A 144,179-nucleotide genomic window follows, 5' to 3' on the forward strand; every position below is an offset into this window, starting at 1 on the left:
ACACTTGAACAAACACGTGAAGATTTAACTACTGAGTTACATAACATTGAATCGAAATGCCAAAAAATCTGTAATGACGTAAAAACACAAATTTGTGAGCATTTTCAACCTATGTTTTCGCGGCATGAAAATGCATTACAGAATCACGAAGCAGCCATAAAAGAATTGCAAACTATTGTTCACGAAAATCATGAGACCTTGCAAGCTAAAACTGACTCAGTTGCATCTACCGATTCGGTTACGCAACTTGCAAAATCTCAGGAAAACTTAAAGGTCACAGTAGATTCGATTTCAACTCAAATGGACACTCTGAAACTTCGTTCAGAAAAACACACTGAGGAAATGTGTTCACTATCGGAGAAAGTAGCCGAACTTTCAGATCAGTTCACTAACTTATCTACAAAGGTAGATGATGATCTGAATGATACAGAAGAGTGCGAACAAATTAGGAAATTCAAACAAAATCAGAATCAAATTAATACACAACACCAAAGAGAAATCCGGGAAGTGCAAGATCAGCTGACACAGGTAATACAAGAATTACGTATTTCAAAGGACAGTCGCGCTCCAACACGGGAAGAGGGACTCATAAATACGGAAAAGCCACAAAATAATAACACAGGGCATTTCGGAAATTGTGAAAGAAATTGGCAAGGTGCACCGAATTTTGAGATGGAACTGCCGACACGACGTAACAATGAACGATATGCTACCCGCCGACACGATGATATTGACTATAAGCTGTTCATTACTACACGTAAATTCAAAACATTTAAGAATTCTGGCAACGACATTCATCCACAAGCGTGGCTCCATCAATTCTCTCATTGTTTTCCTCCCAACTGGTCACTAGAGCACAGATTAGAATTTATGTGTGGCTACTTAGAGAATGAACCAGCTGTAAGAATGCGATCGGTCATTCACGATTGCCACAGTGAAGGAGAATTTTACCATGCCTTCCTCTCAGCATATTGGTCCCAAGCCACACAAGACCGAGTAAAACATGGCATCATGATGATGAAAGATTTCGCACAATCTGAATTATCCAGTCTTCTGAAATATTTTGAAGACATGTTGCAAAAGAATCAGTACCTGTCAAACCCATACAGCCCGTCAGAACTCATCCGCATTTGCTTAATTCAAACTGCCTGAACATTTACGACAGATTATTTTAGCAGGACGATGCAAAGACGACATTGAAGCTTTTCAGGGACTGTTACAAGAACTGGAAATTGACACTGACAATCGCGGAACGCGAAAACAGGAGCACAACAATTACAGGTCACACCTGTCACAATTCCGCGATGACAGAAATAATACACGACAAGGCTATACGTACAACGTAAATCGTGACCGAAACAGACACCACCCGTATGACAACCGTTGGCAGAGTAGTAATTATTACAGGAAAAGATCACCTCTCTGCGGTAATGACTATCACAGAGACAATCAGAGAAACAGACAATATGGAAACCAAAATAATTATTATCAAGGGAGACGGAATAACTTAAGACGCAAATGTCCAGCGCGCAGTTACGATTCAGGGAGAAATTTTCCACCACGTGACCGACAAGAAAGAATCGATAAGAAAGTTAAGTGACCACCTGGACGTAATGCGTCGTGGGCGCCCAGCTGGGCGACAGCCACAGGGAAACAAGCCATTAGTGTGTGCCTTTCAGAGGCACAGGTGGAGAAAAAAATAAAGAGGCCATTACCCTCGCTATTGAAATTCCTTTGTAGAAAGCATCGCAAAAACGACACGCTCATTACTTGGAAAGATATTTTCTTACATATGCATACCTGACAATGACAAGCGTCTTTCTACGAGAGTTGAGAGAATTTGTACTAACTTATGAAATGTCACATGACTATTGAATGATATTTTTATGCTTTGCCTTTCATAGTTGCTTGTTTCATTTGATATCTGTTTTCCAGCTGTGTTACAACATTGGTTTTATAAAATAAAAGTAAATGCATTTGCTAACGTGAAAACTTTCTGTCAACAGATCTGTTAAATAATTATTTTATGATCCACATTCTTCGAAAAAGGAACTCTTGGAATGGAAAGAGCAATAAGAAGCGACTAATAACAGTAACTGTATATATAATTTTCTTTTCAAGTACTTGGTAATTTGTTGTGGCATTAGTTTTTGTGGTGCACCACTTTAATTGCATAGACATTAAGATGTGAATAGACATTGTCCTTATCTGCATTGTTGTCTTTAGTGTAACATTTTTTCTGCTTGAGCTTTGTCATGTTTAGGTATAAGTTATAGCATTTGCTGCAGCTGTTTGCCATTCATAGTGCTACTGAATGTCACTTTGTATTACTAGGTTAAGCCAGTTTTATTACTGATTTACTTTTCTTGTTTGTTGCACATTGCCTTATATTAGTTTTAATATTGCCGCTTCTTTGACAACTTCCATTTTATTTCATTGTTGTTTGTATTAATCATTTTGTGCTGCTGCATTGCCTCGTCCCTTAGTTAAGCATCTGAGCTCAGTAGATGTAAGTTAGCTTAAGAGGGGGTAGCCTATATAAGAGAATGAGTTGCGATGGATTGGAAGAAATGCATTGAAAAGTTATACGGAAAAAGTACAGAAATCAGGTATAGATAGGACTTTTTGGAAAAAATGAAGAACGAAGGGAGATCTCCAAGAAGTAAAGAAAGTTTTGTCTGCAAAATACTGCAGTAAAACAAACCCTGTCCTTTCCTTTCGTATTATCCCTCTATGTGTTTATGTACCCTTGTGTATTTGTCTTTTTCCTGTCTTTATATGTTTATCTGATAAGACTTATGTTGCAGAATTTTTCTAATACTAAGCTACATTCACTATGATGAGGAATACTGTTATCCTCAAATATAATTTGCATTAATAACATGTTATTTACTTTGTAAAGATGTTTACATATTATTTATTCTGTTTTGTTCTAATGCTCATGTGTGAGGTTGATGTTTCAAAAGTTAGTCTGATCTTTTATGTATGTACTTATGTCGTAATTTTTGTAACACTGATGTATTTGCTATTTCGATTCTTTTGTAAAGCCTGTACTACTGCAAATGTTATCTGTATTGTTATGTTTTTAAAGATGTATTTTGTACCTTTGTTATTGTATTCTTATGTTATAAAATTGTAATTGACACCAGGTCATCAAATTAAGTAACTTGTAAATTACATTCCACTGTTGGTCATAGTATATGGACAATATGTGAGAAGTAGGGGCAGATAGTGTTTGCAAGTGTGTTGATAATACAGCAAGGGACTGGTTAACAGCATTGCTGGTTCTAAGGAGATTTCCAAAACAATTTTTGTGAGTGCACAAGTGGTGCTTATGGACTTGCTATATTATCCGCAAGACTCTTCAATGGTGATTGTGCGCCTGCGCAGTCAAACAGATGGCTGCTGGCCATCTCTACAAGGACTACAGTGGGTCTACACCTTTGATGACCCACCAATACCATTATTTCTACAAGGTCTACAGTCGGTCAGCATCTCTGGTGGCCCACCAATACCGTAATCTCTACCAGGACTACAATGGGTCTACTCTGTGACGACCTACCTACCAATATTCTTGAAAACTTCGACTGACTCTGCTGTGGGTTTGCTCTGTTGTGGCCCATTACCTGTCTGCATGTCAAGAGTCAGCACTGTCTTTCCGTTGGAAGGACAACACTACTTCTTCAAGACTGTATGGAAATCCACTACTTCCATGTGCATTTTCTTTTACTACTCAGACTTTGAGAAAAACACTGCACTTTTACTTTGATGAATGATCAGGACTGTCTATATGGACTGTGAGAAAATTTTAGCTTTTGACCAACATTGTATCAATAAGTGTGTGCATTTGATATCTTTGTTATTGTAATTATGAAAAAATTTTTCAAATCTGTATTGGCCACTGCCCAAAACAATTTGTAAATTTTTTTGTGGGGAGCATGGGGGCTATGTAAGTAGGCTGTTTAAGTATTTTTATTGGTAACGCCAACACCACGTAGCGGTCTGTATGAAAAATCACTGGCTGTGCCGTGTGCAGTCTGTGGCTGGTTTGCATTGTTGTCTGCCACTGTAGTGTTGGGCAGCGGCAGCTGGATGCTAACAGCGGGTAGCGTTGCGCAGTTGGAGGTGAGCCGCCACCAGTGGTGGACGTGGGGAGAGAGATGGCGGAGTTTTGTAATTTGTAAGACTGGATGTCATGAACTATCATATATTTTTTGACTATTAAGGTAAATACACTGTTTGTTCTCTATTAAAATCTTTCATTTGCTAACTATACCTATCAGTAGTTAGTGCCTTCCGTAGTTAGAATCTTTTATTTAGCTGGCAGTAGTGGTGCTCGCTGTATTGCAGTAGTTCGAGTAACGAAGATTTTTTCTGAGGTAAGTGATTTGTGAAAGGTATAGATTAATGCTAGTCAGGGCCATTCTTTTGTAGGGATTTTTGGAAGTCAGATTGCGTTGCGCTAAAGATATTGTGTGTCAGTTTAAGCACATTCGTGTAAAATTTTTCTAAGGGGACGTTTCAGGTTCAAATGGCTCTGAGCACTATGGGACTTAACCGCTGTGGTCATCAGTCCCCTAAGAACTTAGAACTACTTAAACCTAACTAACCTAAGGACATCACCCACATCCATGCCCGAGGCAGGATTCGAACCTGCGACTGTAGCGGTCATGCGGCTCCAGACTGTAGTCTCTTCTTTTCCAGTTTTCTCTCTGTCGTTTTGTCACTACCATACAAACGTAAATTCTCAGAGATTTCTTCTTGACTTTTGTCTTCCTTCGACTTACTCTTAAATCAATTCACACATTCTCTAATTCTGCTTCACTTTCGCTGAGGATAGCAATGTCATCAGCAATCTTATAATTAAAATCCTTTCACCTTGAATTTCAATCCCTCATGAAGCTCCCTTTCATTTCCGTCATTCCTTCATCGATGTAGGAGTACATTGAACAGTTGGGGCGAAAGACCACAACCCTGTCTTACAACCTTTTCAATCTGAGCACTTGCTTCTTGGCCTTACACTCCTGTTTTTGGCTCTTGGTTCTTGTACCTATTGTACACTACACGTCTTTCCCTATAACTGACTCCTATTTTTCTCAGAATTTCGAAAATGTTGCGCCATTTTACATTGTCGAATGCTTTTTCCAGCTTGATAAATCCTATGAAATGACGTGACAAAAATACTGTTCTGGGCTAAGAGCCAGGAGTAGCATCCAGCAACTACTCCCCCTGTTAACTGACTACGTGAGATCTTATATAAGGTTTTAGTCACAAATAATGGTTAACACGTTTAACTTGAAATGATGTGGCCTAAAATTTTGATTTGGACTGGGATTCGCAACCAGCACCTAATCGAATGTTTACTTAGCACCATAAGATGTTAGATATCGAAATTTTTCACTAGTAAGGAGATGACTGAAACTGAAACGAAGACACGAAAAAGTTTTACCTTACCAGGACTCGAATTAAGCACCTATCACCGTTATGTTCTAATCACGAACAAACGTTATATATCACCGTGTTTTACTCGTAGTGATATGTGCATATGGTTGGACTGGAAATAATGTGACGTAAACGTCTGTGCTGACTGGAAGTCAAACCCACACATATCATCGCTGTTGACTACAAATGAAGATACCTTAATCATCGATTTATTTTTCACCAGTAGCTGGGAGTGGCGTGTTTGAACATCTATGGTTGACTGGGAATCAAAATCGGCACCACTCGTAAATGCTAACAACGCATGGAAGCACTTAAAAATTCAATTATTTTGCACTTACAACAACACACTTTGTGTTGCGGACAAGTACAGCTATAAAGAAGTGTTCTCGTTAAACAAAAGCGCAGCAGCTGTGGAATAATACCTTATTAGTAGGCCGGTTCAAGGCACTACAGGCACTACAGTCTGGAAACGCGCGACCGCTACGGTCGCAGGTTCGAATCCTGCCTCGCGCATGGATGTGTGTGATGTCCTTACCTTGGTTAGGTTTAAGTAGTTCTAAGTTTTAAAGAACTGATGACCTTAGAAATTAAGTCCCATAGTGCTCAGAGCCATTTAAACCAACCTTATTAGTACAACCAGTCTCTCAAGCAAGATTCACGCCCCGTCCTCATAGCTCTACTTCCGCCAGTACCTCGTCTCCTACCTTCCAAACTTTACAGAAGCTCTCCTGCGAACCTGCAGAACTAGCACTCCTGAAAGAAAGGATATTGCGGAGACATGGCTTAGCCACAGCCTGGGGTATGTTTCCAGAATGCGATTTTCACTCTGCAGCGGAGTGTGCGCTGATATGAAACTTCCTGGCAGATTAAAACTGTGTGCCGGACCGAGACTCGAAATGGGGACCTTTGCCTTTCGTGGGCAAGTGCTCTACGAGGTACTGGCGGAACAAGAGCTGTGAGGACGGGGCGTGAGTCGTGCTTGGGTAGCTCAGTCGGTAGAGCACTTGCCCGCGACAAAGGCAAAGGTCCCGAGTTCGAGTCTCGGTCCTGCACACAGTTTTAATCTGCCAGGAAGTTTCATATCAGCGCACACTCCGCTGCAGAGTGAAAATCTCATTCTTCAAACCGGTCTCTCAGTCAGAAGTCACGTCATCAGGTACACCTGAATAGAAAAAAACAGAATTTTGGAAGAAAATTTTTAAAAGTTTGACAAAAGGTCCAATGAAATCAGTAAGTAATTTCACTGATGTTTGTATATAAAATACACGAAATGAATAATTACCCTCAATATAATCGGGAGTGCAGTAAGCAGTATATTCACATTCAAATCATTTACAGCTAAACAGCGAAACTGTTCGACGCCCCACCATTTTCAGTCAGTTTGTATTAAAAGGTCCTTAAAAGGAACAGAAGTGCAAAAAAGTGGCAGAATGAGGGAGACGACTACGGTAAACGTCTTAGTTCTATAAAGGAACATGGGGGACAATATAATAAAAAATCAACCGGACCAAGGAATGGATAAAACTCGTAAAAGTCTGTCGTATTTTTCTCGCCCAGAGGAAAATAACCATGTTATCGGGTAGGGCCATGAAATAGTCAGTACTACAAAAGCACTAAAATCGTATAAACTGCAGTGAAGTACGGCAACCCACAATGAAAGTAAGACGGGCAGAAGACAAAAAGGGTCAATACGGGCTGAATAAGGAGCGCACTGGCAAGTGTCAAGTTGACAGGGCAGCGCGAAGCAGACCCGGAAAACGGTGGAGCAGCAAGATGAAAGAAAGAGAGCGAATAATAAAAACTGAATATGAGTGTAGTGACGCGCACTTACATTCACAGTGTTAAGAAAGCAATAAGGACACTTGAAAGTTAAATTACAATAAATGAAATACAATGAGTAAAAAATTATTTATTATGATGTAGACTGCCAATATTAGCAAGTACATTGCCGCGTCGTAACTCCATTTGGCTGCTTGCTGCATATTCCGATTGGTGGTTCCTACACCATGTGTGTGTACTTCTTTTTTGTATATCGTTCCTTTCAAGAACTTGTTAATACAATTTGATCGAGAGTGATGGGGATCTCCAACAGTCCCTGCGTTTCGCTGTAAATGATTTTAATATGAGTATTCTGTTTATAGCGTCACAATTCTCTTGAGATAATCGTCAATTTCATATAAATAATATCTATATATCTTTGAAGTTACATATTGATTTCACTGGCCTCGTATCATTTTTTTCCAATCTCTATTTTTTTCTACTCAGATGAAGGTGAAGATGCAACTTTAGGTTGCGAACCGGTTGTACTAAGAAAGGATTATTCAAAGGTTTCTGCGGTTTTGTTTAACAAGAGTTTTCACTAGTACATTGGTAGCACATGCCACAGTTTAATATAAAATGATTAAAACTTTTGGACCGAATCGGGTTTCGAACGCAGAGATATGACTTTCGTGGGGACTTCGATGAGTTTTCAGCATTTGGGAAACAACTAAATGCAGGAATTTATCGTCCCGAAGGGGTCAAATCCCATGAAAAGTAAGCTCTGAGATCGAACCTCTATCTAGCATCAATATTTTTACCATTTCGACTTCAAATACAATAAGGCATAAGTGCACTTAAATTTTACATTACAAGTGGTTCATCAGTACAGTAAAATTTCCGGTGTAAGAAAGCTTACTAGTGACAGAGATTCTACTTGCCACGACTACCGTCCCTCCTCCAGTTGGTAGCGAAGGGACGTTACGCTTAATGTGGGTCTGGTAACGCTTGCTTGAAGTGTAAATCGAAACCGGCCCTCAAGAATACGAAGCTAGAATCATTCCAAAAGATTACCAAAATGTAAATATTGTTGCATATGACTCTGTCGTAATGAACAGTGTTCCACACTGTATGAGAATAGTGACTCTCTGGATATGGATTATAACTGGCTGAAAACGTTTACTACCTTGTTTGTACTCATCGTCATCCGCCAGCTATCTTGGCAACGCAATTTCGAAATGATTTTGTAGTCAGTGAAATAAAACCACATAACAGCCATATGCACGAACTTTCAAAACGGAAGGATGCGGAAATGTCTACATGAACTACTGTTTTCGTTCTGAGCTGCTGTGGTACAGTATGTGTCAGTGGTACATTGGCAATCCTGGCGCAGTGTAATCGCAAACTGTTTTTTCGTTTCAGGTAGAATTGTTTTCCACATTCGAAAAGACAAACGGGCTTCGATGAATGATGTTTTTACTATCTACCGCTGTGGTCCACTCGTTTATTGACAAATGAGATGAACTGCTACCATTGAACTTCAGTGAGGCACTTGTATTCGGAGGGCAATGGAGAGGAAAAAAGGAAGTATTGGAGTTAAGCATCCACTGACGACGAGGTTGTTAGAAATGAAACAGAAGTTAGAACTGAGACGGATGGGGAAGGAAGATGACTCTGTTCTTTCAAAGGATCTATCCGAGCGAGAAACTTGAACTAGGATCGCCAGACGGCCATTCTAAACATCGTCTGTTAATTTCATAAGAAGAAATTTGTCGTTGGCACTACCAAAAAATTTCCTGATGCAGAAGCAGGTGTGAATCACCTAAACGTAATTTTAGGCACCTGGTGGAACAAAGATGATGTTACGAACTGCATCCCTGTAGTGTTCACCTCGCAGTTGCCATTTGTTTCCAACAACCGAGACGCCTTGCGATTATGATATCAGAATAGCGACCAATAAAACTGCATGAAGTATTGCTGCCGGACGGTGTGACCGAGCGGTTCTAGGTCCTTCATCTGGAACCGCACGACCGCTACAGTCGTTGGTGCGAATCCTGCCTCGGGCATGGATGTGTGTGATGTCTTTAGGTTAGTTAGGTTTAAGTGGTTCTAAGTTCTAGGGGACTGATGACCCAAGTGCTCAGAGCCATTTGAACCATTCTTTTAAAGTATTGCTACTAGACGAGAATGCCCGTCTGCACGCTCCTGATTTCACTACAGAACATATCCAGAAGTTTGGTTGGAAAGCTACCACGACCACACTTATTCTTGCCTTCTCAAAAGTTTACCTTTCTCGCTCTATATAGAACAACCACCAAGAAAATTTCTTTTTGGACAAAAATGCACTCTGTACTTGACTCGACAACATCCTTTTCTTTGAACCTGTTGGTTTCTGCGGGGATGGAATTCAAACACTGCCTCAGCATTATCACTCGAAATAATGTGGGAGACTATGATGCTGACGATTAATTTCAGTCTTATGTTTTTCTTTCATACTTTGCAAAAAAATGAGAAACGATACAAAAGCACGCTTTTCTAATGCAAATGAAATATGAACTTATCATGATGACATTACGAATAAAGTCTAATTTAATAAAACAAATAATATGAGTAATCCGAGCCTCCCCGAAACTTCACTAATTAGTAAGATATTATGGACATCAGATCTCGATATGGTCTTTGTCTATGTGAAGTCCTGTGTCCTACCCAAAAAACATTTTGGGATTACTATGAAAATAGGTAAGTCTGGCAGTGAGAGGAGACCCAAATAGAAACGCAGTTAATAAATTATGCAATGTCATAGATAAGGCAATCAAAGTGTCTGTTCACCAAAATCTATGTCGGAATAGTCAGAAAATTATAAGTGAACACCATAGTGCAATGACGCAGTTTCTTAAGTTTTTCACCTTTAAATCAAGGGGGTACTAAATGAAGACTGCAACAAGATTTAAGGTGCAGAAATTAAGATTTCCATAGGGATTTTAGAATTGAGAGCTTGTGCTCGCCAAAGGAAAAAGTAAAAATCAGACAAATTAACTACAGCTACAGCGAGCTTAGAATTAGGACCCAAAGTATCTTTCCCTCCACACACCAGCGGCATTACAACTTAGCTAGCGAACTCTTAATGTCTGCAGTACGCTCTCATAGTGATTCATAACAGAGATAATTCGCAGTTTCTGCGTGAAACGATCTTACTGAAAGCAAATATAAATTTAATAACCGAATATACCCCAAAGTGAGTATCACTCGGATTGTTTACTCAAAATGACAAGAGAATATCCGTTTCATTTAACTGTAGAGTTCTGAACCGAAAAAATGGTTCAAATGGCTCTGAGCACTATGGGACTTAACATCTGTGGTCATCAGTCCCCTAGAACTTAGAACTACTTAAACCTAACTAACCTAAGGACATCACACACTTCCATGCCCGAGACACGATTCGAACCTGCGACCGTAGCAGTCGCGCGGTACCGGACTGAGTGCCTGAACCGCTTTTTTTAAAAAAAAATCTCATTTTGTTCGCTTTCGTTCGTTGCTTGTTCGCTTCACCTGCTCGAGGCGGACGTCGTACGACATCCATTTAAGTTCGTTATTGATCGATTAAATCAGTTTTTTTTATTACAGAGGGCACCTAATCCTCTGACCGAACACGCTGAGCTACCATGCCGGGGTGAAACATTGAACATTTCACAGAAAATTTAGGCAGTGTCGGGGATCGAACCTGGGACCAAAGACGTTTTGATTATGAATCAAAGACGCTACCCCTAGACCACGAGCATCACTACAAAAAATTGCAGAAAATTTAGGCAGTGTCGGGGATTGAACCTGGGACCAAAGACGTTTTGATTATGAATCAAAGACGCTACCCCTACACCACGAGCATCACTACAAAAAATTGCAACCGCTAGACCACCGCGACCGGCAGTTCTGAACCACTCCAGGAACATAGTTGCCAAACGTATTCTACGAAGTTGCCAATTCTCCATTAGACTAGCGATAGCGACAACACGTTTCGTCAACCAAATTATTTCTTGAGCTGGCTGGGCTCATGCTTCGAAGAAGCGGTGGTCCAGCTGCCGCCATGTTGACAGGTGGCCGAAATACCTAGAGTACAGGCCAATGAGCTTAATTCGCACTTCTGTAATTATGATTCGGCTGTAAAGCGTAGTCATGAACAATATTCAGATGCACTGACTGCAACTCGAACATCATAGATAAAGAAGGAGGAATTATTTCGGCGACCATCCTCTTCAGTAGCTGTCCTATCTGTATTTGTTTTTCTGTCTTTAGCGTCCTGCGAACTAAAGATCTCACATTCGAAAGCGATTAGCCTTTTAGCATCGACAGACGCTATTAAGATAAAGAGTAAGTTACATTCATTTTAATATTGGACACTTAAATAGAAGAACACTTTAGAATGAAATTTCTACTCTACAGCGGAGTGTGCGCTGATATGAAGCTTCCTGGCAGATTAAAACTGTGTGCCGGACCGAGACTCGAACTCGGGACCTTTGCCTTTCGCGGGCAAGTGCTCTACCAAGCACGACTCACGCTCCGTCCTCACAGCTTTACTTCCGCCAGTACCTCGTCTCCTACCTTCCAAACTTCACAGAAGCTCTCCTCCGAATATTGCAGAATTAGCACTCCTGGAAGAAAGGATATTGCGGAGACACTTGCCCGCGAAAGGCAAAGGTCCCGAGTTCGAGTCTCGGGTCGGCACACAGTTTTAATCTGCCAGGAAGTTTCACAAGAACACTTTCATTGACACGACCTCTAGTACATAACAGCACGAATGAAGAACACAGGCGTTGATTACAAAATGGGAACACCAACTAAGGATTTTCATAAGCTGTATTTCAAATCAGGAAAACAAACTGTGCGAGTAAATCTTGCGCAACGACCGAAGGACTCAAAAACCGTGAAGAAAATATAGTCAATGAGCGCAGTACAAGTTCGACTCTAACTTTTGATAACATGAAAGGATAATAACTCCTGGCGAGAATGTGCAATAAGGAACACATTATGTTGACAGTAATGTCTCGAATTTGTCATCCTTAAGTAAAACTGTCATTCAGTCTATAAGAACCAAAACAACGAAAAACTTCATCTACATGTAACCAAAGTAACAGGAAGAACTTTGCTTAATTTAGCGTGGGACGGAATTGCTATGCTTCTCCTCACAAGTGTCACATTTTGCACGTAGTTTGGTTCCTGACTCCTTCACAATCGGCTATCAGGACCGAATTAGGGAATGTAACCGTGAGAAGAGACTTTCTGAAGGTGTTGCTGTATGTTGGTACTACATGCAATGTGTGGTTTTCATGAGCAATAAAAAGCGCGGAAATGATGTATCTATTCCAATTTTCTGCACAGGTTCCGGAACTCTCGGAACCGAGTTGATGCAAAACTTTTTTTGGTATGTGCACATCAAGAGAAATCAGGGCTCTTACAAAAACATTTAAGTGTTTATTTTTCCCACGCTCTGTTAGAGAGTAGAACTGTAGAGAAATAGTCTGAAGATGGTTCGAAGAATGCCAGGCACTTAAGCGTAAATTGCCGAATACTTATGTAGATGCAGACATGTCAAGTTAAGTTAATCGTGTCCACATTTCGTTGTTTGTGACTGAAACCATACTTCATATCGTGGTCAGTTAACAGAAAGAATTGTTGCTGGATGGGAATCGCGGCTCCAGGTCCAATACGACACTATCGTCGTGTAATTTCAAGCTGCAACTAGCTTTTTTTAAATGTTATTTATTGTACTAAATTTGAGTTCACAAGTGTTAAAGGCTGTGTTCCTCTGATAATGTTTTCACAATTATTGTATTAATTTGCATCTGGACTGACTGCTATCCAGAAAAACGTTATCTAGCCGTTGTTATAGTAAGTCAGACCGCAGCTCGTGTTCTTGTGGGAGCGTTCTCGCTTCCTGCGCACGGGGTCAGAGGTTTTTCCTGCCTCGAGATGACTGAGTGTTGTTGTGACGTCTTCATCATCACCATTTATCCCCATTACGGTCGGAGGAAGGCAATGGCAAACCACCTCCACTAAGACCTTTACCTAGTACAGCGGTGCGGGTCTCCCGCATCGTCCCCTACGCTCCTCGGAGTATGGGACCCCATCACCATCACAGTAAGTCACACGACTGTTCCTAAAAGAGGTTAGAGGACCTTCAAGGGAGTAATGTTATGTGAGAAGCGTAAAAATCAGGCGGAGAACACTTAAGGTCGATCGGATACTTTTGAGCACGGTAGTAAATACACCAAAATTAATGTTACCATATAAATAAAAAACAGGGCTGATATGTTTCGGCGATTTACATGAAGAAGAGTCACTTAGAATGGCTTTTCAATGTTCTTTACGAAAATGTGATCTGTTTTCTTCTAACGCCCACAGTTTCTACGTGATTCTTAAAGTTTTCTGTTTTTAAATTTCCCGCTTAATATCTATTGCAGTAGATTCTAAAGTGATTCAAAACGATCGATTGTGAAAAGATCGATACTTCTTTAGCTGTTTTAAAGCACACAAACGCATTACAGTCATTTGAGAATAAAGTTAAAGCGGGATTTGTGTCTGCCGACGTTACCAGGTTGTTTCAAATCAGCCTAAGAATGACAACTTCGTCATGCTCATCATGTGTGAAAGAGCCTGTCGTGTTTTGTTACATGTGTGGCACTCTGACATTCAAAAGCAGGAGAGAGAACATAAACTCATTTCTTAAAAAAGCAAAACTGTCTTATTTCAGTTTAAAGTTAGTAGACCAGGACGAAACTACTGTGCCACATAGTGTTTGTCGTACATGCGTCGCAGGTTTCAGAAAATGGATACATGGAAAGCAGAAATCTTTACCTTTCTGGATTCCAATGGTATGGCAAGAACAAAAAACTACACTCCTGGAAATGGAAAAAAGAACACATTGACACCGGTGTGTCAGACCCACCATACTTGCTCCGGACACTGCGAGAGGGCTGTACAAGCAATGATCACACGCACGGCACAGCGGACACACCAGGAACCGCGGTGTTGGCCGTCGAATGGCGCTAGCTGCGCAGCATTTGTGCACCGCCGCCGTCAGTGTCAGCCAGTTTGCCGTGGCATACGGAGCTCCATCGCAGTCTTTAACACTGGTAGCATGCCGCGACAGCGTGGACGTGAACCGTATGTGCAGTTGACGGACTTCGAGCGAGGGCGTATAGTGGGCATGCGGGAGGCCGGGTGGACGTACCGCCGAATTGCTCAACACGTGGGGCGTGAGGTCTCCACAGTACATCGATGTTGTCGCCAGTGGTCGGCGGAAGGTGCACGTGCCCGTCGACCTGGGACCGGACCGCAGCGACGCACGGATGCACGCCAAGACCGTAGGATCTTACGCAGTGCCGTAGGGAACCGCACCGCCACTTTCCATCAAATTAGGGACACTGTTGCTCCTGGGGTATCGGCGAGGACCATTCGCAACCGTCTCCATGAAGCTGGGCTACGGTCCTGCACACCGTTAGGCCGTCTTCCGCTCATGCCCCAACATCGTGCAGCCCGCCTCCAGTGGCGTCGCGACAGGCGTGAATGGAGGGACGAATGGAGACGTGTTGTCTTCAGCGATGAGAGTCGCTTCTGCCTTGGTGCCAATGATGGTCGTATGCGTGTTTGGCGCCGTGCAGGTGAGCGCCACAATCAGGATTGCATACGACCGAGGCACACAGGGCCAACACCCGGCATCATGGTGTGGGGATCGATCTCCTACACTGGCCGTACACCTCTGGTGATCGTCGAGGGACACTGAATAGTGCACGGTACATCCAAACCGTCATCGAACCCATCGTTCTACCATTCCGAGACCGGCAAGGGAACTTGTTGTTCCAACAGGACAATGCACGTCCGCATGTATCCCGTGCCACCCAACGTGCTCTAGAAGGTGTAAGTCAACTACCCTGGCCAGCAAGATCTCCGGATCTGTCCCCCATTGAGCATGTTTAGGACTGGATGAAGCGTCGTCTCACGCGGTCTGCACGTCCAGCACGAACGCTGGTCCAACTGAGGCGCCAGGTGGAAATGGCATGGCAAGCCGTTCCACAGGACTACATCCAGCATCTCTACGATCGTCTCCATGGGAGAATAGCAGCCTGCATTGCTGCGAAAGGTGGATATACACTGTACTAGTGCCGACATTGTGCATGCTCTGTTGCCTGTGTCTATGTGCCTGTGGTTCTGTCAGTGTGATCATGTGATGTATCTGACCCCAGGAATGTGTCAATAAAGTTTCCCCTTCCTGGGACAATGAATTCACGGTGTTCTTATTTTAATTTCCAGGAGTGTATCTTGTAGATGATTGCTATCTTCCTATGGAGAAAGTTGATGGGCGTAACGAGGACAGTATGAAAGGAATTGTTGATCAAGACCTAAAATCAGCCAATAAGACCCGTACCACATGGCCTAATTTTCCCGTGAGTGAATCGCCCACTACTTTAGAATCTTCAACACCATCAAGTGGAACTTCAGATCCTGATTTTACTCCACACCCACAAAAGCACAACTAGAGCAGTTTACACACGAAGAACTGGATCACTTGCCAAGAGAAATGAGTCTTTCAAAAAAACAACACAAGTTTTGGCGTCTCGATTAAAGGAAAAACTTTTGCTTGCCCAGAGCACAACATTCTACTGAGTTTGATCACAAGAATCGGAATTTCGTGAGTATTTCACTAAGGAGGCTCTCTTGTTTATTGTGAGAACATTGAAGGTGTGTTATCAAGGTACTGTGTTACATACAACACGAATGAGTGGAGGCTGTTTATAGATTCTAACAAAAGAAGCCTCAAGGCCGTACATCTACGCATTGAAACTAAGTATGGCTCAGTGCCAGCAGCATATTCTTTTGCACTTCAAAGAAACTTGTGAGAATTAAGAGATACTACTGAAGGCATTAAACTATTCGAAACAGCAATGGGTTGTATGTGGAGACCTGATAGTAATACGAATCCTGCTGGGATAGGAGTCAGGCCTTAAGAAGTTTCCTTGTTTCCTGTGCCTCTGGGATAGTCGCACCAGTAAATCGCATTGGAGTAGAGTAGAATGGCCTATCAGAACAACAGTCAATCCCGGGGAGAAAATTATGATAAGAGAATCTCTGGTGAAAATACTGAAAATCATCCTATTGCCTTTTCATATTAAACTGGGATTCATGAAAAAGTTTGTCAAAGCGCTGCCTAAAGGTGGTGATTGTTTTAAGTATATAACTGAAAAATTTTCTTTTCTGTCTACGCCTTAACTTATAAAGCAATGTTTGTGGAAGCGAATATTAGAAGTCAGATGAAAAATGAAGTATCTGAAAATGTACTACAACAAGAAGAAGGACTGACTTGGACAGGATTTAAGAATTTAGTTCACAGTTTCTTAGGAAATAGGAAACATCCAGATTTCAAAGCCATGATGGGAAAGGTGTTGATATCGCTGGGAAATTTAGTATGCAATATGAGCCTTAAAATCCATTTTCTTCCTAGCTATTTCGACTTTCGCACTGACAATCTTAGCGAGGTTAGCGAAGAACATGGAGGAAGAACTCATCAAGATATGAAAGAAATAGAATCAGGTTTTAAAGGAAGGTGGGATGAAGCGATGACGCTGACTATTGTTGGTTGCCAATAAAGAGATAATGTGGATCAACAGCATAGAAGAAAATTTCGAAGACAAAATTTCGATGTGGAGAGGAAGCAGTACTGAAAAAGTGCGGAGTGTCCTTAAGACTTGAGTACTTTGACCTCGCATTGTGATTAGGTCTATGAAAAAATGAGTGCTCTCTGATTTTGTTTACTGCCTAATTTGAAAACAGTTTACAGGTTAGTAGTACAGCTGCAAGTGTCTTTATTAATATACAAAAATTTCTTGATACTGTGTAAATACGACAATCCTATTTTACAGTTTTCTCACACGTAATGTCCTAAATCTGACACATTCTTCAACAGAGGCCAGCAATTAATAAAAATCTACCTTCACGATTAAAAGCGTAGAAAAAAAATTTCGCAGCCCTGTGAAACTGATCATTGATTGCTTGGCTTATATCTTTCTTTAGGTATAGTTCGTGGAAATGCGAGTCGACTGTTCGTACAGCTTAAAGCAAAGCGCGAGGCTGGGAGTGAGGCAAGCACGGACCGCACACGCCAAGCGGGTTGATGACACGTGGGCTGGTGCACCGGCCACCCCGGTTCCGGTTGGGCGTGCACGCACTCTCGTTTTGCGCAGATGCTGATCTTCTCTCCAACCTCCGTCTCAGAAAGTAAGATACACTAACCGTTAAGATAAGGTCACACACAGAACAAAGTTTGCACGATTTGTTTGCTAGAGGTTCACACGATTTCCCTGCCGTAAACTAACTGCCAACACTGCCACTAAGCAAATTTTTTTAAAAAAAATAGCAAATTATTAACAGAGTTGACCTTTTACGATGAGATAAGAACTAGGAGAATTAGATAAGTGGAAATGTTATAAACTCTTACCTCCTTCACCACGCTCTCCGAGGCGAACACAAAGTCAGCAAAATAACGTGGGTTGTACTCCACAGGCTCTCCATCAGTTTCCTGTAGCAACAAAACGACTGCTGTGTAATATGCATAACACTAGTATACACTGGCAATATGCGGACGACTGCAGTATGGGTGCTAAAGCCGAAGCGCCACATTTAACGAGGGGTTTGTTTATGAAATGCCAAAGATGATTTTTTTCCTATTTATTTCTTGTACGACAAGTTTCGGGAAATGATTTCTCCATTATCAAGTGCTTTTGTTAGTGTATTATGGCATTTATGCCTCATTGTCGCGATGTGTGAGATGCTGTATTATACTGCTGCCTTTACTGCAGAATATAAACAAGGACAATTTTTAAATTAATGATCGATCTGTACATATAGTTAACGGCGAATTTGAAAAAGAAATTACTTACGATTTACTTGTAGTCCACTTATGCAGAAACGTACACATATTGAAAATCACTCACACAGTTTATAGTAAATAGTACACGATGAAAACAGCAGACGTATAGTAACATAACAGTCACAAAGACCACAATTTTACACATGGCTGACAGCAACAACTGTATATAAATTTCCAATAAATGATGTATTACAGCCAATCGGTTGCATAAATTTTATTGTGATAAACTTTGACTGGGTTTCATTCCCACCAGTGATATCTTCTTTAGAAGGAAGGATGTCACCTATAATGTCTTAAACATATGATTTTTTCTGTATTTCATCCCCTCGCGCTCCCTACGGGAATGTGGGGTGCACTGTCAGCTGTACAGGCACCCGCTCTTCAGTCAATTTACAATAAGAATTTAACTATATGAAAATGAAACTAAAAACAAATAGGGGAAATATTTACTCTGAATTCAAAACGTTTTTGAGGGGAAAAGTAAAATGGAAATTTTTAGGTATACGAGAGATATGACCTCTTGCACTGGTAGTTAAAAACAGTAATTATAAAAGGTAAAATGAAACAGACCAAGAGCAGTGAACACACAGTGCGTAGTGGAGAGATCACTCTGTTGTAGAAATAATTCAAAGGCCCAGATCGCTTAAACACTGTTTACTAGATAACCGGTTTCAGCACACTAAGGGTGCCATCATCGAATCTGAATGTAGATTAACATTTCTTTTTCGTGACAATGATTTTATATCAGCTGGCCTGCCTCATGTACCGTTATATCCAAATGGTTTATAAATGTTAATCTACATTCAGTTCCGATGAGGGCACCTGTAGTGTGTTGAAACCGGTTATCCAGTAAATAGTATTTAAGCGTTCTTGGCTTTTGAACTATTTCTAGAATAAGAGCACACTGAAAAACATTTATAATCTGATGTCGAAACACCGATATTTAAAACAAATACTTTTCTGTCACTAAGAATCGGAAGGACCTGCTCTGGTATAAGGAGTCCGTTGTTGAAGGGGAAGATATTGGTCGGTAAGTCTCGTGCATATCAGCGATAGGGTCGAAGTGGCTGTTGGAACAGAAGAAGGAGACGTGTAGGGGGGGCAGGGATGGGGTAACTAGTGCGCTAAGAGTTGTTGTGAGAAGGAAAATAGATTGAGAGAGTGTAGATGTAGGATTGGTGGAAGGTGTTGGTAAAGATGAAGCAGCTTATGGGGAATGGAAAGTAGAGGGGAAACGATAGGATTATTGGAGTCGAGTTTGCAGATGGTGTATATTTTTCGGAGGTGTTCAGTGTGAGTGAGGAGGGATGGGAATTTGACGAGTTGGTAAAGAATCACCGTGGGAAAATGTAAACGTATCAGCAAAGCGAGGTGGAGTGCACAGTGTTAGAGGATCTGGAGAAATTTTAGAATTTGGTAAGGCCGGATATCCATGCAACATTAGCATAGCAAAGGATGGGGCGGAGCAGGGATCTGTGTGTGTGAAGGACAGTAGAGGGGTGTAGTCCCTATGATCGGCCAGTTAGTAGTTTTAGCCTATTCTGGGATTTGTGTTGGGTGGTTAGTAGGTGAGGTTTCCACGTTAGTTGCCAGTTTAAGGTTAGTCCAAGGTATTTTAGTGTCTTAATTACGACTGAGGAGGAGATCAAAATTAATGGCCAGAAGACAGACATGCTACGTTATGCAGATGATATTGCTATATTGACGAAGGCAAAAGAAGATCGAGAATAAGTCCTCAGAACAATGAAAAGGATTCTATGAAGTCAGTATGGAATGAGAATAAACAAGAAAAAGACCAAAGTGATTATATGTAGTACAGGAGCAGAATATCAACCTCTGAGAATGAGAATTGGAAGAGAGGAGCTGGAAGCGATAGAGGAATTTACTTACCTGGGAAGCAAAATCTCAAAGGATGGTTGAAGCAGGAAAGAAATTGTGAGCAGAATACAAAATGCCAAAATTGCATTTAATCGGAGGAGGAACTTACTCAACAGCAAGAACATCAGTCTGAAAATAAGGAAACGTATCATGAAAGCTTTCGTTTGGCCCTATACGAATGTGAAATTTGGACAACTGGAAGAGAAGAGAGAAGACGGCTAGAGGCCCTGGAGATGTGGTGCTATAGAAGGATGATGTAGATCAGCTGGAGATACAAAGTAACACACGACAGGTACAGAAAACCAGATCTATTTGGCGGCACATCTAAACAAGATGAGACAAACTTGTAGAGCACATCCTACGACACAACATCTTTAGAACCAAATAATTGGGGGGGGGGGGGGGGGCGGCCAAGGATATCATAACATGCAGCAGATCCTGAACGACGTTGGATGTTGAACACTGAAAGAAGAAGAGGATGAATTAGATGCATGGGACGGCCATCAGTGGTGAGGTAGAAGTCATGGAGACGGAACGTGCGGGTGATGTGTCCTATAATGATTGGCTGGGCTGTGGAGGAGTTAATCTTAAGGAGCCATCGGTTATACCAGGAAGTAAATTGATTGATGTTAAACATAGTACAAAATTAACATGTAAAATGGACAATACATCACAAAAGTGAAATGAAGTACATGGAATAAAGACGGTACTTACTTAAATTACGTTATGCAAAAATTATAAGCATACATTATGAGCTAGAATGCTCAAGTCAAATAGAAGGAATCATAGATTAAGTCCTCCATGACAAACAGTAAAAATAACTCCACAGTTACAGTTTGTTATAAGAACAGACGTTAAACTACACATGTGGCAACTGGTTCAATGCCAGTTAGGCGTAGCGTAGAGAGCGCCAAATGCTGGTCGCTAGTAGCGTTATACCGTTTTCACAAGTTATGCTGCTCTAGAATTAGGTATTCAGTATAGAGGTACGGGGATGATATTTTCGTTGCATACAACGGAACTAATGATGAACCGGACCAACTATTTAAAATATTTAATAATCTTCATGAGCAAATTAGATTCACTTGCATGTTGGAAAATGAAAATCGAGAGTTATGTTTTTTGGAGCTCTGTTTGACTATAACAGATGATAGAAAAACTTTTGATATTTTCCGTAAAGTAACGATCGCCAACCAAACTGTACCCTCTGTTTCAACACGTCCTCAGTTCTATAATACAGCACTCTTTCATTCTGTTATTCATCCTGCTGTAGTCACACCTTTAACATATACTAAACTAAGAAAAGAAATCAGTTTAATTAAAACTGTGGCCCGTAATAACTCATTAGTGGAAAGAATTGATAAGCGAAAACTAATAAAAGAGTTCCCAGTCTAGGTAACTGTCAAAATGGAAATAATTGTGAGGAAAATTTATTCATTACTTTACTTAGGTAACGTATCGTATGGGATTTAGCGTCTGGTGGTTAAGAAATATGAAGGCAAAATTGCCTTCTCCACAAGAAGCAGTTTACAAAAAAATTAAATTCGTAATTCAAAAACTTCTAATGAACATTTACGTAGCTCAGTCCTGCTTGGGTGGCTCAGTAGTTTAAAAAATCTGTTGCGGTGCATGTCTGGTGTTTTATATCCGACAAATCGGTAAGGTCTTTAAGGTAAGATGGAAGGAACATCTGTTGCGAAAGAAGCGTACAGATGTTCGTAATTCACCGAGCGAGGTGGCGCAGTGGTTAGCGCAATGGATTGGCATTGGGGAAGACGACTGTTCAAACCCGCATCCGGGCATCCTGATTTAGGTTTCCCGTGATTCCCCCAAATCGCTTCAGGTAAATCCCGGGATGGTTCCTGTACAAGGGCACGGCCGAGTTTCTTCCCCATCCTTCCCTAATCCAATGGGACTGATAACCTCGTTGTTTGGTCCCCACCCCCACATCAACCGAACAATGTTCATAATTCCACTTTCGCGCATACGGCGCTATATTCTGGTTATGAAGGTATTGAAGAGTGTTTCTCTTTTTTGCATATTGTAAGAACTTGTTCAAAAATGGCTCTGAGCACTATGGGACTCAACATCTGTGGTCATTAGTCCCCTAGAACTTAGAAGTACTTAAACCTATCTAACCTAAGGACAACACATAACACCCAGCCATCACGAGGCAGAGATAATCCCGCCGGGAATCGAACCCGGGAACCTGGGCGCGGGAAGCGAGAACGCTACCGCACGACCACGAGATGCGGACAAGAACTTGTTAAAGCCCTGTTATAGTATATTCTTTATCATTTCTCACCAGCGCATGTTTTTGTAACTATCCAATTTATTCACGTTTTGCTACATATTTACAATGTAAGATTAATTTTGGGAGATTTACTATCGTTTTCAAAAGTATCCGAACGATCTGAATTGCGCTCGTCTGATTCGTATGTCACCCACATTTTATAATGTCCTTGCTTTTACACTATGCACAATTTCTTTCATTTAAAACACTTAAATGTAACTTACACTGACGCATTACTGCTGCAGTCACATATTTCATTCCGCTGAGCGGTTATCGCGCTGTTAGAAACTAATTGCACACTTTTAGTTCAGTGTTGCTGTACCCGCAGAGAAAGTTTTTCTGTTTTTAGTGGATGACTTAATGTATGATCTTTATTTCAAATTCAAAAATGGTTCAAATGGCTCTGAGCACTATGGGACTTAACATCTGCGGTCATCATTCCCCTAGAGCTTAGAACTACTTAAACCTAACTAACCTAAGGACATCACACACATCCATGCCCGAGGCAGGATTCGAACCTGCGACCGTAGCAGTCCCGTGGTTCCGGACTGAGCGCCTGAACCGCTAGACCACCGCGGCCGGCAAAATTCGGTTTTACTATCTGACTTGAGAGTTTTAATTCGTAATGTATGTTTATAATTTTAAGGAAATGTGCGTTATTTAAGTATCTTTCTCATTCCATGGATTTCCCTTTTGTAATCTGTTAGTTATTTTAGGTGTTTAGTTTGTAATATGTTTAAGACATTATAAGTGACTTTATTCCTTTTGAAGAAGATAACCATAGTGGTATTAAAACCTGGTCAAGGCGTATTGCAATAAACTTTATGCTACAGATTGACTTTGTGGATCATTTATTGACAGTCACAATGATATTTTTCCGTACGCTGCGGATCGTTAACAGCGTATGCATATTGTTCTTTCGTGCAGGGGGTATTTCTTCTGTAGAGGGTGTGTCAAGAGAACTGGTGATTTGCCTCAAGAAAACTTCGTATGAACATATGCACTAATCCGAGTAGTTTTCAAGATGCAACTCATTTCATCACTTATATTCTGTATTATACATTAGATTCTCATGCTTACGCTCGTACAACCATCAGTAAACGTTAAAACATGCGTTTTACAAAGATAGTCCAAAACTGTAATGTTCGCCATTCACGTTTTCGGTGGCCATTGATAGGTGCAGAAAGTCGACGGGTGCTGGCAGTAGGACCACGCTGCACCATTGCTGTTCCTGCACAAGCGGCTGAACCAGACGGGAAGTTGAACATATGCCTGTTTCACGTGATGTGCTGAAAATTCTGGTAAACACTGTGCGATCAGGAATCGGACGTGTCGGACAGCAGCAGGAGCACTACGATTGCAGAAACCGTAAACATACACCATAACTGCATGTTCTTCATTAGTGCAGACGTACGGCATTTTAGCCAGCGTATGTACAAACATAGCTAACAGATGCCTCTCTCTAATACACTACGAATCCCTCTCACTACTTCACTTAAAACACACCATGGGCAAGCGCGCATTCAACGGGCTACTTTAATGGCAGATAACAATCCTGGCCAAAGAAGTGAACAGCAACGAGGTAGACTGGGATGGAATAAAATGTCAGTGGTGTTGGGTGGGCAAAACACATACGTGTGGGCCATTAGCCCAAGAACAAATCTACATTAAAAGTTTTCTATCGCCGAAATCATTCCGAACAGGCATAATTATTATGTTCATACGAATTTTCTTGAGTGTTCCTATTACATCCCTGAATATTGACTATTCCTCCTGGGACACGCTGTTTAATCTGAACCATTACTTGCTTAAATGTTATATATAGAGACATAGCAATGCAGCACTATTTTGTTTGTTTATTCAAGACTACTATCGAAGCATATGAAGAACTTCATGGGGTGTCTCCCGAGATTTTCTATGAAATTGTTGCCTTCAGATTTTTTTGGTGTGAACTTTTATCACCAGTTTTTCCAACAGGCTCGTATTATGACCTTTATTTGGTCGATAAAGTTGTTTGATGTTTTTCTGTCCATTTCCAAATCGACGTCCTGTATTGTGTGCGTTTGTGCCTGTTATTTGTCATTTGTTTGTGTAGTCTCTTATGCTCTCTATATTGGGCGTGAAAATCTCGGCCTGTTTGCCCTACGTAGAACGTGGAGGCATGTTATTTTATGTACTCCGTATTCTCAATATAATTCATAATTGCACTTTATGTTCCCAGCACTTACCTAACCATGGACACAGCGTACTCATTGGAAGGCTTAATCCGTTTAATTCTGTTTATTTGTTACTGCATGTGTCCTTGGTTTAAAGGTACTTTATTTGTGGTATTTTTTTTTAAGAATTAGGTGACATGTAGTTCCAGGGATTGTAATGTCGGACACTGTACTTCTCTATAAATTGTGAATGTGCCTGTATTATTGTGTCTTGTGATATTAAGGCCCAGGAAATTGACACTTTTCTCTTGTTCATGTTCCATTATATATGTAATTTTCTGGTGTAGGCTGCTGAAGTAAATTAGAATGTCCACTATATCGTTGGATTCCCCATGAAAAAAATGCAGCTGGTAACCAGAATCGTTTTCTGAAATGCGTTGTGCAGGTAAATTACTGGCACCAGGAAAAATTATTTTCAGAAACAAACCCACTATAAAGTTGATGGCTTTCACCAACCATTTCATAAATCACATTTCACAAAAAAATATAGAATCCAAAATTAACAGGCCAATACATCAGTGACAGCGTGTCGGCTTCCTCAACAAGTGTCAAATTGAATGACATCTTTTGAGGAGTACGCGGTTTCATTTTGTAAATATAGACAGTAAATGTAAAACTAAAATCGACGTTTTGACCTTGCTCGCAGTGATGGATTGTGAAGGTGGTCTTCTCTATGTATTACGTCCTTTCCAGTTGTCATGTGACAGCCGACGTCATTATTTTTGTACGCCATTAGACAGTCTACCACTTGCGGTGATGTGGCTGACAGCAACTGCCTGTATTAGAAGGCAACACAGTGACCCGACAGAGTGCACCCAAAAACATTCTCCTGCTGTAAGACAGTGGATCAGGTTACTTTTTTGCTAAAAAAGTCGGCGTCTTGTAGCATTCCTCCATGTTCAGTCGTTCACTTAACAATCTCGCTAGCCTCTTTTACTTTCTGTTGCTGCAATCATGACTGCCGGGCAGACAAACGCCTTTCTTGCAAATAAATTCGCCGACCATAGTTGAGTTTCGTGTAGTGCCGTTTTGATCTGCTGCGCTGGCCCGATCGCACACAGCATTCAAGGCTCTGACACCTTAGTGCTAATTGGTCTTCCGGTTTCACCAACAAACACGCTGCCCCACACGTACCAAACTCCATACATTCATGCAGCCCCGAGAGCGCCTACGCAGTCACTGGTGGGTCTCAAAGGATCACGGATCTTCCGGCCGCTATGAAACATTGGCGCTATACATCCACTGCGATCCTTTTGTTGTCTGTACGTAGCTCCCGCGCCCAGAGAGCAGACAGAAAACTAGTCGCTCTCACACTTCCTATTACTTCCCCATCGCTATACCTCATAGCGAGTTGTATATATTTATTGCTGCAATTTTTTGTGCTGAATGTACGTTGCATGTATAGTTCACTTTCAACGATGTCAGCATAGCTCATCGTTTGAGCTCGAATTTTCAGGATCCATGACAGAAGGTTGGTTCCTTCTGTGTGTTGGTATTACTTTGAGTGCTACTTTGCGTTGGCATGTTTTAGTATTGCGATAACTTTACGTCACATTCTTCCGCTTGGAGTTTCATAAAGTTCTACGTACAGAAAGGACCTCGCGCCGTTAATCTCTGTTATCATCGCGAACTGTTTTTATGGAGGCTGGTTGAGCTGCTCGTGAAACTTGTGCAATTCCGCTTCTCCATGCGGCCACATTAAGAAGGGGTCGTCCACGTGCTTCGACCAGGAGTATGGGCTCACTTCTGCGGAACACTTTGCTGTTTGCTCGACGTCTTGAATGAAGACAGACAGCTATCACCGGAAAGAGGGAAGGAGGGAATTGTCTTCCTGATGCTAATATTTGCCTCGTCTAGTGGAATACTTTGACTACTTACACGGCTGTAGAAAGCCGTAAACAGATGGCAGTATTTGCTCCTGTACGATGTCCATTCTTACTTTTATTGTAATGTTGGTGAACGGTGACTACATTTCAAACCTGCCCATTGCATCGATTATTACTATTTCGTTGTTGTAATAATATCTTTATTTCTAAATTTACTTTCCTTTTAACTGATGTGCACCCTACTATTCTTGTAAGAATGATTTTCTCCATATGCGGTCTTCTTTCTTTCTTTTTTCCTTAGGATACATACCTCACTCTCATACAGCACGATAGATATGATTCTTGTAAAATGTTGCTACCAGTCTCTCTTTTCCGTTATTTCCTTCTCCAAAAATAACGTGTATGTTAATGGGTGAAACAAAGTTTTATTTCTTAAGTGCTTATTGTTAATTCCTGAGAAACCAATTTGCAGTGTCATTAATATGGCTCTGAGCACTATGGGACTTAACATCTGAGGTCATCAGTCCCCTAGAACTTAGAACTACTTAAACCTAACTAACCTAAGGACATCACATACATCCATGCCCGAGGCAGGATTCGAACCTGCGACCATAGCAGTCGCGCGGTTCCGGACTGAAGCTCCTAGAACCGCTCGGCCATCGCGGCCGGCAGTGTCATTAATAACGGAGTACTAACGCTGTCTATAAATCCAAAGATTTGGTAGTAGTAAGAGACACAGACTCAAAGAGCCCTATGGCAGCTGCTCATTAAAAACTACGCAATATCCCATAAGGTACAGAGTGAAACAGATGAACACTTACGTTCACTTTGTGCTGCACCCAGAGTTGCACTGATTTCCTTACCACTTTCTTGAAAGTGGTAAATAAATCTTCCTTTAATAGAACAAAATCTGTAACTACGGATCTTGTTTTCTGCAACAAATCAGAATAATTAACGTGTGTGTATATCGTCGACACTCGTATGTAATGTAAAATTACAATGTGTTGAGAGACATATTTTAATTAATCTAGCACTACTGCTTTAACTTTAATGAATACACAAATGCATGAAATGTGCAGCTACATTAACAATTTTTTTTAATGAAATACTTACAATATCAAAGATGTGCATGTGCATTTTGAGTTGTATTGCTGTGGCCTTTGTAATGACATCAGCATACGTACGGCAATTATCAGGCGACATATTTCCTGCAGAAAATAAAATACCGTATTAATGTGGTACAACAGTTACTGTTACGAAATACAGGTTACTGCACTGAAAAGAATCTAAAACCACTTATATCCACTACTAGTAAGATGGGACGTAAACGTCAGTCATCTAAGATTTGTTATGAGAAGGAATGTGATATATACAAAGAGTAAAGTTTTTATTGGAGTAGATACTGTTAGGTATCAAGTTATACGCTGGATCCCAAAATGGTACATGTAGTATTCTGATTAATTTAAGTAGACATTGAGACTTTCATTTTAGCAACGACTCATTTACATACGACCTTTATGCATGAAGGATTCAGTTAATTCATAGATTTAGGCGCCAAGATAGTCACTAACTAGAGTGGGAGGTCGCAAACGGCCATTGATGCTTACAGCATTCGAACTCCCGCATATGCAACCACAATATTGGCTGCTAATGGCAACAGTGAGCGAGACTGGAGGCAGCCAATGGCGAGCACTGCATGAAACTATGGAGCGTCGTTGTACTGCTTACTCGACGAGTAACTTATAACACTGCTACAGTGCTAGTGGTGTTGATACGAAACAGACCAATGGCAACGAAAAACAGAGGAAACATTGCATTATATCTACAACAACAGTTGCCGAAGTTGACATTTTGTCAGAAAAGAACGCTAGGAATTTCGCAGAGTGAGAAATGTTAGCGTTACTTCAAATGAGTCAGTTGAATGTGTGGCGTCACATACGATCGACTGTGTGGGCAATGTACATGAGGAGTCCAGTGATGACGATTCGTGCTTAATGAGCCGAGTAGTTCGAGCCACGTAGCTCATCGTCCTTGTCGGGTAGGGAGTCACAGATTCCGTCTCCAATGAAACGTAATAGTGGACAAACCTTGCCCAAGGGCGGGTAGTAAACATAATTACGTACATGGAAGATCATCCGCAGCATAGTAAAAAAATAAATAAATAAAAAAAGATTATGAGCAGATTTCGAATAAATCCGCAACAAATATGTCCGTGAGAAAAAAATACGGATATTCCAGGGAGGCCAAGGCGCACTTATAACAAAAATTACTGTTTGCACTTTTCAAGGATGCTCGATACACTTTACAGGACGTGCATGATTGTGACCTACCACGGTATGCACCTCAAACTTTTCGCGACACTGATTATAGTGATTTCGAGGGAAGCAGTGAATGGCTGCATAACTTCAAACAGTGCTACAGAATTGGAATACATAATATAACGAAATTCCAAACAAAGCGTCAATTTGACGATGCACAGCAAACTGCGGAATCGGCCCGAAAATTCGTACATGAGATAAACGTATCCCGCTGTTCAGTAAGGAATTTCCAGAATGAGATTTTCACTGTGCAGCGGAGTGTGTGCTGATGTGGAACTTCCTGGCAGACTAAAACTTTGTGCCGGACCGAGACACGAACTCAGGACCTTTGCCTTTCGCGGGAAAGGAGGTAGGAAACGAGGTACTGGCAGAAGTAAGGCTGTGAGGACGGGGCGTGAGTCGTGCTTGGATAGCTCAGATGGTAGAGCACTTGCCCGCGAAATGCAAAGGTTTTGAAGAGGATACCTGGAAATCAGAGGTACCAGGCGAGTTGTATCAAGATCAGCTTTCATCGGTGCCTTAATGCATTCATATACAATTATGCAGAATGTTCATCTGTGTGGTATATTGGCTGGAAATTTTTTTTATCGTAGTACGCGAAGTTGTGTGTACTCCCCCCCCCCCCCCCCCCCTCCCCCTTACGATTCTTTTTCGTGTGCGTGATCTTGCAAGGGCAGCAGAGAATATTAACGTTACAGCAAGTAAGAATGGGAAAATATGTGGAAGAGAACTATTATTATGGTATGATCGCTGCTTTTGGCCAATAGCTGGCGAAAATAATTTACTTTCGCTTGATTCCTGATCTGTGTATGAAAATCGTTCTCCTTCAGAGCAAACCGTCCCTCCTGAAACGTATGTGACATTGCAGTTCCTACCACATGGAACCGCTGGGCAAATTCAGCCTCTGGCCCTTTTTTCCGTGTCCACAAAACATGTTATCGCACTATCTGCAGCTACACCATACAGAAATGGCAGTTTCAGGATAAGCTCCAAGACAAACTGTTTCCCGTTCGGTTGCATGCCGCCACTTTCCATCGGTTTCCTTCACTCCATTGCACCAATATGGTTCTGTATGCATTCTTCAAGAGTGGATACCTACCAGAACGTCCTGCTCGGTTTGTAAATCCCAAGGCGTTTGCGTTCGAACCTGATGGTGTGAACCTTTGTGGTCACAGTGGCGCGCGTCACTCGATGTTCATGGTGCAAATTAATGGCTTGTTTTGAACATTCCTTGAAGGTCAACGATTTCTATTTTGTGGACTTTAATACAAACATCCGATACAAGGTTGACCTATACACCTCTCGGATACTGGTTTTCTGTCGCCCTCCTGAAGCACATGGTGAGTCATTAGCAATTCATATTCTTCACGTAATAATTGTTAACTCAATACTTTCAAATGATCCTTACTAAGGGCTGAACTTGCGGCCTCCTACTCAAGAGGTTACTTGTAATCTCACCGGACCAAATATTAGTCTCCCTCTAAAGAAACTCGCTGGCTGTTTGCAGGGTTGTACATGGTGTACAACTGGTACCAGGTGGTCGTGTGATTCTCCAGGTACAATCTGAGTCGCGCTAAAAGTGGCGTGTGCGTACCAGTCGGTTGTACTACAGCCCCAGACTACGAGTCATGTAACTCAGACCGGTTTTCTGCAAATTCGCTACTGAGGCGCTGGCTCTGAAACAATTGTGTATTGTCTGTATATCGTGGCCAAGTTCATTTAAAATGCAGATGTCGTATTTCGATTGGTATTGTGGAGCTACTAATATGGAAATGGGTTTTATAATATGAAATACATAAAATAATTTTCCTTTTGTAGGCTGTGTGGTATCGATAAAAGAAATAGAAACCCATTCCCTTCCTCCAAAGTGGATTCGAGTAGTCTGTACTGACATTTGTATAAGAAGTGAAAACCAGGAAAAGGTCAAGGCAATTCCATTGTAACCCAATGATGTTTATTTTTTCACTGAAGAGGGAATGAGGAAATTAACGGACTGTTGTTGTTTGTCAGGGACGGAAAATTAACGCAATACGAATCACTGACGATGCACCAGTGGTAGACGAAAGTGAACAGGAATTGGGTTTTCTGCAATGGAACATGTGCCTCCTCTACGTTACGACTTATACATACGAGGGTTGGCACTTAAATAGTGGCAACTATTAATTCACAACCGATACAAAAGAGTTACATGTCAGCACTTGTTACTGTCCTTCAAAGTAGTCACCATCGTTATGTAGAACTCATGGCCAGCGATGTGGAAGGCGTAGTATACCCTTAGTAGACCCTGTTCTGTTGATGATGCGAATGGAGCGCTCTTAGGTTACGGTGATTCTCGTGTACAACTGTGATGGTGTTTTCCCAACGCGTTACGTTCCTCCACTGCAGATCGTCAATGCACAGTATTACCGTTCGTTTTTGGAGCATCGCCTGCGTCCAGCTTTGCGAAAGAAGCGGCGACACTTTCTGCACAACCTACCCATCATTTTGCACGACAATGCGCGAGCGCATACAGCGGCTGCTCCAGAGATTCGACAGACAGTAGACCGCTCCATTCGCACCATCAACAGAACAGGCTCTGCTAATGGTATACTACGCCTTTCACATCGCTGGCAACGTGTTCCACACAACGCTGGTCACTGTTCTAAAGGACAGTAACAGGTAATAGTTGCCACTATTTAAGTTCCAACCCTCTTAAATAAGAACAACACAGCTGGACTTGCTGGATGATCATATGTTACAGCTGGGTAAAAGAATCCAGAAGGGATATACAGATTTTGATACCTGGATTGGAGAACAGCTGAAAGTGCATAGAAGCAAAGATAATGGCAGAAGATCTTTTGTGAAAATAAATAAGAGACTAATGTAAATATCGTACTTGTACACTCCTGGAAATTGAAATAAGAACACCGTGAATTCATTGTCCCAGGAAGGTGAAACTTTATTGACGCATTCCTGGGGTCAGATACATCACATGATTACACTGACAGAACCACAGGCACATAGACACAGGCAACAGAGCATGCACAATGTCGGCACTAGTACAGTGTATATCCACCTTTCGCAGCAATGCAGGCTGCTATTCTCCCATGGAGACGATCGTAGAGATGCTGGATGTAGTCCTGTGGAACGGCTTGCCATGCCATTTCCACCTGGCGGACTCAGTTGGACCAGCGTTCGTGCTAGACGTGCACACCGCGTGAGACGACGATTCATCAAGTCCCAAACATGCTCAATGGGGGACAGATCCGGAGATCTTGCTGGCCAGGGTAGTTGACTTACACCTTCTAGACCACGTTGGGTGGCACGGGATACATGCGGACGTGCATTGTCCTGTTGAAACAGCAAGTTCCCTTGCCGGTCTAGGAATGGTAGAACGATGAGTTCGATGACGGTTTGGATGTACCGTGCACTATTCAATGTCCCTCGACGATCACCAGAGGTGTACGGCCGGTGTAGGAGATCGCTCCCTGCACCATGATGCCGGGTGTTGGCCCTGTGTGCCTCGGTCGTATGCAGTCCTGATTGTGGCGCTCACCTGCACGGCGCCAAACACGCATACGACCATCATTGGCACCAAGGCAGAAGCGACTCTCATCGCTGAAGACGACACGTCTGCATTCGTCCCTCCATTCACGCCTGTCGCGACACCACTGGAGGCGGGCTGCACGATGTTGGGGCATGAGCGGAAGACGGCCTAACGGTGTGCGGGACCGTAGCCCAGCTTCATGGAGACGGTTGCGAATGGTCCTCGCCGATACCCCAGGAGCAACAGTGTCCCTAATTTGCTGGGAAGTGGCGGTGCGGTCCCCTACGGCACTGCGTAGGATCCTACGGTCTTGGCGTGCATCCGTGCGTCGCTGCGGTCCGGTCCCAGGTCGACGGGCACGTGCATCTTCCGCCGACCGCTGGCGACAACATCGATGTACTGTGGAGACCTCACGCCCCACGTGTTGAGCAATTCGGCGGTACGTCCACCCGGCCTCCCGCATGCCCACTGTACGCCCTCGCTCAAAGTCCGTCAACTGCACATACGGTTCACGTCCACGCTGTCGCTGCATGCTACCAGTTTTAAAGACTGCGATGGAGCTCCGTATTCCACGGCAAACTGGCTGACACTGACGGCGGCGGTGCACGAATGCTGCGCAGCTAGCGCCATTCGACGGCCAACACCGCGGTTCCTGGTGTGTCCGCTGTGCCGTGCGTGTGATCATTGCTTGTACAGTCCTCTCGCAGTGTCCGGACCAAGTATGGTGGGTCTGACACACCGGTGTCAATGTGTTCTTTTTTCCATTTCCAGGAGTGTAGTAAAATGAGTGTGAAATCGTGAAGAAAGTTGTGAAAAGAACTATATTCGGCCCAAAGCATCAGAAAGCAATTGGCAACCACATGGATATACTCATAATAAGTTCATTTGGACCTTAAAGACATAAGGTCACAATTCATTTCCTGGCAAACGATTTTCGATGATACAGCTATGATTTGGCTACTGTGAACCGTATACACGGTGGTCAGAAACTGGTTAAAAAGCTTGTACGGGTGTTGCAGGGTAAGTTTGCTGAGAAATGACTGTAAAGAAAAAATTCGATACGTTGGGTCGTTTCAGAGTTATTTAGCATTGAAGTTAGCCAATCAGGCCAACGCGCGAGTAAATTCAAGCGGCGCATCAAATGTGTTCTCTGTTATTTCCCCTAAAACCGAACAAGAGACCAACACAGAAATTTGACCTGAGACGGCAGTACGGATCGAACCCGAGCCAAAGGCCGAGCAGTCTCATGCGTTATCATCTACACTGTGAGAACAACTGACACTAACTGTACCCGGTTGGCACATGAAATTGCGCGCGCAACGGCGTGATTGGCTAGCTATAATTCTAATTAATTCGGAAACGGCATAGAGTATCTAAATCTTTTGTTAACATTGATTTCTCAGCACGACCAACCCTGCAACACCTTTAAAAGCTTTTCAGACAGTTTCTGTCCACCTTGTACACTACACTGGACTTAGATTTTATTATGATATGTTGACATTAACACGATCTTTTATGTTAGTTTAATTTCGTTTTCTTTTACCTAAAAACAGCAGTATCTCACTCGATATCAGTTACTGCATGCCAGCCGCTTGGATCGCTAGTATCGCTATCAGCTGCCAAAAGCTGGCGACTATTTGTAGTAGAATCTAAACAGAATTAGCACAGTACGATGGGTCGACGAGGAAACGATACGAAATGGCAGTTTACTACGAAATATCCGTTTCCATGCATCGTTTACATGAGCTGTACTCTTGCATATAGATATAAAAGAGAAGTGTGCAGTAGCTTTAATTTTATTATTTGTCAGTTTCTAAAGGCAGGTACCTTGTTTCTAAAAGTTAAGTTTTACTAGTGTGGAGTGTAGCTGGCTAAAATGTTGTACGTGAAACCCGACAACTCACAACGCTAGTGAAACTAACGGCGAGCTGTCTGTGTGTGGCACATGTAGTTGTGAGTCGTGATGACTCCTGGGAGCAGTGATGCGAAACAATAATGTCGGCCTCTATTCCAGGCAGCAGCGGGATTGGATGTCCATCAAAATCGCCGGCCATAATTTTTGTTACTGTATGAGATCATGGTAACGAGATAACCGTCAAGCATTCAGTGAGTGTTCCGTTCTTCCCTGACATGGCAAGAGGATCCAAATCTTTGTTGATTAGACAGGAAAACATTGCAGACTTGGAAGCTACTAGACTTACTTGAACGGAAATCGCAAATCACTACTTCGCTCGTGTTGAGCTGCCGAAGACACTAAATTGTAACGTAAAATCATTCTTTATACATGACGGTCAATCTCCAGCGGGGACAGTAGTTATAAGAGTCGTGAGCGACAAGCAGTTTTTGTGTATGTGGGGGGAGGGAGGGGGGGGGGGGGTGACGAGCAGATAGTACCGCACTCCTCAAACAGATAAAAGCACTGCATTTATAAGGCAGAGAACGCGGCGGACGGGTGTATTATTTTTAATTCTTTTTGTGAGATAGTCCACATAGCGGAGTAGTTCATTATAAGAGTGAGGTTTTACGGCTCATGCAATGGCTGCTATCGAATTAAAAGATTAAAATAAAAGTTTTATCTAAATGTGAGATGTATAACTATTTACCATTTGGTAGTGTTTACCCCGTCTGGGAAACGTGAAGTTCAAGTGAGTGCGAACTTAAAAAGCAGTAGTGTAACTAACCCGATAAAAGAAAGACAAATGAAAATAGAGCCGAGGCACATGTAAATAGAATAGGAGTGCAAAGATCCAGTAATTATAGAGGCAGGTACCGAGGGCGAGGGGTTCTGTTGAAAGTAGGCATAATGAGAGAGACCGAAACGTTTAATGCAGACAGCAGCAGTCTGCTGACTGGACGGAGTGCCGAAGACAGCCAGTCGAAAGAAATGTCAGTGGCAACGACCGCGTAGGAGAAGGGAAAGCTAATGGAAGTCTGTAATGGTGCTAGCGTTTGCAGGCTGCGGCAGCCTTCTGTAAGGCAGCCACCAGCTAAACATCTTGGGGTTGGTACAGCAGTAAACAATGGCGCAGAGGAGAGGAACACTGTTAAAACATGTGTTTTTCAGGGAAGTGTAGTAGATTTTTGCGAAAGAAAAGGTCATAACAGCGATTCCAGGAACCATGTTTATGAGGAACAACTATCAGAAAATAACGACTCAGAACAGGGTGTTAGTGTGAGTGAGCAGTGCAGTGTAGATGAGGAGCTTACAGTGAACGGTGGATAATAAGGAAAACGCTATTAGAGGTACCTGAGGAAGAATATAGATTGGCAGAGGACGTTTTACGTAGATTAGAAGGGGTAGTGTCAGACAGTGACGAAGAAGGAACAGAAGTGGAGGAAGCAGGGGGTTATTTTGATAATTCTGACAACACGATAGGGGGAGTTGAAGAATCCGATATTATTATTAAAGAAGGAGAGTGTTTGGAGAAGTGTTTTGATTTGTCAGTAGTGGACAGACTAATTAATGCTGCCATAGTTAAAGAGGAAGAAGACTACGTCAATATGTGCGTAATTTCCACAGAAGATTCAATAGACGTGATATAGTGCGAAATTTGTTACACGAACCTGACTATGAAGACAGAGAGAAAACCGCAGGACAACCTGTAATGGAAGTTACTATTTTCAATGAGAAGGTTCCTTGTTTACTGGATAGTAGTTCCGATTTACGTGCAGTGTCACAGGGTTTTATGAATGCTCTCCCTGCTGGTAAGTAAATGGTTATAGTGTCAGTGAATGGCATAAATATTATTGTAGCCACAGGGAAAAGTATGAAAGTAGTTAACATGAAGTTATGCTACCTGACAGGATCGGTGATGTACAGTTGGACCAGAATTTTCTGACGATACATGGCTTAAGTGTGAAAATACTGGTGGAAGCGAATTTCTTACAAAAGTTCAAAGGAAAAGTGGATATTGGACGTAATGAAGCACTCATTGTGGTGCAAGTAAGAACAGTAGCTATTCCTTTTATTGGTAAAAGGCCATGTGAATCCGGCGAGTAAAGTGACATGCCTATACGTTACTGCAGAAAGAAAGAGGATATCGGAGCGTGGAATGTCAGATCCCTTAATCGGGCAGGTAGGTTAGAAAATTTAAAAAGGGAAATGGATAGGTTAAAGTTAGATATAGTGGGAATTAGTGAAGTTCGGTGGCAGGAGGAACAAGACTTCTGGTCAGGTGACTACAGGGTTATAAACACAAAATCAAATAGGGGTAATGCAGGAGTAGCTTTAATAATGAATAGGAAAATAGGAATGCGGGTAAGCTACTACAAACAGCATAGTGAACGCATTATTGTGGCCAAGATAGATACGAAGCCCACACCTACTACAGTAGTACAAGTTTATATGCCAACTAGCTCTGCAGATGATGAAGAAATTGAAGAAATGTACGATGAAATAAAAGAAATTATTCAGATAGTGAAGGGAGACGAAAATTTCATAGTAATGGGTGACTGGAATTCGAGTGTAGGAAAAGGGAGAGAAGGAAACATAGTAGGTGAATATGGATTGGGGCTAAGAAATGAAAGAGGAAGCCGCCTAGTAGAATTTTGCACAGAGCACAACTTAATCATAGCTAACACTTGGTTTAAGAATCATCAAAGAAGGTTGTATACATGGAAGAACCCAGGAGATACTAAAAGGTATCAGATAGATTATATAATGGTAAGACAGAGATTTAGGAACCAGGTTTTAAGTTATAAGACATTTCCAGGGGCAGATGTGGACTCTGACCACAATCTATTGGTTATGACCTGTAGATTAAAACTGAAGAAACTGCAAAAATGTGGGAAATTAAGGAGATGGGACCTGGATAAACTGAAAGAACCAGAGGTTGTACAGAGTTTCAGGGAGAGCATAAGGGAACAATTGACAGGAATAGGGGAAAGAAATACAGTAGAAGAAGAATGGGTAGCTCTGAGGGATGTAGTAGTGAAGGCAGCAGGGGATAAAGTAGGTACAAAGACGAGGGCTGCTAGAAATCCTTGGGTAAAAGAAGAAATATTGAAATTAATTGATGAAAGGAGAAAATATAAAAATGCAGTAAATGAAGCAGGCAAAAAGGAATACAAACGTCTCAAAAATGAGATCGACAGGAAGTGCAAAATGGCTAAACAGGGATGGCTAGAGGACAAATGTAAGGATGTAGAAGCTTATCTCACTAGGGGTAAGATAGATACTGCCTACAGGAAAATTAAAGAGACCTTTGGAGAGAAGAGAACCACGTGTATGAATATCAAGAGCTCAGATGGCAGCCCAGTTCTAAGCAAAGAAGGGAAGGCAGAAAGGTGGAAGGAGTATATAGAAGGTTTATACAAGGGCGATGTACTTGAGGACAATATTATGGAAATGGAAGAAGATGTAGATGAAGACGAAATGGGAGATACGATACTGCGTGAAGAGTTTGACAGAGCACTGAAAGACCTGAGTCGAAACAAGGCCCCCGGAGTAGACAACATTCCATTAGAACTACTGACGGCCTTGGGACAACCAGTCCTGACAAAACTCTACCAGCTGGTGAGCAAGATGTATGAGACAGGCGAAATACCCTCAGACTTCAAGAAGAATATAATAATTCCAATCCCAAAGAAAGCAGGTGCTGACAGATGTGAAAATTACCGAACTATCAGTTTAATAAGCCACGGCTGCAAAATACTAACGCGAATTCTTTACAGACGAATGGAAAAACTGGTAGATGCAGACCTCGGGGAGGATCAATTTGGATTCCGTCAAAATGTTGGAACACGTGAGGCAATACTGACCTTACGACTTATCTTAGAAGAAAGATTAAGAAAAGGCAAACCTACGTTTCTAGCATTTGTAGACTTAGAGAAAACTTTTGACAATGTTGACTGGAATACTCTTTTTCAAATTCTAAAGGTCGCAGGGGTAAAATACAGGGAGCGAAAGGCTACTTATAATTTGTACAGAAACCAGATGGCAGTCATAAGAGTCGAGGGGCATGAAAGGGAAGCAGTGGTTGGGAAAGGAGTGAGACAGGGTTGTAGCCTCTCCCCGATGTTATTCAATCTGTATATTGAGCAAGCAATAAAGGAAACAAAAGAAAAATTTGGAGTAGGTATTAAAATTCATGGAGACGAAGTAAAAACTTTGAGGTTCGCCGATGACATTGTAATTCTGTCAGAGACGGCAAAGGACTTGGAAGAGCAGTTGAACGGAATGGACAGTGTCTTGAAAGGAGGATATAAGATGAACATTAACAAAAGCAAAACGAGGATAATGGAATGTAGTCAAATTAAATCGGGTGATGCTGAGGGAATTAGATTAGGAAATGAGACACTTCAAGTAGTAAAGGAGTTTTGCTATTTAGGAAGTAAAATAACTGATGATGGTCGAAGTAGAGAGGATATAAAATGTAGACTGGCAATGGCAAGGAAAGCGTTTCTGAAGAAGAGAAATTTGTTAACATCTAATATAGATTTATGTGTCAGGAAGTCGTTTCTGAAAGTATTTGTTTGGAGTGTAGCCATGTATGGAAGTGAAACATGGACGATAACTAGTTTGGACAAGAAGAGAATAGAAGCTTTCGAAATGTGGTGCTACAGAAGAATACTGAAGATAAGGTGGATAGAGCACGTAACTAATGAGGAGGTATTGAATAGGATTGGGGAGAAGAGAAGTTTGTGGCACAACTTGACTAGAAGAAGGGATCGGTTGGTAGGACATGTTTTGAGGCATCAAGGGATCACAAATTTAGCATTGGAGGGCAGCGTGGAGGGTAACAATCGTAGAGGGAGAAAGAGAGATGAGTACACTAAGCAGATTCAGAAGGATGTAGGTTGCAGTAGGTACTGGGAGATGAAGCAGCTTGCACAGGATAGAGTAGCATGGAGAGCTGCATCAAACCAGTCTCAGGACTGAAGACAACAACAACAACAACAACAAATTGGTTGTGGTGCCTAGAAAAGAGGGTTCAATTAGGCTCATTTTGGACGCTAGAGCTTTGAACAAAATAATATTGCAAGAGAGTAAATGCCATCAGAAAATAAAAGAACTGGTAAAAGAAAGATATTTTTGGAGGTAAGTGATTACCAAAGACTAACACGAATGAAGTGGAGTGAAGGTGATGTAAGAAGGTATACTGAAAAAATTATTTAATGTTATTCCTTAATATGTGATTTCTAAGCCATTTTCAGAACATGTAGAAATGATGTTGGAAGATGTTTGTGGTAAGCGGCACAAGGAAAGTGCTTAGTTCCAATGGTTCAAATGGCTCTGAGCACTATGGCATTCAACATCTGAGGTCATCTGTCCCCTAGAACTTAGAACTACTTAAACCTAACTAACCTAAGGACATCACACCCATCCATGCCCGAGGCAGGATTCGAACCTGCGACCGTAGCGGTCGCGCGGTTCCAGACTGAAGCGCCTAGAACCGCACGGCCACTACGGCCGGCTAAAGTGCCTAGTAGAAGTAAGTAAATAGATATGTATCTGATGTTTAATTGAGAGCCTCATAAGTTGCCGTAAATATTTTCAACATTTCCAGTAATTTTGCGTTCTCTGTGTGTAATAGCTTGTTTTATGTAAAGTCATGAGATATTTAATAGTAACTGTAAGGTAATTTTTTTTAAATTAAAATTTAAAAAAATATTTGTAAATTTTTGAAAAAAAAAACTAGTTTCGTTTGGCTTGATGACATATTGCTTGCAGCAGGAACTTGCTAAGGAATTCTCCCACTATCAAATGCAAATAATGATTTTTTGAAACAGAGTAACGTAATAGTGCCAATTTGGGTACTGTTGTTATTTTTGAATAATGGTTACTTCACTCTTTACTGAAAATAATTAGTACTGTTTAAGACTATTTGATGAAAGCTGTTGAATTTGTATGAATGCTGAGGTTCCTTGCGAAAATAAGCAGTAAATTTTGAGTACATTAAATTTCTGGAAGGTTAGTCACAAAGTTTCCCCTCTAGATTTGAGAACAAAAGTGCGAATTATGATACGTGTATATGTACAAAGTTGAGGGTGCAGAAATTGGGAAAGGTAGCTTAGACGTACTGTATTTTGCAGGTACGAAATTTTGAAATACCTGATACGAGACTATGAGAAACCAGGTCTAGAACAGATGACTGGACGCTGTATCACAGCGAAGTGCCTTTAAAGCAACCGAAGTGTAGGTGTGAGAAGGAAAGATGTTTTCTTGCTAAAGTTTGTAAAAAAGACGCTCCCCAAAGCGAGAAGGTTAAGAATGAGTGAAGAAAAGTTCATTGTAGCAATGTAACGAATGAAAGATTTTATCCACAGCGACGATTCTTTTCTATAATAAAATATTAGGTTTCATGAACGCTAACATAACGACTGTAAAGAGCATTAAGTGGTTTATTTTATTTCAACACGATACAAAAATTTGTAAAGTAATTGTTTAAAGTAAACTTCAATATTTACTAATTTAAATGGTTTAATAAGTATTGTTTCCTTTGGGAAACGTTAAAATGCGGAATTTTGTACGAAAAATATTTTTTCTGGCGAAAAAGGGAAATTATGTACATCAAATTTATTATTCGCTATCAAGCCCAAAGCTTTGAAATCTGATGTAACATCGTAAAAATTTTAATGTATTTTTGATATTTCGTTCTTTTGAAAAAAAAATTGTAAGCAGGAACAATTGTCCTTAAAAATCCCATAGTTAAATTTGTCGGTTCAGTTAAAGAATTCAGTAATAACATTGCCGTTATATGAACCTTAAATACGCTTAAAAGTAATTTTAGGTTCGTAGGCGGTGTGTAAGGCAGCAGCCGGCCGGGGTGGCAAAGCGGTTCTAGGCGCTACAGTCTGGAACCGCGAGACCGCTACGGTCGCAGGTTCGAGTCCTGCCTCGGGCATGTATGTGTGCGATGTCCTTAGGTTAGTTAGGTTTAAGTAGTTCTAAGTTCTAGGGGACTGATGACCTCGGCAGTTAAGTCCCACAGTGCTCAAATCCATTTGAACCATTTTTTGTAACGCGGCGAGTTATTACGGGATAACATTGGTTGCAGTAAGGCACGCAGCCGGGTAGTACGGTGGCTGCAGGATGGCGATTTTTTTTCCCCCTCTCTCTGTTGAAAGCACAGTTGACGCTGCCTGCCGTGGGAACTGCATAGCGTGACATGCAGTCGATACAAAGATTCATACCCTCTGCGAATCTAAATAATCCATATTAGCTATTACCCGATTTTGTTCAGATTTGGTACACAGCCTTTTGTTGTTAATGGAATAATGCTGTCAAAATTTCGGATTTTTATTTATTATATTTCCGGAGAAAAAGAGAATTGCCTAAATGCCCTAAAACCTAAGCTTGTTTCTTAAAACCAAGTTAGGAACGATAACAGAGTTACTTTCATTATCATTTGAAGCCATTAGAAAGTTGTAAGTGCATAAACATCAATTAATTAGGTTTTTCTTTTTTAAAACTTTAGTCACTTTGCATTACGTAATGCGAAAATTGGTCAAAATTATTATTTGATTATATTTTGTTGTGTGAGTGCGTGAGAATGATTAAGAGAGTGTATGTGGGACATACGTTAAAATTTAATATTTCATTTTACGAAAAACCTTGTACAAACGAATCATGCGAAAGTAATGTTGCAACCACGATTCAGGTGACGTATGTCTGTGTGAGCACGATGTTGTATAAAAGCAGCCAGTATGGATGTTAGAGGCGGAATAAGTTTATTTATCAATTTGAAGAATATTTCGCACTTTGCTTATTTTGATTACACATAATACAAGAAATTGAAGTTTTGCTGACATTAATTACTATCAAAATACTTATCGGATAAGGCAAGATTTTCCGCGAGAATGATCAGGAAGGAACGTTCTGATTGATTTTTAGATCAACAGCTAATCAGAATTAAACTGTGCGCGTGTGAATAGAGGAGTGTGCAGAGAGGAGAATACCTCGAGAGAGCCGCTTGCTAGCCGGCCTACGCATAACACGACGTTAGATCGCTTCTTAAAAATATTCTGTAAGATGAGGAAATAGTGAGCTAATTTCGGTTCGAAGATACAGTGACTGAAGCGACTGGAGTTACGAACATTTTAATGAAAGTTTGGTGTATTCAGGGTGTTACAAAAAGGTACGGCCAAACTTTCAAGAAACATTGCTCACACACAAATAAAGAAAAGATGTTATGTGGACATGTGTCCGGAAACGCTTAATTTCCATGTTAGAGCTCATTTTAGTTTCGTCAGTATGTACTGTACTTCCTCGATTCACCGCCAGTTGGCCCAGTTGAAGGAAGGTAATGTTGACTTCGGTGCTTGTGTTGACATGCGACTCATTCCTCTACAGTACTAGCATCAAGCACATCAGTTCGTAGCATCAACAGGTTAGTGTTCATCACGAACGTAGTTTTGCTGTCGTAGTAACAACTCCACGTGGCGTGTTTCGGGCTCTATACGGAATATTTTGGCGAGTACTTCTTACGAAGACCTCTGAAACGATCGAATACTTAACTCGCGAATAGTTGTGAGTCTGTGACTGGAAGAACGTGAAAATTAGTCGGGCCGGACTTGCTAAAATTCTGGGTGCTTTTCGAGGGAATATTTGTTATACAGACAGTGAACATTCAATGATAAAGTTTCACCATATTAAATAGGTACTTGATAGCCATTTTATGTGTTTCAACATAAATAAAAAAACAGAGTTAATCTAATTTTAACGCTTTTCTGCAAGCGCACTGAATATCCCGAACGCCCGATTTTTTAATCATGAACTCACAGGAACTGACTTTCAACTAGAGTTACGCGGCCTCTGTGTGGTAGGTATTAGGTGGTGGTTTCATCAACGCTGCTTTACACTGCCTAGCACGTATCTGCTACCACAGAGTGAAGGGCCATCGGCAAGAATCCTATCGAGGTAGGTGGACTGAACGATAGCGTTAACAGCACAGACGACCGACCCCGCGCCCACCGCACCATGTTTGGAAACGTACCGTTTCCGTTCTACGACGGTTTCAGTTCAGATATGTATTGCATCCACGTATGCTGAGGGAAAGAGAAAAGTCTCTCAGCTGCTTGTCCTGGTATTCATTAGGGTAGATACGATGATGTGTACTACGTGAGACGGTCACCTGATGCCGTTTAACGTCTACCTTACGGCAAGACCTATGCAACGCATGTGCGTATCCGATACAGTACAAAATGGTTCGGTAGAAGTTTTCGGAATATACAGACATGCGTCTTGTGTCTCCCGTAGCTCGAAGCAACGGAAGAGCTGCTAGTAGGCTGTAGAACGAACGTCGTCCGCAAAGTAGCGCGCCATCGTATAAACTTTTTGGCCAAGTAACGCAGTGGCGCAGAGTAACAAGCACCTTCACCATGCGGAGGCAGGACTGTAGTGGTCCACGCCCGAATTTGAAGCTGATATATTGCATCGTACTGAAGTGAACTCGTCAAAGAGTACTCGAACAATAGTGCGTGCAATGGGTGCGCAATCTTGTTAAAATATTTTTTTATTGGAGTGATTGACCGGTTTCGACTCCATGAAAAAGTCATCTTCAGAATCTGTACAGATATATTGCCAAAGTAGTATAGACGTTATAATAAGCATATAAAAATAAGATAAATAGTAAAAAATTATATCCCGAGCAGTGGATGGACACTGCTAGATGAGTTCCGTCGACACTCGACGCTCGTGTAACTGCTGACTGTGCATGAAGGGAACGGGTATTAATAGAGCTGAACACACCCATCGTTCTGAGTACGAAATCATAAGTAGCCAATCAGTAAACACGTTAATGATTAAATAACTTGATATATAACTACGAAGGAACAGTTACAGTTGGAATACATCGTAATGTCAATTATTGATCATTATTCGTGCCTGCCTCACCGGGCTAGGACGCCGTTTCCACGGCATCTATCGATGCACTTTAGTAACATCGTTCCACTGTTATTACAGTAATGTTGGTCTGCTTTCGCCATAGTACAGTTATTTTCCATGGCGCTGACATCAGAGGAGAGCAAAATTAATCTTATTTCTATGGCATCACATTACCATAACATACGACGTATCTCCCCCTAGTACAAGCTTTGACAGCACCACTAACGTCCACAGCGGAACAGGACGCCATTTGCATGGTAACCTTCGATTATCCACGTAAACGCTAGGGCAACGACAATCTTTGGTGCCAGCTTTGTAGTTGTGAGTTTAGAGGGCAGCATACTCTAAGCCTTATTTCATACCAATGAACCGTTTTAATAGTATAATTTATATTCATTGACTGACATTACGATGGATTACAACTGTAACTGTTCCTTCAGGGTTATGTATTAAGTTATCTAATCATGAACATGTTTTCTGATTGCCTACTTATGATGTCATACTCAGAAAGGTGGGTGTGTCCAGCTCTATTAATACCCGTTCCCTCCATGCACAGTCAGCAGTTACACGTGCGTCGAGTGTCGACGGAACTCATCCAGCAGTGTCCATCCACCGTTCTCGTTATAATTTTTTACTATTTATCTTATTTTTATATATTTCATATGCTTATTATAACGTCTATACTACTTTGGCAATATATCTGTACAGAGTCTGATGATGACTCGTTCATGGAGTCGAAACCGGTCATTCACTCCAATAAAAAAAATATTTTAACAAGATTGCGATCAAGACTCTTTTAAAATTTCAATTTTTACTACTTCTAAGATCGCTGACTATGTTTGCAAAAATCCAATGGGTGTTAGTCACAGATTCGTCTGGGACGTTCTGCGCGATCAACATTTACATCTGTACCTTTTAAAAACGGTAAACGCTACGGGTCCAGTCGATTTTCCACAACGTGTTGCCTACTCCAATTGGTTCCTGGACTGCTGGATCGACACACATCTGTTTTCCAGATCGTGTTCTCTTCGCGGATGCATTAAAGTTCACTAGAGATTGTGTTCTGCATTTGCGAAACGGGCGTGTCTCGGCAGACGAAAACCCCCCGCATTCTCAGGAATTTCAGCGGCGATTCAGTATTAACATGTGGCCAGCTATTCTTGACGGTCTTGTGATTCGGTCATACTTCGTTCAACTCAAGCTAACTAGTCCTGCATACTTGATCTTCCTACAAAACGGACGAAATCCTTTCTTGGGAGCTATGCCACTGAATGCCCGTCATGAAAAGTGATTTTAGCATGATGGTGCAATACCTTGCTTCTCATGCGAGACATCTCAACAGACAATATGGTGAAACATGGATACGCCGAGGTGGTCCAACAGCGTGGCCGGTGGTATCGCCGGGTTTAACTCCTATGGACTACTACTTGTGGGGATGTATGCAAAGTTTAATTTACGAGACTCCTGTAGCTGCTGAGGAAGATCTGCTGGCACGAGCTCCTATCGCTGCACTAGAAAGTGAAGAGACTAGGTGAGATAGTTTGTGCTAGAACATGTTTCATAGGTACATTGGTGGTCGCCACATCGAGCCGCTGTTTTAATGCATCAGCGCAGATTCTTTTTTGTTTTGGATTTAAGCACCAATACAAACAGATGTGCTTCAGTGATAAACAAATGTTTCATTATTTTTGCTTTCGAATATTACCTGATAATTGTACTGCGTCACGCCTAATTCAATTCCTCAAGGTGGATGAGTTAAACATCCGAACTGAAATCGTCTTAGAAAGGAAATGTTACGTTGCAGGACATGGGTTCCTATGCAAAATATTATGTATTCACTCCCTTCAGCAACACAGAAGTTTGTAACGAAAATTTCGAACACCCCGTAATATGACGATAGTCCGTGTATCGTATCCATCGTGTCAAATTCCATTCGGATATCTAGGAAGACAGAACCTGTTTCTTCACGTTGATCTGCTGTTTGCAGCATGTCGCGTATGAATACACTATCTGCTCAAAAGTATCCGGCAGCTATCGGTGGACACTGGGATGGGGTGTGTCCACCCTTCCCTTCTATGACGGCTTTAACTCGGTGGGGTGACATACTCAATCATACTCAGGTGTATCTGTGGAGATATTCCAACCTATTCTTCCTCAAGAGCCGAAATCAGAGCAAAAGGGGAATGTTGGGATCTGCTGTCTGGATAGAAGTCGACATTCTAACTCAACGCAACTTCCACTGGGTCTAGGTCGGGAGTACAGACAGGACAGTAAACTTCAAGAATGTTACTTCCCGCGATCTATTTCCTCAAACATGCTGCTTTATGATAAGGTACATTGTCATGCTGATATAAACAATCGTCATCTTGGAACTGTTGCTCTACTGCACGCGGAACACACTGCTTTGATTCATCGGATTGCCACAGTGTGGAGAGTGATTCAGTGCTCCAAATCACTCGCTTCCAGGTATACACTGTCCAGTGGCGTCCCCCTTTTTCCGGCTCTTCTCATTGAACACATCCTGTAATTCCTCTCCACCTTCACTGAGGATTGAATCTTGTCACTGGATCCTTTCACCCTGAATTTTAATTTCACTCTTGAACTTTTCTCTTATTCCCGTCTTTGCTTCGACAATGCACAGATTGAACAATAGGGGGAATAGACTGCATCCCCATCTTACACCCTCTCTAGTCCGAGCACTTCGTTCTTGGTTTTCCAGTCTTATTACTGCATCTTCGTTCCTGTACATACTGCTTATTACCCGTCTGTCTCTATATATTACTCCTATTGCTCTCAGAATTGCTAACATTTTGCGGCACTTCGTCTTATCGAACGCTTCTTCTAGGTCGGCAGATCCAATCAAAGTGTCTTGATTTTTCTTCAGTCTTACTTTCACTATTATGTCAGGACTGCCGCTCTAGTGTCTTTATCTTTCCTAAAGTCAAACTGATCGGCATCTAACAGATTTTCAATTTCCTTTTCCACTCTCTTGTAGTGTGTGTGTGTGTGTGTGTGTGTGTGTGTGTGTGTGTGTGTGTGTGTGTGTTTTGGATCTTATGGGCGCCCAACGGCGAGGTCATCAGCGTTCTCCACTCTCTTGTGTATTATTCTTGTCAGCAACTTGGATTCATGAGCTGTTCAGCTGACTGCGTGATAGTTGTCGCACTTATCATTTCCTGCTATTTTCTGAATTGAGTAGACGGCTTTTTTAGTCCGACGATATACCGCCAGTCACACAGATTCTAAACACTAATTTGAACTGTCTTCGGGTAGCCACTCCTTCCAATGATTTTAGACACGGCGATGCAATCTTTTCTATCACTCTCCCAAAGCTCATTTAAATACTCCCTTATCTGATCTTAAGTCTTCTGAAGACCTATTAAATTCTGACTATAATATTGAATACTCTGTCCCTTGCATATCGACTCGAACTTCTTCTATCATGTGACGAGACACTTCCACCCGCCTCCTCATAGAGACCTTCAATGTACCCCTTCCTTCTCTCCTCCGCATCCAACAATGGAATTCCCATTGCACTCTAAATGTCAGCGTCTTTGCTTTTAATTCCTCCGAAAGCAATTTTGAGTTTTCTAATGCTGACTCTGTTCTCCCAATGATCATTTCTTTTTCGATTTCTTCACACATGTCTTGCACCCATTTTGATTTGGCTCCCCTCCACTTCCTGTTTCACTTCACTCCTAATGGCTTTACAAGGCTGTATTCCTGTCCTTCCCTGAAAATTTTCGTATTTCTTTCGTTCGTCTGTTACGCAGCTTTTTTTTCCAAGCACCTGAGTGTGTCTTGACAACACCTGTGGTAGCTCTTTCCAGAGAGGACCACATCTCTTCAACTGAACTGCCCACTCTTATTCGTTACTGCGTTACCCACGTCCGGAGCGAACTTCAAACACATATCGTCTTTCCTATTTATTATCCACATTAGTTCAACAGTACGATTCTAGTAAAGTTCAGCCTAATCATCATCACCACTAAATTGTGATCTAACTCTACACCTGCTCCTTACAACAAAATATCTGATTTCCGAATCTCTGTCTGACCATAATGCAATCCAGTTTGAATCTTCCTTTTCCACGAATACCTCCTCCCCTCCGTGAAAAGACTATCCGCTATTACAAGCTGAAATTTATTGCAGGACTAGGTAATTTTTTTCTCCTGTCCAGTTCCCACCGCCAAGTCCATATTCTTCTGTAACCCTACAATCGCATTCCAGCACCCATGATAATTAGGTTTTCATCTCCCTTTACGCAATGAATAGTCCACACATACTTCTTCTAATTCTTCATTTGCTTGCAACAGCAACATGTACATCTGAACTACAGTTCATTGTTTCTCTGTCGATTCGGATGAGACCAACCATATCACTGAACTATTCAGAGTAACTATCTGCCGTGCTTTCCACTCAGAATCCAAAATGCTACTCCTGTTGTACCAATTTCTGCTACTGTTATTATTAAGTTATATTCGTCGGACCTGAAATCCTTGGCGCCTTCCATTTCAATTCACTGACTCCCACTGTATTCAGAACGAGCCTTAGCATTTCTCATTTCAGATATTGTAGCTATCCTAACATGTTCAGATTTCTGGCATTCCACATCCCGCCTGGTAGAATGTCACACATTCGTTCGTTACTGCATCTTTTTCTCACAGTCACCTATCCCTTGGCAGTCGCCTTCCAGAGATCTGAATGGGGAATTAATCGGGAATTTTTTTGCCAATGAAGAGATCGTATGACACTTTGTCAGTAATAATAATAACTGACTGGGTTTTTGAATAAGCTACTTGACATACAAAGGGTAAACAAGACGACGGATCTACCTCACTTTTAGGTGTGAGTCGTTTTTTAAGCAAAGGAAATTACACTGTCTTTGAACCAACCACATTCTTGCTGCATAATAGTTACACTGTGGCAGTGCCAGATTCGTTGTTTTTTAAATAAATAACACTCCTGCTGTGTAACAGTTATATTGTGATGGTGCCAGATTAATTTTAAAAGAAGTAAACTCTTCCTAGGAAAGGTACCTGATCCATTTTTTAAATTACCCTGATATCCCTGATCCCATGTTTTAATGCAATGGCCCGCTATGTTTAACAATTACCACCGCCCACAGACATGTGTGGCAGTATGTGAGAGCTGTGATTTAATAACTGCTGAAGCACGGCTATTTTATTTAAGCAAACCTGCTGCTGGCGGTAGGCTCGGTCGAGCAAGACATCGCTGGCCATTGTAGGTGGAAGCATACTGCATGTGCCAGCCGTCTCCAGCTGTGCATCCAGTCGCTAAAAGCACTCCCGTGCTTCTGCAGCATGCAGCAGGAATCCCAGCACTGACGGGCCCACAACTCTTCTCTCCACATCTGAGCCCTCGCATCGCCTTGGGAAAGCCTACGGCCACCATACCAGCCATCAGCTTTGCGTAAAGAAAAGTCTTGTTCTAGGTGGGTGTAGAAAGGTAATTGATCCATCCTGTATCTCCAGTTAATGTGGTCAAACAAGGGAAGAGGTATCACTCCTTAGTAGCTAATTGTCATCGTACACTACGACTATAGATGTTAGAGCAATTGTCATGCATGTATGTATAAAGGAATCTTCCGCAGGTAAACACATAATGAAAAAATGTTTGATGTGGTGCAAAACACTCAAATATCGGTATCATTCTTTGTGCAGTATACGGACCTAGTCCACCCTCCAACAACCATGGACATAGCAACTGTTGGAGTGGCTTACATTCCTCACCTATACAGACAGCTGTACTGTAGGTGTAAGCCGGCCGCGGTGGTCTTGCGGTTCTAGGCGCTCAGTCCGGAACCGCGCGACTGCTACGGTCGCAGGTTCGAATCCTGCCTCGGGCATGGATGTGTGTGGTGTCCTTAGGTTAGTTAAGTTTAAGTAGTTCTAAGTTCTAGGGGACTGATGACCACAGATGTTAAGTCCCATAGAGCTCAGAGCCATTTGAACCATTTTTTTTTTTTTTTTTGTATGTGTAATCACAATGGAGTGGTATCTGCTGAGAGACTAGACAGATGTGTGGTTCCAGAATAGGGGCAGCAGTTTTTTCAGTAGTTGCAGGTACAAAAGTCTGGATGGTAGAATAATATGGCTTTGCACCGTCACCGAAAATGGCCATGTTGTGCTGATACTGCAAATGGATGAAAGCAAGGGGAAACTACAGCCGTAATTTTCCAGAGGGCATGCAGCTCTGCTCTACGGTTAAATGGTGATGATATCGTCATGGGTAAAATATCCCTGAGGTAAAATAGTTCGCCATTAGAATCTCTGGGAAGAGGCTACTCTGGAGGATCTCGTCATCAGGAGAAAAAAAAGGAGCATTCTACAGATCTCAGTGTGGAGTGTTAGATTCCTTAATCAGGCAAGTAGCTTATGAAATTTGAAAAGGGAAATGCATAATATAAAGTTAGATATAGCGGGAATTATTAAACGGTTGCAGGAGAAACAGGAATTCTGGTCAGGTGAGTACAGGGTTGTAAATACAAAATCAGATAGGGGTAATGCAGGAGTTGGTTCAATAATGCCCACAACAGTAGTAAAAGTGTATACACCAACTAGCTCCACAGATGGTGAAGAAATTGAAGAATTGTATGATGAGATGAAAGAGATTATTCAGATAGTTAAGGAAGACGAAAATTTAATTATGATTGGAGATTGTAATTCGATAGTGGGAAACAGTAGAGAAGCAAAAGTTGTAGTTGAATATGGACTGGGAGAAGAAGAAGCCGCCTGTTAGAATTCTGCACAATGCTTAATTTAATTATAGCTAGCATTTGGTTTAAGACTCATGAAAGAAGGTTGTACACACGGAAGATACCTGGAGACACCGGAAGGCTTCAGATTGATTAGATAATGATTAGACAGAGATTTAGGAACCAGATATTAAATTGTAAGTTATTTCCAGGGGAAATAAAACAGGAAGCCCGCCAGATAAAATGAATAAAGAAAGTAATGCGTTCTGACAGTGCAGAAGGAGAAGTTAAAGGTGTGGTTACATGTCAGAGCTGCTGCCAGCAGACATTGTGTTAATGGTAAAGGCAGACAAATTCTGTTGCGGAAGAAACCATAGTCAGAAGTTGGTGAAGTCTGTTTTCAGCCACCATTGATCCCCAAAATATGATGTTAATAAAATGACTTTGCTTCTCAGCAGTATTGTAATTGGTTTTATCAGGTAATTATTCAGAAAGCTTTGAGTTTTAAAAAATATCGAAGTGCATAAAAACTTTATTTAAGAAATTACTCTTGAAGTCTGTTTACTGTATTGCTTTCCTGTAACATTCTGATAGTGTAAGCCCATTCAGACCGTGCCAGACGCTGCGCTAATTTGATACAGCGCCCTCCCAGAAGTGTTAACAACCCTGCTTGCGCAAGCTGACGAAAGTCAGTCGCATAACTCAGCGATCCAATGTTACTAACAACAGCCCGCACTGTCTGGTGTATACGTCCTCACGCCATAACACATTAACATAACTCACAAGTCTCACACTCGCCAGTCTGTAAGCCGCCATACCTTATCTAGTGGAATGCAATAACGCACAACACGGGGAAAAAACATTATAGCAGCATGAAGTCGAGTCTGATAGCCGGAGAGCTGGAGACAAATAATAGGGCTCGTTACGGACAGCATTAAACCGACGGGACAAAGGAGTTGTGTAACCCAAAGCACGGCTTCTGCGAAAGCACGGGGGCAGTGTAGGAGGCGATAGACGCAACGGGCGGCTCTGCGCCTGCGCAGTAGAGCGGACCCAGCCGTCTCAAGGCCGCGCGACGTTGCCATGGCGACGCGCGCAGACCCAGGCGTCGGTAGGTAGGTGCGCGCCCCTGGCTTCGTCGCTGCCGGGAACTCCATTTCCAACAGATTGCATTCAGAAACGTGATATCCTGTTTGCGGCGGGAGGAAGAACTCTCGGCGCCCACACAGTACCGTCGCCGTTTCCCTTAATTTTAAAAGTTGTTTCTCGTGGTAAAATCTGAAATATTATTACTGATGAGATGAAAAACCCTCTTCTTCCTTTCTTATGGGTACTTGCGACTAGCTTAGTCTTTACACAGCTTCAGCGCTCCAGCTGCACATAAAGTAAAGTGTCAAGGACACTTTCTGTAAGATATAGGATTCATGGAAACAGTGCAAGAACATGAAGAATGTTTTTAGAGTACTTGTATATATATATATATATATATTTGTCAAGATAAGAAAAACGTAGAATAATGAACAGCGAGTACTGATACGCAAACTGTTGGCAGTTCCAAGTTATTAGAAATCGTTTACATTGTTATGAAGTCATACAAACTGTTCAAAATGTCGTTTTCCGGCCGGCCAAAGTTGCAACAGCAAGAAGGTTGACAAACACGATATACTTTCTGTATTATGTACTAGCGACGTTCAGTAATGCAACACGTCTTTTTCGGTGACTGTTGTGGGATATCGCAGGATGTTCCCACTTCAGCCTCTGTAGTTTCATGAGGTTCTGGTAGATGGAGACGCTATACCTCGCCTTCAAAACAGCGTATGTAACGGAGGTGCGTTCCAAGCAGTGAGCTGTCATTGATTTTCTTTCGGCGGAAAATCAAAGTATCGCAGATACTCTACGGAGTCTTGGCAGTGAACAAAAGCACGATGAGTCGTTGGGAAAGGTGTCTGGTATCATCAGAACATAGTCGCGCAAACCTGTCCGATCTACCATGTACCGACCGGATTGTTCAAATGGTTCAAATGGCTCTGAGCACTATGGGACTTAACTTCTGAGGTCATCAGTCCCCTAGAACTTAGCACTACTTAAACCTAACTAACCTAAGGACATCACACACACCCATGCCCAAGGCAGGATTCGAGCCTGCGACCGTAGCGGTCTCGCGGTTCCAGACTGTAGCGCCTAGAACCGCTCGGTCACCACGGCCGGCCAAAATTGCAACAGCAAAAAGGTTAACAAATACGATATCATACCTTCTGTGCGTATGTACTAGGGATGTTCAGTAATGCAACACTTTTTTTCGGTCATTGTTGTGGGACATCGTAGGATTTTCCCACTTCACCCTCTATAGTTTCATGAGGTTCTGGTTGATGGAGACGCTATACTTTGCCTTCAAAACGGCGTATGTAACGGAGGTGCTTTCCAAGTAGTGAGCTGTCACTGAATTTCTTTCGGCAGAAAATCAAAGCATCGCAGATATTCCTATGCGCTTGCGGAATGTTTACGTAGTCTCCGCACTGAACAAAAGTGCGATGAGTCATTGGGGAAGGTGTCTGCCATCGTCGCAACATGGTCGCGCAAATCTGTCCTATCTCCCGTTTACCGACCGGATGTACACAGCTGCGACTGCTGCAGTGGTAGAATGTACTGGTAATCTCACTTGAGGAGATGGGCGGATTGCAATCAAACACCCCGCTTCTCAACTGGACGTCACTGTTGGTAGTTCAGACACACTGCTCCATCAGCTGGGGTACTCATAGGTGTGTGCCCGCTGGATTACTCGCCGCCTAACAGAAAAACATATGAGCTACGAAGACTGAAGTAACATATCAGTTCCACCTACACATCCTATCTTATGAAAATTATCTATCTGTTTGCCCTAATACGGGGTGTGTCCACCCATCGTCTTTATGACTAATTCAATTCTACTGGAAACACTTTCAGTGAGGCGTCTGAGTGTCTGCGGTAGAATGGCACCCTCAAGAGTCAAAACCACAGAAGAAAGTGATGTAGGGCGCTAGAGTCTAGAGAGAATTCAACGTACTAACTCATCGAAAAGGTGTTTCATTGGGTTCAAATCGGGACTCTGGACAGGTCAGTCCATTTCAGAGATGTTGCCCACAAACCATTACCTCGTAGATGCTGCTGCATGATAGCACGCATTGTCATGCTGATACGAACAGTCATCGTCTCCTAGTTGTTCGTCTGCTGTAGGCAGTACACAATGTTGTATAATTTGTTAATATCCTCCCGCATTTAGCGTTTTCTTAAGCGCAATAAGGGGACTACACCGTCACCTTCTAAAACACCCTCACACCAAAACATGACGTCCTCTGTCGTTCACCTTGGCACTACGAGCGATGAGAGCTAACATTCTCCATGCATTCGCCAAACTCAAGCTCTTCCTTCGGATTGCTGCAGGGCATAGCGTGCTTAATCACTCCAAATCATTCGTTTCCAATCATCTGCTGTCTAATGGCGTCCCTCTACATACACTAAAGAACCAAAGAACCTAGTATAACTACCTAATATCATGTGGGGCCCCCGTGAGTACGCAGAAGTGCCGCAGCACGACGTGGCATGGACTCAACTAATTTACTAAGTGGAACTGGAGGGAACTGACGCCATGAATCCTGCAGGGCTCTCCATAAATACATAAGAGCACAAGGGGGTGGAGATCTCTTCTGAACAGCACGTTGCACGGCATATGTTCATGTCTAGAGAGTTCGGTGGCCAGCGGAAGTGTTTGAACTCAGAAGAGTGTTCCTGAAGCCACTATGTAGCAATTCTGAATGTGTGGAGTACCGCATTGTCCTGCTGGAATTGCCCATGCCCGTCGAAATACACAATGGACATGAATGGGTGCAGGTGAACAGACAGGATACTTACATAGGTGTCACCTGTCAAGAGTCGTATCTAGACGTGTCAGGGGTCCCATATCACTCCAACTGCACACGCCCCAAACCATTACAGAGCCTCCAGCCTCCACCAGCTTGAATAGTCTCCTTCTTATATGCTGGGTTCATGGATTCATGAGGTTGTCTCCATCCGCTCGATTCAATTTAAAACTGTGCAGAACTGCTAGCTAGATACACGGCTGATCGTAAAAATATTTTGTCGAACATCGTCACAGGCGATGAAACTTCGAACCGGAAACAAAACGGAAAACCATGGAGTGGCAGTACAACACCTTTGCTCTGAAGCAAAAGTTCAGAGCCGCATCCTCAGCTGGTAAACTCATGGCGAAAGGCTCTTGCGGCTCTGAAGGGGTTATTCTGTTTGATGTTCTTCCTCATGATGCAACGAGTAACTCTGAAGTCTATTGCACTACCATCAGGAAATCGATGAAACGTGTTCAGCGTGTTCGCCGCCACAAAAATGCAAACGAACCTGTCCTTCCCCATGACAATGCGTGGCCTTACACAAGTCTGCGCACCTGAGAAGAGCTCACGAAACTTCGCGGACAAAAAATGGTTCAAATGACTCTAAGCACAGTCCCCTAGACTTAAAACTATTTAAACCTAACTAACCTAAGGACATCACACACATCCGAGCCCAAAGAAGGATTCGAACATGCGACCGTAACAGCAGCGCGGTTCCGGACTGAAGCACCTAGACCCGCTCGGCCACAGCGCTTGGCTTCTCTACCCTACACCTCAGAACTTGAATCACTTGATTTGCAAGTGTTCGGCTCAATGAAGGATATACTCCACGGGAAGCAGTACGTGGATGGTCGGGAGATAATTGGTGCGCCAAGGTGTCGGCTCCGACGACGACCACTAGAGTGGTACCAGGAGCGCATGCACGCCCGCCTAGTAATATGGCGTAACGCCGTCGCATTGAACGGACACCACTTGGATAAACAGGGTTCTGTGGCCAAAATAGTAGGGAATAATAAGGTGTATTGGGATACTGAATAAAACCAACCGGCTTTCAGAAGAAAAAAGACGTGTTGCGTCAATTATTAAACGCCCCTCGTTCCACGGTAGGAAGAATACATTATTTTGGCGTATACAGTGTGCATATTTTGCTACACAGAGCTGCCAACTCTGGCCGAAAGAATGTTTCGAACCTAACTGGGCGTCAAGCGAACTGAACTTGGATGGTAGATACAGGTTTGTTGTTCCACGCTAAATAAACTTCAAGCCAGAGGTCGTCGATCACGGTCGCTAGCGCGTGGTAGCATCTCAGTCTGTCTTCGACCCATGACCAGATGTTCTCAGTGGCTCAGGGGTCAGGAGAACATACTGGCTGGGGACACAGTCGAATCCCCTAGTAGATGTAGATCTAGACAGCACAGGCAATACAATGTCTCGCATTACCTTGTTGAAGTGTAACCTTAAAAACAGGGCACATTCATTGGTGTTAACACACTTGAGAAATATAATGGCTGCAGTCGATATACACGAAGTAGAGATGTTCATGTTGTGTACCTGATGGCATACCAGCACGCCAGATGCCGCGTCTGTGTGACAGACAAATGTACCATGGTGAAGTTCGTTCTCCTTGGAGTTTCAACACTGGGATACAATCACTGTGATGTTACGTACTGCACGGGGACGACAGTCCACGGAGCTACAGACGTCATCACACTCTCTATTTGCATACTTCTATTGCTACAAAAAATTCGTTTACTAATTCAAGATACATGTGGCTTGCAGAAAATCTACGGAATGTTGGCAGTGAACAAAAGCACGATGAGTCGTTGGGGAAGGTGCATGGCAAGATGTCCACCCAGCCGCTAGTTGTGAGGGCCTGCTGGGATACTGCATTGCGTTGTGTATCGTCCTCTTAAACCCACTGATTCCATATGCTCGTGACAATGGTGGGTCCTGACAACTAGCTATTCGCCTGAACGATAAGCTGCAGTTTGATAGGCTACGATCCTCCCACTGTGTAATTCCAAGACGTGCTGTCAGACTTGTTTCTTACGTATACCATACAACTGCTAAAACTCCTCATGAGAAAGAATGACAGACAGACTTAAATGTTTATCTTTTACTTTCCTGACTGACATATTTTTTCCAAAATATTCGAGAAAGTAATGCACTTTAGAATAGCCTCCCACTTGAGTGTAAACAATGTACTTCGCATACCACACGTTGGATTCCAGAAGGGTTACTCGACAAGTGCTATTTATACATTCACTCATCAAAGAGTGATAGCCTTAAATGTTACAATGTAGCTAGTTGGTATTTTTGTCATCTTTCCAGGACGTTTGACTGTATAGATCATGCTACTCTTAGGAAAATTCAAGTTTTATGGGACTTAAATCCTTACGCACAACTGCTTTGAATCATACTTGCAAAAAGAATGCAAAAAGTTGTAGTGAAAAATTTAAACAATGTCGGAATGGTAGAAATCACAAAGGGAGTCCCACAGGGTTCAATTTTGGGCCCACTCGTACTCCTCACATATGTGAATGACTTTCAGCTTAACCTTCAACAAGCAGAACTGGTACTTTCTGCTGGCGATAATAAGGTTATAATAAATCCCATTAAAGATAAAGCAACAGAAGAGATGGTAAACGATATTTTACAAAAAATTATACAGTGGTTCTCAGAAAATGAACTATCCATAAATCTCGAAAAAAAACAATGTACAATGAACAGAGTCGTACCAACGTTTGATGTAGGACATGAGCAGAAGTCAGTAAACAGGGTAGAATGATCCAAAATTTTGGGTGTACACATTGATGGGAACTTGAACTGGAAAAAGAATATTACTGAGCTTTTCAAACAAATACGTACAGCTACTTCAGCTCTTCGTATAACTGCCAATCTTGGAAACAAACGAATCAACCTCTTGTGATGTTTTGCATATTTCCTCTCAATAATGGCTTATGAAATAATTGCTAGGGTAATTTATCACTTACATAGAAAATACTGATTGCACGAAAGCGATCAGTAAGAATAATACGTCGTGTTCACTCACAGGCGTCAAATGGGTACCTGATCAAGGAGCTAGGCATTTTAACAGCGCCGTCAAAATGCATATGTTCGCAAATGAGATTCGTCATAAGTAATCCATCACAATTTGAAAATAACAGTGATGTCCATGTCTACAACGCTAGAGGTAAAAATGAACTTCGTTGCACATTATTGAAGCTGCAGTGGCTCGGAAAGGAGTTCAATGTACAGCAAGACAAATTTGGGAAATTTGCCCAGTAATGTAATATGTCTGACAGGTAGCAAAGCAAGTTTTAAACCTAATTTTAAAATCATTTGTCCTGGAAAACTACTTCTATTCCATTGACGAATTTCTGTTCAAAAACTGGCAGCCAGCAAAAAACTAACTGCTAAATTTTTCCTGAAGCACAGAATGTAGCTGATGTTACTTGTAACTATTCTTTTACAGTGGCGCTGAATGCTAGTCATTTGCGTATTCAAGTGTGTAGTACAGTTCAAGCCAGTAAGATGTTTGTCGCATGCTGTCTTTATTGTGTTGAGTTATAAAAGCCAGCAGTATACGAGGAGCGTTCAAAAAGAGTAATGCAGACCGTTGTTTTTCTGAAAGCAAGTTGGTTTTATTCAGTACTCCAACGCACGATACTTTTCGTCACCCTTTTGGCTACAAAACCCTATTTTTCAAAATAATCCGTCTCCAATACGACGCCCTTACGCCAACCAGATGGAGGCCGGATGGTGCGAGATCCAGACTGTAAGGTGGATGAGGAAGAACCGTCTAATGAAGTTTTGTGTGCACTACCAACAGAGACGTTCGGTTATGCAGAGAGGTATTTGAGTGTGATCCGTTGATTACGTCGAATGAGAATGTCCGCATGTTTCAACGTCGCAGGTGGCACAGCTGTGTGCGGTCGGCTGGCAGGCAGGAGCTGGCACAGGTTTGCGAAGATGACAATGCATCGCCCAACCATTCACCGTGCTTTTATTCACTGCCAAGTCTCCGTAGACATTCTACAACCGCCTATGAATAAATGTGACGCTCTGATCTTCTGCAAAAAGAAACTCAATGACAGCTTCCTGCTTGGAAGCACTTCCGTACTGACAGATATACAGGGTGTTACTAAAAGGTACGGCGAAACTTTCAGGAAACATTCCTCACACACAAAGAAAGAAAATATGTTATGTGGACATGTGTCCGGAAACGCTTACTTTCCATGTTAGAGCTTATTTTATTACTTCTCTTCAAATCACGTTAATCATGAAATGGAAACACACAGCAACAGAACGTACCAGCGTGACTTCAAACACTTTGTTACAGGAAATGTTCAAAATGTCGTCCGTTAGCGAGGATACATGCATCCGTCGCATGGAATCCCTGATGCGCTGATGCAGCCCTGGAGAAAGGCGTTTTGTATCACAGCCGTCCACAATACGAGCACGAAGACTCTCTACATTTGGTACCGGGGTTGCGTAGAAAAGAGCTTTCAAATGCCCCCATAAATGAAAGTCAAGAGGGTTGAGGTTAGGAGAGCGTGGAGGCCATGGAATTGGTCCGCCTCTACTAATTCATCGGTCACCGAATCTGTTGGTGAGAAGCGTACGAACACTTCGATTGAAATGCGCAGGAACTCCATCGCGCATGAACCACATGTTGTGTCGTACTTGTAATGGCACATGTTCTAGCAGCACAGGTAGAGTATCCCGTATCATGATAACGTCATGAAATCATGATAACGTGCTCCATTGAGCGTAGGTGGACGAAACTAAAATGAGCTCTAACATGGAAATAAGCGTTTCCGGACACATGTCCACATAACATCTTTTCTTTATTTGTGTGTGAGGAATGTTTCCTGAAAGTTTGGCCGTACCTTTTTGTAAAACCCTGTATTATGCCATTTTGATTGCTACCCGTAGCGCCGCCACCTTTCTCAATTTCATGAAACTGTAGTAGTTGAAGCGAAAATATTCCACGATATCCCACAACAAATTCCGCATTTTTTCAACCGAATCTGGCGGATAGAGATATATGTGATACATTACTTTCCGAACGCCCCTCGAACGTCGTTGAGTGGGTAGTTACGGACGCGTTTGTTACGGCACCGTAACTAAAGACAGAAGCAATTCCAATCAAACTTGGTACTCACAGCACTTAATATCTGGAGAACATACTGAAGATTTAGAAGATCCTAGAAACCTATCGTGAAGTATTAGAAATGTGTAAGCCCTCGAGGAGTTTGAACTTCGTGTCCACATAATTTGTTATCTGGAATAAATGCCGTAAGGATGTCTCTCCCTAACATCCCTTTGAGAGGTTACAGTGGTGGTAAGATGGTCCCACGTAAAACTAAAATTCTAGAACGCCTGTAGTAGTTTCAGCCAAACAAATATGACTTCCTTACTGGAAAAACTTATATGGCATTAACACATTACAACAGTCTTTGGGAGAAAGTGTAAGTAATAAGGGGGTAAAATATAACTATAAATGCAGGTTTCAGTCAGTTAGAGAATTTTTCAGTTCAATATTATAGATGTATAGTTTACTGTGTAGAATATCTTACTATTTAGTAAGAAACCTGTAGCACCCACTGGAATAGAAATGGCGATGGGAAGGGTGTGAGATGTAGATATAATAGAGAAGCCGACATAAGTATCCACAGTTTGACCATAGCTAGGCCGATGGGTGACAGTAATTCGATACTTCTTTAGCGGTTCTAGGCGCTAAAGTCTGGAACTGCGCGACCGCTACGGTCGCAGGTTCGAATCCTGCCTCGGGCATGGATGTGTGCGATGTCCTTAGTTTAGTTAGGTTTAAGTATTTCTAAGTTCTGGGGGACTGATGACCTAAGAAGATAAGTTCCACACTGTCAGGGCCAGCCAATTCGGTACTTCGCTGTTAGGCGTGGGGTCTGGTTTGAAAAGTAGTTGACATTTAAAAATAATCTAACGCCGGTATTACTTACTCTCTTATGATGGTTAATGTATGTATTTTTACACGGAAGAGTGATTATTACTGCTGGGGCATATAGTGCCCATAGCATTAGTACTTGTTAGTGGCATGCTTAACTATTATTGTACCGTATAATATGGTTGCCCATAGTTATTGCCTCCAGTCCTTCTGTAGTCTCTGCCATGAGTCATGGCAGTTCTTACTGTACGCGCGACTTTCCGGTTTTATGTCCTGATATTAACTTACACATACGAGTTCCAATCCGGCAATAAAAGCATATTCGATGTGTTGCTTTGACACTGAGATTTTTAGCTCATACAACGACTTCTTTGTGTTATTATCAGTTTAATTCATCTTGCTCAGCTTTTATCCTGTTGATATACACTACTGGCCATTAAAATTGCTACACCAAGAAGAAATGCAGATGATAAACGGGTATTCATTGGAAAAATATATTATACTAGAACTGACATGTGATTACATTTTCACGCAATTTGGGTGCATAGATCCTGAGAAATCAGTACCCAGAACAACCACCTCTGTCCGTAATAACGGCCTTGATACACCTGGGCATTGAGTCAAACAGAGCTTGGATGGCGTGTTCAGGTACAGCTTCCCATGCAGCTTCAACACGATACAACTGTCCATAATGAGTAGTGACTGGCGTATTGTGACGAGCCAGTTGCTCGGCCACCATTGACCAGACGTTCTCAATTGGTGAGAGATCTGGAGAATGTATCCAGAGAGGCCTGTAGAGGACCTGCAACATGCGGTCGTGCATTATCCTGCTGAAATGTAGGGTTTCACAGGGATCGAATGAAGGGTAGAGCCGCGGGTCGTAACACATTTGAAATGTAACGTCTACTGTTCAAAGTCCCGTCAATGCGAACGAGAGGTGACCGAGAGGTGTAACCAATGGCACCCCATACCATCACGCCGGGTGATACGCCAGTATAGCGATGACGAATACACGCTTCCAATATGCGTTCACCGCGATGTCGCCAAACAGGGATGCGACCATCATGATGCTGTGAACAGAACCTGGATTCATCTGAAAAAATGACGTTTTGCCATTCGTGCACCCAGGTTCGTCGTTGAGTACACTATCGCAGGCGCTCCTCTCTGTGATGCAGCGTCAAGGGTAACCGCACCCTTGGTGTCCGAACTGATAGTCCATGCTGCTGCAAACGTCGTCGAACTATTCGTGCAGATGAATGTTGTCTTGCAAACGTACCCATCTGTTGACTCAGGGATCGAGACGTGGCTGCACGATCCGTTACAGCCTTGCGAATAAGATGCCTGTCATCTCGACTGCTAGTGATACGAGGCCGTTGGGGTCCAACACAACGTTCCGTATTACCCTCCTGAACCCACCGATTCCATATTCTGCTAACAGTCATTGGATCTCAATCAACGCTAACAGCAATGTCGCGATACGAAAAACCGCAATCACGATAGGCTACAATCCGACCTTTATCAAAGTCGTAAACGTGATGGTACTATTTCTCCTCCTTACACGAGGCATCACAACAACTTTTCACCCAGCAACGCCGGTCATCTGCTGTCTGTGTATGAGAAATCGGTTGGAAACTTTCCCCATGTCAGCAGGTTGTAGGTGTCGCCACCGTCGCCAACCCTGTGTGAATGCCCTGAAAAGCTAATCATTTGCATATCACAGCATTTTCTTCCTGTCGGTTAAATTTCGCGCCTGTAGCACGTCATCTTCGTGGTGAAGCAATTTTAATGGCCAGTAGTGAATTTCCAAAGGCAGTTTTCGGGGTTTTGCCCAAATGTAAATTGTTTTCCTGTTTTATTTTTTAATTCTTATGTTATCTGACTGAACCACTCCATTTCGCTAACTTTGAGATGTTGAGGTGACGGGTATAATGGCGGATATGAGCGTCGTTCACGCTCAGTATTTAGTCAACATGACTCGTTATCTTCATGAGGTGCTACTGAAACTGCTCATCGAGTGGAGCGCTCTAGTATTTATACATTCTAGACCCGTTCAACTCAACGAGCAGTCCCCAGTAGAACCTGATGAAGATAACGAGTCATGTTGATGAAATATTGTGCGTGAACGATGCTGATATCCGTCAGAACACCCGACTGCTCAAATTGTCAAGAGATGGCTGAGAAAACTTTAGGAATTACATCCTGTAAGTTTGTTTGCTTGTGGTCGTAACATTTGATGTGACATGCTTATTTATTCTTGTTATTAGTTGTAAGCACGAGGGCGTGCTCGAAAGTAATCACTCCGATTTCTTTATTTGAAAACTCTTAAATCTCTCTACATGAAACAAATGTTATTGACATTCTACCCCTGTATTCTTCATGTCTGCATATTCTACATCTGCAACTACATCTACGTAATTATTCTGAAATTCGCAATTAGCTACCTAACAGAGAGTTCATCGAAACGTCTAGACGCTACTTCTCTGCTGTTCCACACTTTAACGGTGCGGGCGAAAAACAAACTCTTAAATCTTTCTGTGAGAACTCTGATTTGTCTTATTCTGTTATGATGATCATTCCTTCCTATGTAGGTTGCCATGTCAATTCAAGTAGCTTCATATTCTGCAATCAGACAAAACTAACTGCCCGTTTATGAAGTTTTTCGATGTCCTCCGACAGTCCCACCCCTTGCGGATTCCACATCGAACAGCATTACTCCAGGAGAGGGCGGAAAGGCGCACTGTTTTTAACGGCCTCTTTAGTACACCTGTTTCACATTCTATCCGTCTACCAATAAACCAGGGTCTTTGGTTTGTTTTCCCCATAACATTATCCATATAAGCGTTCCATTTCAAATTATTCGTAACTGTAATCCCTAAGTATTTTTCTAAACTTACAGCCTTTAGATCTGTGTGATTAAACGTGTAACTGTAGCAATCATATGGATGCTTTCACGTTCTTCATTATTTAGATTCAACTGCCACTTTTTGCACTAACATTTTGCAAATGGTTTTAATCATCTGATGACGTTACAAGACAATAAATGACAACGTCATCAGCAAACAAGATAAGAAGGCTGCTCAGATTGTCTCATATGGATGTATATAATTGCTAAGGATATGATGTTATATATGGCTGTATATGTATATGTATGGCTGTAGACGTATATGTATCGATGTATATGATTGCTACGGATATTTGCAGCCCTCTGCCGCTAGAGGGCTCTGAATTGCAGGGTAACATGGCGATGTGTAACGTAACTACATCGCTGCGTGAGAAACAGCGTGCTGTAATCGAGCTTCGACTTCGAAGAACTCATCCACACATGGAGCACCATGACAATGCCGGAACCCACACGAGCGCTGCGGCATCCGCAACAGTCCAAAGTCTTGGGTTTACTGTAATCGATCGTTCTCCATACAGTCGTGGCCTGGCCCTATCTGATTTTCCTCTGTTTCCAGAACTTACAGAACGCCTTCGAGGTCTACACTTTCATAGTGACGAAGCAGTGGAAGCAGAGGTGAGATTGTATCTCCGTCAACAAACTCAAACATGCTTCAGTGACGGTATCAAGAAATTCGTCTCCCGTGTTCGTCGCCAAAATAAAGTTTGTTTTATTTTTAAGAAATCTTTAGCAGTTTCCACATAAGAAATTGGAGGTATTACTTCTCAGCACGCCCTCGCACAATACTGGCTATTTGTTCCTGTTGTGCCCATTTTTAGCCCTTACACAACGTATATAGCCTTCTATCAAATAAGATTGTTTTCTTAAGCGTAACTCTTATCCTTGGGCGCTGTGATTTTCGTTTTATATGTTTTGTTATGTCATGCTTCTAAGAGGTTACATACTTTATGACCTATGTTGACGATCCGTAACTTGTTATTATTTGTAAAATTAACTAGAGATAAGTACTGTATGTGTATTTTCTCCATCGCTATACAACTTGAGTATTTTCAAAATTTAACAGTGCTGTCATTTGCCTTGTTCGTCTGCTTCTCATACGTCTATCTATTTTGGATGCTACGGCTAATTTTATTAAAAACTGCATATATTTACATGCCCATCTACATGATTCTGTGTGGCTCTAGTTTCTTTTTAGTTTCCACATACCGTTTTTTACAACTGAGTTACCATTTAATTGTAAAAGTTACGTTTTCTAACTATACATTCATTGAGTAATATGACGTTCTGAAATGAGTAGGTACTGTGAATATCAAACATATGAAGCAGAGCTCCACTTTATTTGGTTTCCTGTAACATTAATCTTTGTTGCTTACTCTGTAACATGTGAACACCACATGATGATCAGTTGTATCTGTCGAAACCGTTTGTAATAAAAGGATTTCAATAGAGCTGTGTGTCACGCATTTCAAAAAACAAAAATTAAGGAATAAAGCCAAGACAGACACAAAGTTAAGATCCACCATAGAACAGGGGTGGTGAGAGAGAAAAAAATGTTCATTTTGTTAAGATCCACACGAGTTTAAGTCTGCTGAATGACTGCAATTAGCGCAAAAAGGAAGAGTAGGAAACCAATACGAGAACATGGGCTGTGGAAGAGAAATGAAAGGGGAAGCGGCCTGGTGGAATTTGGCACAGTGCACAATTTAATCGTTGTAGACACTTGAATTTAGAGTCATGAAAGATAATTACATAGCTTGAATCGACCTGGAGACACGGGAAGGATTCAGATATATCATAAAATTTTGAGTTATTAATTTAAAACTGCAGTACTTTCTCAGGAGCAGATATGGACTCGGCCCATATTTCTTTTATTTGTGAAATGCAGATTTCAGCTGAAGAAACTGCTAAGATAATAACTCGTTAAGATGGGAAAAAAAGTTGTATTTGAAACGGAGCATTCGGAAATGACTGACTGGAACAGGTGGAAGATAATCCAATAGAAAACGAATGGCCAAGTTTCAGAAATAAAATATTATAGGCCGCAGGGGAATAACCAGGGAAAGAGGTAAAGCGTAGAAGAATGCCTTGGGTATCAGACGAGATATTAAGTTAGGCTGGTGGAAGAAGTAACTGAATCAGGATGATGGGAATACAATCGTCTAAAAATGAGATTGACAAAAGGCGCAGCATGACAAAAGCAGGAATCGCCAGAGGAGAAATTTAATGCTGTAGAAACATGAATGCCTGTACAAAGACAGATGTCACATATAGGAAGATTAATAAAATGTTTGGAGAAAAGACAAGCTGCTCTATGAATATCAAGAGCGATGATTCCATGTTACCATTACATAAGGAACGGACGGCTGATAGACTGAAGGAAAACAGAAGGGTTACATAAAGAAAAGAAACTTGAAGACAGTATTATGGAAATGCCGAAGAAAGCGAAGAGTTTGACAGGGCACTGAGAGGCCTAAGTCGGATCAAGGACAATGACGTAGAAGATATTTCTGCAGAATTATTAAGATCCTTGGGAGAATCACCCATGACAAAACTGTTCCACCTGGTACGAAAGATAGACGGAACAAGTGAAATACATTTATACGTTAAGAAGAAGGTAATAATCCCATTTCCAAAGCAGACAGGAGATGTCAAGTGCGAATATTACAGAAGCATCAGTCATGGTTTCAAAATACTTACACGGATCACTTAAAAATGGATGAAAAGACTTGGAGAAGTCAGTTTGGCATACTGAACGTTGTAAGATAGAGCAAGGCAGTACTGACATAAAGACTTAGCTCAGAAAATACATTGAAAGAAAATAAACCTCCATTTACAGCTTCTGTAGCTCTGGTGAAGCCTCGTTAAAGTTCTCAAATTACCAGGAATAAGGCACAAGGTAATAAGAATTCTGTATACCATATGTACAGATCTAAAAACTAATGAGGAAGTAATTAATAGAATCATAGAGAAAAGATTAAAATGTCACAACTGACTAAAAGATGGAGCACGATTACAGACTTTAAGCCTATCGAGTGTAGGCTGGGAAGTCCATCGATTCATTGCAGCTGGTACGGACACACAGTCTTGAGAACTAGTTCTGAAAATGTTGTCCGAAAACTGTCTTGTGCAGTTAGTCCAACACACACGTACTGTAAATATTTTAGACATGTAGCTATGAATGTGCCTGACCTTGTCGACAATGTCAGTATTGAGACAAGGGTTAATGCTCATGATTTTATAGCGATGGTTCTTACTAAGTTAATAAATTCATCATGAAGCCTGGAAGAGAATTTTTCTTAGAAAAGGCAGAAAGCAATTGTCTGCATCCCACTTAGTCAATGGATAGGCATGGACGTAAAGAAATTATGGGCTAAGTTTCAACCGATTGTAAATCGCTCTCTGGAGAAGTATATGACAAATAAGTGGGTTAAGAACGTTGCATACTTCATGTTACGAAAGGCGAATAGCTGTATTATTCCTGGCCTCCTTTGTTAGTTTCACAGACACACTGCTCTGATGATGGTTTCTATGACTGAAACAGGTTACCATACCAATAAACACACTGTAACTATAAGTGCAATATGACTGTTTTTTGTTAAATGACCATAAAGTATCACTATTGTTCCTATTATGACTTCAAAAATTTTTTCCAGCATCATACCTTTAGCCAAAGGTCTTGCCGACAACCAGAGAAAATTCTGATCCTACCTAAAATCGGTACATTGGTCTATGGTTTCTATCCAGTCTGGCGTAGCAACAGAAGACAGCAAAAGGACAGCTGAAGTTCAAAATTTCACGCAAGAGAATCATACAAACATACTGTCGTTTGTCCATCGCACAGACACTCACACCTAGGACGAATTAACAGCCATCCCAGGCGTAGAGAAGCAACTAAGGGAGCTGAAAACAAGTAAGTCGCCGGGTGCGGATGGAATCCCAATTCAGTTTAGAGAGAGTACTTTACGGTCTTGGTTCCTGACCTAGCTTGCGAATCTCTCGCCTAGCGCAAAGCACCGCGCGCATGAAAAAAAAAAAAAAAAAAAAAAAAAAAAAAGCGTTGTAGGTTATACTGTATACAAGAAGCGAGAAAAAATGGTCCCGCAAAAGTTACAAACTAATATCCTTAACATTGGTGTGCTGTCGAATTCTCTAGCATCTCGGATCGAATGTAATAAATTTCATTGCGACGAAAAAACTTTCGCTTGCAGATGAGCAGGTATCTAGAAAGCATCGCTCGTGCAGACCATGGATGAAGGGTGTGAGGTTCCTCTAGTTTCGGGCAGCATTTTCTTTTCTAAACTTTACATTTTCTTGGGACTCACCAGCTAGCAGAATTAATTCGTTGCAGAGTACGATAGCGCCGGGTGGGAAACTGCTTCTCACGCAGACGTTTGTGATGAGTGGACCATACGGCACAGTGGTATGAGGAGATGTATGCGAGCTACGGGGAAAGCTCTAGTATGACAATCGATACGCAGGTGCAGTCACTGGCGTTCCAGTGCAAAAATTAGAAAGAGTTGTCAAAGCCCAATTTTGGCATAGCAAAATATCAGGAGGAGCCTACATGTCACCAGAGTTTTAATACCACAGAATCACCATGCAATAATCCAGTTAAATCAATAGATAAATTAATTTTGTTTAAGCCGTCGACGACGTACGAATAGTTTTGGGGTCTTGCGAAGTATTCAAGAGATTTTGGTTGTGCACCAGTCTCGACAGTCGGCGATAGGACGTACTCAAAGCTTGTTGTTCTCAAATAGTCGGGTTTTACAGCTTCATAATGTTCAATAAAAAAAACATCGTAATGACATTTCGGGACTTATTTCAAGTAAATTAGCTGCCCGTATCACCGCTTACAATCACAGGCGCCCGCCTGCATCTTCTAAAGAATGCAATGTAGTACAAGAACTGCTCCGAGGGACACCTTCAACTAGATTGGCCGAAACCAGGCAGGAGGAAATTCTACAAGACGATTATTAAGGTAATTAAGAAAAGGATTAGCATAACTAGCACATAACCTGCAACGCTTCCTACGGACTCGTGGCTAGACTGAGAAACCTTTAATGAGATGAGGGGATCCTGTAAAGGCATCTGATAGATTCCATATTCATATATCTCGAAAAAGCATTAAACACCTTCCGAAACTGAAGAGTGTTAACGAAGGTCCGAGCATTCAGAATAGGTTCGCATATCGTGAGTGGCTAGAGGGCTTATTGAGTACAGTAGGCTGTCATCGATAGTGGAGAAGCAATCCTCAGGAATGCCCCAGGGAAGTGTAATATTGTTTACATAAATAAATGACCAGATGGACAGAGTGAGTAGTAATTTCCGGATATTTGCTGATGATGCTGTGGTATTGTGTATTGTGCATTAAACCGAGGACCTATAAACGACGGAGAGGCTTCGTCCCCTCGTAGCCCTCAGTGGTTCACAACCCCACAACAAGACACAGCAGTCCACCCATCCCACCGCCGCCCCACACCGAACCCAGGGCTAATGTGCGGTTCGGCCCCCAGTGGACACACTCGGGAACGTCTCATACCAGACGAGTACAGCCCCAGATGTTTGCGTGGTAGAGTACTTATGCTGTACGCGTACACTGAGACAGCGTATGAGCAGCAATCACCGACTTAATATAACTGAGGCGGATTAAGGGGAACCAGCCCGCATTCGCCGAGGTAGGACCTATAAACGACGGAGAGGCTTCGTCCCCTCGTAGCCCTCAGTGGTTCACAACCCCACAACAAGACACAGCAGTCCACCCACCCCACCGCCGCCCCACACCGAACCCAGGGCTAATGTGCGGTTCGGCCCCCAGTGGACACACTCGGGAACGTCTCATACCAGACGAGTACAGCCCCAGATGTTTGCGTGGTAGAGTACTTATGCTGTATGCGTACACTGAGACAGCGTATGAGCAGCAATCACCGACTTAATATAACTGAGGCGGATTAAGGGGAACCAGCCCGCATTCGCCGAGGTAGATAGAAAACGCCTTAAAAACCATCCACAGGATGGAAGACGCACCAGACATCGACACTAATCCGCCGAACGGATTTGTGCCAGGCACCGGCACGCCTTCCCGCTCGGGAAGCAACGTGTTAGACCGCGCGGCTAGCCGGGCGTGCCGTGCTGTGGTATACCTCAAGTTGTCTTCATTAAATGACTGCAGGAGGGTGCCAGATAACTTGACAAAATTTCCAGTTGGTGTGATGAATGGCAGCTTGCGTCAAATGTAGAAAAATGTAATTTAATCCAGATGAGATCTCTCCCGCTGTTATGGTCTGTTCCACCGGTAGGGTTGCACACAGCGGCGTCAACATATTTACATCTTTCTTCCCGAAACATACTTTTTTACTACAATTGCACACATAAACGTCCCGCATAATGCTCTGTCTATATTGAACAATATCGCCATACAACTAGACCCAAGAGTTGGCTAGTAATGGAAATTAAAACGGCCTCTACAAGCGGGCCGTTAGAGTTTGAATATTCTGATTCTTTCCACCGAGAGAGAGGGGCCAGTCATTAAGGAATGGCTCTGCATTGAGGATAAGTGGAGTTCAAACCCCGTCCAGCAGTTCTTATTTATGGCTTCCGAAGCGGCCGTAAATTACCGAAGACGACTCCGGAGAGTGTTGCTTTGCAAACGTCACAGTTCGCCGTTACCCTAAGCCATTCGAAGCTTCTTTTGCATCTTTGATGTCCTGTTTGTGGATCGGCAAATAAAAGTTGATCTTTCCATGTCCCCCCCCCCCCTTCGTCTTGTCAAAACCGAAACGCCAATCCAACGAAAGGCGTCATTATGGGTCGCCGCGAAAGTCGAAAGTGCGTCAGAGCCTCAGTATGGTGAAAGTTATCATGATTCTCGTGTACGGCTGTGATGGTGTTATCCTAACGACTTACGTTCCTTCACGGCAGACCGTCAATACACAGTATTACTTTTCGTTTTTGGAACATCACCTGCGACCAGCTTTGCGAAAGAAGCGGCGACCCTTTCTACGCAACCCGCCCATCATCTGGGCGCATACAGTGCAAGCTGTGGTTGCCTTGTTTGGACGATGGGACTGGGAAGTACTGTACCATCTACCATACTCCCCGGACTTAAGTCCTTGTGACTTTGATTCCGAAGATGAAGCAAGCACTTTTCGTGGCATTCGCTGCAGAAAGGCAGTACACCGCTCCATTCGCACCATCAGCAGAACAGACTGTGATACCAGTGTACTACGCCATCGACATCGCTAGCAACGGGTTCTAGACAACGCTGGTGACTACTTTGAAGGACAGTAAAAGGTGCAAACATGTAAGTCTTTCGTATCGGTTGTGAATAAATAGCTACCACTGTTTAATTTCGAACCCTCGTATGTTGCTGTAGTCATAGACGTTTTTTCTCAATCTCTGGTAGCCAGTTACTGTCCAGAATAATATTATGCCTTAAATGCCAGAATGTAGGTGGCTGTATTGCGTTTGCAACTTCATGTGATTTATAGTGTCGGTTACTGAATTTCAAAACGCGAGGCAACTTTTAAAATGAATAAAAAGCAGAAATAAATAGGAGATGTTTACACAGTCGGTGTAGGAAGTGTTTCCCTTGGTGTCAAATAAAATCAGGACAAAGGGGTACTTGTGAACACGAGAATTACTCCATGGTACTAAAACTGACTTACTTCAGCGGTACAGACACATAGGCGTCAGCAACGACACACTTCATGTTGTATTGATGTCACATTCTAACGTAAGAAGAAGTACACCAAAGACAAGAAACTGAGCAACTGAAAAGGGATTCCTGATAAAGCGTATGGTAGTAAAAACCAAAAAAGTCTCAGACGGTTTCCGACGGAAATCTGATGTGCGTACGTGACGCATCTGCTTTCGCTGCTAACTGTACCTTTATCTGGAATCCAGTAAACGCTTAAGGCGTAACTGCGGCAGGATTACGGCGAAACAAAAAGCGTAGCTAAGCAATGGAATGCTATCTGTAAACGCTTCCTCTTTCCTTTCCACGTCTATCTGCCAAATACATTTGCATCTCTGTGACAGGTTGGACCTCGCACCATAAACTCTGGGAAACGCAGCAGTGAAGTACCAGCAAATTAGTGACGGCTCTTTGGAAAGGCACGCCCAGTTGAGAGACGAAATGATTAACTGAAGCAACAATTTGAAGATAGTACTCTACTATTTGAATGTTGAAGAGAACAGATACATAGCCTACCATGTATATTTTACTCGTGTACCTGATAATTAACATCTTTTCTACACATGTAGGCTATCATTCAATGTTTGATAATTTGCGTGAATCATTACCTGTTGTCTGACTTCCGCCTATTTCCACAGCCCGCTGGCTGGCGAAATAGGGAGGTGAGAAAGACAAGAGCCGTAATTCTGATTGTCCGTGAGTCAGCCTGGGTGAGAATTTAAGGTGGTTTCCCACTCTCGTTTACCAAAATGAAGCTCTTGCTTCTGTTCGCGCCTCAGAAAAGATAATACAGAAACAGATAAAATACGAAAACTCACCGAAAAAACTGACACAGCTCCTAAACTATCCGTCCATTTAAGTTCACCGAAGATTGTGGCGCCGGGAAGTACCTCGAGCCACAGAGTTTAACAAAATACAGTTTACTTCATCAATGAAACAGCGGACAGAGAGAGGAGGACAAACATTATACAAAGTAGTCATCTCCGGTCAATAAAATGTAAATTCAAAAAAGCAATCCTCCATAAAGAACAATCACATTTGCTGGCTGCCACTGTGGATCCACTTTTCATATTTTCCCTTGGATATATTTGTAGCCATCTTAACCATACACAAGCTGACTGCCGGCCGAAGTGGCCGTGCGGTTCTAGGCGCTGCAGTCTGGAACCGCGATATCGCTACGGTCGCAGGTTCGAATCCTGCCTCGGGCATGGATGTGTGTGATGTCCTTAGGTTAGTTAGGTTTCACTAGTTCTAAGATCTAGGGGACTAATGACCTCAGGAGTTGAGTCCCATACTGCTCAGAGTCATTTGAACCACACGCTGACTATTGTAGGCGTTTAGAAAAGGCAAACCTAAGAGCACCAGTGAGGCAGTCCTGATGTTGCTCTTGATGATAAAAGAAAGACTGAAGAAAAATCAAGTCACACTGATGGGATTTGTCGCCCTAGAAAGATGGTTCGACCGTTTAAATAGCGGTGGGCAGTGGGCATTCAAGCCATCGTAACGATTTTCTGTCAGGGTCACACACGGCAGGTATCAGTTTACATGCTGACCTTGGAAGTACCTCAAAGAAATGACTGAGAGGCATGGTCAGAGGCGGAGGATTTCCCACAAGCATGGCTATCACGCGAATCCCTTTTCTCTGCCCACGCCCCTTGGCCAATTTTTTGAGGTACTTTCAAGGTGGCACAAAACCCTCTTCCCTATCCCGCTCCCCATTTATTAATACAAATATACCAATTCTGTGTGTTTCGTTAATTGTGCTCTGTACACTGTAGAGAGAGGACCATCAACAGCTCAGTTATTCTACTTTAAAATGGGAAATATTAAGGGCTTATTTCAGTAGTGGTACAAGTCCATTTGTGTTCATATTGAAATACAGAGTCCTAAAGTTAAATAAGCACTGAAAAATCTGCAGTTGAGATACCATAAATATTCAAGCATATGGCTTCTTGCTAGAAATGAACCTTTCTTTCTGTTTGTTTAGCTCATTAATTTCAGAAGCATTATAGACAGAAAAGTGGAGGTAATGGACTTGTACCACTATTGAAATAAGCTCTTCATATCATCGTAATTTATGAGGTTAGACACTATGACATCACACTGTGAGAAATATGACTGAATTACCATAACTCGATGCCGTCATGACATATGCTGCAAAATATGGGATATATTAACATAATTTATCAGGTAAGACAGTTTTACATTTTACTGTATGACTGAGGAGCAGCTGAATTAGTATAATTCAAAGACGTCATGCCATATCCTTCAAAATGGCGGGAGATATTTATGTATGTATGACGTAAAGTACTTTGAAATTACAGTGTGTCACTGGCTTTGTGCTCAATCACAATAATTTAATGACTTCATAGCACATAATACAAGATGACGGAAAATATTAACATCGCATTGTAAGGTACTGTCACATTACACTGTGTGTCTAGGGTGCTGCGGAATCAATATAAATCAACGATATCATGACATTTTTTCTGTAAGCACGCCACAATATCTCCACTTCACATTGCTATTTACTATTTGTTACATTCTTGACCGATTTTACCGAAACGGTCACTGTTCAAGACGGTCAGGCACAGACACAGGTTAGTACGAGGCTGAGCAATTAGCATAGTGCAGTATTCAAACATATGCGCCATTATCACACATTGTACAACTATGAAAGCATTATATTTTAACAAATACACCCACATATTATGTTAAACAAATAGTACACTGCAAGAAATACGTACCAAGTCTACAAGGCACTCATCCCTCCATTATTGGTGTGTTAAAAATCAATAATGTCACTGAAATATTATGGGGAGTATGACAACATTTCTAAATAACGGTAGGAAAAACCTACTAACCACATACCGCTTAATTTACACTGTAAACAACAACTTACCTCGCAAATTTCTATTACTCGCCCTGTATAAGTACAAGCAATTTGTATTTCCATTTCGTATCCAGATTTTTCCATATTTTACATATTTTTTTTATATATTCCGTATTTTGTCCATCTTCTTTGTGTAAATGTACAAGAATAATCGTTCTCTTATTTCTTACCCTACCAAGTTTCTTTAGCATCCTACAGTGATTGGGATTTCCTTGAACAAACCAAAGATAATCTACAAAATATCTCTAAGATCACTTGCTGCCATTCTTCTTCCAAATTTCAACACAGTAAAAACTTCTGTCAACATACAATGCTAAATGCCAAAGGCAACCCTAATACAATATATACACTAAAACGCAGATGGATTGTACTGGAGGTGGCATACTAACTTAAGCTACCTTAAACACAGGTTTATGTTTAGTGTTGCTTTTTTTTTTTTTTTTTTTTTTTTTTTTTGCAAAATCTATATCCATGACCGCATAAAAATGACGACAACCATTTGTACTTTCTCCTATCCTGTTTACATAGAATACCATTAAACTATGCCAGTCAAATTTGTATATACTTTACAGATACAAAATTTATGTAACACGTGCAAATAATATTAGGAATACTGATCAACTGCTGCGTCTGAAACGCCTTCTACTCGTTGCAGCAAGATCCTTAGTGCAGGCTGGCAGGTGCTAGTTCGTGTGGATGGGTTTTAGGTAAACACTGTGGTTGAAAAACCGTTGAATAGCTAATCTTTTAAGCGTATTAAAATTTCCGAAGCGGCGTACTCACTTCCCACTTCGCTGTATCTCATAACTAAAAATAAGTAAGGCTGCTCTGAGGTGAAAGGTCTGAACATCACCGAGCTTTAGTGGTTACCGTCCTGTGACCTTGCTATCCTATGACCTATGAACTGACTTACCCTGCCATTTGAAGGGACACTTGTTGCTTGCCGTGACAAAACATGGTGCAACTTCGCGTTATTCACATTAACAAATAATTGCTGGTGGTTAACGAAGCGAGAAGTGTCAGAGAAATTTCCGGTCTTCTAGATTTGTAACCTAACATTTACCCTCACAGCTATCGAGACGCATGTTTATTAGCTAACAAGGATTTATTAACCCCCATTCAGAAGACTTCGAGTTAAAGCGTATATGTACAATACGATACGTGAACAAGTGCCCACTTGAAAATGGCCTTAATCCAAAGGCTATTTGCTCAGAATTATCGAAATGTATGTTTGTTTATAAATACAGCTGAATTGAAGAATAATGTCTTTCAGTACAAGTGTTTCCGTTTCAGAGACCACAACGAAATATTTCTTTAAATTTTCGAGTTATTATGCCGAAGCAGTCCCTTCCAAAATCTAACTTTCGGTACCCCGCTATGGACTACTGCTTCAAATGCAGTCGTGGCTGCGGGGTGCAGCTAATGCAAATCTTGACTCGCTATTGATTGAACGTAAATTTTTTTTCGAAGAAAAAGCTGACATTATATCTAATTGGAATATCAACGCAATTTTGTTTCAGGCTGTGCGATTGCAGAGCGTAACGACGAACAAATTCAAAATCAAAAGACTTGTCACAGTGGGTAGTTCAGCAGAGTTCACGGGACGACGAATAATAGTGGAGATAATTTTGATTTGTGTGGCAGTTCTGAGATGAATATTTGTAATTTACTGTTAACTGATCATGTATGCTAATCATCAAAATGAATCACACGGAACTCTACCAACAGCTCTTATAATGTCAATGAAGCAGGTCATTACATTTTTCAATACTTGACTCGGAGATTTGACGTAAAGTGGATCCACCATCAACAGGAATAATACACTACTGGCCATTAAAAATGCTACACCAAGAAGAAATGCAGATGATAAACGGGTATTCATTGGACAAATATATTATACTAGAACTGATACGTGATTACATTTTCACGCAGTTTGGGTGCATAGATGCTGCGAAATCAGTACCCAAAACAACCACCTTTGGCCGTAATAACGGCCTTGATACGCCTGGGCATTTAGTCAAATAGAGCTTGGATGGCGTCTACAGGTACAGCTGTCCATGCAGCTTCAACACGATACCACAGTTCATCAAGAGTAGTGACTGGCGTTTTGTGACGAACCAGTTGCTCGGCCACCGTTGACCAGACGTTTTCAATTGGTGATAGATCTGGAGAATGTGCTGGCCAGGGCAGCAGTCGAACATGTTCTGTATCCAGAAAGGCCTGTACAGGACCTGCAACATGCGGTCGTGCATTGTTCTGCTGAAATGTAGGGTTTCACAGGGATCGAATGAAAGGTGGAGCCACGGGTCGCAACACATCTGAAATGTAACGTCCACTGTTCAACGTGACGTCAATGCGAACAAGAGGTGACCGAGACGTGAAACCAATGGCAAGCCATACCATCACGCCAGTACGGCGATGACGAATACACGCTTCCAATGTGCGTTCACCGCGATGTCGCCAAACAGGGACGCGACCATCGTGATGCTGTAAACCGAACCTAGATTCATCCGAAAAATAGACGTTTTGCCATTCGTGCACCCAGGTTAGTCGTTGAGTACACCATCGCAGGTACTCCTGTCTGTGATGCAGCGTCAATGGTATCCGCAGCCATGGTCTCCGAGCTGATAGTCCATGCTGCTGCAAACGTCGTCGAACTGTTCGTGCAGATGGTTGTTGTCTTGCAAACGTCCCCATCTGTTGACTCAGGGATCGAGACGTGGCTGCACGATCCGTTAGAGCCATGCGGATAAGATGCCTGTCATATCGACTGCTAGTGATACGAGACCGTTGGGATCCAGCGCGGCTTTTCGTATTACCCTCCTGAACCCACCGATTCCATACTCTGCTAACAGTCAGCAATATCGCGATACGATAAACCGCAATCGCGATAGGCTACAATCCGACCTTTATCAAAGTGGTGGTGATGATACGCATTTCTCCTCCTTACACCAGGCATCACTACAACGTTTCACCAGGTATCGCCGGTCATCTGCTGTTTGTGTATGAGAAATCTGTTGGAAACTTCCCTCATGTCAGCACGTTGTATATGTTGCCACTGGCGCCAACCTTGTGTGAATGATCTGAAAAGCTAATAGTTTGCATATCACAACATCTTCTTCCTGTCTGTTAAATTTCGCGTCTGTAGCACGTCATCTTCGTGGTGTAGCAGGTTTATTGTCAAGTAGTGTAAATATGTATATGTATTATTCGTGATGACTGGATTGTAATCGTGTTCTTTCCGGGACATATTAAGGTCAAACCACCAGTTTACTATTCTATTTACCGCAGCGATTCTCGATCTCTCCACTGACAGTCCAATCCCTTTACATAATCCAGCAGTTATGAATCATTTTCCTCTTTTTTTCTGTTATCCTCCCAGCTTCTATTAATCATTACGATACATTTAGTAGTGTCTAAGCGGCATCACATTATTATACATCTGCACATGAAGAGGTTTAGGGAATGTTACAGAACTGTTCTCCACAGCTTGTATTTTCCATTTACTGATAAATCAGCTAAATGTTTACAAAAGCCATTAAACGCACTCAGTTACGACTGCTCCACAGCAAATTTTAAACTCGTAGAGTGTAGGCTAGATAGCAGATAGAACAGGGTTTTCTCATAGTTTTCATTCCCCCAGAATAACTCGGAATTTATGAACCCCTCTACCTGCCAGGGTTAAGTGGTCTGACTGATAGCTGCCTTGTTGAGTGCGCCACTAGTGAAAAAAAAGGCACGTAGAATCGCCATCTTCACTTCGTCTGGATAGCGAATGCGGCAAATATTGGTTGAAAGTATCCACCGACAGCCACTGTAAAATGGCTCGCGAAGAACATACAGGTGAACTGAAGCGCCAAGCGCCCCACGTCCCCGGGGGCTCGTCTCAGCCTGCGTGCGCTCAAGACACGTGACCTAAGAAGGTGGCGGCTTCGCTGCGGGCCCGCAGAAGCCGCCGAGCTGCCGTCTGCGCCCCGCCCCCGTAACTGGCTGCTATTTCCGGCAGCCCGTCGCCCACGCTTCCGCCCCCCAACAAGCGACGTCCTCCACTTTGTAGAGGTACGAGCAGAAGCCTTGGAACCTGGCTGCTGAAATCATATAACTCTCGTGTAAATTACGTAATCTACGCACGAGTATTACTAAAGGACTAAAACGATCAAGGGCCCCTATTGCAGGCATACAGTTTCCGTGGCTGCAAAAATTTGATTTTAATAGTTCATATAACTATTGTCATTATTTAAAAATTTGAAATATCGCCAAATTCAAACGAACGCATTATTCCTGCCATTAGCTACGTTTTACAAAAGCTCGAAATTTAGCGCGAATTTCAATGCGAGGTGCTTTTAATACTTTCCAAAACGAAACTCTGTTTCGAAATCTGGCAGAAATCTCAAAGATATCCGGGTCATGTGTAAAGTTTTCCAGAGGCAAGTCGTAATCATTTCCTTCACTGCGCGATAGGTGATGTCACTGTTGACAGCGCCACTAAAGCAGAGTTACTGAATACGGTTTTCCGAAACTCCTTCACTAAAGAGGACGAAGTAAGTCTTTCAGAATTCGAACCTAGAACAACTGTTCCATAAAAACACGGGAAAACTGCCGGCTATCAGTAACGTCCTGCCACGATTTTTCGGCGCAGAGTCTTCTGGCCATCTTCAGGTGAGTGCCACTGTAGTAGTACTGGACTCACCTGAAGATGGCCAGAAGACTCTGCGTCGGAATATCGTGACAGGACGTTACTGGTATCCGGCAGTTCTCCCGTGTTTTTATGGAACAATCAGTAGGCCGGGAAAACTTTAAACATCACTAGAACAACTCCCAATATAACTTAGGAGTAGATATCCTTAGATTAGCGAAGCACCTTTAATCAGTTAATAAAGGCAAGCCTCCGGTGCAGGTTGTGTACCAGTCAGGTTCCCTTTCAGTGGAATTAGTGGAATTAATAAAACCGCCAAACTGCAGGGACGGATTCCTGATTGGAAGTGGAAGAAGAAAAGTACTATGAACATGGGTCCATAAATGCGTTGTTGCCATTGTAGATAGCACTGACGGCATAAAATTCATGTGACCAAGTGCTGTGTGTTCCTCGCGTGTTGCAGGCTGTCTGATTGGCAGACCGTACTGTAAGCGGGAGATTGGTTCGGTATTCATGTCGGGAAGAAGTCGATGGTGTTTACGTACGGCCAAGTGGATGGAACCGGTCGAGAGGCATAACCCTGTCCTCGAAGTCTGGTGTACCCACAGTCCGCCGCCTCCCTGCACGTTCGTTTGTCTGAAAGAACCTTTGATCATACAAACGGCCATAGAGGATTTGAAATGTGTTACGAGCTTGGTGTCTGTGAAGGTACTTGTTTTGTTATAGCCGTAATGCCTCTCTACCGTTTTCATCTACGTGACCGTATACAAGCACCATCTCGGCTTGTTCCCGACATGAATACCGGACCATTCTGCTGCATAAAATACGCTGCGTCAGTCACACAGCCTTCACCACCCAAGTAACATACGGTTCATGGTCAGAAGAACTTTTATGCGTCAGTGCGATCTACCGTGGCAACGATGCATTTCTGGACACATGTTCTTAAGACCTCTCTTCCTCCATTTCCAGTCAGGGATCTGTCCCTCCGGTTTGGCGGTTTTATTAATGTACACGCCGGCCGGTGTGGCCGAGCGGTTCTAGGCGCTTCAGTCTGGAACCGTGCGACCGCTACGGTCGCAGGTTCGAATCCTGCCTCGGGCGTGGATGTGTGTGATGTCCTTAAGTTAGTTAGGTTTAAGTAGTTCTAAGGTCTAGGGGACTGATGACCTCAGATGTTAAGCCCCATAGTGCTCAGAGCCATCTGAACCATTAATGTTCACGCTGTATGTACAGCCACAGGAATGGTAAAGGACGCTAAGCTGGACGCCTTTGTCGAAACAGGGTCCAGTCAAAAGACAGCCGAACCATCTGTTCTTTGCTATTATTTATTCTTACTGCGTTGAGGTTCGTTCCTCACAACCTCAAATAGAGTATTGATTCAGATCAAGTTTCGTTCATATGTTCTTCTACGAAGAATACATTCCTAAGGCCCATATTACAGTGTCAACGTCACTGACAAATCTTTTATAAAACTACCGCAGCTCATTGTCAAGGATTTTATAAAATTTGTCTTATAAAATTTGACCGACATCTTGCGCTGTGCAATATTGGTGCCGGCCGCCGTGGTCTCGCGGTTCTAGGCGCTCAGTCCGGAGCCGCGCAACGGCTACGGTCGCAGGTTCGAATGCTGCCTCGGGCGTGGATGTGTGTGATGTCCTTAGGTTAGTTAGGTTTAATTAGTTCTAAGTTCTAGGGGACTGATGACCACAGATGTTAAGTCCCATAGTGCTCAGAGCCATTTTTGCAATATGGGTCTTAGAGAATCGAAGACTCTCCAGATACAGAAAACCCCAGCGGTGGATAGTAAAAAATTTTACCATTGTGTTACAATGCGCTGGCCTATATCCCTTTTACGTACAAGGATAGTAATCGTATTTAAATTGAATATATTAATTTCTCGTATATAAACTGAACTGTTTAAATATATTTATATTTTATGATTAATACGTTGTGAGGAATAAGATAAAACAAAAAAAGATTTGTAAAAATTGGATTCGAACACGATCAAAGAAATTACTAATCCTTTGGTGAGGCCACAGCAACAACACGGCAAATACTTCTCAGAAATCCCTCATGCTCTACGCTTGCACAATACCTTACACACACATTCAATACTGGCCTGGTGAAGCAATGTAGCACTCTTTGTGGCAGATGGGATGACGCCACATCGGAGCATGAGCAGTGGAAAACAGACGGCTTCATCCTTTCTCAGAGTTGATTGTGGTGCTGCTTGTCACCATTCGACACTAGTATCTTTTTATCGTACAGAGAAACCCTCAAAACATGTTTTTGTCCGTTTTATTTGCATACCAGTATGCATTCTAAGAGAAGTGGCGTAATTTTTAAATGGTGTCCTGAAGGAGCACTTTGAGGAACGCATCCTGGCTCTGGGGTACCCAGAGGCCACTGGCATGGGCCTCGACTGACCACCATATTCTCCGGATATAAACACATGCGACTCTTTTTTGTGGGGCTGTATTAATGACAAGGTGTGCCGAGCGGTAATTGGTACATCAAAGTGTTATGTCTCGTCAAGCAGCGGCTTTATACCTTTGAAATTACTTCTTCCGCGCAGCTGCGTCTGCTCGTTGAGAAAAAGTCCGTCATCCGAAAGCCGCGCGGAAGAAGTAATTTCAATGGTATAAAGCCGCTGCTTGACGAGATTTAACACTTTGATGTACCAACTACTTCTTGTAGATTCAGAGATACCTTTTCTTTCTACTTTTTACGGCTCTTATACGTAAATTAAAAACAACATTTTTGGTTTTTATAAGGTGTCTATTATAGCAAGCAGTAATGTCATTTAATGGATTATTTCGCCTATGTATACTTTGTGCTTTTATTCTGGAATTTTTGTACTACAGCCAGTCATTCATTAGTTGTGTTTTATATCGTGCAGTATCCCGCTATTTTAATTACTTCATGTACACCGTTCAGGTGTTTGTTTATTTCCCTCTTTGCAGTTACGAGAGATGTTTATAAAATAGCTTGTTTTACCAATTAGCCACCAGATGGCGGTATTGTCTTGAAGTTGCCGTGGCGCACAAGTCACATGATGTTTCAGTTTTGTGTTGACTGTAGCAGAGGACACATGGCAGCCCTTAGTGGCTTGCACTTCTGTTGCATTTTATTGTAATTCTATCAAACGGTGTGAGGTATGACTGCAGCTTTCGTATTTTCTTGGTACGTTATGCTGTAATATTTAGTTTTAATTTTGTCCGAAGAAGATGTCCCTTGTGACACCGAAACCTAGGTTACAAATTAATTGTGTTCGTGACAGAGGGCGGTGTTTTTCAAAATTTTGTATTTCTAGTGACATTTACATGTTGAATAAAGTGTATACACGCCATAGTTCGTAAATAATTTGCATTTTTTTCATGTAGTTCAATAACTATCACCCTGTACGTGGATCTGTTAGCTATATATTCATGGACCAAATCAAATATTACTAAGGTACTTCATATTACCATACCTTGCATAGGTGTTGAAGATGTAAAATTTCGATACGGAAGTCTGAGAGCGTACGTTCATAGAACAATTAGGTAAGATAGTAATTTTCTCCGACATGCATGTTGTGGAATGGTCACCGCGTGAAAATCAGAGGAATTAGAGCTCGTACTAAGGCTTACCACAGTCATTATTCTCAAATAGCAATGGGGAAAGGAGTAGTAATTGGGTAGACGGTGGAATTTGGGGGGCTGGGGGTGGAGGGATTATAGTGCTGCCAGCCTTACCCTACGCCATACACAGTAACGTGGCTGCCGTCGTACAGATGTAGATGGAAATGTACGAGTATATGTTATTGCGCTTGCAAATGCTACAGGAAAATTTCGCGAACAATGTCTGTGGGTGCGTTAATAAACTCAGGTTAGAATTCCTGTTTAACATCGCAAACAGGTTTTGGCTGACGATCTACAATAGTTGATTGCTATAGGATATGCCTCTGTAAGTAAAACGAAGTTTCAACAATCACTTGCATTATTATCTGCTGACCGACTTAAGACAGTCAGTCCGAAGACTGATCTGCGGTCCGAAGACTGGTTTGATGCAGCTATCGATGCCTCTCTATCCTGTGCACAACTCTTCATCTCCGAATAACTACTGCAACACACGTCCCCTTGAACATGCTTGCCATACTCGTCTATTGGTGTCCCCCTGCAATTACCCCCCCCCCCCCCTCTTCCCTCCATCGCTAAACTGATAACTTCTCCAAGTCTCAGAAATTGTCTGATCAACCAGTTCCTTCTTATAGTCAAGTTATGCCACAAATTTCTTTTCTTCCCCGTTGTATTCAGTACTTCCTTCACCAAAATCTTAAGGAAGCCTACAAAACTATTAAAAGTGCACTGAAGTAATTTGGAAGGTGTGACAGCCCATGGTACAACTGGTGAACACATGTACAGAAACCAGTGATTCGTATTCTGAACATTGGAGTGTATCACCTGAAAGCACTGTAAAATGTTCTTTCGTTAATCTTCTGTCATATGTATAAATCATAGTGTACATGTGTATGTCTGGCATTGCCTACCAACCCTGGGATCAATTTACACAGAAAGACCAGGCCTCATGAGTACCAGCACTGTGGCATATGGGCTGCCCTGTACAACAGACATGTTGTGTAGGGACAGCATCAGCCTACGATATCAACCTGCTTTGCAGTAGCCTACATACCAGGGGTGAGAAACGGTTTTCCAAACCCCGGCATGTTGGCTGTGCTGCAGGGCTGTTATTTGCAGCAATATCAGTCTGCTTTATTAAACTGATTTGCATGGTCGCCTGTATATCAGGGAAAAATAGATGATTTTCGAGCCCCTGATGTGTAGCCTGCCCTGCATGACATGCATGTTGTGGGATTATCATCAGCCTCCTTTACTGAAATGTATTGCAAGGGCTCCCTGTTCCAGTGAGCTTGGCTGAGGACAGGCTCAGGTGGATAGAGAAGTGGATGGACAGAGTGTGTGGGAGGAGGAAGTGGACAGAGAGAGGTGGGGAGTGGGAGATGCATGAGACAAGAGGAAGATGTAGAGGTATGGTGGCGAAATGAAAAAGGAAGAGTGTGTGGCAGACATGTTAAGAGACAGGGGGTGGAGGAAGTGGTCAGAGGATGTGGGAGGGAGGAGAATATGGTCATAGGGAGTGGGTGGATGAAATTGACAAAGATAAGGGGAGGAGGAGACAGAGAAAGTGAGGAGGAGGAGATAGATAGAGCTGGGAGGAGGAGGAGGTTGATGTCAAAGGGAGGGAGCGGGATGAGAAGGTGTATTCAATATACACTCCTGGAAATGGAAAAAAGAACACATTGACACCGGTGTGTCAGACCCACCATACTTGCTCCGGACACTGCGAGAGGGCTGTACAAGCAATGATCACACGCACGGCACAGCGGACACACCAGGAACCGCGGTGTTGGCCGTCGAATGGCGCTAGCTGCGCAGCATTTGTGCACCGCGGCCGTCAGTGTCAGCCAGTTTGCCGTGGCATACCGAGCTCCATCGCAGTCTTTAACACTGGTAGCATGCCGCGACAGCGTGGACGTGAATCGTATGTGCAGTTGACGGACTTTGAGCGAGGGCGTATAGTGGGCATGCGGGAGGCCGGGTGGACGTACCGCCGAATTGCTCAACACGTGGGGCGTGAGGTCTCCACAGTACATCGATGTTGTCGCCAGTAGTCGGCGAAAGGTGCACGTGCCCGTCGACCTGGGACCGGACTGCAGCGACGCACGGATGCACGCCAAGACCGTATGATCCTACGCAGTGCCGTAGGGGACCGCACCGCCACTTCCCAGCAAATTAGGGACACTGTTGCTCCAGGGGTATTGGCGAGGACCATTCGCAACCGTCTCCATGAAGCTGGGCTACGGTCCCGCACACCGTTAGGCCGTCTTCCGCTCACGCCCCAACATCGTGCAGCCCGCCTCCAGTGGTGTCGCGACAGGCGTGAATGGAGGGACGAATGGACAAGTGTCGTCTTCAGCAATGAGAGTCGCTTCTGCCTTGGTGCCAATGATGGTCGTATGCGTGTTTGGCGCCGTGCAGGTGAGCGCCACAATCAGGACTGCATACGACCGAGGCACACAGGGCCAACACCCGGCATCATGGTGTGGGGAGCGATCTCCTACACTGGCCGTAAACCTCTGGTGATCGTCGAGGGGACACTGAATAGTGCACGGTACATCCAAACCGTCATCGAACCCATCGTTCTACCATTCCTAGACCGGCGAGGGAACTTGCTGTTCCAACAGGACAATGCACGTCCGCATGTATCCCGTGCCACCCAACGTGCTCTAGAAGGTGTAAGTCAACTACCCTGGCCAGCAAGATCTCCGGATCTGTCCCCCATTGAGCATGTTTGGGACTGGATGAAGCGTCGTCTCACGCGGTCTGCACGTCCAGCACGAACGCTGGTCCAACTGAGGCGCCAGGTGGAAATGGCATGGCAAGCCGTTCCATAGGACTACATCCAGCATCTCTACGATCGTCTCCATGGGAGAATAGCAGCCTGCATTGCTGCGAAAGGTGGATATACACTGTACTAGTGCCGACATTGTGCATGCTCTGTTGCCTGTGTCTATGTGCCTGTGGTTCTGTCAGTGTGATCATGTGATGTATCTGACCCCAGGAATGTGTCAATAAAGTTTCCCCTTCCTGGGACAATGAATTCACGGTGTTCTTATTTCAATTTCCAGGAGTGTATATGTCGAACACATACCAAGGCGAAACTTGATATACGAAAAACGGACCCACTGACATTTGCATCCATCCGGAAATCTGTAAATTTTGCACCCAACCGACTTGAAAACTTCCTGCTCAAATAGTCACCTGCACCCCGACTCCCTGCTCGCCCACTCCTTCTACCCGCAGTGGGGTACTGTGGACCCTGACCGAGCCGCGTCGACCCCTAAACGCAAATGGCCGACGTAAACAAAATATCCCCGAAATAAGAGCGCCACGAATTGTCTGTATAACCTTTTTCGCTCTTTCATATGCATATAGCACTGGTTCTTCTTGTTTTAAGGTTCATATCCTTCTTATCCCTCTTTTGTTGCACATATATACATCTACATTTTCATGACTGCTTTGCAGATTTCGCTTAAGTGCCTAGAAGAGGGTTCATCGAACCAGTTTCACACTATTTCTCTACTGTTTCAATCCTTGAACACAACGCGTGAAAAACTAACACCTAAATCTTTCGGTGCGATCTCCGATTTATCTTCTTTTATTTTGATGAATGTTTCTTCCTATATGGATTGGTGTCACCAAAATATGTTCGCAATCAGGCATAAAAGTTAAATTTCGTGAAAAGATCTCGCCATAACGAAGAAAGCCTTTGTTTTAATGATAGCCACCCTGATATCCGTACCATCTCCGTGACACTCTGTTCCTTATTGTGCGATAATATAAAACGACCCACCTTCTTTGAACTTTTCCACTGTCTTCTGTCAATTCTATCTGGTTAGAATCCCGTACGCACATAAGTACTCTTGCAGAGGACGGACAAGCGTAGAGTAGGCACCCTTTTCAGTGGATTTGTTGCATCTTCTAAGTTTTCTGCCATTAAAATGCTGCTTTGGTTCGCCTTCCCCTCAACATTATCTGTGTAATCGTTCCATTTACAGTTGTTCGTAACTCTTATCGCTAGATATTTAGTTGAAATTACAGTCTTTAGATTGGTGTGATTTATAATGTAACTAAATTTTTACAGATCTCTTTTAGCATTCATGTGGGTGGCTTCACACTTTGCAAGAGGGTCACAATTGCCACTTTTCGTAGAATACAGATATTTCGTCTAAATCGTTTTACAATTGGTTTTGATATGCTCATTACTTTCCACTGCATTCAGTGAATCCTTAGAAGAGATGCAAATCGGCTGATTTTTAATCGTGAAACCTATCCGTACCGTTGTGTATCACTAACACCATACCAACACTGCCGGAAATACCAACCCGAAACTGGGCCGAGCAGAACTGAATGCAAGCCTGAAGACCAAAAGTAAAGTAGACCTTTCTGTTGCCAACAGTACGTACTGTGAGTGAATAGAAAAATTTCGCGCAGATTACCCGACCACGGTATTACTGCACTTGGCCTCCCGTGGCTGTTATCAGAAACATGCAGTGACGTTACGGAGCGCAAGTACACTGGTGGCTGGTGGAAACGCATGGTACTGTGCATGATTTCAAGACTGCTGTGCGTATACTGTCCAGTGGTTCAGCGTGTCCCCGTGAAATGTGACGACAAAATCTAAAGATAAGCCGACCGAAATGACCCCACTACCACATGTAATAACGTTGCGGTCAACTAATACAGTCGACGTTTTCACTGTTGTGCAGATATTTTCGACGAAGTTCCGGTACAAAGTCTAAGAAATCAAACGGAATGTAATTACTCCGTAACAAGTCAGCGGAGACAACGGGTCTCTTACGCCACAACACTCAAAAGATACCCTGGGCAAATTCCTAAATTTTGTCGGTTGAGATCTGGTCACCCTGCATACGTGCAAAATTACCTTTTCATTAGAACGACAGCGCAGATTTTGTACATTACATCTACAGCTATGTTATGTGAACCACTGTGAAGTGCGTGACACAGGGTACGTCCGCCTCTACCAGTTATTAGTGCTTTTTCCTATTCTGTTCAATGTACCATATATTGATTCTCAAGTTCAGACCATATCTTATTTTAAAGTATACCTTGTCGAATAGAAGAGATTCGAATTTTAAAATCCATTTTTGTTGGTCGGTTTTAATGTTTTTCGATTTATTTTATTGTAAGAACGTTATTGGGTCCGACAGACAATTCAAATAATTGTAATCAGTTTCAGTTGTAAAAATATAGGCAGAACAGCTCTTGTTCGAAGCATCTCCACTCCCCTTCGTTAGCATACGACGTAAGGCCGGGACAGCCGGCCTCTCGACTCCCCTATTTGCGTGGAAGTTGCGAAGTTGGGACGGAATGGTTAGTGGACCCTTCCTCGATCTTTTCTGGGTGCAAACCTCACCGGGTGCAGGTTTCAGTAGGCGCAGGTTACACGACACCGCGAAGCCATGGGGAAAAGGTTAGTAACAAAAAAAACGGACTTTTGGACTGTCAAAGTATACCATATTAAACGTCCCCTTAGAAAAATTATTGAATTACTTTGCTGATAAACCTCTTACATTATTTGATTTTCAAACAGCTGAGCAAAACTGAACGTACTCAGACATTACTCTCTTTACTTATTCTGATCAACACTGAAGTGACACACAATATTTTTAGCGCAACGCAGTTTGACTTTCAAAAATCCATACAAAAGAATAGCCCTGACTAACATTAACCTATACGTTTCACAAATCACTTACCTCACAAAAATCTTCGTTACTCGAACTACTGCAATACAGCGAGCGCCACTACTGCCAGCCAAAAATAAGATTCAAACTACTGAAGGCACTAACTTCTGATAGGCATAGTTAGCAACTGAAAGATTTTGATAGAGAACAAACAATGTATTTACCTTAAAGTGTTCAAAAGTCATAATATATATATATAGCAGTACATGACATACATTCTTACAAATGTACTGTTTCTGATAGACACACGTCCAGATCATCCGCTCTCAAAATTCCGCCATTTCTCTCCCCACATCCACCACTGCTGGCGGCTCACCTCCAACTGCGCAACGCCCCCATGCTCCCCACAAAAAATGTTTAAAAAGTTATTCTGATCTTTTATGTATGTGCTTATGTGATAATTCCTTTAACACTGATGTATATATTATTTCGATTCTTTTGTAAAGCCCATATTACTACAAATGTAATCTGTATTATTATGTTTTTAATGATGTTTTCTGTACCTTTGTGATTGTATTCTCATGTAGTAATATTGTAATTGACACCAGTTCATCAAATTAAGTAACTTGTAAGTTACATTTCACTGCACACGTTTCTGTTGGTCATAGTATGGACAATATGTGAGAAGTAGGGACTGATAGTGTTTGCACGTGTGTTAATAATTCAGCAAGGGACTGGATACCAGCATTGCTGGTTCTAAGGACATTTCAAAAAAAATGTTTTGGGAGTGCACAAGTGGTGGTTCATGGACTTGCTATATTCTCCGCAAGACTCTTCGATGGTGATTGTGCACCTGCACAGTCGCAACAGACGGCTGCTGGCAGTATCTACAAGGACTGAATGGTGTCTGCACCTCTGGTGGCCCACCAATACCATACTCTCTACCAGGACTACAGTGGGTCTGCTGTGTGATGACCTGCCTACCAATATTCTTGAAAATTTCGACTGACTCTGCTCTGGGTTTGCTCTGTTGTGGCCCATTACCTGTCTGCATGTCAAGAGTCAGCATTGTCTTTCCGTTGGAAGGACAACACTACTTCTTCAAGACTGCATGGAAATCCACTACTTCCGTGTGCATTTTCTTTTACTGCTCAGACTTTGAGAAAAACACTGCAATTTTACTGTGATGAACGATCAGGACTGTCTTTATGGACTGTGAGAAAACTAGCTTTTGACCAATATTGTATCAATAAATGTGTGCATTTGATATCTTTGTTATTGTAATTATGAAAATTTTTATCAAATCACTATTGGCCACTGTCCAAAACAATTTGTAAAATTTTTTGTGGGGAGCATGGGGGCTATGTAAGTAGGCTGTTTAGGTTTTCTTATTGGTAACGCCACGTAACGCTCTGTATGAAAATCACTGGCTGTGCTGTGTGCAGTCTGTGGCTAGTTTGCATTCTTGCCTGCCATTGTAGCGGTGGGCAGTTGGCTGTTAACAGCGCGTAGCGTTGCGCAGTTGGAGGTGAGCCTCCAGCAGTGGTGGATGTGGGAAGAGAGATGGCGGATTTTTGCGATCGGATGATCTGTACTTGTGACCATCAGAGACAGTAAATTTGTAAGACTGCATGTCATGAACTGATATATATATTTTGACTTTTGAACACTATTAAGGTAAATACATTGTTTGTTCTCTATCAAAATCTTTCTTTTGCTAACTATGCATATCAGTAGTTAGAGCCTTCAGTAGTTTGAATTTTTTATTTAGCTGGCAGTATTGGCGCTCGCTGTATTGTAGTAGTTCGAGTAACGAAGATTTTTGTGAGGTAAGTGATTTGTGAAACGTATAGGATAATTTAGTCAGGGCCATTCTATTGTAGTGATTATTGAAAGTCAGATTGCGTTGCGCTAAAAAAATATTGTGTGTCAGTTTAAGCACAGTCATGTATAATTTTTCCGTTTCATATATAAGAAGCAAAAATGTTCCAATAATCATGCGGTCGGTAACGATCCGTTTTTAACTAGTTTGCGAATTGTTATTTACATCCTGCCAGTGCCTTCCATATGAAACACTGCTGTATGTAGTATAGTAGAATTTCAAATGTAAAGTTTGCTGTTACACTCTCAATTAACTGGAATCAAATTTCACACACCGTCCATAACTGTGAAACATGGTACAGGGGGTCTTCTGCTGAGGCATGAAACGACGTCCAACAGGAAAGTACGGCCGAAAATGGATAGGTCTGACAGTGCTGTGCCTTGAACTACAAATCAACTGGGTGCAAGCATCTTAAATTATACAGAAAGCGAAGTCTACAGTACTCCCGTTGATACGGTTGAGGAACTGGAGCAGCGGATTCTACAGTCTTGTGAAGATCTGCGAGACGATCTACGGGAGTTAGCTCTCTGCAGAGACGACTGCAATTTCCAGTCAAATGCGCGGAAGACACGTGGAACTTCTTTAAAAGGCGCGACTGTACATCCGATGGTAACATGTAACCCGCTGAAGTAGTACTGGATTCCATGTAAAGATAGGCCATGGGTGAAATTTGACACCAGTATCATGGTGAAATAGTCGAAACGTTAACATATGAAACTAATTCGTATTAATTAGGATGACATTTCGTACTAAATTCAGTGTTTGTTATGCCGTGTGGCTAGGGCCTCCCGTTCGCCTGGTGCAAGTCTGTCGAGTTGGCGCCACTTCGGTAACTTGCGTGTCGATGGAGATGAAATGATGATGATACCAACAACACAACACCCAGTCCCCGAGCGGAGAAAATCTCCGACCCAGCCGGGAATCGAATCCGGGCCGTTAGGTATGACATTCTGTCGCTCTGACCACTCAGCTACCAGAGGCGGACACTAAATTCAGTGACAGCCTGTAACTACACATTCGCGGTTATTTACTGGAATGTTTTTGCTGCTGTTGTCATGTACTTCTATACTTGTGAGCATTGCTGTCATTGACTATACGTCCAGTATGTATCAGAACCGTGGTGATTTCTGTGTCTACACATGTGGAAAAAGTAGTTGGTTCACGATATCAGGCGTTTCGCCGTCTGATTTGTTCTTCTCCTGGTGTAACAAAGATTATTTTGGCTGGTGAGTGTGGCAGTTACACTGGAATGAAGGGACGGGAACTAGGTAGGAAGAAATGTTTGGCGGTGGCCAACTAGTCTAAAAATAACTGACAACGGAAGGGGTATGGTCGAAGTAGCTTGTCACTTTGCCTCTGCTGTAACACAAGCGTGCATATACGCGACCATTCCAGTAAATGCTTCAGCTCGCCAACGACTGTGGCCGCAAGAAACATACCTCGAAAAGCGTCGCTGCATCCCTCCACATTCCCGCCACGAAGGTCTGAAAGGTGACACGCTTACTCGGCCCTGCCACCGGACTTTTTACGGCTCTTTCGTTGTGCTCCAGACCGCAGGAGTTTATGATTTCCGGAGGCAGTTAAAGAAAGCACAGGCCCAATTTCCCGGTCGCGTAGGAGTGTGTCACAGCGTCTATTCCTGACAAAGATTTATGTCAGTGGGGGTCGCCGCCCTGGCGTGAGAATGTCTCGGTGTGCAACTGACGATCGTAAAATGCGCCCTACAATTCCTTAATGTACCTAAACCTATTCGCAAAATCGGTAAACCAGCGTATGGTGTGTGACAGAGAGTACTTCCGATACCACTCTTCTAATTCCAACGGTGTGCGAAAAGAATGATTACAGCCAAGCCCTCTAAATGCAAATGAATTTCTCTGATTTCATATTTGCGACGATTTCGCGAGATGTAAGTAAGAGGAAGTAATCTATTACCAGACTTATTGGAAATAGTAAACCTTCTGCGGGATGTAAGCAGGAGGAAGTACACTAATGGCCATTAAAATTGCTACACCACGTAGACGACGTGGTACAGATGCGAAATTTAACCGACAGAAAGAAGATGCTGTTATATGCAAATGATTAGCTTTTCAGAGCATTCACATAAGGTTGGCGCCGGCGGCGATACCTACAACGTGCTGACATGAGGAAAGTTTTCAACCGATTTCTCATATACAAATAGCACTTGACCGGCGTTGCCTGGTGAAACGTTGTTTTGATGCCTCGTGTAAGGAGAAGAAATGCGTACCATCACGCTTCCGACTTTGATAAAGGTCGGATTTTAGCCTATCGCGATTGCGTTTATCATATCGCGACATTGCTGCTCGCGTTGGTCGAGATCCAATGACTGTTAGCAAAATATGGAATCGGTGGGTTCAGGAGGGCAATACGGAACGCCGTGCTGGATCCCAACGGCCTCGTATCACTAGCAATCGATATGACAGGCATATAATCCGTATGGCTGTAGCGGATCGTGCAGCCACGTCTCGATCCGTGAGTCAACAGATGACGTTTGCAAGACAACAACCATCTGCACGAACAGTTCGACGACGTTTGCAGCAGCATGGACTATCAGCTCGGAGACCATGGCTGCGGTTACCCTTGACGCTGCCTACGATGGTGTACTCAACGACGAACCTGGCTGCACGAATGGCAAAACGTCATTTTTTCGGATGAATCCAGGTGCTGTTTACAGCACCATGATGGTCGCATCCGTGTTTGGTGACATCGTGATGAACGCACATTGGAAGAGTGTATTCGTCATCGCCATACTGGCTTATCACCCGGCGTGATGATATGGGGTGCCACTCGTTACACCTTTCGGTCACCTCTTGTTCGCATTGATGGCACTTTGAACAGTGGAAGTTACATTTCAGATATGTTACGACCCGTGGCTCTACCTTTCACTCGATCCCTGCGAAACCCTACATTTCAGGAGGATAATGCACGACCGCATGTTGCACGTTCTGTACGGGTCTTTCTGGATCCAGAAAATGTTCGACTGCTGCCCTGGCCAGCACATTCTCCAGATCTCTCACCAACTGAAAACGTCTGGTCAATGGTGGCTGAACAACTGGATCTTCACAATACGCCAGTCACTACTCTTGATGAACTGTGGTATCGTGTTGAAGCTGCATGGGCGGCTGTACCTTTACACGCCACCCGAGCTCTGTTTTGCTCAATGCCCAGGCGTGTTAAGGCCGTTATTACGGCCAGAGGTGGTTGTTCTAGGTACTGATTTCTCAGGATCTATGCACCCAAACTGTGTGAAAATGTAATGTCAGTTCTAGTATAATATATTTGTCCAATGAATACCTGTTTATCATCTGCATTTCTTTTTGGTGTAACAATTTTAATGGCCAGTAATATGCTGTCAGACTTACTGGATATAGTAAATCTCTCTGTCACTCATAAAGCCTCGCTAGTAGCATCTGGCATTGGAGTTCGCTGAGCATCTCCGTGGCCTCCCTGTTCTTACTCGTAAAAGAAACCTCCTCTTCTCGTCCATTACAATATATAAATCGCTCTCGCTCTTATTTACACTGGAATTGACTCCGGCGCGTTAAATGCATTTTCCAATGGTTCTATAACGAAAGAGGCAACACTACATATGGTGTCGCACAAATCAAATGTCTGTTTTCATAGTGAGCCTACATTTGGTTAGAGCTGTATTGTTCAAATCAAATGTTTGTGAAATCTTATGGGTCTTAACTGCTAAGGTCATCAATCCCTAAGCTTACACACTACTTAATCTAAATTATCCTAATGACAGACACACACACCCATACCTGAGGGAGGACTCGAACCTCCGCCGGGACCAGCCGCACAGTCCATGACTGCAGAGCCGTAGTCCGCTCGGCTAATCCCGCGCGGCTAGCTGTATTGTTAAATGGTTCAGTAGCCTGGTAGCTGCAGAGGTGCACAAATATTTATCACATAAAAATTTATAATAATAACCAGTCGTGGGACGCGTGTCTTCCCCTCTGTTAAAGTACCTTGCGGGGTCTCAGACTAACTGATTATTATACGGAATGAAATGGAACGAGCATGACAGGATTATAGTAGGTAAGGCCAATGGTTGGCTTCAGTTTATTGCGAGAAATTTAGGAAAATGTGGTTCTTCTGTAAAGGAGAGCGCATATAAGAGACTAGTGAGAGCCATTCTTGAGTACTTCTCGAGTGTTTGGCATCCGCTCCATGTCGAATTAAAGGAAGACATCGAAGTAATTAAAAGGCGGGCTGCTAGACTTGTTACCGTAGATTCGAATAAGACGCAAGTATAACAGAGATGCTTCGTTAACTCAAACGGGAATCCCTAGATGGAAGCTGACATTCTTTTCGAGGAATGCTATTGAGAAAATTTAGAGAACCAGCTTTTGAGGCTGATTACAGAACGTTTCTACTCTCTCCAAAGTACTTTCCTCGTAAGGACCACGAAGATAATATAAGAGAAATTAGGCCTGGTACGGAGGCAGAAAGACACTAGTTTCTCCCTCGATATATTTGTGAGTGCAACAGGAAAGGAAGTGACTAGTAGTGCAACAGGATACCCTCCGCCACGCACCGTACGATGGCTTGCCAATTATGCATATAGACGTAGATGTAGGTTATCAATAGGCACATTCTTTGCAGTATTACATCTATATCTATATATAAACATCTGAACGCTTTGTTAGAGACTGCGCTCAAGTATGTGATAAATACTATTTGAATCTGCGTAAACGATAAATTCGCAAAAACAAACGTTATATTTCCATACATAATTGCTTTACGGCTCAATACATTTTGTTTAGAAAACATTTTATCTATTATTGTCTGATTTCGAGGTTCTGTGTTTCATTCGAAAGAAGAAATTTGTTCCATCTTTGCATGCCTCGTTTATAGCAAAGAAAATTTCTTCATTCGTCGTAGATTTCTTACTCCAGGCCATTTGTCAGTAGTAGAGTGGGTGAATAACTGCTGCGCTTTTTGCCTTCGCAACGAGTGACGTGTTAGCAGGTGCTCTTTTGCGTTCTGATGTTCGTTGCGTTTCCTTTTTCTGCGTTTAATAACTATGCGTAAAACGAATCAGTCGCTATTTTGCCGTTTTGAAAAAAGTGCACGATAAAGATTCCCTGTGAATCCTAAAAAAGCAATCGCCATCACATCCACGGCTGATAAAAATTGTATCGTTTACCTCCAGATGCATTTACATCTTTACAGACTGGGCTCTTGTTTAGTTATTATAGTGTTATTATTACCATTACTATTATAGTTCTTGTTATTCGATTTCGGACATCTACGGACAACGTCAAGGAAGTTCCTCCTGATTTTGCTTTCCTTTCTGATATTCGGTCTTTCCCGTGTTTCGTCATCCACTCATTCATTCATTCACTGTTTCTTTTTTTTTTTTTTTTTTTTTGTTTCACCTGCCCATAAAATGCTGCGCTTTCTGGCCTTTTCCTGAAACTTTCTGAGCTTTAAAATTGTGTCGAAAAGTTGACCTGTTATTATTTCTGGTTTCGTAACGTTAATTTCTGCTAAGTTCTTTTTTCACTTCCCTGAAACAACTGGAGCAAATTGTAACGTAAACATACAGACATAGTATAAATGCAGACATTCTAATCAACAATGACATATATGTCTCGACGTGTTAAAAAGACGATAGTAAAATATTTGTTTCTACCAGTGCGGGAATTACGAAATGTGCGAGCGTAAACGTTGTGTACAATATGACGTAAAGGGGTTTGTGTCGGTCCTGGAGGCGTGCACGGATAGGAGATGCGATTAAGGCACTCTCGCTTTAAGCGTGAATACAGGAACGGTCTCGTCTGGCACAAATTTTCATGTATCACAAACAGCTCACGTCGATACGTACTCGCAGATTACGAATCCATTTCGTAACCTTGTTTGCGTCACGCATGGGGAGCGCTCTCACTGCCCTCTCCACTCAAGTTTTTCCTCACAATACACCAGATGAGCAAGCCGGTGGTTTTGAATGTTTCTTTGGTGTTTCGCGATTCTTCGAATACTGGTTTCGTAACGGATTTTTTCGTTTTGGTAACTTCTTTTGTTCCGAGTTTTATAGTGTGGAACACGAAACTTTTGCTCGTCACACATCACAGGGTGGAAGACAACCGTAGTTCTTTCACGGTTTATGCGAGTGATACCCAGTCATCAGTTTGCTGTTACATTTTCATTTTTGAATGATTGCTTATCCTTGGTTCTAATACACTGTTTCCATCGTTACAGTGTGTGCGAGATGATGAAATCATATTATGCCGTATCCGCCGGCCGTAAACAATAAAATGTTATTGGTTCAACAACTGTCACGGTTTTTCTTCATTTTGTGAATATCAGGCATAACATCACACTTCGAGCTATGATTAAGGGCTTGTCTGAAGAAAGCGACAGAAACTGCTGTAATCCGAGCAAGAACAAGTCAATCACTTTTATAAGGTACCGGAAGGGAGCCACATACAGAGAGAACTTTAGTTTTACTTCTTAGATTTTTCCCAGCGATTCGTTGTCATCTCGTAGAGTCAGGTGTACTGCCGATCGGCAATGTAATCGATTCTACGAGATGACAGAAGTTCAGTTGTTCGACTTACCTACATGAGTCAGATACTTCACCCACAGCAGTTTCTTCGAATGGTCCTGTAGCAGCCATTTATCGTGATTTTCAGGAATCACCTTTAAGAGAGCCAATTTGCACTAGACTGGAATATATAACAACTGATATTGTCGTACACTACTAAAATTTTATACGAGAGTAAAAATGGAAGCAACTGCTAGCAACATATTTCGGCAAACAGAAAAGCAGTTTACAGTTGTACGTCCAGCAAATTTATGTATGCGTATAATTTCCTCTCTGAGTAGTACCAGAATAAATATGGGTAATATAGTTGACTTACTTTTATTTTCAAGAAATAATATCTCCAGTATCACACCGTTCTAAACACGCAGATATACTTTTTTCCAAGCACCTCAACAGAAACGAACAGACAGGAGAAAGGCGTACATGGCGCAACACATCAACGACAGCCGCACATTTTCTACTCGTATAAGAAAACAACAACATTAGCGCTATTAAATGAAACTAAGAACAAAAAAACGCCGTACTGCTTTAATTCGTTGTGTGAAGGTGGAGACCCTACTGATGTAACACATTTACATAACAAAATATTAAAACTACTGCAAAATGCATTCTAATTTTGCTTGTTGCGATAACACCTATGGTGTTATGCCGTTAGCCAACACCTGGCTGACCATGCTTGACTATATCGTTTAATATTTAATACTTTAAATGTTAGCACAAATGTTAATACTTTTTCTGTAATTTCTAATCTCTATGTTTTTATTGTTAAAATCGTGGTTCACATTTTATTAGACACATCACACTGCGGTGCTTATTTTCATACGCTTGGCTTTCCTTGGCTCCTTCTATCGTCCACCAGACTCATCTTCCGATGTAACCTAAAACTTTAGAGAAAACCTCTTTTCACTTGTACGTAAGTTCCTCAATCATTCTGCAATCATCGGTGGAGACCTTAATCATCCAACAATTAATTTGGAAAATTACAGTTTTACTAGTAGTGGCACATCCAATGAAACATTACTAAATGCCTACTCTGAAAACTGCGTCGAACATATAGTTAGCAACCCCACTCATGATAAAAATATATTGGATCCAATGGCAACAAATAGACTCGATTTCTTTCAGAATGTCCACATCGAAACTGGTATAGTGCAATGACGCGGTTGTGGCAACTATGATTACCAAAGTACAAAGGACAACTAAAACAAGCAGAAAAATATACATGTTCAGTCAACTACATAAACATCAATAGCATCTTACCTCATAGAGGAATTTCAAACTTTTAGCACAGTGCAGGATCATGTAGAAGACCTATGGCTCAGGTTTAATTGAATAATTGACCATGGACTGGACAGATATGCACAAAGTAAAACAGTTCAAAATGGGAGGAAACCTCCATGGTATACAGTCACTGTAACGAAGTTCTAAAGAAACAGGGATTTCTGCATAAGAGGCGTAAAACTAAGTGTAGGGCTATAAATGGAGAGATACTGAATGAAATGCCTTTGGCTGTCAAGAGATCAATACGTGATGCCTTCAATGACTACCATAGCAGATATTGTCAAATGATATTTCACAAAACCCAAACAAATTCAGGTCGTATGTAAAGGTTGTTAGTGGCACCGAAGTTAGTGTCCTGTCCCTAGCAAACGAGACAGGAACTGAAACTGAGGATAGCTAAGCAAAAGCTGAAATTCTTACCTCTGTTTTCAAATGTTACTTTACAGAGGAAAACCCGGGAGAACTGCCCCGATTTAACCCTCGTTCCACTGAAAAGATGAATGAAATACATATTAGTGTGAGTGATGTTGAGAAAGAGCTGAAATCGTTAAAATTGAACAAAGCTCAGGGGACCGATGGAATCCCTAACAGATTACATAATGAATCTGCGGGTGAGTTGGCCCCTCTTCTAGCTATACTCTATCGTAGATACCCTATACAAAAAAAACGTGCCCAGTTCTTGAGAAAAACCACTGGCCACAGCCGTCTACAAGAAGGATGGTAGAAACGATCCCCAAAACTTCCGTCTCATATCCTTCAGACCGATTAGTTGAGGAATTTTAGAACATATTCTGAGCTCAAACGTAATGAAAAAAGCGCAGGTGACGCCTGTATATAAGAAGGGTAGAAGGACGGATCGTCAAAATTACAGACCAATATCCTTAACATCGGTTTGTTGCAGGATTCTCGAACATATTCACAGTTCGAATATAATGAATTTCCTTGAGACAGAGAAGTTGCTGACCATACATCAGCACGGCTTTAGAAATCATCGCTCCTGCGAAACGCAACTCGCCCTTTTTTCACATGATATCTTGCGAACCATGGATGAAGGGTATCAGATGGATGCCATATTCCTTGATTTTCGGAAAGCGTTTGACTCGGCGCCCCACTGCAGACTCCTAACTAAGGTACGAGCATATGGGATTGGTTCCCAAACACGTGAGTGGCTCGAGGACTTCTTAAGTAATAGACTCCAGTACGTTGTCCTCGATGGTGAGTGTTCATCGGAGGTGAGGGTATCATCTGGAGTGAATCGCTACTGAGGAAATTCAGAGAGCCATCATTTGAGGCTCACCGCAGTACAGTTTTACTGCCGCCAACTTACATTTCGCGGAAAGACCACAAAGATAAGATAAGAGAGATTAGGGCTCGTACAGAGGCATATAAGCAGTCATTTTTCCCTCGTTCTGTTTGGGAGTGGAACAGGGAGAGAAGATGCTAGTTGTGGTACGAGGTACCCTCCGCCATGCCCCGTATGGTGGATAGCGGAGTATGTATGTAGATGTAGATGTAGATGTAATGAGGAATGTTCAACAGAATATGCTCCTCAATGCCATCGAGCACAAATTCTGAAAACATCGATCATGTGAAATCCAGCTCGCACTTTTCTAACATGAAATAATGAAAGCCTAGGATCAAGGCAGTGACGTAGACGCAGTATTTCTTTATTTCCAAAAAGCATTTGACTTAGTACCACAGCTACGCTTATTGTCAGAAGTACGATCATGTGGAGTATCAAAGGAAATTTGTGGCTGGGTTGAGGAGCTTTTGGTAAGGAGGACACGCATCTTGAATGAAGGGCCATCGATAGACGTAGAAGTAACTTCGGGAGTGCCCCAGGGAAAAGTGTTGGGACCCTTGCTGTTCATGCTCTATGTTAATGACCTTGCAGACAATATTAATAATAACCTCAGAATTTCTGTAGCTGATGTAGTTATCTATAGTGACGTACTGTCTGAAAGAAGCTGTATAAATTTCAAAACTTTGAAAGCGGGCCGCGCGGGATTAGCCGAGCGGTCTCAGGCGCTGCAGTCATGGACTTTGCGGCTGGTCCCGGCCGAGGTTTGGGTCCTCCCACTGGCGTGGGGGTGTTGGGGGTGTGTGTCTGTCCTTAGGATGATTTAGGTCAAGTAGTGTGTAAGCTTAGGGACTGATGACCTTAGCAGGTACGTCGCGTAAGATTTCACACACATTTAAACTTTTTTTAAAAATCGGGCGAAGATTGGAATCTTGCTTTAAACGTCCAGTAACGCAAAACTGTGCACTTCACGAAAAGAAAAAGCGTAGTATCCTATGACTACAATATCAATGAGTCACTGTCGGAATTGGCCAAGTCATAGAAATAGCTATAGGAACAAATAACTTTGTAGGGACATGACGTGGAACGATCGAATATGTTCAGTCGTGGGTAAAGCAGGTGTTAGACTTCGGTTTATTGGCAGAATACTGGGGAAGTGGTATCAGTATACAAAGGAGATTGCTTACAAATCACTCCTGCGACCGGTTCTAGAATACTGCTCAAGTGTGTGCAACCATACCAAATAGGACTAACAGGGGATATTGAAGGTATACAGAGAAGAGCATTACGAATGGTCACAGGATTGTTTGATCCGTCAGAGAGTGTCACAGAGATATTGGAAGACTCTTGAAGATATACGTAAAACCATTCCGGTAAAGTCTGTTAACAAAATTTCAAGAACTGGCCTTAAATGATGAATCTGGGAACATACTACAAACCCCTACGTATCGTTCACACAAGGCATTCAGACAATGATTCTTCCCGCACTCCATACGTGAATACAACAGAGAGACACTCTAATAACTGGTACAATGTGTAGCACTTTGTTACATATCTGTTCTTCATTGAAACTAAAATTTATTCGAACTGGCCATGAACAATTGTCATATTTCATATACAATCATGAATTCTCGTTTTAAATCAGATGAATTAAATAAAAGAATAATATGAGCCAATGGAATAGCGTTTATATGCAAAGTAGCAAGGAGCTTTACTCAGAGAGTTTGTAACGTTCTTTATGTTATTATTATTTGTGTTTGTTAATCTTAGAGAATAGATTAAGGAAAGGCAGACCTGCGTTCTAGCATTGTAGACTCAGAGAAAGCTTTTGACAATGTTGACTGGAATACTCTCTTTCAAATTCTGAAGGTGGCTGCGGTAAAATACAAGGGCGAAAGGCTGTTTACAATTTGTACAGAAACCAGATGGTAGTTATAAGAGTCGAGAGGCATGAAAGGGAAGCAGTGGTTAGGAAGGGAGTGAGATAGGGTTGTATCCTATCCCCGATGTTATTCAATCTGTATACTGAGCAAGCAGTAAAGGAAACAAAAGAATAATTTGGAGTAGGAATTAAAATCCATGGACAAGAAACTAAAACTTTGAGGTTCGCCGATGGCATTGTAATTATGTCAGAGACAGCAATGGACATGGAAGAGCAGCTGAATGGAATGGATAGTGTCTTGAAAGGAGGATATAAGTTGAACATGAACAAAAGTAAAACGAGGATAATGGAATGTAGTCGAATCAAATCGGGTGATGCTGAGGGATTTAGGAAATGAGACACTTAAAGTCGTAAAGGAGTTTTGCTATTTGGGGAGAAAAATAACTGATGACGGTCGAAGTAGGGAGGATATAAAATGCAGACTGGAAATGGCAAGGAAAGCGTTTCTGAAGAAGAGAAATTTGTTAACTTCGAGTATAGATTTAAGTGTCAGAAAGTCGTTTCTGAAAGTATTTGTATGATGTGTAGCCATGTGTGGAAGTGAAACGTGGACGATAAATAGTTTAGACAAAAGAGAATAGATGCTTTCAAAATGTGGTGCTACAGAAGAATGCTAAAGGTTAGATGGGTAGATCACATAACTAATGAGGAGGTATTGAAAAGAATAGGAGAGAAGAGAAATTTGTGGCACAACTTGAGTAGAAGAAGGGATCGGTTGGTAGGTCATATTCTGAGGCATCAAGGGATCACCAATTTTGTATTGGAAGGCAGCGCGGAGGGTAAAAATCGTAGAGGGAGACCAAGAGATGAATACACTAAGCAGACTCAGAAGGATGTAGTTTGCAGTAGGTACTGGGAGATGAAGAAGCTTTCACAGGACAGAGTAGCATGGACAGCTGCATCAAACCAGTCTCTGGACTGAAGACCACAACAACAACAACAACAACAACAATGGGTATACAATGCGTAATGTTTGTCGTACGGAAATTACTACACTTGTATCACTTGCGCATGGGTATTCGGTAAAAGTCCGTGACCCAGCGTTATTCAGTGCACTCGCGAGGCAACTCAGCTGACTCTTCTTAACTCCTGTCCCCGCTGTCGAGGCACGTCGTCGGCGCTACCGTTCGTGACGCCACACACAACTGGCTCTTGGCTGTTCCTTCTAGCGGCCCAGGCCCACTTCTCATCTTTACAGACATGCAAATGTCCTACTTTACCATCTTTGTGCAGCTGGCTTTTTGCTTTCATTCTTTCAAGCCCTTGTTCATAATTTCTGCCACTTCCACAAATCAGTAGGCTTCCTCGAAACATTCTCCCACTTGGGCCTTCCACCGATGCCACAGCGAACATTGCCCTCTGTGCCTCTATATGGTACACTCTTTCATCATTTACATAACATTAAGAAAAAATTTTCTTCGCCCTCATCATTAAATACGCCCCCACTATCGTCATACAATTATTCTCATAACAACTGCAAGAGATGTATTTAGTTAAGTAAAATTATCTGCCCACTTCACTTTCAGTAAAACAACAAGTGTTAAACCATCAAACTGCCTTATTTATACGCCTTAAGGCACCCTTTCAGAGTAATGACAGTTTCTTTCAAAATAACATTCCATCCCTCCTGATCATCTTGATTTCCAAGTTACCCAAAATTCTGAACGTCTTGACTATTAAACTCTAAAAGTAACGATAGACACAAATTATTTGCAAAACAGGATATTAATTAAACCCAAAACTTCTTAACACTTGTAAGCGTATTGTTATATCGCTGGCTTAGTTGTGGAGTATCTTTGCGGGCAGCCGCGTCTGCAAAGTCGAGCACGGGACACGAAACTGTTATGTTGTGTAATGTGTAGCTCTGCATGTAAGAAGCATTGTTAGTATTCAGAATGAAGTGTTGCTACAAGTGCTATTACAGTAAAGTGCTTAAATGTGGAAGTAATTCAGAGGAAAGTGCGTCAAGATGTAATTAAAAATGAGCAGTGCCACCGATAACGTATTTGCGTATCCTCTCGTTGCGTGTCGCACCGTATCAATTATCCGCGCCTTGTTCGGCCTCCCAGAATGAACTGATGTGAATCAGTAGAAATTAGTCGCCATAAAAGAGTGCAGGCAAGTGCCAGTGTCTTGTAGCAAGCGTGAGGACGTGCATTCGGTCATCGCGTTCCGCATTACCAACAATCACCCGCGTCGTGTCGGTTACGCGTACGCTCGTCCGAATGATATTTTGGACTGTTAATCAAGATTGTTAAGTGGGATAAACATTTACGATTTAGAGTGTAAACAGTAACAGTACCTGGCACAAAGGTCACAAATTACTGCAGGTACAAACAGCTGCATATCGAGTATTTGATTATTGATTGATATGTCAGGACCAGAATTTCTCAAAGTGTAGCCGCGCGGGGTAGCCCCGTGGTCTGAGGCGCCTTGTCACGGTCCGCGCGGCTCCCCCCGTCGGAGGTTCGAGTCCTCCCTCGGGCATGGGTGTGTGTGTGTTGTCCTTATTGTAAGTCAGTTTAAGTTAGATTAAGTAGTGTGTAAGCTTAGGAACCTATGACCTCAGCAATTTAGTCCCTGCCGCCGTTGGATAAGCAGCTGCAGCAGCAAGTCGTATAACCCTAGCTTACTTATTTGTTACATAGTTTAATTAATTTCTTTGCGTGTTTTTGGGTACTTGCATTGTTTAATTCATATATTTCGGGCGTATTATAGTATTTGACAGTTGTAGCATCGCGCTTTAGTGTTTACTTCGTAGATTCTTATTTAAATTGCGTGTGAGTTTCGTATAGGAGGTGCAATTTCGAGTTGTAGTTACTGTAATCGTAAATTCAGCAGATTGTAGCGCAGTCGTTAGGCATTTGTACAGGTTAGTTAATACATTCTTTGCGTGTTCCGCTTGCGTTATCTAGGCACCGACTCGTGTTTCAGTAACTGTTGTTAAACATCGATTAGAATGGACAGGGACTGCGATTGCTGTGTTCGGATGAGGGCTGACTTGGCATCCCTTCGCTCACAGCTGCAATCGGCGCTGACTTCGGTCGCGCAGCTTGAGGCTGTTGCCAATGGGCACCACTGTGGGGAGCCGGACTCGGGTATGACGGGGATGTCAACCTCATCCCGTCTGTCCCCAGATCGGTCTGCCGCTGTGGTTGCCCCGGTTGCTGCCCGCAGTGGGGCTGAGCCCTCGCCTGTGGTTGATTGGGAGGTCGTTCCAAGGCGTGGCAGGCAGCGAAAGGCGTCCCCGGAAGCTGACCAGAAAGCCTCCCCGGTGCGTCTGACAAACCGGTTTCAGGCACTGTCTCTGGCTGAGCCAGATGCAGCTGCCTGCCCTGTTTCAGAGGACCATTCTCAGCCTTCAAGGTCCGGGCAATCGCAGAGGTTGGGCTTACTGGTAGTTGGGAGCTCCAATGTTAGGCGCGTAATGGGGCCCCTTAGGGATATGGCGGCTAAGGAGGGGAAGAAATCCAGTGTGCACTCCGTGTGCATTCCGGGAGGAGTCATTCCTGATGTGGAAAGGGTCCTTCCGGATGCCATGAAGAGCACAGGGTGCAGCCAGCTGCAGGTGGTGGCACATGTCGGCACTAATGACGTGTGTCGCTTTGGATCTGAGGAAATTCTCTCTGGATTCCAGCGGCTATCTGATTTGGTGAAGGCTGCCGGTCTTTCTTACGAGATGAAGGCAGAGCTCACCATCTGCAGCATCGTTGACAGAACCGACTGCGGACCTTTGGTGCAGAGCCGGGTGGAGGGTCTGAATCAGAGGCTCAGACGGTTTTGCGACCGTATTGGCTGCAGATTCCTTGACTTGCGCCATAGGGTGGTGGGGTTTCGGGTTCCGCTGAATAGGTCAGGAGTTCACTACACTCAGCTGGCGGCTACACGGGTAGCGGAGGCTGTGTGGCGTGGACTGGGCGGTTTTTTAGGTTAGAAGGCCTCGGGAAAGTGCGGGATGGGCTGCAATGTCAAAGGGTGCTTGGCAATTACAGGACGTGCTTGGATCAAGGAACAGTCGGAATTATAGTTGTAAACTGTTGTAGTTGCGCTGGAAAAGTCCCTGAGCTTCAAGCGCTAATAGAAAGCACAGAAGCTGATATCGTTATAGGTACAGAAAGCTGGCTAAAGCCTGAAATAAGTTCTGCAGAAATTTTTACGAAGTCTCAGACGGTGTTCAGGAAAGATAGATTAGGCAGAATTGGTGGTGGAGTGTTGGTGTCTGTCAGTAGTGGTTTATCTTGTAGTGAAGTCGAAGTAGATACTCTGTGCGAATTGGTGTGGGTGGAGGTTATACTTAACAGCCGAATTAAGTTAATAATTGGCTCCTTCTACCGACCCCCAGACTCCGATGATACAGTTGCGGAACAGTTCAGAGAAAGTTTGAGTCTCGTAACAAATAAATACCCCACTCATACGGTTATAGTTGGTGGGGACTTCAACCTACCCTCGGTATGTTGGCAAAAATACTTGTTCAAAACCGGTGGTAGGCACAAAACGTCTTCCGAGATTGTCCTAAATGCATTCTCCGAAAATTATTTAGAACAGTTAGTCCACGAACCCACGCGAATTGTAAATGGTTGCGAAAACACACTTGACCTCTTGGCCACAAACAATCCAGAGCTGATAGAGAGCATCATGACTGATACAGGGATTAGTGATCACAAGGTCATTGTAGCTAGGCTCAATACCATTTCTTCCAAATCCATCAGAAACAAACGCAAAATAATTTTATTTAAAAAAGCGGATAAAGTACCACTAGAAGCCTTCCTAAATGACAATTTCCATTCCTTCCGAACTGACTATGCGAATGTAGACGAGATGTGGCTCAAATTCAAAGATATAGTAGCAACAGCAATTGAGATATTCGTACCTCATAAATTGGTAAGAGATGGAACGGATCCCCCGTGGTACACAAAAAAGGTCCGAACGCTGTTGCAGAGGCAACGGAAAAAGCATGCGAAGTTCAGAAGAACGCGAAATCCTGAAGATGGGCTAAAATTAACAGACGCGCGAAATTTGGCACGTACTTCGATGCGAGATGCCTTTAATAGGTTCCACAACGAAACATTGTCTCGAAATTTGGTAGAAAATCCAAAGAAATTCTGGTCGTATGTAAAGTACACAAGCGGCAAGACGCAGTCAATACCTTCGCTGCGCAGTGCCGATGGTACTGTTATCGACGACTGTGCCGCTAAAGCGGAGTTATTGAACGCAGTTTTCCGAAATTCCTTCACCAGGGAAGACGAATGGAATATTCCAGAGTTTGAAACACGAACATCTGCTAGCATGAGTTTCTTAGAAGTAGATACCTTAGGGGTTGCGAAGCAACTCAAATCGCTTGATACGGGCAAGTCTTCAGGTCCAGATTGTATACCGATTAGGTTCCTTTCAGATTACGCTGATACTATAGCTCCCTACTTAGCACTCATATACAACCGCTCGCTCACCGATAGATCTGTACCTACAGATTGGAAAATTGCGCAGGTCGCACCAGTGTTCAAGAAGGGTAGTAGGAGTAATCCATTTAACTACAGACCTATATCATTGACGTCGGTTTGCAGTAGGGTTTTGGAGCATATACTGTATTCAAACATTATGAATCACCTCGAAGGGAACGATCTATTGACACGTAATCAGCATGGCTTCAGAAAACATCGCTCTTGTGCAACGCAGCTAGCTCTTTATTCGCACGAAGTAATGGCCGCTATCGACAGGGGATCTCAAGTTGATTCCGTATTTCTAGATTTCCGGAAAGCTTTTGACACCGTTCCTCACAAGCGACTTCTAATCAAGCTGCGGAGCTATGGGGTATCGTCTCAGTTGTGCGACTGGATTCGTGATTTCCTGTCAGGAAGGTCGCAGTTCGTAGTAATAGACGGCAAATCATCGAGTAAAACTGAAGTGATATCAGGTGTTCCCCAGGGAAGCGTCCTGGGACCTCTCCTGTTCCTGATCTATATAAATGACCTGGGTGACAATCTGAGCAGTTCTCTTAGGTTGTTCGCAGATGATGCTGTAATTTACCGTCTAGTAAGGTCATCCGAAGACCAGTATCAGCTGCAAAGCGATTTAGAAAAGATTGCTGTATGGTGTGTCAGGTGGCAGTTGACGCTAAATAACGAAAAGTGTGAGATGATCCACATGAGTTCCAAAAGAAATCCGTTGGAATTCGATTACTCGATAAATAGTACAATTCTCAAGGCTGTCAATTCAACTAAGTACCTGGGTGTTAAAATTACAAACAACTTCAGTTGGAAGGACCACATAGATAATATTGTCGGGAAGGCGAGCCAAAGGTTGCGTTTCATTGGCAGGACACTTAGAAGATGCAACAAGTCCACTAAAGAGACAGCTTACACTACACTCGTTCGTCCTCTGTTAGAATATTGCTGCGCGGTGTGGGATCCTTACCAGGTGGGATTGACGGAGGACATCGAGAGGGTGCAAAGAAGGGCAGCTCGTTTTGTATTATCGCGTTATAGGGGAGAGAGTGTGGCAGATATGATACACGAGTTGGGATGGAAGTCATTACAGCATAGACGTTTTTCGTCGCGGCGAGACCTTTTTACGAAATTTCAGTCACCAACTTTCTCTTCCGAATGCGAAAATATTTTGTTGAGCCCAACCTACATAGGTAGGAATGATCATCAAAATAAAATAAGAGAAATCAGAGCTCGAACAGAAAGGTTTAGGTGTTCGTTTTTCCCGCTCGCTGTTCGGGAGTGGAATAGTAGAGAGATAGTATGATTGTGGTTCGATGAACCCTCTGCCAAGCACTTAAATGTGAATTGCAGAGTAGTCATGTAGATGTAGATACGACTTACCACAAATTTCCAGTTTCTCTCAAAGTGCTGGCGACGAAAGCGTACACCATTTCTCCCACTGTGTAGATGTTTTCCAACATAGCTCATCGAACACACAGTTGTAGAAAAACGTTGCTTTGTGTTGCAGAGCAAACACGTGAAAAGAGCTGTATATCATTCTGATAATTTCACCGATACAAATCCACAGCTGCTTTCATAAATACCTCTTTCCCTTTCTCAGGATAATTCAGTACAGCCAAATTTATTAGCACATCTTATCACACACAGGAAAAAGCACCTTTTCACCCCAGACGAGTCCCAAACAGAGTATAATCCAAGAAGAGTGCTTCGTTCACTTTCAAAAGTCGCAAGCCACGTTTAGCGTCTCAGCGTTCCCGCTTCTCATTGATCGAGGCCACTCTCCCCTCAGTGATCTTAAGCAGAGAAACTAGCGTAGCAGACACAGCAGTCGATATAAGGGAGGGGATTATTGGAAGTAGATATGACAGCAAAGGTTGCCCAGGAGAAGTGGGTATATATTAGGCATAACATATGAGAGTTAGTAAATGAAAAAGACAACTTTCAAATTGACTTCCTATAATGATATATATGTCAATATGCGACTCTTGCATGAGTGTTTTGTGAGTTCAGTTCCGCAGCCTAATTAAAGACTAGCAGCAGAAGGAACTCTAAAATCCCTTCCGCAGTGGTAACACTGGTTCCTGTCAAGTCACAAAACTTAAATGCTGTCGGGCTTGGCTACAGCTTGCATGGGTGACCCTACACGATTGCCAAGCGCTGTTGCGAAGCGAGCTGCACTCAGCCCTTGTATGCCAACTGAGGAGCTACTTGACTGAAAAGTAGCGACTCCAGTCACGAAAACAGACAATGGCCAGGAGAATTGTGTGCACATCACATACCCTTCCATTATCGCGTCCAGTGATGCTCATCGGCTGAGGATAACACGGTGGTCAAGCTGTACCGTCGGATTTCCCGAGGCCTATTCGCACTGGGTTTAGTTTTAGCAGGAGGATCACTACAAAAAGAAAATAGTTTTTCCCTAAAGTGGCGCCATGATCAAGAAAATTAACTACGTAGTTTCAGGAGGGAAAGTGATATGCCATGGTTAATGTCGATAAATTAGTGCAGTGGTCAAGGGAGCTTCGAATGAAAAAGATTCTAATACTTCTCTTGACTCATTATTATAAAAACAGGTGAATTATTTGTTCATTAACTAAGTTAATGAGGCAATATTTTTTTCTTTTAATTGGCTAATCTTTAGGACACAAATTTTGTCAAGATATCCTTTAAGCAACTCTTCAGGGCAAGCTACTCACAACTCGTATACAGACGTACTGGCGGTCATTTTTACCATATTCCAGTACGTGAATGGAACGGCAAGAAAGCTTAACTTGCGGTACTATAAATAGTACCGCCTCCAAATTAAATCTAAGTACTCGCAAAGCATAACTGTATTTATAAACGTAGCGACCACTTGTACGATTCGACAAACGATCGTGAGCGCTGATCGTTGTCGTGCAGTGAATACAATTAGAATTTCATTAAATGGAGGAAATATTTGATTGAAATTAGAATTGTATTAATACCTTCAGCTGCTCACGGGCGTTGATATATATCAACGGGGACAGGTGAAAATGAGTGCCCCGACCGGGACTCGAACCCGGGATCTCCTGTTTACATGGTAGACGCTCTTTCCATTTTTTTAAATCTCATTTTGATCGTTATAGTTCGTTTCAATTGTTCGTAGCGGACCTCCCCTGACGCCTGTTGAAGTTAGTTATTGATCATTCACTCTTTTTTTTTTTGCAGGGGGCAGTTAACCCTCTGACCGAAAACGCTGAGCTACCGTGCCGGCTATCCATCTGAGCCACCGAGGGCACAGAGGATAGTGCGTGTGCAGGGACTATCAAGCGCACGCCTCCCGCGAGACTCACATTCTCACCTTGTATACACACACTACGTCCGTAGCGTCGCACCCCAACACACTCATTACTCATGGAAGGCATTCTTTCCAAGTCCCGTAAGAATTCCGTGAATATGTGTGTATCCGCACAGAAGAAGAAGGTCACTGTCGGTATTGCCAGAAAGAACAGACACGATATCCATATAAAAAATATTTGATATGTTGAACATCCGCAACTGAGGAACATATGTACAGTATAGAATTTGCTTCAACTGATAGTAATTTTCTTAATTTATTTCACGACCTGTCTCGAAGCTTTAAGTTCACCGCCAGGTGCCACCAAATAATTATGACAAAAATGAACGTGCGGCGATCGGGCCAGTCAGTTACTGGGGATCACTTACACGACAAAGAAACGCTCGTGAGCGTAGTACCAGCAGCCAGAGCGCCTGCCTGGACAGCAAGACATAGAACTTACTAGTCATGCCGCCACACATTCATGGTTTCATAATTATTTGATAGCACCTGAGGATGAAGCTATAAGCTTCGAAACCAGCCTTGGAAGAAATTAAGCCAATTTTTACTCTATAAATATCATTAAATGAAGTTTTAAATAATGGTTTCTCTCCTTTAATTTACGTCTGTGGTCACAATCTTTTTTGTTTAACAGATTACCGGTTTCGGTCTTTCATGACCATCATCAGATCTGCAGCAAAAGTGGGAAAAATATAAACACACGCTCAAACTGTATACAGCTTAAGAACAATACGTAGAGCATATTGAAAAGTAATACTGACAAAATTTACATTTGTGCGCTTTAAATATGAAGAGGCATACCTGTTTCATAAAAACAAAGTCCTAATGTACTGCAGCCATAGTGGCATCGTCAATGTGACCATAGACGTAAATTAAAGGAAATTTAATACATATACGGGTCAGTGTGTTTTTTTTGTTTTTTTTTTTTTTTTTTTTTCGAGTCGATGTCGCAGCTTGTGATAATGGTTCCACTACACAGAGTTTACAAGCAATCTCAAACACCCAACCACCATCCAGTTTCCGACTCGCGACTCTCATTTCAGATGCGGTATATATGTAACAGCTGCTGGAAGAACGTCAGACAGCGTGGGGTGCCGACACCAGTGGGCCTCGCTCTGACCGGCACGAGTGAACGACGGGTTGATTCAGTGGGCGCGACAGCTCATCTCCTGGCTGCGAGCCCACATATACAGCACGTTGCCACATTTCTGACATTCGTATCGATACTTCCGCGTCGACAGGTATGGCATCACCAGCTGCAGGGGCCCATTTCTTTACATGAGCCTTATAAATAAAAGTGTCGCTTCAGAAACGTGGCCGGCCAGAGTGGCCGAGCGGTTCTACGCGCTACAGTGTGGAACCGCGCGACCGCTACGGTCGCAGGTTCGAATCCTGCCTCGGGCGTGGTTGTGTGTGATGTCCTTAGGTTAGTTAGGTTTAAGTAGTTCTAAGTTCTAGGGGACTGATGACCTCAGTAGTTAAATCCCATAGTGCTCAGAGCCATTTCAACCATTTTGAATCAGAAACGTGTGTTTTGAACACGTTTACAGATCACTTGCTTGTCCGTCTGTCTACCTCTTTCGTAAAAATTTTGCAGTTGATTTCAAGCCAACTTCCCAATGAGGTAGATACTTGCAATTTCAAACAAAACTCATGACTGGGTGACAATGCAATATTAATTCGCATTCTTGTCGGTTCATCCGGTGGGCGTGATGTTGGGATGAAAAAAGGTTGTAATGCCTGAAACCTTGTCTGCCCTGCATGGCTGGCGTGTTGTGTGGGCAGTATCGGAATGCGTTTTCAGGTGGAATGCGAGTGGACATGCATGACTGAGAGGAGAGAGAGGGGAAGAGAAGATGGACAGAGGCAGGATGAAAAGAAGCACATGAGGGCAATATATGTGACATGCTCGTACAGGGGCTAATTCGTGGGTAAAAAGTTACTAGGGGCATATATCCGTAAATAATTACTTAAATAAAAAATATAAACTCATCAAAATGTTTAAAATCCATTGAGAGATTTCACATATACAAGACTAAAGAGCAGAAAATAATTAAATAAGAATAATTTTTTCATATAACACGTTTTTAAATCTAACTAAAAAGTATTAAATATTTTCTCCTAGCCCCATTCTGATTCTTAGTTGCACACGGATGGTCCTGAAACTTTGTACCTGTGAATTTTTATAATCTGTGACAATAAAAAATTGGTCAAATGGCTCTGAGCCTTATGGGACTTAACATCTATGGTCATCAGTCCCCTAGAACTTAGAACTACTTAAACCTAACTAACCTAAGGACATCACACAACACCCAGCCATCACGAGACAGAGAAAATCCCTGACCCCACCGGGAATCGAACCCGGGAACCCGGGAGTGAATGTGTGAGAATATTTATGGAATATGCCATAGGTTCCTTGAGGAAAATAGACATATTAAAAAATGCACAGTATTTGTGTTTCACAATAATAATAGCTATAAGAATACTTGTAAAATTTATGAAGAAAAACGTGGGGGACATGCAATAAATAACGGTTAGGAGGTGAATTATTCAAGCATCAATTATGTATTGCATGTTACCCACGTTTCTCGTTACAAATCTTACAAGTACGGTCATAGTTATTAAAATTCACAAGCACACATTTTCAAGATTATCTGTATGGTGTTAGGAATCTGTAAGCGGCTAGAAAAAATTATTTTATATATTCTAGTTCGATTGAAAAACGCGTTATATGAAACATTTGTATTTTAGCTTAAAGCTATGAAACGAAGTATAGTGATCTGATGAATAACATGTTAAATATAACTTAAGAACTAGGCATCCTAATCATTTAAAATTTCCTTACAGTCACTTTCAAGTACAGAATAGTATGTAAGACGACAATGTACTGAAATTTTGGTTTCTTTCGTTCCTTTAATTTGACGTGGAATCACACATAGGGACATAGGGCAGACGGGCACGTTCACTACTGGAGGAGATGACGCTTGGTAAAAACGTGAATCGCGAAGCTACGTTCTGTGCGTTGTCAGCACATTGCTTCAACAGATGTAAAATTCGCGAAACCGCACTCATTGAAACAAAATAAAATTGTAAAAACGTATTTTGTGCTATTGGAAGAAATTATTTTACTCTGAAAAAATATGCAATGAAAGGAAGGTTACAGATAATAACTATAAGGAGATGGTTTTTTGAAATTTTTGCAATGAAATGTAGCTCGATCCTCTTTCATTGTGCTACGTCCGACGAGAGGTAACATAATGTTAATATATCTAACAAAGTATACTGATATTTTAGCAAAGAATTGCGGAATGGGCATCAGAGAGGCATTTCTGTACGTTAAAATGAGCAATAATTTAGGTTAAGAAGAGTGGGGCTATTTTCCTGTTGAACTGCGGTCAATGAAATTTTAAATGCAGATATGTGTAGTCCCATCATTTATTACTGTTTTCCCCCTTTCGTTACTGTAATAGTTTGAAACACGAATGAGCAGACAGTGTTAAAATATGGTTTAAAGGACGAGAAACTTTATCATTCGAAAGCTTTTGAAAAGCATCCGTGTCAATCTGGAAAAAAAGAGAAAGAAAAATACAATTTTTAGTCTGTGAGCAGTATGTGGGTTGTAAAAGCAAGAATGAATAGTATTTGTTTGGCTGTGAGACCTTCCGGCGTGTGAAAGTGTCATATTTTGATTTCAAAATTAAACAAGTGAGAGGATATTCTACTGAAAATATTTTGAGAGACAGCGATAAAACATTTGAAACCACTTTTAGAAGTCTCTTTTTACGTCGCATGTTCCTTTCAGCATCGCGCTTTTCTGCTATATGCGGCATGGGCCAAGGGAAAGCAATACGCAAATGCAGTAGACAAGTGCTTTTTTTCTTCTAATAATTATGTATGGTGTGACTGTCAAAAAAGATCCGTGTTATTTGTTATTAAGAAGGAGACAATTGTGAAATAGAAGTTCATCAAGCGAAAATCGTTATAACTGGAATGACAGAACAAATGCTTCTGTGAATCCTCTATCGTATACTACGTTTCTAAGTAACTTACGTTACTCCGATAAGTTACTGGAAGAATACACCGTGAGTCGAAGTGAATCTGTCACAGTATATTGACTATACCGGTAATATTGAACAGTGGCGTTTAAAGTGGCTGAAGGACTGAACATTGTACAATTACGGAGATGAGATTAATAAGTGACGTTTTAAGTGGCTGATAAACAAAGATTATGCAGCCATACAGATGACATTCATGATTGATTAACCATTTGTCCTGAGTTGACATTAATTACGTTTTGTCTAAGTAGATCATATGCGGTTATTCTAGATAATGGACCTTATTTTATATGTTAAATTCGTTTGTTATTTTCAATCATAGACACGTAAATATTACTGGCTTTTTACATGTTATGTCATTACATTGTTAATCGGCGCCTGATATGAATACTATTTTGTCAATAGGGAATAAAAGAGGCACAAGATTTAATTCGTGTTTTATTGATTTCACTTAGTAAATTTTACACGAACAAAATACCTGTTGCTCTAAAAGTGAGAACAGCCATCTGTCACCTTTGGAGCAATCTTCATGATAGCTGAATGAGTAACAATAATATCTGAGGTGAGATCTGCATCGATATCTGTGATCGTGTTTACAAATAGTTCGATATTATTCAGCAGCTGGTGAACTGAGCAATGCCAACAGGGGATGGAAACCTTTCTGGAACTGAGTAACGGATCCATGCACAGACAGGTAAGCCTATCCCTATTTTTGCCAGTTATCGAACACGAAAATAATAATAATAAGATCCATCTGAGAACTCGCTGACTAGTTTTATTAAGATATCAGTTACACAGACGAAGTGATACAGCCTGATTACACTTTTTTTTTTACTTTTTGCTGTATTCCTGCGAATTGCCTGAAAGTTTTACTGTGACTTACAAATCAAGAATAATGTTTGTATGCCGTAACTGACGTGAGTCTGATGTACGTGTGTGTGAGTGCAATGAGTCTTATGTACGTGTGTGTGAGTGCAAGGATTTACCTATCAAATTGCTACTGCATTTAAGCTGATTCTGTCACTCATGCAATTTGATACTTTCGTACTGGTATCGATACTAAGTATTCCATTGTTAATAGTATCATAAGAAATATTAGAGCGCAGTGTCAAAAACATCGAATGTTGTGATGGAAAATAATAGTCTTTGACTAGTAAAAGTATTCGTTATCTACGTGGTATATAAGAAACGCAAGGTCTGTAGTAAAGTCATTTTATCTGGGGGGCATTGTGTCCGCATATGCGCCACAAACTGCAGTATCCTTTCTTTCAGGAGTGCTTGTTCTGCAAGGTTCGCAGGAGAGCTCCTGTAAAGTTTGGAAGGTAGGAGACGAGATACTGGCAGAAGTACAGCTGTGAGTACCGGGCGTGAGTCGTAGCTCAGATGGTAGAGCACTTGCCCGCGAAAGGCAAAAATCCCGAGTTCGAGTCTCGGTCGGGCACACAGTTTTAATCTGCCAGGAAGTTTCATATCAGCGCACACTCCGCTGCAGAGTGAAAATCTCATTCTGGAAACTGCTAGTTAGTCCTCGAGCACTAAAAGATTCAAACGCTTCAAGGATTCGCAACGTGTTTAGTCACAAATCGAATAAACGCGTAATAATATAGAGTATTGCCATGACACTATATTTATCTCTACGTCACCAGTTTAATTTGTCACGATTGTGTACACAATTACGAATAGCTGTCATCGTCTGATTTCACTGCATACAACTAGTATTCTTAAGGCACGTTCTAATGTACAATAAAGGCACTGACACGGAAACCAACAATGTAACAAAAAATATGAAATTCAGTTTTGTGATAGAGAATTTGGGGAGGATCCACGTCACTGGAACAGTTTAGGTTCTGATACTTGCCGAAAGTAGCATTAGAGAAGTATGACAGCCATGGAACGGCGAAGACAGTATGTTCACGTCATCAGTTTCATCGAGTAAGCCTGGACGATTACTTTCCTTCTTCGAGACGCCGCCAACATCGATTTCTGTTCTTTCTGGATATAACTATCGTTTAGACATTTGATTCAATTCACAATGTTTGAATACAGATGATTAATTTCACGCCAATAAGTAGACCTCTTCACGGTTACGATTCTCCCATTTCTTTCCTGAAAGTGACGCTACCAGAACTCCACCGACAAACTTTCAATGGTGGTAGTATGGTCCATATGTTGTTGTTGTTGTTGTGGTCTTCAGTCCTGAAACTGGTTTGATGCAGCTCTCCATGCTACTCTATCCTGTGCAAGCTTCTTCATCTCCCAGTACCTACTGCAACCTACGTCCTTCTGAATCTGCTTAGTGTAGTCATCTCTTGGTCTCCCTCTACGATTTTTACCCTCCACGCTGCCCTCCAATACTAAATTGGTGATCCCTTGATGCCTCAGAACATGTCCTACCAACCGATCCCTTCTTCTGGTCAAGTTGTGCCACAAACTTCTCTTCTCCCCAATCCGATTCAATACTTCCTCATTAGTTATGTGATCTACCCATCTAATCTTCAGCATTCTTCTGTAGCACCACATTTCGAAAGCTTCTATTCTCTTCTTGTCCAAACTACTTATCGTCCATGATTCACTTCCATACATGGCTACACTCCATACAAATACTTTCAGAAATGACTTCCTGACACTTAAATCTATACTCGATGTTAACAAACTTCTCTTCTTCAGAAACGCTTTTCTTGCCATTGCCAGTCTACATTTTATATCCTCTCTACTTCGACCATCATCAGTTATTTTGCTGCCCAAATAGCAAAACTCCTTTACTACTTTAAGTGTCTCACTTCCTAATCTAATTCCCTCAGCATCACCCGACTTAATTCGACTACCTTCCATTATCCTCGTTTTGCTTTTGTTGATGGTCATCTTATATCCTCCTTTCAAGACACTATCCATTCCGTAAAACTGCTCTTCCAAGTCCTTTGCTGTCTCTTACAGAATTACGATGTCATCGGCAAACCTCAAAGTTTTTACTTCTACTCCATGGATTTTAGTACCTACTCCGAATTTTTCTTTTGTTTCCTTTACTGCTTGCTCAATATACAGATTGAATAACATCGGGGATAGGCTACAACCCTGTCTTACTCCCTTCCCCACCACTGCTTCCCTTTCATGTCCCTCGACTCTTATAACTGCCATCTGGTTTCTGTACAAATTATAAATAGCCTTTTGCTCCCTGTATTTTACCCCTGCCACCTTCAGAATTTGAAAGAGAGTATTCCAGTCAACATTGTCAAAAGCTTTCTCTAAGTCTACAAATGCTAGAAACGTAGGTTTGCCCTTTCTTAATCTAGCTTCTAAGATAAGCCGTAGGGTCAGTATTGCCTCCCGTGTTCCAACATTTCTACGGAATCCAAACTGATCTTCCCCGAGGTCGGCTTCTACCAGTTTTTCCATTCGTCTGTAAAGAACTCGCGTTAGTATTTTACAGCTGTGACTTATTAAACTGATAGTTCGGTAATTTTCACATCTGTCAACACCTGCTTTCTTTGGGATTGGAATTATTACATTCTTCCTGAAGTCTGAGGGTATTTCGCCTGTCTCATACATCTTGCTCACCAGATGGTAGAGTTTTATCAGGACTGGCTCTCCCAAGGCCGTCAGTAGTTCCAATGGAATGTTGTCGACTCCTGGGGCCTTGTTTCGACTCAGGTCTTTCCGTGCTCTGTCAAACTCTTCACGCAGTATCGTATCTCCCATTTCATCTTCATCTACATCCTCTTCCATTTCCATAATATTGTCGTCAAGTACATCGCCCTTGTATAGACCCTCTATATACTCCTTCCACCTTTCTGCTTTCCCTTCTTTGGTTAGAACTGGGTTTCCATCTGAGCTCTTAATATTCATACAAGTGGTCCTCTTTTCTCCAAAGGTCTCTCTAATTTTCCTGTAGGCAGTATCTATCTTACCTCTAGTGAGATAAGCCTCTACATCCTTACATTTGTCCTCTAGCCATCCCTGCTTAGCCATTTTGCACTTCCTGTCGATCTCATTTTTGAGACGTTTGTATTCCTTTTTGCCTGCTTCATGTACTGCATTTTTATATTTTCTCCTTTCATCAATTAAATTCAATATTTGTTCTGTTACCCAAGGATTTCTGCTAGCCCTAGTTTTTTTACCTACTTGATCCTCTGCTGCCTTCACTACTTCATCCCTCAAAGCTACCCATTCTTCTTCTGTTGTACTTCTTTCCCCCACTCCTGTCAATTGCTCCCTTATGCTCTCCTTGAAACTCCGTACAACCTCCGGTTCTTTTAGTTTATCCAGGTCCCATCTCCTTAAATTCCCACCTTTTTGCAGTTTCTTCAGTTTTAATCTACAGGTCATAACCAATAGATTGTGGTCAGAGTCCACATCTGCCCCTGGAAATGTCTTAGAATTTAAAACCTGGTTCCTAAATCTCTGTCGTACCATTATATAATCTATCTGAAACCTGTCAGTATCTCCAGGCTTTTTCCATGTATACAGCCTTCTTTTATGATTCTTGAACCAAGTGATACCTATGATTAAGTTGTGCTCTGTGCAAAATTCTACCAGGCGGCTTCCTCTTTCATTTCTTTGCCCCAGTCCACATTGACCTACTACGTTTCCTTCTCTCCCTTTTCCTACTACCGAATTCCAGTCACCCATGACTATTAAATTTTCGTCACCCTTCACTATCTGAATAATTTCTTTTATTTGATCATACATTTCTTCAATTTCGTCGTCATCTGCAGAGCTAGTTGGCATATAAACTTGTACTACTGTAGTAGTTGTGGGCTTCGTATCTATCTTGGCCACAATAATGCGTTCACTATGCTGTTTGTAGTAGCTTACCCGCATTCCTATTTTCCTATTCATTATTAAACCTACTCCTGCATAACCCCTATTTGATTTTGTGTTTATAACCCTGTAGTCACCTCACCAGAAGTCTTGTTCCTCTTGCCACCGAACTTCACTAATTCCCACTACATCTAACTTTAACCTATCCATTTCCCTTTTTAAATTTTCTAACCTACCTGCCCGATTAAATGATCTGACATTCCACGCTCCGACCCGTAGAACGCCAGTTTTCTTTCTCCTGATAACGACATCCTCTTGAGTAGTCCCCGCCCGGAGATCCCTATGGGGGACTATTTTACCTCCGGAATATTTTACCCAAGAGGATGCCATCATCATTTAATCATACAGTAAAGCTGCATGCCCTCGGGAAAAATTACGGCTGTAGTTTCCCCTTGCTTTCAGCCGTTCGCAGTACCAGCACAGCAAGGCTGTTTTGGTTATTGTTACAAGGCCAGATCAGTCAATCATCCAGACTGTTGCCCTTGCAACTACTGAAAAGGCTGCTGCCCCTCTTCAGGAACCACACGTTTGTCTGGCCTCTCAACAGATACCCCTCCGTTGTGGTTGCACCTACGGTACGGCTATCTGTATCGCTGAGGTACGCAAGCCTCCCCACCAGCGGCAAGGTCCATGGTTCATGGAGGGGGATGGTCCATATAAAGAAAATAAAGTCTAGTAAAGATGGGCATGCAATGTATACCTTAAGAATGTTGGCCACCTGTTCATCTTAAATACCGTGAGATCCAACTCTTCTACTGAACATAGCTCTCACGGTATGAATTGTAGAACCCATATTCACCCTACAATTTTTCCTTGTTTTGCACCGCACTGTCACCTGTGAAAGTTTTTCGGTTGAGTTCTCGTTCATCCTATATAACAGCGCCACGAAAGTTTTGGGGAAAGTGTTGAAAAATCGACGATATTTTCTTTTCGTTGTTTCCTGACATAGGTTGGGTCTATAAATGTTAGATTCTTATAAATTATTAGTCATGACAGCAAAAACTAATTAATGATAACTATTGTCGGCTAAAACAGCTAGCTACCTTCAGAACTGAAATTTACAGAAGACTACATATGAGAGAGAATAGTGTGAGACGTACTGTCGTTACAACAGATGTTACAAGCTCAATACAGACCGCTAAGACAAACATTATAGTATGTAATCATCAGACTGATAGGAAACATTATCATCAATAAAGTACATACTTGTGCATAACAACAGTCATAGTCCAATCTTTCTCTACATGTACAGCTCGATGACTTTTATATAAGTATCACCTAGGATATGCAGTTCGAGTAAAAATATACCCTGTGTGTCATTACATAATTGTAAAGGTTTAAAACACAAATCTTTCCTAAATCCATGAGATCGTCATAACCATTGTACAAGAGCACCGTGTCAGGTAGTATCCACATATGAAGAATGCTTATCACGAACTGTCGGACAAATTTCCCCATATCACATAGCAACAGTGAACAACAGTAATACTGCAATGGCACAGTTGGCAGAACACTGACTTATGTTATACACTGTGGCTTGCAGGAAGACTTGGCTCTGTAGTTACAATATATTCACTGAGGCCGATGAATAATTGTACCAAATATTGTATGGTGTGTACAGAATGTAACAACACTATTTGTAAGTGAACAAGCAGGCCTATCACAGATAAAACAAAACAGCGTAATGGTAACGTATATTCATATTTCAAAGTGACTCAATGCAGTTATGTGGCTAACAATTCTTAAGCAATGTAATTCAGAATAATAATAATAATGTAATTTTTATTATTATTGATATTAAGCATTTACATGTAACTGGATACAAAAGTATCCAGTATTAAAGAATATAAAATCGCATGTAAGTTAGAATTAACCAGAGACAAACTTGTTGACAGAACCATAGGTGATTCGGAATCTTATTAACGGATTGCATACCAGCATTCATAACAACAATGTTGACAAAATGAATATTACATAGCTCGAAGGAATTCACAAAATTTGTGCATCACTTTAAATATGAATCGTAGTAAATATCCTAGGTGAATGACGAGACTTCACGGCACCTTGTAAACCGTTATACGTCAACAGATTACAGAAACCAGTAGACATTAGAATACTAGTATTGCATCTGCTTTTGATACAGTGTGTACAGAAATCATGACAGCACACCCACCCACACACACACACACACACACACACACAAAAGAAGATATCTCATAGGAATATTCCCTAGCAAATGTCATATAACGTTCACATGGTTTCGTTACGTAGATATGGCATATTCCTAGCAGATGTCTTCTCGTGTATACACGCTAATTACACAAGAAGTTTTGCAGTTCACCTTGGCTATGCACATGTTTTGTAAGTGCGTTTTAACTACGTAATATTCACTATGCGAGCATTGTTGTTATGACTGTTCGTATACATTATTTTTATTCTTAATTACATTTTACAAAATTGTATGCCTTCTCGTGGCATTTTGTCGCTTTCAAATATGAATTTAGGTACCGTTCCACTGTTTGTTGTCATTTGGGATAGGTGTACTCGTTCAGTTACAGTTATTATTATTATTTTTATTATTATTATTATTATTATTACATTCTATAAACGTTACACAATATTTGAAGAATTGTACTGTAACTGCAATGCCACCTGGTGGTACGTAGTTTTTCTGTCAGCCCCAGAACGTAACACCGGTCAGTGTTCTGCCGGCTCTGACAGGGGCATATTACTTTGCTGTTCACTGGTGCTGCGTATCAGAGGTAACTCTCTCCGATAATTTGTGATAAGTGCTCTTCATATATGGATATTAGCTGATACAGTGCTTACGACGATCTCTTATAGCTGGGTAGAAACTGCGTTTTTCGTCCTCTGCACGGACATACAGCGTTATATTCTTATTCGAATTGTATATTTTAGGTGATACACAAATGTTCATCGAGTTGTACTTGTACAAAAAGGTTGTACTATGACTGCTGCTACGCACAAGCACGTAGTTTATTGATGACAATGCGTTTCCTACCGCTCTGGTGATTACACACAACGATGTTTCTGTTATTGGTACGTATTTATTTTTCATTACCTTTGTCATACTGACAGTTTGTGTCCCGTTACTCCACCTCGTATGCTGTTTTCTGTAAAATTTCAGACATGTAGATGGCTAGCTGTTTTACCCGAAACTAGTTATCCTTAACTCTTCATATTTTCTTTTTGTATTAACACTGTGAGTGAAAATAAAGAAGACGGCCACGTGGAGACGGTACCACACCTCAACCTTCTAGGGGACTTCGTGGTCACCTTCAATGAGTAGTCTGTCGCTTAAAAATATTTCAGAGCTGTCTGACAGACACGTTAAAACCTTAACAAAGAAAGAGGAGTGGGGTGCTACTAATTAAAACCACCAAGAAATATCTGTCTCATCACTAAAAGCTGAAAAAAGACATACCAGGACTTCGGTTTAATCAAAGATCATAGTTCTTCTTTCGCACAATAAGAAAATCATTATTCTCGTCGCAAGTCAGCTGAGCTATAAGTCGAACACGCTGGCGAACCAAAACATAACAACCGCTCCCCACTGTGTGACTGAAAGTATCACCTCGTGGCGTTATGTAAGTGGGGGTCATTCTAGAGACGATACTGCCTGCAAAAGGGGAAACCATTTGTATAAGTGGCCTTGACATAGGGCAACTTGTTATGGTCTGGTGCCTGGGTACGTCCATCTCGGAAAAGGCGAAGCTGGTTGGCATTTTATCTGTTACTGTTGGGAGCATCTATGAAAAGTGGTTGAAGGTTGGTGAAACGACGCGTAGACGACTAGTTGTTGGAAGTACACGCGTTATCACAGAACGTGAAGATCCCGCGCTGTATAACATAGTATCTGTGACAGATCTGACGACAGCGTACAGTGTTGTAGTCCACCGTTCAGCGTCTTCGTTGGACATGGGGCTCAGCAACAGATGACCCATATTTACCAAACGACATCTCCTGTTAAGCCTTCATTGTGTACAGGTTCATCAAGATCGGGCCATGGAACAACGTAAACGTGTGGCCTGGTAGGATGACCGTCGCTTCAAGTTACACCAAATCGATGGTCGTGTCCGAATAAATCGTCATCTAAATGAATGGCCGCTCCAAACATCTAAAGTGTCATGAACACCAAATTGCTGAGTAAGTATTATGCTACGGAAGACATTCACCTGGGCTTACATTGCACCTGTGGTAGTAATGGAAGGCCTCACTATAACTGCTTGAACATTATTGCGGGCCACCTGTATCGCTTCATGCTTGATCTTTCCCTGATGGCGTAGTCATGATTCGAGAAGGATGATAGTTAACTCACACTGATGTCCTGACCACCAAGATTGCGTGATCTGAACCCATTGAAACACATCTGGGACGCTATAGGGCACCAGTTCCATGGCCACAAATCTATAGCCAATAATTCATATTTGTAATTTATGTTCAGTGTCACATATCTTCGGAAGCCTACCAAGGACCTGTCGAATCCCTACCATGCATAATCTCCGATGTACTGCGTTCCAGCACTAGACAAACACGCTTGCATATATGTGGTCAAAATGTTTTCGCTCATCCGTCGACATACACCTGTAGCACGTACCGCGCAGTTCAGATAACTCACCTCATATCGGACACTGATCTGAGGTTATATCGCCAGGTATTTAGAAACACTGCCGCCGTTGTGTATCCCCTGTGGTCGGATAGTCAACGACTTGATCCCCACTTTCGACAAATTCGCCGAACAATAACATCCGTTCTAAGACACAAAGGAATTACCAATATTGGCTGGGAGTGGGCATTGATTTAAATCAATGAGGAAATTTGAAAATATGTGCCGGACTGGGATTCGAACCCGGCTCATCAGCTTACTATGCAGGGGCGCTGACCATTGCTCCTTTCGGCCACGGTGGTCATCGGAACTGCATGGACTACACTAGCACTCCTCCGATCAGACCCAAATCCTCATCCACACGCTACTAATGTAGTCGAAATGGAAATGGAAATGAGCGTTTGGCGTCATTGGCCGGGAGGCCCCTTGCGGGGGAGGTCCGGCCGCCTTGGTGCAGGTCTTATTACATTCGACGCCACGGTGGGCGACCTGAGGGCCGGATGGGGATGAAATGATGATGAAGACAACAAACACCCAGTCCCTGAGAGGAGAAAATCTCCGACCTAGCCGGGAATCGAACCCTGGCCCGCTGGACGGCAATCCGTCACGCTGACCACTCAGCTATTATCTTTATTAATCGCGACATTTATCCGATTTCAGTAGGATTTCGAGCCTGGCTTGCGTCCGCAATAATCAGATAATTGGCCTTGGTGAATATGCCTAGAAGCGGGAGAACCAGATTCGAATCGCGGTCTGGCACAAAGTTTCAACTTTCCCGCTGGTATAAGCCAATGCTCACTCGCAGCCAATGCCGTAGGTCCCTTTTCTTTTAATTCACAGCGGCTTCTGGATTAAGGCGAGGGCGGCAATGACCTCTTCAGTGCAGTGCAGTGCACACCACTTCTAAGGGAATCGCCGAAATGCCGTGAATAATGAGGAGAACGGGCGCGGGACGCTACATTAGAAATGTGTAGATAAGTTGAGTATTTGATCTGACGGGAGGCATGCTGAGGTAGTCCGTTCAGTTGTGATGACCACTGTGTCCAGATGGCGCAGTGGTCTGTGCATCTGCCTAGTAAGCAGCAGACCCTGATTCGAGTTGCGGTCGTCAACTTTCCCATTGATTTAAATCAATGCTCTCTCGCAGACAATGTCTGTCATTCCTTTGCGTCTTAATTCATAGTGTCTGGTACATCAAAATGTTCAGATAAAAAATGAACTGCAACTATGTAAAGCAAAGAAAGATACGAAATCCTCTTAATGTGAGAACAATGAATCTTGAATGCCTTCAAGTACACTCTGTATAGATGTGCAGAAAGTGATATTAACGCGAATAGGTGGAAAGAGTACTGTATACTGAGGGCCTCTTGGGGGCGGACTTGTTTGATGACGTGATAGAAGAAGAAGAAAAAGGAGTCGAAAGGGAAAAGAAAGGGGATCCAATATAACAATCGGAATTTAGAAGAGCTTTGGAAGACTTAAAATCAAATAAGACCAAAGACATTCGATAGGAATTACTGAAATCACTGGGGAAAGTGACAACGAAACGATTTTGCACGTTGGTGTGTAGAATATATGAGACTGGTGATATGCCATCAAACTTTCGTAAAAACATCATCCACAGAATTCGGAAGATAGCAAGAAGCGACAAGTGCTGGAATTATCGCACAATCAGCTTAATAGCTCATGCGTCCAAGATGCTGACGAGAATAATATACAGAAGAAAGGAATAGCAAATTGAGGATCTGTTAGATGACAATTAGTTTGGTTTAGGAAGGGTAAAGGCACCAGAGAGGCATATCTGACGTTGAGGTTGATAACAGAAGCAAGACTGGACAAAAATCAAGATACGTTCATAGGATTTGCCGACCTGGAAAAAGCGTTCGACGATGTAAAATGGTGCAAGACGCTCGAAATTCTGAGAAAAATAGGGCAAAGCTATAGGGAAAGACGGGTAATGTGCAATGTGTGAAAGAAACAAGGGGGACAACAGGTGCGAAAGACCAAGAACGAAGTGTGCGGAATAAATAGGGTGTAAGACAGGCATGTAATATTTCACCCCTGCCATTCAGTCTATACATCGAAGAAGCAATCGCGAAAATAAAAGAAAGGTTCAAAAGTGGAAATAAAATTCAAGGTGAAAGAATATCAGTGTTAACATTTGCTGATGAAATTGCTATCCTGTCGCTGTCGCTTCTTTCGCGAGCTTCCCTTGCTCGGAATGTTGAGCAATGTAAGCATGAAAATGCTGTTCCTGCTGGGAAGAAAAGAAAGACCTTATCTCCGCGAATTGGCCTTAAGTGATGGGGTGATGGTATCCTGTGTCATTTACGAGAAATTTCAGCAGGTAAGGTCAACGTATCGTTGTCCTTTGATGTGGTTGATGGCTCAACTCACGGACGAGCTGGTGGCGGAGCTGCCCCGCTTTCTCATAGAGCTACCTCGCGACGATCTGTCCTGCAGGAGCGAAATTCTTGTGTCTACGTTCTGGATCCTCTGCAATGAGTGAGTCTGCGGCCTTTCCCAAAACCACAGCCGCCTACTCTTAACACTGGTCGGACCAGAGTTAGGTACAGTGTAACGCCACGTTGCAGCGGCAGCGTCGACTGCGGGTTGAGCAGTGCCTAGAGAGCGTGAAGGCGCCCTATGGCTCTGCCTCTGACGTCTCGAACATGAGGTGCCCAGGAGCGTCTTTCGTCTAGGGCTACCCCTAAGCAATTCGCTGTCTTGCTCCATGGAACAGAAGATCCCATGATTTCGACTGGCGAGATATATGGCGGTATCACTCTTCTGGTGAAGGTCACTGCCTGGCTCTTCTCTGCGTCGAATTTCAGGCGCCATTTCGTTGACCGTGAACCCAGAGTGTCGTACTCAAATTGGGGACGGTGATGCATGGTATGCGCGTTCATGCTCCGATATACAACGCTGTATCATCAGCATTGAGCGCCAGTTCGATGCCCACCACCCGCGGAATATCGGGAGTGTATCGGCCCCTGCGGCACTCTCGCACATACCTACCGATCTGTGGACGTACCATCGTCTGCCCTGACGTGGAAGGTTCGCCCCGATAGTTAGGGTCTGAGGAGGACCGCGTGCGAAGTCGGCAGCCAGATAGCGCTGAACACGTCGGCTAAATGCTGGCGGTGCTTCTATTGGCAGGTTCTTTAGAAGGTGGTTGTCGATTCCATCCCTGCCTTCTGCTTTCCTGGTGTTCACCGCGACGTCTTCCTCTATAATCAGCTCGTCGACTCGACGGCTGTGGGCCTCGTCCACGACGTCTGTCACTGGCCTGAAGTCTGCGGCTAATGCGTCGGCCAGCGTCAGGTTCGCTGAAGTATTCGTTGCCGACTTGTAGCGGTGATACGCGATGTCGACGGCGCAGGAGGTTCCTCAAGATTTTCCAGGCGCTGCCGTCGTCTGGACTGAGCGTGGACTCTAAATCTGCCCATTCTGTTCGTAAGTTCTCCGACCGCTGCCTTCATCTCCCGTCACAGGCGATTGACGCGGCCCTTAGTGTCTCTTTGGAGAGTGATCTGCCATTCACGGAACAGTCGGTTCTTCTCGGTGATAGCTGCACGATGTGCGACGGTAGCTGACACGAGAAGCCTCGTAGTCGCTGCGGTCGTCTCGGAACAGCCTCATTTGCTGCACGGATGAAGGAGGCAACGACAACTTTGGGGTCTGCCACGTCTTCGGCTGACTCGAGTATTTCCGTGTGGAAACGTTCACCAGTCCAAGTTCCTGTAACTCGGACGCTGGTCTGGAAGGATGGCGTCGATCACATCCACCTCGTACATGAGTGGGATGTGGTCGTATTATATGGCGTTCCACGTTTCACCGTACGTGAATTTGTTCGATGCCCTTCCCGCCCCGGACGGGGAAGTGAGAGGGATCAAACGGCCTCAGGCAGACTGCGCCGTTTCGATGAACGGCGCGGGAGAGTTGGCGCCCGTTGGTATTGGTGAGGAAAGAGTTCCATTCCGGATTTTCCACACTGAAATCCCCTGCAATGAAACGTTGCCCCTCCAGTGAGAGGAGGACATCATAATCTGCTTCATTTATGTGTCTATTACGCCGCCGATGTAACGACACGAAGAGAATCTTCCCGGCAGTGGTATTGACGACCACAATTGTGGCCTTCGACATGACTAGCTCTGGCAGCTGGATTCAATGACGCTGCAGCGGCCTCCTTACGTAGATGGTGGCTGTGACACCTCGGTTGCAGCAGTAGTTCGGTATCCTCAGTGAAAGTGAAGAAGAATTACAGGGCCTGTTGAGTGGCATGAACAGTCTAATGAGTACAGAATACGGCTTGAGAGTAAACCGAAGAAAGGCGTAAGTAATAAGGAGTAGCAAAAATGAGAACTGCGAGGAACTAAACGTCAGAATTGCTGATCACGAGGTAGACGAAGTTAAGGAATTTTATTGCCTAGGCAGCAAAATAACCGATGACAGAGCGAGCAAGGAGGACGTAAAAAGCAGACTGTCACTGGCAATAAGGACATTGCTGGCTAAGAGAATTCTACTAGTATATACACAGGTCTTAATGTGAGGAATTGTATGGGAGTATGAAAAACACTGTCATTAATATGGGACACGATTATGGGGCATCTGTTGTGACATCAAGGAATAACTTGTAAGTAGGCTGTTTAGGGTTTTATGTTGGTAACGTCACCTAGCGCTCTGTATAAAAATCACTGGCTGTGCTGTCTCCAGTCTGTGGCTGGTGGGCATTGTTGAAATAATCGCTATTGTATATATATAATGACTTTTTAACTCTATAATATATATATATATATATATATATAATGACTTTATAACTCTACCATATATATATATATATATATATATATATATATATATATATATATAATGACTTTTGAACTCTATCAAGGTAAATACATTGTTTGTTCTTTATCAAAATCTTTCATTTGCTAACTATGCCTATCAGTAGTAAGTGACTTCAGTTGTTAGAATCTTTTATTTAGCTGGCAGTATTGGCGCTCGCTGTATTGCAGTAATTTGAGTAACGAAGATTTTTGTGAGGTAAGTGATTCATGAAAGGTATAGATTATTGTTAGTCAGGGCCATTCTTTTGTAGGGATTATTAAAAGTCAGATTACGTTGCGCTAATAATATTGTGTGTCAGTTTAGTGATGATCAGAATAAGTAATGATCAGTTTTGCTCAGCTGTATGAAAATCAAATATCGTAAGGGGTTTGCCAGCACAGTAATTCACTATTTTTTCTAAGGGGACGTTTCAAACTTCCATGGTAAAAGAATGAACTGGAGAAGAATAATTGTGGATGTAAGCTGCAAGTGCTACTATGAGATGGAAAGGTTATGCACAGGAGAGGAATTCGCGGCGGGCTGCATCAAACCAATTAAAACCAATGAGTAAATAAAATGGAAGTCAATGCCTCAGTTGTTTTCCGTTCTACTTTTTGCAAAGCATTAACCAATAGTCATTCTGTGTTAAATGATACCTTAAAAACGTATTTAACAATTAATACCAATCAATACTATCAATATCGATACTTTCGTGATTTAATTTTGGTAATGGTATCGACAGCAAATATCGTATCGAATCAGATACTGGAAAGCTCCTAGTCATAGCGAGAAGCGTCCAGGGCGCTGGAGTCGATCATATTTCGTTCTCGATGCTTCGCGGTATTTATAGCGGACAGGTGTTTCTCGCGCTGACGCCAGATTCAGCATTTTTTTTTCCGTTCCTGGTAGTGCGCCGGCGCGACAGACGCCATTGGGAAGGGGGCGGGCCCTCCCGCGGCCATCGATCAATCGCTCCTGCGCACCAGAGGAGCGCCGGCGTCAACAGGTAGGTGACCCATGCGAGGCTACCCGCCCTCGCCTACTGCGCAGTTAGCATCTGTGCGACCGGCACAGTGGACCAACCCAATCAGGAACAATGAGCCTCGCTAACACACGGATAATTAGCAGGATATTGCATGAAATTCGTAATTTTCGAGTTCAAAGACAGATTCGGCTCGTGGAGTGCCGTGCGCCAGAAGTGGCACACGGAGCAGCGTTTCATTTGGAGTGGCTCTCGAGAGCAACCCCTCGAGTTCGCGTTGGAGTGGGCACGGGCGAAACCACCCCGGGGGGCGGGGGGGCGGCCGGCCAGGGGAATCGATCCGCTCCCCTGGCACCCCCCCCCCCCCCCCCACCCACGTCCCATCAACAGGTGCGCGGACCAGCCCGCTCCAGCGATCCTTTGTTCTCCGCTCGCCCTACAGAGCGAGGGTGTGCCTGGCAAATCTGTTGTTTCCTTCCGTCTTCTCGCCACGATAAACGCTGTTGCAGTATACGAAAGCAGAGGGTACATTTTCTTGTACTGTCTAACAAGATTTCACCCCTCCGCACTTACCTCTTACTCCATGTACGGCACCAATAATGGCTTTTGCAGGGTATAGAAAAAACTGATAATGGTAAAAGAAAGTAAATGTCATATGTACCGTTGACTGGGATGTCCCACGGGATTGGTTTAGCCGCCGGTCGGAAAGGACTTTCTGCCTCTGCACACATTGTCCCTTTTGCTAGAGGATATTTGAGAGCTGTGTCTAATGAACACGTATACAGTTTAGTGATATATGATGACGAGAGAAGGGAGTGGGTGAAAGCTGGTGCCGCCGCAAGTCTACTCCTCTCGAAAGATACCAGAGACGGCCGCCGAGCTTAACGAAATTAAATGAAATCATCGTATGACTATCAGTTACTACTGATTTTTCTGCCTTGAACTTACTTAAATATAATTAAATTAGAATTTTTGGACCGGGCGCGTTATGCTTTAATTTCTAAAGCATCTTCTGTGGTCATCGATGTTTCTGCCTCTTGTTTACATATTCCCCAGGCTACTGCTTCTCGCGTCTGTGATAGCGGTGCTTCAGCCTGGAACCGCGCGACCGCTACGTTCGCTGGTTCGAATCCTGCCTCGGGCGTGGATGTGTGTGATATCCTTAGGTTAGTTAGGTTTAAGTAGTTCTAAGTTCTAGGGGACTGATGACCTCAGAAGTTAAGTACCACAGTGCTCAGAGCCATTTGAACCATTTGATAACGGAAGTTGATGTCGAAAGACTTAAAAATGGTTCAAATGGCTCTGAGCGCTATGGGACCTAACGTCTGAGGTCATCAGTCCCCTAGAACGTAGAACTACTTAAACCTAACAAACCGAAGGACATCACACACATCCATGCCTGAGGCAGGATTTGAACCTGCGACCCTAGCGGTCACGCGGTTCCCGACTCTAGCTCCTAGAACCGCTCGCCCCCCCCCCCCCCCCCCCCCCCCGGCTCGAAAGACTTCGATTCACATATACTCTTGGCAGTTTTTGCCTTCTGCACTTTTTCTTGCGTTGCATTTGCGTTATTTACACTTCATCTCACTTTTGGAATGCGAACTGAAGTTATGTGTGTTCTCACTCAGCACAGTATTACACGAAAGTGAGGTGAAGTGTAAACAGCGCAAATGCAGCGTAAGAAAAAGTGCAGAACCGGAAAAAATGTCAAGAGTATACGTGAAACGAAGTGTTTCGACACCAAACTCTGTTAACAAAGACGGAAGAAGCAGTGTTTTGACGAATATGTAAATAAGAAACAAAAACACAAATGACCACAGAAGATGCTTTATAAATAAAATGGAAACGCGGTCTGGTTTAAAAGTTCTCTTTAATTAAATTACATTAAGCTTACGGTGGCGAAACCAGTAATAACGGTTTTTAACAGTTGTGCAGAAGTTGCTTATGAAAACAAACATGTTATGATCGTATGCCGTTGATGGCCTGAAGTACCACCTGGGTAAGTTCCGCCGCCGAGTCGCTGGTCTTTTCAGTTCACGACACAATAGCCGACTTCCATGTCGATGATGATGATGAATTAATGATGAGAACAACACAACACCCAGCACCTGAGCGAGAAAATCTCCGACCCGGCCGGGAATCGAACCCTGGCTGGCTGCACGGCAGTCAGAGGCGCTGATCTCTCAGCTACAGGGGCGGAACCCGAGCTTAACGTTCCCACTCTACGGACGGATCACAGTCAATAGTATCACATGTCCTCACTTCACGAGGTACTGATTAGTGGTTTGGAATTTAATCCAGGACCTTGCTGCAAAGACTGGTGATCAGAAGCTTTACACCACCAGCTCTCCTCCTCTTCGCTGCCAAATACTGGTTGTGAATACGTCATCCTCCCTCAGGCTCAGGTTTCGAACCGACTTTCCTCCAAAGTCGAGCGCCACTGCACAGGCATCCGTCAGCAACCTCGGTTACGTAGAGTGGTTATACAACAGATACAAAATTTGGAAAGTGGGAAGCGGTCAGGCCGGCGCTTCAGCAGAGAAGATTCATGGTTAGAACTTATTAACCCTAACAAACCAACTCATTTTCTATAACGTATACTACCAAGGGCGTGAAACTTGTCACCACCACTAAAATATTTTAAATAAATATTTTCGTTAATTGTTTTTAACTTTTATTAACAACATAGTTTAAACAAATACTTATGTATAAGCACGGCCCAGAAACTGAAAATATCTTTTGGCGCAATATCAGCAATATGAACGCATTTTCTGTAATGCGTACACTGAGGGAAGGCGTGCTTTACGACTCCATAAAATTTTTAAAAAAATGTAAATTTCGTTAACTGTCGTTGACTTTTATCTACAAAATACTTTTGAAACATTTAAAGAAGGCGGGTCCTGAAATTGAAAATATAAATTTTAAAATATAAAGTATATAGCTAGATTACGATATTTTCAAAAGGTGGGGTCCCCCCACCCGCCTTTGGTTGTGCACGATATGGAAAATTTGTTGGTCTTGCTAGGGTTAATAAGTTCTTACCATGAACGTTCTCTCTGAAGCCACGGCCTGACCACTTGCCACCTTCCACTATTTGGAGATAAGCTCCTAAACACTTGTTGTGAAAAGTCACATTCAGTACTAATACTTAAATTTTTGGGCTACGTTTTACTGGAAAATTTAAAACAATACGGAAACCGGTGTAAGAAATAATTAAAAACAATAAATATATTTTTCAAAATTTTAAAATATAAAGTATACAACTAGATTACGATATTTTCAAAAGGTGTGGTCCCCCTCTACCCCCACACCTGGTATTGCGGGTGTAAGTGGCCTTTACGATACTCTTATCTTATTAATTAGTAATTTTCCTACACCCCGCATGTCTTTGACGTCCCCACTGGGACGGTATTCATCCAATGTTTCATAATGTGAGCGCTTAGCGACTTCCGGTAAACTTTAAGCATAATTTTTTCTCGCTCACACGCTTAGCGTCAAATGTTTCACACATTAACTCATATGTAAAGTAATCCGGCGTTTGAAGTTGTTTTCCACATTGAAGCTCGATTCTTTGAAAAATCGAGTGTTTACCGGTCGTGTATCTATAGCTCGGTATCTGAACCACGAAAGATGTACCTTGATTGTTACTATGTATGCACTGTTTGCCAGAGAAGAAAGCCGTATTAATTCTCAGAAAAAAGTCCTTCGACCAACCGAGAATCGAACCTACACTTGGTCAGCCGCTAAACTGTCTGTTCCGATCTGTTCGGTCCCTACAGCGTAACAGCAGGGCGATGTATGCCTTAGAACTTACTACCGAAGATATTTCTGAGAAGCGATTGTCTCGCTTCCATGTCGTTCCCTGAAAGCCAGCTCGCAGACAGTCGAGTAATCACTTGTGTTTCTGTTCTGGTTGCCTGTTGACTATGCGTCACCACATAGATAGCACACTGTGAACCAAAGGCATGCGTCATACTGCGACGGAAGTTGCCCTTACACACCAGCTGGAACCACGCGATCTTCAAAAGTCCTATGAGTCAATCGAAGTGAGTGCGGAAGATGTCCTTTTATGGACATAGGATAGTTCTCAAGTCTTGAGGTGAACCTCTATACAAACTGACTACGAACATCTAACACCGTGTATTTATTAGCCGTGTACATCGACACTTCTTTCAGGATAAGCTGTTTTACTTATCGACATACGCTCTGAGCAATGTCTTTCGATAGTCAAATATTTGTATGCTTTCCGTTTACAACCCCGCTTCGTTGCCTTGATTCGAAATTAGTTCTCTGTCTACATATATACTCTGCAGGCAGTTGTACAGTGCGTGCTAGAGGGTAGATAATACAAACATCGTCGATTTTCTTTCGTGCTTCATTCCCGTATTGACAGAGAGAAAAATAAATGTCGATAATTCTCTGTACGTTCCCTGGCCTCTCATATCTTATTCTCCTGATCCCTAGCTCAGATACATGGTTGAAGCAGCACAATGGTCATACAACGTTCTTCGAATATAAGTACTCTAGCTAACAGGGTTCCGTGGCAACTATGTTGTCTTTATTTCATGGATTCGCTATTAAATTCCACATTTCTTTAACTACTTTTTTAAATTCAGCTTACCCATTAACGTAACTTACCAGTAGCGTCTTCTCAGCGCTTTCATCTTTAATTCTACAAAATGTGTTACACCTCAAATCAACAATTTCCTAACACCGCCACCTGCATATTTTGATTGACAGATGTCTGCTTTATAGTTTTCCGTAAGTGCTCATTTAAAAATACCTCTGACTCGCTGCCATTTGCCAGACACATGTACAATTGCTCAGTGATATGTTCAATTTACTTTTGTTATAGCAGAGGACGCTTTGAAAAATATTCTTTACCCTACTTTATTTCTTTGTCACCTGACGAGCGTAGTGTGCGGTCTCCTAGCAGAGAAGTTAATGTCGTCTGTTTGTGCTAATGTATACTTGTTTTTATCAACATAAGAATGTTTTAATGATTTTAACCCATTAAATTCGTTTGTACGAATGCTGATTATATATATTTATATGAGTGTGTGTGTGTGTGAATATCTTAGAAGTGTGAGAGTAAGCTAGCTGCAAGAGGTGCTCATGATTCATGAAGATGGTTGTTAGTCGTGAAAGCTGCTTGATGGTGAACAATGTTCGAGACAATCGACAGTCGGATGTTGCGGCATCGCAACAGTCGTGAGGGTTATTGCAAACTAGAAAATCTGCAGTGATCGTAAGAGCCTGACACCTCTAATTAAAAAAAAATACGTTACTGTTACAGTAAATTGTGCCTTTACATTTCCAAAAACTTCAAAAGTGTTTCTTAATAGTTGCAACCTTGACTTACTACTCAACCACCTTCAGATTGTGGTTGGTTATCAATAATTGTAGCTATTTAAGTTTTTATTTTGTTTTTCGTAGTCAACATTAAGCAATCGATTTTTTTTTCTGCAACACAAGCTGTAAATGTACCACTAAGGTTGACTAATGCCATAGAACCCTTTGGTGAGTACCTTCTACACCGATAATAACGTCACCTTTCCCGAAATATAAAACCTAATTAATCTATGATCAACAATTAATTTTGCTAACTTACAAAAACAAAAACGATGGTTTAACTAAAATAATACAGACAAACAACAACCGAAACTAGTAAAGATATACGCAAATTTAATATAAACCAAATATCAATCCAGTTAAGACTCTAAATAACACGATCGGCATTCCAACAGACAAACAACATTAACAAACCTAATGGCTACTCAGATGGAATTTTCCGAGTAATCAGATTGAAAAACGCAACCGCGACACCTTCACATTCAACGAAAATTACTGGATGACTGTGATTCTCAAATTCTTTAAACTCAACATCAGTAAGTTGGATAACAGACGCAAATAAAGCTTAATGAAAGTACGAAATTATTAGGTCCATATATTAACAACGCAGTTGCGATGTTTCACAGTAACATTCAGTACATTCATTACATTACATTTAGGTTGTATTACACATTAAATTAGTGTAAATTGCTTTCGTGAATATATGCAAAATGCACTGATAATTTTAAACAAACAGAGTAATGCTGATTCAACATAGACATACGACAGACCACGCAAGTAAAGCACTAGGGCTCAGAGCAAAAGTAGGCCAAGTCCAAAAAATTTAAAATCCTAGTTTATAACAGTCGGGCTTAATATATAAGTTATTCGTTAGAGCAATGATGAACCAAGTACATAGGCCAACATTCAGTCTGCATGATGCAGTACTTTCTTGATGCTCTGAGGGAATAGCTCCATCTTTTAGAAGAATGGTGAACCACTCTAGAGTTCAATATTCAGCCTGCAGGATACAGTAGTTTCGTGATACTCTGGGACAACAGTAACTTCTAGCAGAGGTGCTGTGAACCATCCAAGTTACAAAGCGCGTTACAGCAAAATCGGAGGGAAAACGTGCATGCAATAAAATGTATACGGGCACATTTGAGTTTCAGAAGGCTTTGCCTTGCTCCAAACAATCTACAACAAAGCATTCTATAACAGAAATATGTATGCACAGTTTTCTGATTCATTACTTCAGTCAGACCTTGGCCTTTGTGAGTATGTGGAATGAAACAGTTGGAGGTACAGGACCTCAAGAAATAGCCAGTTGTATCAGAATGTATTTAAAAAGATTTCCATCACGCCACAAACACATCAAACTTTATTCTGATGCGTGTTCAGGACCGAGCCGAGACATTAAGATGGCTCTACCATTTCAAAACTGGTCAATGATATAGAAACGCAGGTGGAAATAACTGACCACAAATTTATGGTATCGGGCCTTTCATTTTTCCGAATGATGCCGACTTCGACCAAACAGAAAAAGGTGCAAGTAAGTTGCAATGTGTCTGCTGACCAGTGGATTGGTTCAATACTGTAAAATCCGCAAGATCCAGAGCACTAAAATTTGATCTCAGTGAAACGAAACGAGAAAATTTTATAAGTACAAAATCATCAGAACAGGGAATTACAATCAGAAAACAGATTTTTGATCTCTATGAGACAGGCTGGATAAAAATTCGATGGATGAGGTATGAAAGAGCCACGCTTTTACAATGACGTTTAAAGAGACTCTACTTGATTTGATAGAATTCAAGGAGGTAAATTTTATGAAGAAGAAAAATTTAAATAAACTAAACTCACTAGACAGTGTGCGCCATGAAGAGCTTTACGAGACTCAGAAAAATGAGCACACTGAGAAAATTCGAGAAATTACAGCAAATACAGCGACTTATCGACAGTCATTGTTCCCAAGCGTCAATCGCGAGTCGAACAGGGAAGGGAGGGGGAGGGGAAGGGGGGGACGGGGAGGATCAGTTAGTGGCACCAGAAGTTCCCTCCGCAACACACCACGAGGTGGCTTGCGGAGTATGGTGTAGATGTAGCTGTAGGCCAGTTCCAAATAAAAAGGAGGACGGGTTTTATTTACTGAACTTCATGTAACCATTACAACATGTGTACTACAAGAATCTTCTGACTGGAGAGATTGCTACAAAAGAAAAATTAGAAAACAACCAGCAAGGTTCTCATGAACACGACGATTTAGTAAGTGGCGATGAAATGGTGTTTGTGTGAAGAAGAAGAAGAGGAGGCACTGTTATGTTAACTTGATTGTAGGCTTGAAGTTTGGATAATTAATTAGAAGAAGAAAATATTTAAGAGGACATATTTAATATGAAAAGAACCATAGACGCAGATTTATTGTATTTCAAGTTAGAAGTGAAATTTTTCGGTATAACAGTAAACCATGATCAGTAAAGTGAGAATAAACTGTAAATAAAACCTTAAAATTAGTGAAAATTTCTGGGTGCATTTTATCCTACATTAGTTTCCATTCGTTCTTTTTCACTATAAAAATTAATGTTTAATTCATCTGCAACTAAATATATTTTCTCGAAATAGTAATATATAGATGACAAGCGCCTTTGTTCTGAACCCCTCAAATTCAGTGTCACAATTAAACATTAAATGATTTAATCAATATTATTTTCGTTGCCAGAATCGAATTTGCAAATAATCACTAAATTTTTTGGATTAGTGATCCCTGCTAGCTCAGACAGGTAACTCTCGGAAGCAAAACAGTTAGGAAGCGCTCTGACAGCTCGTAAATCTGTCGCAGTGCAAATCCTTTGCCAAAACTGGCAAGAATTTAATATAGTGTTTAGCATTCTGCTGTAAAATCAACAACAACCAAAGGACATTCCGTGTTCGTTTGAGTTGTAGGATATTTCCAGTTTTTTAACGATTTTCTGAGGTTTTTCAGAGTAAGGTTAAAATTATTCAAATATTTTATGTGTTTGTTTCTCAAATTAATATATAATTTTATTAAAGCAGAATTACAGTGATACTAGGTAATGATTGATGAAACCTAAGAGTTTTAAGACATCCAACTGCTGCTCTGCATACAGCCTAAACTGCTACTGCAAGTCAAAGTGCCTACGGTGTTTAGCCTTCCACTTTTATAGGCTGTAGGAACGACAGTGTGTCGAGTCCAGAACAACGTCCATTCGGCTCCAGAAATGCGCAGTCTCTGTGCCTCGGCACGAACCGTTTTCCGGACTTCGTTAAGGAGTTTCTCACTAACAGCCCATTCCTTGCCGCAGTAACACCGAGTTTCACCATAGTGGATTCCACTGCATTTGCGAACTTAATGGTCGTTTCAAAGCCACTTGCCCGAGCCAAACATTTTTTCTTCAGAGAAACTAACAATACGCAGACAACATGAAGGCCAGGTGTAGGATTCAGTACTGGTTTCATAACTCTTCAAAAAGGCAGTCTGCTTATTGTTTACTACATCTAGCCCTTGCATGACAAATCACAACACGATAGCAGCTGAGATTTGCAATATGAAGGTTTCTGTACATGACAATATATTAAAATTGCAAAACATTCATACACCGTTTCCTACATATATGTATTTTGATGTTACAATGTCTTTATCAAAATCTTTTCAAAACGAACAGATGTGCGATTGTACTGAAGAATTTCCGAAAAAAAGGAATACATTGAATATAAATGGTCTAGTGGAAAGAGTTGTATGCTCTTTAAAACTGTTTGCAGACGATGTAGTTATGTATAACAAAGTAGCAACGCCAGAAGACAATATCCATTCACAGAATGACCTGTAGAGGACTGATGACTCTGGCAGTTGACCCTGAACTTAAACACATACAACATATTGCGCAGACATGTGAAAAGAAAGCAACCACTGCACTATTACACTATTGATGATAAACAGAATCTACCGTAAAATACCTAGGAATAACTATCCAGAGAGACGATTAAGTGGAATGACCACACAAAATAAACTGTAGGAAAAGCAGATGCCAGATAGGAAGAGTCTTAAAGAAATGAAACTGATCTACGAAGAAAGTGGCTTATAAAGCACTTGTTCGACCTATTCTTCAGTATTTTTCGTCAGTATGGGATCCTTAACACGTAGGAGTCATAGAAAAGATAGAAGAGATGCAAAGAAAATAGTAGCATTTCGTCAAGGGATCGTTTAGTCGGTGAGAGAGCGTTACCGAGATGGTCAGCAAACTCCGCTGGCTGATGTTACAAGAGAGGTGTATGCACCAGGGAGATGGCCATTACTGAAATTTCAAGAAACCACTGTCAGGGGTTTCTGAAAATTTGACAGTTAATGGCGAAGTGGCCGAGCAGTTCTAGGGACTTCAGTCTGGAACCGCGCTGCTGCTACGGTCGCCGCTTCGAATCCTGCCTCGGGCATGGATGTGTGTGATGGCTTTAGGTGAGTTAGGTTTAAGTAGTTCTAAGTCTAGAGGACTGCTGACCTCAGATGTTAAGTCCCATAGCGCTTAGAGCCATTTGAACCATTTTTTCCCTTGATATCAGCAGCTGTGTTATATTTATTGAATCTTGTGTCAATTTATAAACAGGAAGTCAACGTTAAGCATCCCCAAATCTGCATGTTATTTATGATTTTTTTCAGCCTAACTGAGCGAGGTGGTTCGGACATTAGACATGCATTCGGGAATCTGGAAGACAGCAGTTCAAATCCCTCTCCTGCCATTCAGACGTAGGTTTTCCTCTTCTCTGATGCCGAATTGTTTCCTTTGCAATGGGCTCGGTCGACTTCAGTCCACAACTTCACTCCCCCCCACACACACACACTCTTCCAATCACAAACCATTAAACTCTTAACTACCTTCTTTCCCTGCCGGATTAGTTTCAAACTGTGTTCAGCATCTTACTCACATAACACGACCTAACATTTGTTACCCATGTAAGATGAGTTTTGTTTACTAAATACTATATTTGAGCAAATGAGTATCCCATGTAGCAGCATAAAAAGAGATTTTAATTCGCTCTAGTGGGATGGTTCGTTCTACGTCTACATCTACATGGATTCTCTGCAAATCACATTTGAGTTTCTGGCAGAGGGTTTATCGAACCACCTTCACAATTCTCAATTATTCCAATCTCGTATAGCACGCGGAAAGAATGAACGCTTATACCTTTCTGTACAAGCTCTGATTTCCCTAATTTTATCGTGGTCATCGTTCCGCCCTATGTACGTCAGTGTCAACAAAATATTTTCGCATTCAGAGGAGAAAGTTGGTGATTGGAATTTCGTGAGAAGATTCCGTCGCAACGAAAAACGTCTTTCTTTTAATGATGTCCAGCCCAAATCCTGTATCATTTCTGTGATACTCTTTCCCATATCTCGCGAAAATACAAAACTTGCTGCCAATCTTTGAACTTTTTCGATGTCCTCCGTCAGTCCTATCTGCTAAGGATCCCACACCCCGCAGCAGTATTCCAAAAAGGTACGGATAAACGTAGTGCAGGCAGTGTCTTCAGTAGAACTATTACAATAAAACGTAGTCTTTGGTTAGCCTTCCTCACAACGTTTTCTATGTGTTCCTTCCAATGCCAGTTGTTCGTAATTGTAAGACCTGGGTATTTAGTTGAATTTACGGCTTTTAGATTAGACTGTTTTCTCGTGTAACCGAAGTTTAACGAATTCCTTTTTGCACTCATGTGGATGACATCACAGTTTTCGTTATTTAGGGTCCACTGCCATTTTTCGCACAATTCAGTTATCTTTTATAAATCGTTTTGCAGATCATTTTGATCTTCTGATGACTTTATTAGTCAATAAACGACAGCGCTATCTGCAAACAACCGACGACGGCTGCTCAGATTGTCCCCCAAATCGTTTATATAGATAAGGATCAGTAAAGGGCCTATAACACTACCTTGGGGAACGCCAGAAATCACTTCTGTTTTACTCGATGACTTTCCGTCAGCTACTACGAACTGTGACCTTTCTGACAGGAAATCACAAATCCAGTCGCGTAACTGAGACGATAGTCCATAAACACGCAATTTCACTACGAGCCGCTTGTATTGTATCGTGTCAAAAGCCATCCGGAAATCCAGAAATATGGAATCGACCTGAGATCCTTTGTCAATAGCACTTCATGTGAATAAAGAGATAGTTGTGTTTCACAGGGACGATGTTTTCTAAAACTATGTTGACTATGTGTCAATAGACCGTTTTCTTCGAGGTAATTCATAATGTTAGAACATAATGTATGTTCCAAAATCCTGCTGCATATCGACGTTAACGATATGGGCCTGTAATTTAGTGGACTACTCCTGCTACCTTTCTTGAATATTGGTGTGACCTGTGAAACTTTACAGTCTTTGGGTACGGATCTTTCGACGAGCGAACGGTTGTATATGATTGTTAAGTATGGAGCTAATGCATCAGCATACGCCGAAAGGAACCTAATTGGTATACAGTCTGGACCAGAAGACTTGCTTTTATTAAGTGATTTATGTTGCTTCACTACTCCGAGGATATTTACTTCTACATTACTCATGTTGGCAGCTGTTCTCGATTCGAATTCTCGAATATTTACTTCGTCTTCTTTTGTGAAGGCGTTTCGGAAGAGTGTGTTTAGTAACTCTGCTTTAGCAACACTGTCTTCGATAGTATCTCCATTGCTATCGCGCAGAGAAGGCATTGTTGTTTCTTGCCGCTAACATACTTCACATACGACCAGAATCTCTTTGGGTTTTCTGGCAGGTTTCGAGACAAAGTTTCGTTGTGGAAACTGTTATAAGCATCTCGCATTGAAGTCCGCGCTAAATTTCGAGCTTCTGTAAAAGATCGGCAATCTTGAGGATTTTGCGTCTGTTTAAATTTGGCATGTTTGTTTCGTTGTTACTGCAACAGTGTTCTAACCCGTTTTGTGTACCAAGGAGTATCAGCTCCGTCTTTTGTTAATTTATTTGGTATAAATCTCTCAACTGCTGTTTTTTTTGTTTGAATTTAAGCGACATTTGGTCTACACTTATTACTTTGGAATGAGTGGAGATTGTCTCTCAGGAAGGCGTCAAGTGAATTTTTATCTGCTTTTGTGAATAGGTATATGTTTCGCTTATTTTTCGAGGATTTGGTGATTACAATATTTTGTCTCGCTACGACAGACCTGTGTTCACTAATCCCTGAATCGGTTTTGATGCTCGATATTAACTTGCGCGCCGAAAGAATGTTACTTTTATGCACGGCTATATAAACTGTAAAAGTGTTGTCGAAATATAAAACCGTTTCGCACACGCTGATTTTCGCTTTCAAAGAGGTGAATACTCTTTAATATGCTCACGGTAGATACTGGAGAGTGACCGTGGCAATCGATACATATTTTTATTCATCGCGAAAAACCAGTGATCCGTGGCCAAGTGACAATCATAACGGAAGCTGCCTTGTTTATACCAATTACAAAACTACCCGTATTGTCAATTCAACTCACGGCGATACATTAAAGCCTTTTACATATCACCATATTGAAATAAATACTTAACTTCCATGTGCACTATCTGAAGGTGAGTCTGACCAGGTTCGAAAACTAGTTAATGGAACAAACGAATATTTCAAATACGTGCGGATTGCAGTTTTCTGTATTTGTATTCTGCTGAATTTTGCAAGCAAGTTTACGAACTCTAGACGATATTTGTGTCAATCTCTAGAAGATATGTGTACAAGCTCTCCACATCAAACGGTCATGAAATATCTTTGCTGCTTGGAACTAAAACAATCGCATATTGTTTTCTATAGTTTCAGTTTCGAACATCTTGATAGCTAACATAGCCAGGATGTGCGAATTAATTAACGTGTATGAATACAACGTATACACAGATAACAGCTTTATAAGCACGTTGATGAAAAAACTGCTTCAAAACTTCCATGCAAGTTGCCAAATCGGTGTCTCGCATTTACAATTCGTTTCGAAGTTAATTAATTACAGAACTTCAGTTCTTTGAAATGACAACTGCAGGCTTATGACAATCTGTCGCACTTCTGTTTGTCTCCAGGACAGAAAGAATGTTTAACCTTGCCTTTCATTCATCGTTGCCTTCAACTCTCAAATTCAAACGTACCAATCGATCGCCATTTGTTTGCTTTGTTTAGTGCTTGTAAGTAAAACTACAGTTGAAGACTTTTATAAAACCCTGCTGAACACCAAGTCTCTGATCCCTTCCTAGGAACAAACATTTGCAGGACTGTGAACCGTCCCCAGATCTACTGCACGCGTGTGCCTATGTCCAATCCACGATCTCTCGCCTCAACGAACTTCATTTTGTTTACAGCAACCAAGCTTTCATCAAATATTATGTAGTGCGGGAGGACACAACTGAAGCCATTACTTGCCATGTTTACCTCTCTTAATATTCATTTCCTAGAAGTGATAGAATTGGTAAACGTAGTTGTATAGTACGGGGTGTGCAGTTCCAACATCCTGTACAAGTCTTAACCAGCTTCATGTTACTAGAAAACATCTTCCGCAGACCTGATAGTCACATACGTCCCATGTATGCAGTCAGTTCAGTATTTAAGCCACAAGTGCGTGGGTGATTGCGACACACTACAGATTTCGCGCTCTCCTCGGAAACGGTTGGTGGAGTAAGATCCGCGTGGGCCATGGTTTTTTTAAGATGACACGTTCCCTCAGAAACTCTTCCAGAAGACGCATCGTATTATTACGTGTGTGCGCAGTAGTATCATCTTGTTGAAACCAAAAGTAGCTCATTCTGTATTTCTTTAGCTAGCCAATGAAATCTTAGATCGTTAAACAATACTGCTCACTCTTCACGGTATCTTCAAAAAATAAATGTGGACACCGCTGCCCACCACCTATTATCTTATCATGCGATGGCGTTCTCCGTTGACCATAACCGTGTGTTTTCTTTGTTAACATTACCAGAGTGGCCACAACTCCCGTCAGAACAGCAGATGAATATCAATCATATTCTTCTCAATAAAAGACGTAAACCATCTGCTGTAACGGTTTGGTTTTTCATGACCCGTATCTTTCAGCATTCTTGCTCCCCTTATCGCTTTACACGGGAACAGTTTCAATGTTTGCCTATGCGCTTTATAAATGGTTACAAGCCCGGTGTCTTTTTCCTTGTTGTAACTTGCGCAATGATTTTGATGGGTTCTGCTGCACAGAGTCGGTTCTTTTAGTTTAGTTTGTCTTCCAGTTCGTTCGGCATCTAACACAGCCTGTCTCTTGAAATGTCTCAGTAAGTCGACGAGCCGCGTTAAAATAAGGCTGCAGCTGTTTCCGGCAATTTCTCAGCGAATTCATCCTGCACTAAATCCATTTATAGCAAGTCGAAACGCCTGTTCAGGAAGAAAAATACGTTCATCAGTTGGAAACGCCATAATTTAAAAAACTGAACATCTAAATACTACACACTGTAATAGCTTTCATCAGCTGAATCAAACATGTAAATGTTACGGAAAAGCAGAACGAATTACCTATTAAAAAACAGATCTGCCAAATTGTATTCTGCCAACATTTTTTCGAACTTCCAACATATACGACATCTGTAGTCCGTAGTACAGTACACAGCGACTTTCCGAATGCAATGTAGATGCAAACGTTGGTTCTCAAATAAAGCCGTCGCTGATAAGTACATCAGATTCTATAACGATAAGAGAGAAATGAATTTCCTGTTCATTGGATAACCGCACTACACAAAAGAACTAGTGTCTATTAATATACAGGAACTTCAAGCAATATTCTGCTATGATCACTGACTGCTTAATCATTCGGTTATAGCAAATGACAAATAATGATGTTCTCTGCTCTTGTAAGGCGATTATTAACATG

The sequence above is a fragment of the Schistocerca gregaria genome, chromosome 2 (assembly GCF_023897955.1).
Source record: "Schistocerca gregaria isolate iqSchGreg1 chromosome 2, iqSchGreg1.2, whole genome shotgun sequence".
Lineage (NCBI taxonomy): Eukaryota > Metazoa > Arthropoda > Insecta > Orthoptera > Acrididae > Schistocerca > Schistocerca gregaria.